The 115,252-nt window shown below is 41.4% G+C and overlaps 5 protein-coding genes across 65 annotated transcripts; 1 reads left to right on the forward strand and 4 right to left on the reverse strand.

Annotated features, from left to right (window-relative positions):
• Window positions 1-1,902: 1,902 nt before the first annotated feature.
• On the reverse strand, window positions 1,903-5,017 carry g6pc1a.1 (glucose-6-phosphatase catalytic subunit 1a, tandem duplicate 1). Of its 2 annotated transcripts, none has more exons than XM_077549986.1 (5): window positions 4,052-5,017; window positions 3,874-3,983; window positions 3,620-3,713; window positions 3,417-3,559; window positions 1,903-3,348 (listed from the first exon to the last, which is right to left on the reverse strand). In XM_077549986.1, the coding sequence occupies exons 1-5, from the start codon at window positions 4,270-4,272 to the stop codon at window positions 2,855-2,857; spliced, it is 1,062 nt and encodes a 353-aa protein (XP_077406112.1). In that variant the 5' UTR covers window positions 4,273-5,017; the 3' UTR covers window positions 1,903-2,854. The 2 variants fall into 2 exon arrangements, with proteins under 2 accessions (XP_077406112.1, XP_077406111.1); XM_077549985.1 differs by having other exon boundaries at window positions 3,417-3,532; window positions 3,608-3,713; window positions 4,052-5,000.
• A 109-nt stretch (window positions 5,018-5,126) lies between these two features.
• Window positions 5,127-7,315, forward strand: g6pc1a.2 (glucose-6-phosphatase catalytic subunit 1a, tandem duplicate 2). 2 transcript variants are annotated; one of them, XM_077549984.1, is made up of 5 exons: window positions 5,127-5,406; window positions 5,471-5,580; window positions 5,657-5,774; window positions 5,947-6,095; window positions 6,533-7,315. In XM_077549984.1, the coding sequence occupies exons 1-5, from the start codon at window positions 5,174-5,176 to the stop codon at window positions 7,036-7,038; spliced, it is 1,116 nt and encodes a 371-aa protein (XP_077406110.1). In that variant the 5' UTR covers window positions 5,127-5,173; the 3' UTR covers window positions 7,039-7,315. The 2 variants fall into 2 exon arrangements, with proteins under 2 accessions (XP_077406110.1, XP_077406109.1); XM_077549983.1 differs by having other exon boundaries at window positions 5,138-5,406; window positions 5,980-6,095.
• Window positions 7,055-16,047, reverse strand: LOC144037980 (HMG domain-containing protein 3-like). Of its 5 annotated transcripts, none has more exons than XM_077549965.1 (10): window positions 15,520-16,047; window positions 14,731-14,799; window positions 14,467-14,617; window positions 12,252-14,381; window positions 12,042-12,181; window positions 10,373-10,577; window positions 10,168-10,272; window positions 9,900-10,069; window positions 9,250-9,298; window positions 7,055-9,182 (listed from the first exon to the last, which is right to left on the reverse strand). In XM_077549965.1, the coding sequence occupies exons 2-10, from the start codon at window positions 14,731-14,733 to the stop codon at window positions 8,536-8,538; spliced, it is 3,600 nt and encodes a 1,199-aa protein (XP_077406091.1). In that variant the 5' UTR covers window positions 14,734-14,799; window positions 15,520-16,047; the 3' UTR covers window positions 7,055-8,535. The 5 variants fall into 5 exon arrangements, with proteins under 5 accessions (XP_077406091.1, XP_077406090.1, XP_077406093.1 ...); XM_077549964.1 differs by having other exon boundaries at window positions 15,384-16,047; XM_077549967.1 differs by having other exon boundaries at window positions 12,252-12,479; window positions 15,376-16,047.
• A 140-nt stretch (window positions 16,048-16,187) lies between these two features.
• Window positions 16,188-105,151, reverse strand: LOC144037977 (ankyrin-3-like). 50 transcript variants are annotated; one of them, XM_077549942.1, is made up of 53 exons: window positions 104,934-105,135; window positions 98,187-98,281; window positions 73,428-73,529; window positions 73,154-73,252; window positions 72,976-73,074; window positions 71,937-72,035; window positions 70,989-71,174; window positions 70,737-70,760; window positions 69,506-69,604; window positions 68,025-68,123; window positions 67,691-67,789; window positions 67,417-67,614; window positions 66,085-66,183; window positions 64,654-64,752; window positions 63,786-63,884; window positions 63,192-63,389; window positions 62,523-62,621; window positions 62,344-62,442; window positions 61,748-61,945; window positions 61,555-61,653; window positions 61,200-61,298; window positions 60,989-61,087; window positions 60,048-60,143; window positions 59,662-59,734; window positions 59,421-59,480; window positions 58,398-58,433; window positions 55,874-55,997; window positions 53,123-53,225; window positions 52,907-52,948; window positions 52,578-52,684; window positions 51,281-51,313; window positions 50,405-50,629; window positions 48,934-49,032; window positions 46,985-47,139; window positions 46,695-46,906; window positions 46,397-46,604; window positions 46,185-46,281; window positions 45,888-46,116; window positions 44,532-44,657; window positions 43,875-43,997; window positions 43,348-43,374; window positions 42,873-42,954; window positions 35,936-41,812; window positions 31,998-32,072; window positions 28,594-28,725; window positions 28,367-28,510; window positions 21,206-21,725; window positions 19,813-19,909; window positions 19,592-19,735; window positions 19,228-19,311; window positions 18,999-19,151; window positions 18,384-18,453; window positions 16,188-17,481 (listed from the first exon to the last, which is right to left on the reverse strand). In XM_077549942.1, the coding sequence occupies exons 2-52, from the start codon at window positions 98,250-98,252 to the stop codon at window positions 18,409-18,411; spliced, it is 11,886 nt and encodes a 3,961-aa protein (XP_077406068.1). In that variant the 5' UTR covers window positions 98,253-98,281; window positions 104,934-105,135; the 3' UTR covers window positions 16,188-17,481; window positions 18,384-18,408. The 50 variants fall into 50 exon arrangements, with proteins under 50 accessions (XP_077406068.1, XP_077406047.1, XP_077406070.1 ...); XM_077549921.1 differs by lacking the exon at window positions 98,187-98,281 and having other exon boundaries at window positions 104,934-105,151; XM_077549944.1 differs by lacking the exons at window positions 98,187-98,281; window positions 104,934-105,135 and adding an exon at window positions 90,056-90,594 and having other exon boundaries at window positions 21,206-21,284; window positions 28,430-28,510.
• Window positions 105,152-106,052: 901 nt separating this feature from the next.
• Window positions 106,053-114,895, reverse strand: acsl5 (acyl-CoA synthetase long chain family member 5). Of its 6 annotated transcripts, none has more exons than XM_077549974.1 (22): window positions 114,784-114,895; window positions 114,126-114,179; window positions 113,415-113,588; window positions 113,241-113,352; window positions 111,928-111,992; window positions 111,762-111,863; window positions 111,586-111,685; window positions 110,362-110,540; window positions 110,246-110,278; window positions 109,625-109,676; window positions 109,464-109,537; window positions 109,299-109,376; window positions 108,278-108,412; window positions 108,068-108,202; window positions 107,901-107,996; window positions 107,767-107,839; window positions 107,608-107,696; window positions 107,414-107,530; window positions 106,585-106,728; window positions 106,416-106,517; window positions 106,273-106,344; window positions 106,053-106,204 (listed from the first exon to the last, which is right to left on the reverse strand). In XM_077549974.1, the coding sequence occupies exons 3-22, from the start codon at window positions 113,568-113,570 to the stop codon at window positions 106,073-106,075; spliced, it is 2,046 nt and encodes a 681-aa protein (XP_077406100.1). In that variant the 5' UTR covers window positions 113,571-113,588; window positions 114,126-114,179; window positions 114,784-114,895; the 3' UTR covers window positions 106,053-106,072. The 6 variants fall into 6 exon arrangements, with proteins under 6 accessions (XP_077406100.1, XP_077406101.1, XP_077406102.1 ...); XM_077549975.1 differs by having other exon boundaries at window positions 113,415-113,585; window positions 114,784-114,894; XM_077549976.1 differs by having other exon boundaries at window positions 114,126-114,176; window positions 114,784-114,879.
• Between the last annotated feature and the right edge of the window lie 357 nt (window positions 114,896-115,252).

Below are 115,252 nucleotides of genomic sequence, written 5' to 3' on the forward strand. Positions count from 1 at the left end.
GTAAATAAATCATTGTAATACATCTCACATGTCACAATTTGATCAATTTAATATTTTTTCACAAATTGGTAAGAGTCCCCATGCACTGTAGGTGGTATATATACAAATTGACCAATCTATTATTGAAAATGGCTTGCTCTCTGTGACAATGCAATGTTAATGATTGAACAAACATGGTGTGTTGTGGGGTCGCTTAAAAAGTCTTGATTTTCGAGGTACAAGGATTCCCATTGAAATAAATAACATACCTAATAAAATCTCCTAATTCTAGTAGATTTGAAAAAGAACATATGCAAATCATCTTCAGATATCCCGTTGTAAAGTTACATTTTACAATATACAGTACTCCAAAAAAATAATCCCCAAAATACATTTTGTAAAAGTACTTCTCTTATAAGATGTGGCCACGCCCACAAAATCTTACTAGAGATATTACACAACTTCATTTTTTAATATTACTACTTTTTCCCCACCCAAATGACTTTTCTAGAAAACAAGCTTTTTTTTTATGTTCTTGTCACAGTGCACCCCTTTTTTGTAGATAAAATATGTCTATTTTCAAAAAGTATCTAAACCTGAAAAAAAATATGCATTTTTTTTTTCTTAAAAAAACTAAATAACTTTCTAGAACTTCCACTTTAACGACAATAATTTAATTTTAATTGTAGTGTAACATCCCCCTCATAAAAAAATATTTAAAACACACAAAAAAAATACTTTTCTATGAAATGCCTTTTTCTTTAAAGTTTCAAGAAAATATGACCTTTTGCCACCTAAAAAAAAGTTCTCATCAGGTTGCACCATTTTTCAATCAAATATTTTTTTTCCCCAAAACATTTCAGATGACTTTTTTCTCCGCAAAATATGACATGAAATAAATACAATTTAGAGTGCCGCCTCCTTTGAACTACTATACACAGACTTCCCATTGAGATCATTCGACTTCGGACTTTCTACATCTTAGAACTCCTACCCACGCTGTTGTGAGGATGTGAATTGATAACATCAGAACATTCATGTTCTGATGGAACTTTTCTGTGGATTTTTAGTTACTATTGCACAACAATAGTTTAGAGGAAAAGCACATTTAACGTTGTTTTCCCCCCAAGATAAGATAACGCGTGAAAACACGGCGTGCGCATTGCTGGCAAAAACAACGTGTTGTTGCGCAACTTTGCTGATTTGCTCGCTGGTCACTTTCGTCACCGCGCGCCTTCCTCTAACCCCCAGTCTTGATATGACATGTTGACGAGACTGTTACGACCGGGTTCGAAGATAAGACGGATGCACTTAAAAGGAGGCTTGAGATTCGCCGGCGCGAAAGTGTCATGAGGTTATTATGTCATACGCATGTTCTCTTCGAACCTCGTTCTGCTCAATGTTGTACTCTCATAAACTTAGTCCATTACATGTATATTTAGTCATAAAATGCATGCTTCCGTTTTTTTGTTTGTTTTTTTATATAATATTGTAGCTTGCAGTGTGTATGTACACAACTGATAAACATGAATGAATGAATACATACCAAACAAAAAAAGTTCACTTACCCTCGCACCCATCTTACAGGGCTGGAGAATGAATAGCTAATGGCACAATTTCACAGAGATCTTACACTACAGGACCTCCAGGCATCAATCTGGTTTTTGTTCCTCCCATGCCTGCAGACACCACAAGTTACTCATCTGTGCATATGCAAGTCACAAATATAACAAGCTACAAATGTTTTCCTATAGTGAGAAAACAAACACGCAAACCAATTTATTTCCTCTTTGCCGGCCGGAGTCGGCTAAATCATAAAATATTTAGATCACCTGGAATCTTTGCTATGTGCTATGCTAGCTGAATAAAGAAATCAAATAAAATGTCGATTCGGTATAAATTATACCACAAAATACACACAAGTGATCAGAAAGTTTTTTTACTGGGATAAAAATGAAAACAAACATTTCAGAATCAACTGTTGAAATGTAAATTACGGCTGCCATCGGGTCACACTTTCAAGGTCGAGTAACATGTTTTCGACTAACACTTCACAAAATCAAACATTATAGAGGGCTAAAATCATCAATCAAGCAAAAATTCCAAAAGTAGACTCAAACGCTGAGACGCAAAATAGGCATGGAGTTATCAGTAAAAAAAAATATAAATTTGTAAAAGCTGGACTCTTATGCTATACATTTAGTCATGGGCATGTCATCCAACACACATTGTGTTCCTTGATCTCGTGGCGTGTATGTTGGAGGCAGTGTCACTATGTGGGCCGGCCGAGTGCGCGACGCATGCTCGGGTTAATGGTTACCGCGCGCGATTAATCAGTATCGGTGCAAGGCGTCCCTTGGAAAAAAAAACATCGGGCTATTACGGGAAGCTTTCATTGGTAAGTTAATGACTTTTTTTTTTCTTCTTTATCCAAACACTGACGAGAAATCTAAAAAAAGCTAACAGCCGGGGAACAAAAATAGAACAAGGACAGTGAATATGTTTGAGTTGTTTTTACATACATTTAAAGAATCAAAACACAAATACAAGCTAGGAAGCAACAAAAAAATAGCTGGAAATGTCATTATGTGCTGCTGCTGTGCTGCTGCTGCTGCTGACATGAATAAAAATGAGTGCTGTATGAAGCTAATCCAGGTAGCAAAGATCTTAACATGTAGCCAATTAGCTAACACCTAGCTTGCCTTTCATTTGAAATCAAAACTCGCTTCATGTATCTGACATTTGTATACAAGACATACAAGTACAGTAACCTTGAGCAAAACACAATACACCATTTTGTTTCCATTCTAGCATGATAGCATTACGCAAAAGGTCCATATACGTAACAATTTGGCACAAAAATGAATCCAAATTATCACAAGTCCTTCCCGCCTGTGTTTCTCGTCGTCATCCAGCAGAGCGCCCGTGGGGCCAACGCGGTCGGGATTAAAAGTGCAACTGCGCTCTTACCGAAGGACAAGCAGTAGAAGGCAACCGGGTTTTCAGAGGAAAATGTCCACGAGTCCAACAGCCCAAGCAGCCCAAGAGAGATGACAACAAACCCCGCCTTGAACGCGCCGGAGGTGCCACGCGTAGGCAGCAAATGCAGGCCCAGGCCGAGCCCAAAAAGGCTGCCCATGTTCCGTAGGAGGCTGGCAAAAGGCGTGCTGTCCATGTGCACCCATTCGGCCCTGGCGCACCACCTCTGGGCCTTCTCCAGAGTCCACAGAAGGTCCACGCCCGCAGCCTTAAGTAGCAGGTAGAAGCCCACGGCGAAGGAGGTCAAGAGGAGGGTGGTGAGGGCGTACGTCCTGAAGCTGGCGCTGTAGATCCATTTCACCTTTGACATGACTTGGGCCACCATCATGCCTGGCAAATTACAAGGTCAGTCAACTTTCAGGCAACTCTACCCAATGATCCTAATATGTCGGACTAACCTGTGACGAGCCCGGCGAGGACCTGGTGCGGGAAGTGGGCCGCCATGTAGACCCTGGACATACACACTCCCAGCGCCACCAGGCCCATGAGCCCCCACAGAACCAACTGCAGGAGTCTGTCAGAAAGGACTGGGGTGGGAGTACTGACAACCAACACCCGACAAGTTAACGCCCGTGTTACCGTCACTCACTTGTACAGTGACGGCGGACATCGTTTCTCTGCTGCAATGCCGAGTATGGCCGTCACCATCACATACCAGACCCCTGCGGCACCCATCGCGTGACCTGAGGGGCTTCCTGCAACCCAGCGGTTGCAAGTCGGAAGAAACGGAAACCTGAACTTGTATTGACTTGAGTTCGCACAAACGTGTCAAAGGCAACAGTAGGACAGAACTTGGGAAATGAATGGAATCATTCCAATCAATCCCCTGAGAAGGAGCAATCCGTTAAAGTGTACCTGGTCCAGTTTCACATGTAATGGGAAACTGCTGCAGCAAAGGGGCCTCTCTTGCCCCATAGAAGTGGGTCTCGTGGACCCACCAATATGGTCTCTCTCCGAAAAGCACCCTGCCATAGAAAGACCGACAAACTTAAACCCCAAACAGTTGTTGCTATATTTCTGATCCAACCATTACCATTTGAGGACTAGGTTGATCCAATCCCCGATGACCGCCACCCAGATGAGCCGGAGGCCCGTGTCCCGCCGCAGATGGAACCAGATGGGGAAGAAAAAGAAATAGGTGGTGTGAAGGTCGGCCACTGTGGAAGCAAAACTGAACAGGCCCTCGTAGCCGCCGTATTTAGTCTGCAGGTGCAGCGCCAGCTCGATCCCCCAGCTGTGGACCAGATCCATCATTCCAGATTTTTGCCCGAGAAGGATGTGCTATGGGATCTCTTTTTTTTTTTAGCGGTCAGTCAGTCAGAACGCCGTACAGCTCTGTCCCCTCTATTAGGTCTGTGTGTGATCTCCATCGGACTTTACTCAAGGCTAGCAGGCTTGTTTGCCTTTTGGACAGTCCAGTCCAGGTTCTTAACCCTGTGCACTCCCCGCAGACATCCTCTACTGAAATCCATAATTAGAGAACTCAGTGGCTGTCCCTCACACTGATTTCCTGGAAAACATTTTCTCTGCTCAGTGACTGACTTCTTGGATGGCCCCGATGCTGCCCTTCCGAACAGGAAGTAATATAACCTTATGAGCGAGTACTTCCCTTCTGGCAGATCTTTCTATCACTTTCGATTGTTTCCGATCAACCAATCGGCAATATCTATTTTATCAGACGTTATCTGCTCGAATACCATCATTCAATCATTGATGGTGGCCTTATGCAATCTACAATCTATGTAAGCGGCAAACTTGGAGACCAGTGAGATGTTTTCTCCAAATCATCAAAATACAATTACATAACATGTTCTTATGAGGTGAAGAACATGAGGCAGAACAACATGATTAAAACGATGCCCAATGACAAATGTCTCACAAAGTGAGCCATTGCGGTATTTTTGGTCATCCGGTGCCAACTCCGGTAAATTTGCCAGAAGCGAGTGACTTTGACGCCGTGTTTTTTTCCCCTCCCGGGATGTTTGTGTGCCAGGGCTGCCAAACTCTCCCGACTCGCAGTGTTTTATTACACATGTGCAAGGTCCAAAGATCAACAAGAGCATGCGTCTAGGTGGTGATCCCCCGGACTATAAAAACAAGCAGCTGTGTCACCACCGGCGACACTCTCGAGTGACTCACGCGCTCGCCGCTAACGATGCTTCACGCCGCCATGGACGCCATGCAGGGCTTTGGGGTGAGCAGCACCCGCTACCTTCAGACCAACTACCCGGACGCCCAAGGCTTGTTCCTTTGGGTGTCGTGGGCGGCAGACCTCCGGAACACTTTCTTCATCTTCTTCCCGCTCTGGTTCCACCTGCGACCATCGGTGGGCATCAAGCTCATCTGGGTCGCGGTCATCGGGGATTGGTTGAACCTGGTGTTCAAATGGTGAGGTGGGATCATATCAAATGACGAGAATTTACATGACTAAGTACTTCTTTCTATTTTTCAGGATTCTGTTTGGGGAGAGACCCTACTGGTGGGTCCACGAGACACCTTATTACACTAACGGCATTCGCCCTGATATCGAGCAGTACCCCATGACCTGCGAGACGGGACCGGGTACGAAGGTGGCATTTAAGAAACCAGGGGTCTAAGAGGATCACAATATAAACTAACTTTTTTCTTTGCTACCCAGGAAGCCCCTCCGGGCACGCTATGGGAGCGGCGGGCGTCTACTACACATTGGTGACATCCATCCTCGCCCTCACAGCTACTAAGAAGAAACACGGTGGCAGGAAGTCTTCCAAGAACAGGTAACTCCAAAAACCCTACATTTTGTTGACAGTTTTCTAGCCAGCACTTTGAACAATACGTCCTCCTAACACGTGGTTGATCATTGACTCGTGGGAATCGAGTAGTTTTCACATCCAGGCAGCTGAAAGTTGTCAAGATAAGCCCCACAGTGATGGCATTATTTGTTCCCAGGGATCACATGATCATGATGTTCTCTTTCGGCAGCTACCTGAAGGCTGTCCTTTGGACCGTGTTCTGGGGAGTCCAAGTGTGCGTCTGTCTGTCGAGGGTCTTCATCGGTGCACACTTCCCCCACCAGGTCGTGGCTGGAGTCATCACAGGTATGGTTGACTCGTAAACCGACTAAGGTCATGAGTACTGTAATGGTCTCGAGAGGGTTGTCAAATTCCTAGTCTTGGTCATAAAATGGTTGTTGTCGGGTTTATTTGACATCCAACGTGGATTTCGAATTATAAGGCATTGGTGTGGACAAAAGATCCAAGTTTGCAAGTGTGATTAATCAGCATGGATCAGGCAGTAGAGTGGTCGCCTTCCAAATGGAAGGTTGTGGTTCATTCTGAGCCTTTGTGACCACGTCAAAGTGTCCTTGCCTAGTTGCTCCTGATGCTGCGACATCAGTAGGAAAATGAAGACAATGCTTCTGAGTAACTTGAAGGTAGAAAAGTGAAAGCACTTTCTAAATTGAATGTCCCTAAGTAGGAGAGGGTCTATACAGATCTGGCAGAAACCTTAAACTGGACTCTTATTGACATCCCAGGTATGATCGTGGCCGAGGCCTTCAACAGAACACAGTGGATCTACAGCGCCAGCATGAAGAAGTACTTCTACACGACGCTTTTCCTCACCTCCTTCGCCGCCGGCTTCTACCTCCTCCTCAAAGCCGTGGGCGTCGACCTCCTATGGACGCTGGAGAAAGCCCAGAGATGGTGCGCCAGGCCCGAGTGGGTCCACCTGGACAGCACCCCCTTTGCCAGCCTCCTGCGCAACATGGGCACGCTGTTCGGCCTGGGCCTGGGCCTGCACTCGCCGCTGTACACGGAGACCAAGCGCAGCGGCAGCAGCGCGGCGTCCCGGGCCGGCTGCGTCGTGGGCTCCCTGCTGCTGCTGCACCTCTTTGACTCCTTCAAGCCGCCCACGCACACCGCCGCACTCTTCTACCTGCTCTCCTTCTGCAAGAGCGCCACCGTGCCCGTGGCGACGGTCAGCATCATTCCCTACCTGGTGAAGAGCGCACTGGGCTTGCACAGCAAAAAGGCTGCGTGAGCCAAGGAGAGAGAGAGAGAGAAAAAAAAAAAAGACTTCCTGAAAACAGAAAGCAGGGTTGACCTGTTCCTGTGTAGAGACTTGGTGCTAATTGCATTTATTTAAAAGGAAACGATCGTCAGGCGAAGCCGACAAGAACAACAGAAACTGAACTTCCCATGATGCTTTGAGGCACTTATAAGAGCTCAGTAGCTAAATATGCTATATGTTATGTTGCTGTATTTTTGAATATTGCAGAGTATTTTTGATTATTCTTAATAAAACCTTGAAAACAACACCTGAAGGGAGTTCTTGTACTTTCCAATGTTGCCACCAAGTGATACAAAATTTAACCTCACAACCTCCAGAACACAAGTAGAATGCGGGAGGAAACTGCCTCAAACCCGCAAATTCCACAGACGAAAGATGAAGCTGAGATTCGAACCCCATAACCAAGGTTCTGAGAGGGACTCCACAGTGCTGCCCGCCCTCGTTTTGTCCACAACAAATTATGTCTCCTTAGTAGTCACAAATCACCCTTGAGTAAATAAATAAATATGGAGTCGCTCTCCCTCTAATCTGATGTTTCACCGACTGACCAGACGTCAAACTGGGCCAGAATGACGACTCAGCAATAGCATTTGTAAGACAACAATCTGTCAATTCTTTAGAAACTAAAGTGCAAACAACAAAGAGACAAACTCAAGGTACAACTTGATGATAAATAGTCAGATTAACGTCAGAAAACAAGAACAATTTGCTCATTCTGGTGTTCTCTCAGAGCTATCAATCAAAACGGTACACAAAACGGACAACCTCAAAAAGCCTTCAAAAACATCCCTGGCCTTTAACCCCGACATCCTGCAATGACATCAGCGCGGACGTCACCACACGCTTGGCGCGGGCCCGGGTGCAAAAGGCCACCGTTGCGAGTCAGACGCTCAATATTTGCTAGTTTATAGCTTTTGCCGAAAGACCGACAAACACACAAGCGATCAGTTGAGGCGCCCGGCACGTTTGCGCACGTCAGTCAAACACGGGTTAATATTTAATATGATGGATTGAAGAAATTATAGATTGGGGGGAAAAAACAAGTTTGCATACTATCATGTAGGGAAAGTAGATGAACTGAAATTATTGATGAAGTTTATTGCCTTGGCTTATGAGTAATCGACTAATCAGATTTATTTAAATTTTGCATTAGAGTTTATTATAAAAGCATTTTTTTCCCTGATTACTGTTTATTAACCAGTGATTGGTGTTTATTTCGTATTCGGAAAGTAATAAAAAAAAAGGGGGGGGGGTGGTGTTGAAGTACTGTTATCAGTTCCGTCATTGTTTTACAAAGTGAAAACAGATGTTTGCAATTCATTTAATTAAACACAGCAGATATTCGGACTTCTTTAATGAAGGACTACAGAAATCAGTGAACAATTACTGTTGATATGCTGAAATCAGGATTTGGACTATTTAAAATTTTAAAAAATGGCTCCGATCGATTCACTTTGACAGCTCTAGTTATTGCCCGTTCAATTCCATTTCCGTGATGTCACACTGCATTGCAACATCTGGAGCAACGCTTACGCTGTACGGGTTTGGATTTTTTGGGTTCCTTGCCATGTTGTAATGATGGATAATGTTCCGTTGTAGAAAAATATGAGCCGACGGGGTTGTCGGATCCAAAAAGTAATTATTCGTCCTCGTGCCTGAAAACAGCCGCTCCGCATACCGGCTCGGAATAACCCCAGCGAGTTCCGGCACAAGTTCCATCTTTCTCAGAACCTCGCCCTGATCTTTGCTTCTTCCCTGGCGGAAAGCATGCAAAGCAAAATGCTGCGAGGACCCGGTGACAGGGTGACCATCTACGTCAGCTGGCAATTTGGGAAACCTCAGCCAAGGCACGTTGACGCGAACTTGGCCCCGAGAGGCCATCTTAACGTTCTCTGGGGTGGAATCCAGTAACCTTCCTTGAAAGGGGTTAAAAATTCCCGGCTGCCTGCGGTCGGCATGCAGTGCCAGCCCCTCGGCGTCATCGCACACCGACACGTTGGGGAAGTGTTTCCACGACAGCAAGAGATCCGCAAAGTCACGTGGGGTCTCTGCTGGAAGGTTGAACTTGACTGAATACACGACCCCGCATGGGCAAGTGATTACCGCGCAACCACCTGTGAAACACAATAAAATAGTAATAATTGACAACGGGAATATTTTAAGTATCGCTAATCTACGAACCGTTGTCTTCCACGCCGCACTCTTTGCACAGTGCCCGGATCTCCTCGGCCTGTTTCGGAAAATGCAAATCAAGTAAAGTCCGATATCGTTAATACAGCACGGAAGAAAAGTATTTTCAGGGATGTGATTTGACCAAAGTGAAATTATCTGAAAATTTAGCCGGGGGTCTGGGGGCCGCTGGCACCCAGCTAGGTCCAAACAACAGCATAAATTTTCAATGTATATTGAACTATCCCATATAAAATGGCAGTTTTAGTCAACTCAAAAACATTGGACTGCCTTTGCTTTTAAAAACTATCACTGAGAATATCATCATATCTAACTAATGTGATTACTAAGTTAACACATAAATAATGTTGAAGAGTTCAAATTTCATGAACAAATAATTGTATCATGACCAAATGAAAAGTAACTCATATTAGAGCATACCACAAATGTCTTTGTTATAGCAGAAGATGTTATCTGTCGGAGTCATGCGCATACACAATGAACTACTACTACTAAAAAATAAATAAAAATAAATTTAAAAAAAATAATCGAATTTTTTTTTTTGGGGGGGGGGGGGGGGGGGAGATAAAAAAAGCGGAATTCCGCGAATTAGCGGAAAAATCACATCCCTGTATTTTGCATATTCCGCCAACTAAATTCACCTTCAAGTTGAGAAGGTCATCCGTGAGCCGCTCCTCGTTCATTTTTTCATCATTTCGCGTTTTTTCAAATTCCGAGTTCAAGACAAAATTTGATCTGCGGGTGTTCGGGCCGATCCAGGGTGCCGAGCGATGGCAGCTCGGGGGCACGACAAAAGGGTTCTTCCGACCGTCTTTGCGAACAAATTCGGTATTATTATCATCATCACCGCTACATGAAACAACCTACTTTTTTTTTTACTATTCAGTCTCCAACTGTTCTTAAGCTTACATGGAATGAATCCCCGACTGATTATTTCTGTGGTCACCGCATTCCAGAAGTGGTTTACGTCCACATGACCGTCATAATTATCAGGTGGGCTCGGGACGTCACTCACTGCAAAATCCAAACAATGGTTGGGTATTCTTAATATGTTACACAATTTCGAGACAAACGAGATTTGAAGCAAAATGATTTGACATGTGATTAAACTCACCTGGCATAGTGCAAAGGGCTTTTTTGTGAAAGTCCATGACAACAACCGCTGGGCTGTGTCCACATGACGCACAACTGTACGTGTATTGGTGGTCGGTTAAGGCCTCGAAGTGAAGGTACGCCTGCAGGACTCTTTCCTTGTTTGGAAAGGACACATTCTCGGTTGTCTCGATGATTTCGATCACTTGGCTGATAGTTGTATGGGTCTGGAAATGGATGAGAAACAGGAGCGTTACGATGCGATTCAATTTCAAAATAAAAGTCATATGTTGCGGTTGTTTGTTTTGTGTTTCGATAACCTTTTTGTTGTTTTGTTCCGGTTTTTGTGTTTGTGTTTTTTTGATTTGTTTGCATTACATTTAATTTTTTATATAGTTTTTAGTTTGTGTTTATTTTATTTTATTTGTGTTTGCTATTACTTTTTTGTTTTTCGTTTAATATTTTGCGTTTGTGGTTTTTTTTGCAATTACTTTTTGTTGTTTTGTTCCGGTTTTTGTTTGTGTTTGTTTTTTATTTGTTTGCATTACATTTTAATTTTTATATCGTTTTTAGTTTGTGTTTTTTTTGTGTGTGTTTGCTATTATTTGTTTTTCGTTTAATATTTTGTGTTTGTGTTTTTTTGCGATTACTTTTTGTTGTTTTGTTCCGGTTTTTGTGTTGTTTTTTTAATTTGTTTGCGATGACCTTTTTGTTTTCTGATTTGTGTTTGTGATTACCTTTTTACTTGTGTTATTTTGTTTTTTTATTTTTATTTGGTTTGTGTTTTTTGATTTGCAGTCGTGTCAGTTTTTTGTTTTTTGCGTTTTGCACTTCAGTGTCACTGTGGTAGACAGTCCGGGGAAGCATATTATTACTCAAGTGCATTTTCAAAATATGGGACCTTTAAATTACTGGTGGATCCCATCTCTATGGTGTATAGCGCCACCTACAGCGGCGGAGTCTCTTCTCAATATTCGCAAAAGAATTTGAAACAATTGGATGGAAACCTGATTGATTGACTCAGCGAAATGAGACATTTCATGTTATATTAAATGTGTTTTTTTTTTAAAGCTATATTTATTTATTTGTGCATTTAAATTGCAGACAATTAAACATGGGTTTTTCGCTATTTGTGGGCCGGGCCAGTCCATAGAAACAAACACCAGATGTCTCATGACGTAATCAGCAACGTGACCAGTGGTCGGCCATTTTAGGACAGGGGAAGCTTGGTGGTTTGCTCACTTAAATACTCACTGGATTCTTGCTGGATTTAAAAATGGATTAAGGTAGCTATGATTCAGGCTGAATTTTCAAATCTAATTATTTTGGGGGAATAATGCAGAATAGTTGTTTGTGTCCTCTCTTGTATCATATTTAACAACATAAATATTTTTAAACATATTTTAAAGTCCATGCTCTATTGACTGTAATGCTATGAGTGATTGAGCAGCTCTTTTCCAAGATGGCCGTCCTGTGTTCACACTGAGATATCTCCTGTTTATATATATATATATATATGGACCAGTCCCGAACCCCTGCGAATGGCGGCAGTTGACTGTAGAGTAAATATTGTTTTTTTTTTTCTATATCTCTTGGACATTTATATCTCTTTCATTTAATCGCACCCTGTGTTATAATGACCATAAATCTATTCTAAAATCTGAAATAACTCCACAGATATGACTCCGTACCTGTAGTGCGTTCCTGACCATCACGCAGAAGTGTAGCGACAGGATGATGTGGTCATCAAAGTTGTGGACACCCTCGTCCCACTCCTGGTATCTGTAAACCATGCCGCAGTTCGGGCACGATTTCCTGTATGTTGTTATTCCTAAAAACACAATCCAAGCAAAGATCATTTGAGATTTGAGACTAAACTAAAGAAACGTGACGGTACCGACCTTCAACGACACCCGTGCTCGTCAGGATCTTCCCTTCCGACGTTACGACTTGCTCGCAAAGTGTGTGTTCGCAATCGACGCACTCGGTTTCTCTGGGGACGAGACGCTTAGGAAAGCTGCCCAGCGTTCTTCCGTCTCTCGACTGCTCCATGAGAGCGTGCGGTAAATCTGCCGGGAGTTTCTTGTTGACGAGGAGGTACTCGAGCATCCTCGCGATCCGCGTGTCATCTGGCGGGTAACCGTAGACATTTTGGACTGCGGCGATCTCGGGAAGATGGAGTGCCTTGCTGAATAGCTCTCTCTTTGTGACAAACAGATGCCATTTCGCAACAGCTTTGTGAATACAAGACTGTCTGGTTTTACAGCAGGGACAGAGCCAGATGTTTTTCTCGGCGTCGTACGACGCGATCACTCGTCCCAATCGACTGTAACGAGTTCTCTTTTTTTCATAAACAGAGATATGAAATCTGGATGGCGTTCCGCCCACAGTCAGGTGCACAGAAAGAGCCGCACCCTCCGCTTCAGCATTTTGTTGCCAAGCCAAAAGGCTGGCTTTGCATTTCGCACCCAGCCATTTATTCGCCACCATTATTTCCAAAGCCTCGCCCGGTAGTGTCACAGTTTGACCGTCACCGCGCGGGCAATACGATAACGATTGAATGTGGTGGCACTCGAAAGGCAACATCCCGCTACTTAGACAAAAATCAGCGTTCAGACGACACTGGTCCACCTCACACATGATCTTCCGTGTTGCTCCCCCAACATTCTTGACGACGTGTATGGGTGTCGCAGGACCGGAGAAAGATTTCTCCACTGCGAACACACCGCGCGTAGCGTCGACGCACTGACAAGCCAAAAATTTGTCCTTTGACACCGTCTCAAAGAGGTGGCCGTGTTTTCTTCTGCAGTGGGTTTTGAAGTTTTTTTTGTATAAAATCACCTCGCAATGAGGACACATGAATTTTTTTTGTTCACTAGATGCATTAGGGGCCTCGGAGCACTCTGTAGGAGCCTGTATGGGTTCTGGGGGCTCTGGGTGCTGCATGGGGGCGTCTGGGGGCTGAGCAGGGGCCAATGGGTGCTTCATGGGGGCCTCTGGGTGATGAGAGGGAGTCAATGGGTGCTGCGTGGGGGCTGATGGACACTGAGCGGGGGCCACAGATTGCTGAGCAGGGGCCACAGACTGCTGAGCAGGGGCCACAAACTGCTGAGCGGGGGCCACAGACCCCTGAGCAGGGGCGACACAACGCTGGACAGGGGCCATAGACTGCTGAACAGGGGCCACAAACTGCTGAGCAGGGGCCACAGTTTGTTGAACAGGGGCCACAGATTGCTGAACAGGGGCCACAGACCCAGACCGCTGAGCAGGGGCCACAGACTGCTGAGCAAGGGCCACAGACTGCTTAGAGGGGGCCACAGACAGCTGAGCAGGGGTCACAGACTGCTGAGCAGGGGCCACAGATTGCTGAACAGGGGCCACACACCCAGACCACTGAGCAGGGGCCACAGACTGCTTAGTGGGGGCCACAGACTGCTGAACAGGGGCCACAAACTGCTGAGCAGGGGCCACAGATTGCTGAACAGGGGCCACAGACCCAGACCGCTGAGCGGGGGCCACAGACTGCTTAGCGGGGGCCACAGAATGCTGAGCAAGGGCCACAAACTGCTGAGCCGGGGCCACAGACTGCTGAGCCGGGGCCACAGACTGCTGAACAGGGGCCACAGACTGCTGAGCCGGGGCCACAGACCGCTGAACAGGGGCCACAGACTGCTGAGCGGGGGCCACAGACTGCTGAGCAGGGGCCACAGACTGCTGAGCCGGGGCCACAGACTGCTGAACAGGGGCCACAGACTGCTGAGCCGGGGCCACAGACCACTGAACAGGGGCCACAGACTGCTGAGCGGGGGCCACAGACTGCTGAGCAGGGGCCACAGACTGCTGAGCAGGGGCCACAGACCGCTGAATGGGGGCCACAGACCGCTGTATGGAGGCTGCTTCATGCGTCTCTTCCTGGTGTGTTTCTAAGTGTCGTACCAATTGTAATCGATTGATAATTGTTGCTGCACAATAGCAACAATGAAAATGCGATGCCGTCCGACAACTTAATCCACACTTGATCATTGTGAACACTGTCAGAGAGCAATAAAAAAATAAGATTGATACTAGTTAAAAAAAAAATTAAAAAAAATGAATTAGTGTAATATGTAAGCTTACCTTTGTGTTTTACTGAAGAATGGCCTTCTATATGGTTGTTAACCATATATTTTGCACCCTTGTATTTGCAAAAGGGACAGTGGAAAAGTTCACTGTTGGTGCATTTATTAATGGTAGGTGTATCACCGTCCAAGAGTATACTAATATGTCTCTATATATCAGAGGTGAAAAGAATAGACACATACAGTAAAAAGGCTAATTAAAACATAACTTTAAATCTGAAATTGATATATACAGTTTTTTAAATTATTTTATTTTTTTTACCATATTTCCGTCAATAGGGGTGGCCTCAGCAAGAGGATGTAAATCCGCCTGGGGCTTGTAGTGGGACACCTGTCATGCATAGACAAAGGTAACAAATGGTCAATGGACACAGAGAATGAATGCAGCAATGTTTTTTTATTAATTTATTTTCATTATCAACAACACAGTTTTCCAATATCAAAATTGAATGCATTACGTAAATGTTGGTATTCAAATCCTGTTATTATGCCTTTTTAAAATACTCTAATTCAAGTGAATGATTTACGGATTATCTTCTTTATTTCTGTCAGACATACTCTAAGGTAGAAACACCACAAATACACCACATTAGGGATTGTGTTGTGATGATTTTTGTCACATTGCAGTGACCCAAATTGACACAAATGAGAGAAGTTCTTATGTGGTGTAATGTGGTACAATGTGGTAGAATCTGGAGAAGAAAAGCTCAATTTTAAATGCAAAGAATCATTGTTCATAAAATTTGTGATGAGTAGGAATTAAAACTGAAAACTACAAAGTAACTTAATATAGTAAAGGAACTTATTACAGTCAAATGCAAGTAACTTGTAATATGTAATGTATTGCCTGTAAAAGGCTACGGCCCCCCACGCTTGAAAGTGGCAAAAAAGAAGAAGAAAGTATCACCTATTAACCTAAAAGTTATTTACGCCTCAAAACAGGAACGTTTAGGTCCACCCCCCACGTTCAGCCACTCCTTGATCTGCAGCTAGGGAAACACACGTGTATCTGTCGATGTTCGTCTGTATAAACAATAAAAAGACAATTTACCGGCGTGACAGAGTCTGCAGAGTCTAAATTGGAACACCTTTAAAATTCAAATAAGTAGCTAGCGGGAAGGAAAACAATCGTATTGTTTTCTTTACGCGCCGCTACCTTGAAGCGGCTGTTACCACTTTTCTTCTTCGGCGGAAACTGTGCTTCGTACGAAACACTCGCACGCCCCCCGCGGTGGATAAGGGGTACTACATAAGAGGTGACGCTCATGCGCAGACTCTATAACGCGAGCTTTTACAAGCTGTTGTTCACTCTTCTGTCCACTAGATGTCGACATTACGCTTCAAAACCTCACCGCACTTTTATTCATATTGGCTCAAGTATCAACGTTGTTTTTGTTTGTTTTGAAGAGTATCATCGTTCTTTTTTTTTTTTTTTATATTTTACTTAATCCTAGTATTTATTAACAGAAAATTACGTTACTCCAGTTTGAATCTACATTGTCATCTCTTGGTAAGATAGAATCTATATAGATATCATAGCAAGGCAGGAAACATCCAACAAAAACAGTAAGTATAACAATAGTATTTGACAACATTAATGAGGAAGGACACAACAACTCGTAAATAAGACAGGAGCGGGTTAAACTGCTGTTTATGTCATGTTTTGGTGTCCCTACAGATGTGTCCACTGAACTAAAATGAGCAGAAAAACAACAGAGGTTTCCATTTGAACACAATTTATTTTTGTTCTGCTTAAATAACGTCTCAGATCATCCAGTGTAGGCTATGTTGGTGGTGTCATACATGTTGATTTATCAATCATCAGGGAAGGTTAGACGCTTTTTCAAATGCAATAAAAAGGAAAAATAAAAGCTTCACGCAGGAACATAAAATATGATTTTTTTTTTGTAAACAGTGTTAAAGTACCAGTATAAAGACATAAATTTGGAATATGCAGGTAAAAATGTGATTATCTGTTTCGTGTTAATTAAATAAAAAATAATTCATATAGGGCAGCACAGTGAGCTAGTGGTAAGCACGTCTGCCTCACAGTTCTGAGGTTCGCGGTTCCATTCTGTGCAGTTTGCATGTCCTTCCTCCCACATTCCCAAAAATAACATGCATGTTAGCTCCATTGAAGGTTTGAAATTGTCCACCGGTGTGAATGTGAGTGTGAGTACTTGTCTAAATGTGCCCTGCGATTGGCCGGCGGTCCAGGGTGAACTCCGCTTCTCGCCCAAGAGTCAACTCAGCTCAAGTTACCCAAATGTGAACAAGCGCTATAGAAAATGGATGGGTGGATAATCCAAATAATCAAAACAGTCCCATTCGAAAAGCCTGATGCATTTTCACTCGAAGCACAATAATGTAGCTTTGCATTATTATTATCATCATTATTCTTATTATTGCAAAGACAAAGTATGTGCTAGTTGTCGCCGCCTCTCCAAGTGTGTTCCAGTGCTTTGGATTATGCAAGGAGAGAGAATTGAAGCTGAAAAAAAAAAAAAGTGGCGTCACATGCAGTCCACGCGCAAACACACACAGCAGAGAAATGTCCTTCCCACACACGCTTGTTGTTTTTCGTCGGGTCCGAGCCTCCAATCGGTGCATAAACGAGTTGTGAAGCGACTGATTGTTTCGTCCGGCGCTATTGATATATGTACACTCGTTTAAAAAAAGAATTCATCACCACATGGTCAGGTTCCAGGAGGAAACGTGACCAAATAAGGCGTCCCCCTAATCTGTGGGTCTCCTCGTGTGATGTCCGGTCACATCGAAGACAAGAGAATCTGTGAGCGTCACGTTTGTTGTCTCCCGACCGTCCGGAGACAGTTTCTTCTGGTGTGTCGACATGCTCGCTCATGCCAAATTTAAGTATCGTCTTGCTCGGGCTTAAAAAACAAAAGCAAAAAGGTGTCGTTGTTGTACGTGACCATACGCCGCCCATTTGTCCCTTTTCCCTCCAAGCTGGAGTGTGGTGGGTGAGTATGTGGTGACGTCACAGGCAGCGGACCTGCAAATGTTGGAAAAGGTAAACAAAAAAATACAAGTGACAAGCCCTGCAAAGGATGCTGGGATTTGTTTTTAAATCCAATATGGCGGACTAATTTTGACAAACATTCGCGGTTCGGACAACGGATTGATGGATTCTTAGACAGTTGCACAAAATAAAAAATTTAAAAGATATTTCTGTTAAAATGATTAATTAGGATATTTTATATTAATGATTAATTAATTTAATTAGAATTAACATATATTAAATCAAATAAATACACATTTTTAATGTACATGTGAAATGGGTTATTTCAATAATAAAATATTTTTCTATTTTTCCAGTTATCTTAAAAAAAAATTAAATGTAGAAAGTAAGTGTAAAATAGTTTTTCTATTTAAATAATTCCCATTAAATTTGTTTTGGACAAATGTATTCATCAAACAATTATTTGATAAAATACATTTAAAAAATGCACAAACAAAAACTGTTCTTTTTTTTTTTTTAAACTAACATTTAGATTTTTGTTAATTTTAATAAAAATTAAGATAATTGTTATAGATTTTTAAAGCTAATTTAATTGTCATTAATTAACCAACAAACTTATCAAGTAATGAAAAATTGCTAAGCGTATATGTAAAATGGTTTGTCTTAATACAAAAAAATACGCATTTTTAATAGAATCTTTTATAACTAATTTAACTACAGTTATTAACCAATTACTCAATAAAATATATAAAATATTTAAATATTAAATTATATTATTGTATTATATATATTTAATATTTTATTTATTTATGTCAAATTTAAATATTTCTTTAGTGACTATTTTTAGAGATCTTTGGTTGTATATTTATTTTTAATCTAATTTAATTATGAAGAGCTGCTATTGTATATTTGTCATTTATTTATGGCCATCCTACCAGGGTGCGATGGGAGATGCTGCCGTTACGAGTGACTTTTCCTTCCCTGTTTGTTGTTCCCGCTTCCCGACTGGGCAGACACAAAGAAAACACAAAGAAGAAAAGTTAGCCTTATTGTCATGGTTCGGCTTGACGTAAACAATACAAAAAGATAGAAGCTAACGCCGCAAACGGAGCAATGTGACATTTCTAATATTTTTTAGTACTACATTTTTCACATTGTGTTATTTGTTGGTTTAGTTCACAGAGGAAACACAATACAGCACTGCAGAGACTCCGAGACGATGACTACTGTTAGAATAACAGACCCCTGACTGTAAAAATTAATTGAATCGCCAGGCTCTAATTGTATGTTAGTTGAGTTCACACTACTAGCATCAAAAGCACAACAAACTTCTACAAATTTCAACTTGGCCCTACATTATACACACACGCCCACAACAACCACACAATAAAAACAATCGTGAACGATGTCACAACTGTCTTATTGCAATCTGTCGCCACCTGCTGGCCAAGACAAACAATGCATTACCAGCTACAGTTCATGTATGAACTTTGACATACACAAGAAGCGCACACACAAGCTACATCACGCTGTCAGACGACTACGGCAACCTTGTGGCCCTGCCGGGAGCGTTTGCCCCGCCTCCTGCCCTTCCCCCCTCTTGCGCCGCCGCTCGGCGCGACGGCGACAACAGCGCCCCCTTCCTCGCCGACCTCATCCTTTTGCTCAGAGCCAACCACGCGCCGCACCACCTTTCTGATCACCTGCGTGAATAGACACGGACGGGATGGTGACGACGGGGGACGTCCGTGCGTACAAAGACGAGGCGGTTAAGGTTACTTTTCGGGTGACCAGATTGCCGTCGCTGTCAGTGAACTGCTCCTCCGTCACGGACTCTCCGGGAACGTTGCGGGCCTCCTCTCCCTGGAGGAGCCGGGCGGGAAGGACGAACGGGTCAGAAAGAGGGTCATGTGTACATGTATGAGTGTGGTAGAAATGGTCTGAAAACACGGCAAACACAAATGTGACCACAAATGTTGGAAGAAAAAGCATCTGAGGGCCCAAGCGTATTCTCCATCTCATTACACACGAGCAACAAACTGCTAGCGTCCCGTTGCTAAGCTAATCAAGCTGCTTAGAGCCCCCCGCCAGTTGTTGTCAGCGCACTGCAACTGCACACACTTGCACAGCAGAAGTCACACACCTTCAGTATGACCCGCCTGCGAAACACCCTGGTGGTCACAGTGGTTTCCTCCTCGGAGCTGGACTCTTCCTCCGCCAACTCTTCCTCCGCCTCCTCCTCATCATCATCATCAAAGACACGCTCACACTGGACATTTTGTGCCCACTACGAGCAACATTTTCCAGGTGTTCACTGGCGCTCCATAAAACATGCGGAGATCCTCGGCGGGTGTGTTTTCTCACCTGGACCCTGCGAGCTGAACGGTCGCCTCCTTGCTCGTCTTCCTCGTTCTTGCTGCTCTGAGCTGGCTGTTCCAACGAGTCGGCCAGACTATCGGGACTGAGCGAGACAGACATAAGGTACAGTGCTGTGATATAAAGAGAGACCGTATCAAAACTGACAGGATGACACAGGTAAATGTTGTGGAATGATATTGAAAGATATGGAATGATGTTGAATGGTGTTAGTGAAAAAAGTGCAATAGGTTGATGAAAAATGTGGAATAATATGTAGGCTGGGCAATAAATGAAATTAATTTGTCATTTTGAAAATCAAATAGTTGGAAATTTGCTAAATTGGAAAATAAAATTTTGTCTTTTGGACTATTAAAAGCTGTTGTTCTTATGTTGTGACATGCTTACAATAACCAACTACTTAATTGTAGCAATTAAGCACAAGCTATGAATGTTAAGTTCATGTGAAAATGGATTTAGAATCAGTATACATGATTGTTGCCTGAACATTTTACACAGGAATTATTTTTGGAATAAATCACACCTTTAAATGAACGTTTGTCGGGTTTATTAGATTAAAATCAATTAAAATTGGAATCGTCCTGAATGAATGGAAAGAATAAATTTTATTATTTTATTTTATTTTTTTAAAATCGAGATTTGACTTTTTGGCCATATTGCCCAGAGTCATTGAAAGATATGGACTCATATTGAATGATATTGAATGACATTGAAAGACATATATGGAATGAAGTGGAATGATATTAAATACAGTAATATGGACTAATATGGAATGGTATTGGTGAAAAATGTGCAGTGTGTTGATGAAATACGTGTACGTACAAAGTACGTATAGAATGACATTGAAATATATGGATAAATGTGGAATGATATTAAATGATATAAAATGAGAAAAGAAATGGAATGATGTGGAATCACATTGAAAGATATGGAATGATATTGAAAGACATGGAATGATGCAAATATGATTCTGAATATTATGAACTGATGTGGAATGATATTAGTGAATAATGTGATATGTACTGATGAAAATTGTGGAATGATACGTAAAGACGTTGAAAGATATGTAATCATGTGGAATGATACTGATTGACAGAATGATATTGAATTGAAATATTTGCAATGATGTGGGATGATAATAATGCATCAGATTTATATAGCGCCTAAAAGATAAAGAATGATTCAGAATGATATTGCAAGACATGCAATGATATTAAAAGATATGGAATATTAATCAATTGTATAACATGGTTTTGAAATATATGGAATGATATTAAAATATATGGAATGATTCAGAATGATATTGAAAGATACGGAATGATGATAGACATTTCAACCCATTCGAATAAGGTAGCATTAGCTTAGCATATAGCGTCCGTACCTGCCCTCCTCGGCATTGGGGCCAAGCTCCGCCGTGGCCTCATCTACGGCGGTCGCCATCGCATCACCTCCTCTCCAGCCTGGAAGTGAACACAAGTCTTTTTCCGCCTGCCGCACTTGCTCCAGGATGGCATGCACCTTCTCCTCCGTCATCTCCTCGTCCTCCAGGCCTTCCTCCTCCAGCTTGATGTCCTCCAGGAGACTCTGCAGCCTATCCTGGGTCATCTCATCCTCTTCCTCCTCCTCCTCCTCTTGGCGGCGCCCTCCCTGCCTCTCGTAGGGAGCGTAAGCACCCTCGAACATCGCTCGCCGCTGGACCGCCCTCCTGTCGTTGTCGGGCGACTCGCTTGTGTCCTCCACGCGCACCAAAGGTGGCTCTCGGACCAGGGGGAGATCGCTAGGCCTGCTAGGGGTGTCTACTATGCCGCCATTGCGCAAAAAGTCGTCGGAGCGCAGCGGGATGGGGGGAGCGCAGTGGAGGTCAGGGGAGGTTCGCAGCTCCGCGTCTATTTGGTGGTATCCTGCGTGGACGGCAGGAGGACAGCAGGGTTAGCGTGGAGGGAGGGGAGGACACGGCGAGGGTCGGAAGACGGGAAGAAAAGAGGGATGAAAAGTGATGGAGGTGATGAAATGACGGGACAAAAGAGGCGGCGCTTGTTGAAAAGCCACACAAAGCACGTTGCAAGCCCCCTTACAACACTGGCTGGCAGGGGTGGGCAGACTTTGGTGCTCAGGGATCACGTTCAAATTTTAAGAGTTTAAGTTTTTTTATTTTAAAAGATAAATGAGCCATGTCAGTCGCAGATGAGGAATAAAAAAAGCTACTGTTCAAAAGTTTGAGGTCATTGAGAAAAAAAAAAAAAAATTTTTTTATAAATAAAAATATTTTACCCCAAGAAGTTAGCATTAACTTTATCACACAAACAGTCCAGACATTGCAAATGTGGTAAAAAAACAAAAAACAAACAAACAAAAGTTGGTATTGTAAGTAAAAATCTCATATTAAAATTTGATTATTATTTATTTATGTACTTTTATTGGAATTTATCTATCCTTCCATCGTTTTCCGAACCGCTTATAATCAAACGGTTAATTAGCAAAATAAAAAGTATGTCAATAAATCAATTAATCAATTATTAAATGAAATAAATTCATTTTAATGAATAGGTGGGATTAAAAAAATGCACTATACATTATTAACTAACTGAATGATTATTAGCCTTTATTATGAAAGAAAACAACTCATAAAAAGAAATATATATATATATATATAAAATTGTGTATGAAAAAAATATTCATTTTACATAAATAAATCACATAACATTTACAATATATTGTGTCAACAATATATTATTGAATAAAAAAACATTAAATGTGTAAAATATTATTATTAATAAAATAAAATAAATATAATAATTCATTATTTTAAATTTTGATTCAATTCCATGATAACTAACCAATTATTTTAAAAACAATCAAAAACTTTGTTAACTTTTTAGACCCGATTAAAGAATGGAGTGGGCCCTATGTGGCCCCCCGGACCATACTTTGCCCACCCCTGGGCTGAGAATTGTAAGTGGATAGCAGGAAGCTGTAACCAACGCATGAAGTTTACCATCCAACACTCTTTGTGTTGAAAGTGCCATTCCAGACCCCAATTATCTAAATACGAGAACCCGCAAGAGCTGTGTGACAGAAAATTCCCACTTGGACGTGTCATGTAAGGTACAGGCGAATAAACACCTTGCATGAAAGAAAGTGAGCGTCAGGATGAAAGTTCATAATCCTGTCCCGCTGCTGATGTACTCACAGTGTAACTGAATTCTTTGCTTGTGCACATGATGAGAACTGTTACAGGACAGCTTTGACGAATGCGGTAATTTAAAACACTCGTCACCTAGCATGATAAAGGCTACAATCTGAAACTGAAACCGCCCTACAAGACCCAAATAGGAAACATTTGAGCCTTTCTTTGGTTAACTCCAATAAGTCAAGGTGCTTAACGAGGAAAAAGACTCGCATCCTTGAGTAGGCCACATTTGTGTGTGTGGCTTTTAAAGCAGCTTGCCACAAGATGGACACAGAAATGAAAAGTGACAGTACAATGATTTTGCACCTAATTGACAATACATTCAGTCGCTTTAAAGCCACCTCAATAAGTCACATTTTGGCGTGAAAATGGTTGGTTATTTTTTGTTTTGCTTTCGATAAAAGAGGTTGCGGATTGGGTTAGCAAATCCGGTCAAGATATACGCGTGCACTGTGTTTTGTGACATTTTTGTTTGGTGTTTTACCACTACATTTTTCAACTGTAATAAAAGTGGCGTGTGGGAAACAATGCTTTTGGTTAAAGTATTATTATTTTTTGTCTTTTAGACAAAAGGAATTGTCAAATATGCGCAAGATGACTCCATTAGCATCCAGGCAGGTTAGCAGACTGGTTAAGCTAGCAGATGTGGGACGCCTTATAGCCTCCCATTGGTCAGCTGAAAGTGTTTGTTGTTTTTAAAGATAAAAGGAGATTATCTGATATTAGCATCCAGATGGGTTAGCGGATCCGGTTATTGAGCAAAAACGGTCTAGATGTACACCTCGGGGACGGAAAGGTCGCGCTTGAAGTGAGTCGGGACGCCGGGGGGGAGGGGGGATGGAGGGGAGGAGGAAGAAGTGGGGAGAGGAGGAGAGAGGGAGGAGAAAGGGGAAGGAGGTGAAGGGTAGGAGGGGGATGAGGAGAAAGGTGGAGGAGGCGAGGGGAAGGAGAAGGCGGGAGGAGGACGAGAGGAGGAGCAGCTGAGGGGGCTGGACGGCGAGGAGGGCATCGGGGGGGAGTACGGGAGTTCGCTCAAGTGGGGCAGGACCGGAGCGATGGGGAGGAGGTAGACGGGCGGGGAGGCGGGGGGCGAGGGGAAACGGAAGACGGAGGGAGGCGAAGGAGGGGAGGAGAAGAAGAAAGAGGCAGCGGGAGGGATATTTTGCAAAGAAGGAGAAATCGCGGGGACGTCAGCACGAGGCGTTTGGGGACGCGGGGCGAGAGTGGGAGATCTCAGAGGTTTTGGGGCTGATTTAAAGCAGCACACAAACACGACAAAAAAAAAAAACGGACAAAAACAGAAATGTTAAAATGTTGATGAAAAGACAGGAAACAAACAGGAAGTGACGCATGAATCCCATGTGATCGCTGAATCAGGCGCTCACATTCCGAGAAGTTTGAGGAGGAGCAAAGGAGATTTGAGATTTTCGAGTCGCTCTTCAATGCAACCGCACTCACATTTATGTCTCCTAATAAATGACATCATGTCCCACATCTGATAAGTGCCACATCACCTTAAATAGGTAATTTGTTTACTGCAGAGTACCAGACATTTATTTACCAAAGAAGGCCTTAATTTGCATGGTTTCAAATCAAATCAATTTTACTGTCAATAGTAACAATGTATGATATCGAGTTATTTTTTTGGGGTATTATTTTTTTTACAAAGGTTAATCACAATTCAATACATTTTGTACATATGTTCTAAATACAATATAACATTTTGAAATATGATTCAATAGATATATATATATATATATACAGTATATGTATATATGAGATTTGAGCAACAACAAAACAACATACCTTATAAATAATAGTATAATATCAAATACAGGAGCTATGGTCATTATTTTGTATTCATATTTTACCCCAGATTCAATAAATATTGGTTAGATATTTATTTGATTAATAAAACACAATTTTATGCAAAATGTAAAAAAAAAAAAATATATATATATATATATATATACACATTTTTTACATTTTTATATGTTATTGTTATTTTGTACATTATTATATATATATACACAATTATATATATTTTTATACTAATAAAAATATATATAATTGTGTGTATATATATATATATATATATATATATATATATATATAATATATATATATATATTATATATATATATATATATATAAAAAATATATATATATATATATAAATATAAATATAAATATATATATAAATATATATATATATAAATATAAATATATAAATATATATATATATAAATATATATATATATATATATATATATATATATATATATATATATAAATATATATATATATATATATATATATACACAATTATATATATTTTTATACTAATAAAAATGCTCTTATATTAGATTTAAATTTGTGCTGTCTGCAGTTATGGCCATTTCCCCCCCGAACCCCCAATTATACTATGCAAATCTGAACCTACTGTAATAGTAGAATCAGTTTTAATTTTGTAATTATATATATATTTTTAAATAAAAAAATATGGGAAAAATGCTTTCATAAAGATCTTGAATGTTAGCTCGCAGTTTAATAGTACCGATAATCATTTTGGTAAATTATTTTTGGGTGCTACTTGCAACCCAACTGAGAATAAGCAGTTCGAAAAATGGATGGACAATTTCTAGTATACTTACAATAAGCATGATGTACCGTTCCCATGAAATAAATAGCACCAGTCTGAATGAACAAATAAAAACTGACCTTGAACTGTGATGTGTCATCTATTAGACTGGAGGCTACTCTGAGATAATTCTGCACTGAGTGCATTGGACACACAATTGTGAGTGCAGTGCAGCTGTATGGGAATTTATCTTACGGCTAACGGGGGGATGGAGGAGGAGGGGGTGGGGGTGGGGGTAAAGGCACCGACTCGGCTTCTCTGCAGGAGTTAGTCTGGGGTGGAGGAGGAGGACGCGAGCCGGCCTTGGTTGAGGATGAAGCTGGGAGGAAGCGAGGAGATGACGTCTTCACACACTCTAAGGGGGTGAGGAAAAAACGGCGACGCCTTTTCCACGCGCGTCGGAAAAGGCGTCGGAGTTAGTCTGAGGAGTTAGTCCGTGCTTTTAACTCATCGCTGCCGCAACAACTCTGACCGCCGAGCTCCATGCGGGACCCGTTTCAGACCACGGTAGCCATCTTAAAAGTCACGTGATCTGTTCCCGATCCTAGGCCAAATAGTTGCTGAGTCATGAAATGTCTGAAACGTGTCATCCGCAGGGTGTGACGGCGGCAGAGAAGTGACGGCCGACATTATGTTATGGTTAGAGGGAAGAGAGAAAGGTAGAGGGAAAGTGCCAGCAAACTAATGATGTCTTTTGTAAATAATAATACAGTAAACCCTGATATTCACAGGGAATGACCCCTGGGGAAAAGGTCATATCGTCGCTGCTATGTGAAAAACATTTAGGTCAATTTTTTTGATTAAAAAAAAAATTTTTTTTTCATTTTTGGGATATCTGCATTTTTCCATCTCAAAAACATAAAAAAAAAAAAAAGGCAAACATTTACATAAGTGTTTTTCACATAGCAGCAATGATATATTTTCTAGAATACTGTAAAGTAATATTTTGTGGAGATTTTTTTTTACATTTTTTTAAATCGTACAAGAATAACGTTAAAAAAAAAAGTGTATTTCCTAGAAAAGAAGTCATATATTTTACAGAAAAATAATTGTGCAACAGAAAAGCAAATTCAGCAAATTTGTTGTACTACAAAAAAAAATGTGTGAAGTGAGCATGCGAAGGGTTTATCACAAATTGGCAAGGGTTTACTGTATTAAAAACATAAATTAAAACAGGTGTGATTTATACAACTCCAAAGCATGCTCATCAATATTAGAAACAAAGCAAACACATAAAAAACATGCATCAGGTTTTAGTAATAATTTATTGTTATTTATTTGATTCATATAGCGCTATTTAAGAGATCCAAGGGAAAAAAAAACTTAAAAATTCTAAAATTTTTATTAATATCAGGGAAATATAAAATTAATGTTAACAATTATTTTACATTTAAACTATTTTTACATACATTTTTTAAAATTACATTTACCCTTAAAATATTTTTTTTAGTTTTTTGAACATTAAAATTATACTGGGCCATTTAATTAAATAAAAATGAATGATATATAGTGCAATTAAAATATATGTACCAATTTTAAATTAAATTCAGTGTATGAGCATGCCAAAGGAAACAAAATGTAAGACTTTTTAAGACTTTAAGCCACAACCTTAAGCCCTCTCAGTGACTAAATATGAAAGAAATGTTATGTTCACTTGGGCCAAAAGTAGGCGTACACTTTTTAAATTCCCCCGTGTCATTTTTAGGCATGCATATTAAAGGCCTTGCTGTTTATTTGACTGGAGCAGCATCTTAGGCGTGAACCTGGCGGCGTGATTGGCTGCGCTAGCGAGGTTCGGGCGTGTCCGGCTGAGACAGAGAGAGAGCAGGTGAGGAGCGGTGAAGGAGGGAAAGGCGAGAGACTAAGGGCCTGATTTACTAGAGGTTTGCACATGCAAAAACGGGCGCAAACGTGATTGCGCACGCAAACAGATGAACTACTAAACCGGGCACAACCAGGATTGCGACGGGGCTAAATTACTGCATAGTTTGTTAGTTCAGAAATTTATCAAACCTGAGAAGAATTGTGCTGGCTGATTTCGCGTTTTTTTTATTTTTTAAATGCAGCATAGCACAGGGAAAGGCTGAGAACTAAACATGTTTGGGATGGCAAAATAAAATAAAATAAATAAATCATCTTTTCACAGCAATGCAATTTTGGAGCCAATCACAAGAAGGTGTCATGCCGTATCAGAGATCAAACTCCTTTCAATGCTAAATTTCCAAGTGTCTGGGTCATTTTACATTTTAGCACATTGCGGCAATTGATACTGGACCCTCCTACAGCAGTTTCCAGGTGTTCTATACCAAGTTTTAAAACACAATTTTACGCAGGATGGGAATGCCTGTAGAATCCATTTGCCACGCACTCAGGTCAAGTTAGATTAAACAAAAGATGATGTTTATGAGGTTGCTAGTTTGCCCAAAAATGATCGCACTGATCTATTTATTTTCTATAACTCAATAATGTTTATTTGTGTCTTCCACTAACACTTCCAATTCCATCACTTGACACATTCGCGCTAACAAATTTTCAATAATGAATCCCATTTGAGTGACCTAAAGCGCAAAAACCCTTTTATGACGGTCTTCCCCCAACTTTTTTGTTAAAGTGACACGCAATTTAGCGCCCGTTATTTGGAATCTTAGTAAATCAGGCCATAAGAGAGTATAAAGTGTGTAGGATCTACAGTAGGGTGGACTACGATTTACCATCGGACTGATCCGGGAATACTGCGTTATCATCGGCAAAGCAGCGAGTGCCTGAAATGTTACCGTAGTCAAATATGGGCCCTTCCAGCAAAGTCACAATATCCAAGCGATTGATCTTAGTCAGCACCGCCGTTAAAGTGTCCGCTGGAGAGAGGAGACAGAGGATCATAAGAAGCTTGTTTTTCTTGGTGACGTTAACGGTTTTGTCGACAGCGCCCTTGTCTTACTTGTGGCGTTTTTACCGTCCCTGTGCACCCATTTCTTTAGCAGCATGAAGCTCTGCGCCGTCAGAGAGTTTGGGTTCTCCACTCGGATCGAGTTGATCTCTTCCACGGAAAACTCCAGCTCCCGGGCCAGCTCTGCAACACACGCAGCAATATCAGTTAACATCATCATCCGCGCTAAAATATTTAGTCGAATATTCTTTTCAAAGTCTGTTAGTTCAAGAGTTGATTGCAATTCACCACAGTGCCAGTAGAGGGCGATGTAGGTTCATCAACAGACTTACAAGTTGACTCGAGCAGGCTACAATTTGCCTCAATGTGGCGGCCATGTTGGTAGGGGCGACATTCCCATTAAAAGCAATGTATGAACATGTTATTTATGTTTCATTAATTATTTCTAACAATGTACTGTACTATTTGACATTTTTATGCTATAGAAAAGTAAAAAATATGAATTTTGTGCTATACACAAATAAAAGGACTTTGATGTAATTGACAATCAGCTCTAACAAACGACTCCTCTCATGGTTCCACTATACTATGTTAATAAATTATTTTGGTTCTCTCTTATGGAGAAATTTGACATTAGTCCCCACAGAAGGAACAGAACCAGGACCCCTTATGATTTTCTATTATATTTAAGGTGATTTGTCAGGATGATATTTTGTTAGTGAAAACAGTACATGCTAAAAAAAAAAAAAATCTCCTCACAAATGAACTAAAATGAATCAATTAAGAGCCAAGCCCTAAATCAAACTGTTAAATTGATATTTGTGATGGTGATGAGCATTATTGAATTCCTCAAGGCAGACATTGGCTCTCATAGCAAGTGAAAATGTTTGCCCACCTTTGCAACAGCATACAATATTCATAAACCTCAAGTGTGTCTGACAGCTGTGCAATTTGATGATCTGTGCTCGTTCCACTGCAGAGCAGCTCGGTGGGGGCTTAAATGACGAGCAGCAGTAAATTCAAGGTGGAGAGAACATTGTGTTCACTTGTTGACTGCAGCACTGCCTCTGGCGGGCGCACATTAAAAATGGATCAGAAGTGCTTGCTGGCTTACTGGCCAGACGGGCGCGTTACAATCCCCTGGTCACAGCGCACACGCACACACATGCGCGCACAGGGGGCGTGGGCTGATGCTGCAGTGCAGGTGGTCCGGTTTGTGCTGGGGCTGCAGAGCCACGCCCTGAATGCCTCGTGTGCAACATGGATGTGGTGTGATTGCATTTATGCACGTTCAAATTAAACAGGCTAAAAGTAGATTGGGGAAAGTATGTCTCGCTTTGTTCTTTAACTCAGACCACCAAGCTTTGCTAGAGTCCTGTAATATTTGTTGCATTAGATAATAAGAAAGACACATACATATTAACTCTTTGACTGCCATGGACGTTAAAAGACGTCAAGTAAAAACCTACGGAGGGCCGCCAATGACGTTAAAAGACGTCATCCAATTATTATTATTATTTTTTTTTTTTTGAAACGGGTGGAGGAAAGCCTTGGCCAGCTGCTGTGAAAGTTTCAAGCAGATCTAGTTAGCCTAATGACTATTTTTGGCCCCTAGATGGCAGCAATGACTCTCTTTTGACAAGATTGGGTAGGCGTCAGTAGAAGACGTGAGGCGGAGCTACAGGGGACAAAGGCTGGGGAAGGGAAGAAAACATGGCGACCGGTTGCAAGCAGCTCACGGTCAAGCAGTTTTTTTCAAAGACGAAAAGCATCGACCAACGTCAAAGAGCACATTGATGACGACGATGATCATCATCGATGATGATGATGGTGACTCCGAGGTTGGAAGCATTGACGCGGCAGTAGAAGACGTAATGCGGAGCTAGATGGCTGAAGAAGCGAACAATGGCGACCGCAAGCAGCTCACACTTGGGAATTTTTTTCAAAGACGAAAGGCATCGACCAACGCTATAAAGAGCACATTGATGACGACGATGATCATCATCGATGATGATGATGGTGACTCCGAGGTTGACGCCGAAGTTGGAAGCGCTGACGCGGCGGCTATGACGACGTCATAAAGGTTCACGGGCTAGCAATGCTAACACCGGAAAACGCGTAGCACAACCGAGCACGCTCAGGCGGACGTTCAATCGGACGACGAAGAGTGCCCCGAGTCCAATGCATATTCATCGGAGGAGTGGGTACAGTCTGCTACTTGCTATTCCCCGGAAAAAAAGGCCGTCAAGAAAGTGTAACGTCTGCACGCGAAACGGACAATCGAAGTGAAACGTATCTGTTGTGCAAATCCTGCTCCCTCTCCTTGCACGCAGGGCAGCGTTACAAAAAGAAAAACTGTATTTGAAACATCCACATAATTGTAAATAGTACCACAGTTGCACACATTTGTAAATAGTTTGCAAAATTGTTTTGTCAAATTGTTACACTGTTGAATGGAAATAAACGTATTTTGCAACCAAAAAACACTTTTTCATTGTTGGTGATAGCGTTTTACAGAAGTAAAGCACTATTTAGGTGTTTGTGGCATCATTCATGGACAAAAAGAAGTGTACAATTCACTAGAGTGCATGAAATAACATCGTTTCACAAAAAGCTCTTTTTCTCCGCTTTTTGTTTCGAAACAGCATTTCGGTGAAAGTAACCATTTTCTATTGTTGATTACTGAAGAACGGAATAAGGTAGAAACAAACTTTTTTTTCTGATGAAAGATGAGAGTTCAATCTTTCATTTGGTAGTATGTGTGTTTCCATAGTCCAAACACAACATTTTCTATGGACCTTGAAAGTTCAGTCAAAATGCTTAAATCGGCTGGCACTGGCGACATCCCGTTTCTGAAAACGTCTGGCAGTCAAAGAGTTAAAAAAAAAAAAAAAAAGTTAGTTGATGTATATATTAGTAAAATAAACAATTTTATATATGCATGTATTTTTTTTAAATAAGTAAAATGCAATTAAATTACATAAATAAATAACATATTTAATATGCATCGTTAACATTTTTTATTTGCTCTCTCACTAATTAATTTTACTTGTTTTGCAGATTACAGTTACATAAATGATAATTCTAAAATGAGAATTGATTATTCTATCATTAAATGTGTACATTTTAATTAAAAATAAATACATTAGTATAAAATTAATATGATTATAATTTATTATTTTAACAAATGTTTTGTTCATCATCTGCTAATGTCCTGACTTATCTGCCCAATTAAACAACCTAACACGGGCCTGGCGCACAAAATTTTGCCCGCCCTTTGTGTAAGTCTGGTAATGATTCTCACGTGAAATGTTGACTACTGTGACCACGCCACTGCAGAACTTTTTTTTTTTTTTTTTGTTTAACTACACAAAGCTTCCACCGGATGGCAGTAGACACCCCCACCACCACCGTACCGGTATTCAGAGAACTAGGGTCATGTGTGGTGGACTCACCAGTCCAGCTGAGTCCCAGGTGGTCTGCGACTATGGCCATGCGGAGGTCCGTCCTCTCGCAGGGACTCTGAGGGCCTGAAACCGGACGGTGCAACATAAAAAAATGATTAGAAATTGCAGATGGATGAACAACTATAATAAAGAGATTTGATACTGAGAAAGACGACACACAAGAGCGCTCGATGAATGAAAATGGACTCTGTCTATTTTACATATGTGATAGATAAGGTGATGTAAGTCAGTAGTTGTAGTGTTGGTAGTGAAAACAGAAAAAGACTAACTTGTGCTCACTGTCTCCACTTTTCTGGCCAAGCTATCCTCAATCACTCTCAGTTTAAGAGTGGACACCCTATGCTGTTTATTATGACGCTTACCGCGTAAGCAATGCATTCAACTTATATGTGAAGCCAGAAAAGCAAGTAAGTTAAGATCGGTAGTAATGTTAGTCGTTAAGTTTCACGTCACAAACCACCTGGCAACATTCCCCAGGCTGAAGAAAACAACTCAGGGCCGCCGCTTGACATCAGAAAGCATCAGTCTGTACTAGCTGGGCCGATGAATTGTTTTTGGAGTGCACCCAAAAGAGTAAAAACAACACCAAAGATCAGGCAAACAGACCGGAATCAACACGTCACACTGGGGCGGGCAAAATGTCTGACAAATTGAGAGGTCACTGGTGGACAAGCTAATCTATAACCCGGTGCTTTAGCTGTGCGGCTTGCAAAAGCGATGTCATACACTCCTCAAAGATGTTTGACCAATCCTTAGAGAGGCTTCTTAAGTTCTAGCGACTCAAGAGCTGGCATCAAAAGATAGCACCAGGGTCATTACTTGAGCCAAGCAAGGGCAACCACAAATGATCCAGACTTCTGGTACTGATCCAAATTAGGATAGCTTGGTCTTGATTATTTACAATGTTACTTTTTTCCCCGCGAGTTTCCAGATTTTGTCCAAAACACAGAGCCAGCACATTTCAATCGCAGTAGACGATTTTACCTGTCTTAAGCATACTAAGAAAGACACGCTTTGTAATACGGTATACGCCAGGCCAGAGGTGTCAAATCCAGGTCCAGAATGTAAAAACCCTGCACTAGCCACAGGTGCTTCTACTCAAGTGGCTCCGGGAGCTTGTTCACATGCTTTTTTAACTGGCGATTGAGTAGAAACACCTGTGGCTAAAGCCAAACCATGGCAGAGTTTTTACTTTTTGGTGTGAAGTTCTAATGGGAACTTTCACCGGTTCTGTTATCTTTAACACTGGCTATGCTAATAACAACAACTAGCAGACTATATACAGGGATGTGATTTGACCAAAGTGAAATTATCTGAAAATTTAGCCAGGGGTCTGGGGGCCGCTGGCACCCAGCTAGGTCCAGGGCAGTGCCCTGGTGGGGGGACAAGGGGGGCTTAGCCCCCCGGAGCTCATGGGTTTTCCGTGTTTTTAAGTACTTTCAATGCACTCACATGACAAAGAAATAGACAAAACAACAGCATAAATTTTCAATGTATATTGAACTATCCCATATAAAATGGCAGTTTTAGTCAACTCAAAATCAGTCACATTCAAAAACATTGGACTGCCTTTGCTTTTAAAAACTATCACTGAGAATATCATCATATCTAACTAATGTGATTACTAAGTTAACACATAAATAATGTTGAATAGTTCAAATTTCATGAACAAATAATTGTATCTTGACCAAATGAAAAGTAACTCATATTAGAGCATACCACAAATGTCTTTGTTATAGCAGAAGATGTTATCTGTCGGAGTCATGTGCATACACAATGAACTACAAAAAAAAAAAAAAAATCGAATTTTTTTTTTTGGGGGGAGATAAAAAAAAAGCGGAATTCCGCGAATTAGCGGAAAAATCACATCCCTGTATATATTCTCAGTTATAGTATTTACTAGATGCCAGAAAGAACAAGTACACAGCTGTAAAACCTTTTCTGCTGGAATGCGGAAGAAGGTCTAATCTGTTCAAAATGGTTTCTACTCTTCTACTGTCTTGGTAGGTTGGCTCAGCCTAGCCCGTGTGCAAATTTGTGATCTGATGGTCTCAACTGGTTTCAACCAGAAAAGTGTGCCAGAGTGCAAATAGACGGCTTTGCTCAAGTCACCTGCCCAATTATTAAGAGGCCTAATCTAAACACTGGACCAAGAATTGACACCTCTGTGCCAGATGCGTTTTGGCAGAGCGTTTTACAAACCGGAAACGTCATGATTCGACTGCTATTGCATGCGCTTTTGACTTGCGAAAATGGTTGACAAGAAGCCGATTATTATTATTATAGCCCTGTGGCCTGCCACGCTTAGGTCATTCTGTTCTTTAGCATTTTAGGCTAGTTGTGATTGCTCAAGATTGCTGGTACTGTGCGGGGGGGGGGGGGGGGGGTTGAGAATGCTAGAACCGAAGAGGCCTTTCATGTGACAGGCATAAGGTGCCAAGACTTGACAACTAAAAAAAAGGCTCATCACTCTATGTAAAGCTTTCACTAATTCCAGACCGCACTTTCCACTAAATATCAAAAAGATCACAAAATTACCACAAGTGGGGGCTTCATCACACAACACAAGGATGACACAAACAAGTCACAGCTACACTTGACACCACAGAGCACCCACGACAACTACATGCATAAGAGAAGATACACAAGGTGTTTACAAAGAGTTTACAAACTAGTCGTGTTTGCGGTGACGGGACTTGTGATTGGTCGATCAACCTCACTCCCTTCCTCCTTCTGCTCCTCCCCTCCGAGTGTCGGCCTACTCTTCCTTCCGCTCGGGCTGCTCAACGTCAGCTCTCTCGGCACTAGCAGACGGTGTGGATGTGGTGCCGGTGGTGCCGGTGGCTGATGGAGCTAGCGGTGCGGTGCGTGCAGGGCAGGAACGTCTAGAAGCTCATCTAGATGGTTCTGAAAAGGACCTGGCAGCTCCCTCGCTCCTCAAAAGGTGTTGTCACCTCTAACTTTGGTTCAGCTTCCTTGGGAATGGTTTGGTCCAGAGTGTAAGGTGCATGCTTATTGTCACTTGCTCTACTTTTTGGGTGGCTTTTGGCTAAACTGACTCCACAGACGGTGGAAGCTTTAAAAAAAAAAAAAAAAAAAAAAAGGAAATCTTTTTCCTGGATGATTTTTATCAGATTTTATCGATTGACTGTTTTGTTGATTTTTTTGCTCCATTTTATTTATTGTTATGTGTATCTAACTGTGTAAACATGATTCTTAATCACTTGTGCTTTCAAAACTGAGTCTCCATTTGGCTTGGATGACTGGAATTCTAAATTTAATAGATGAACTCTCCAAGGAGTAAAAATCCTGAACTTGCATATTTTGTATTTGACCTCTCTGGGTTCTGTGCTTCTTATTGCTACATGCTTTAAAAAAACAACAAAAAAAACGTTCCTATTTTCTCGTTGGCTGAGCGAGGGTTCTATCGGTACCAACGACCTAATACTGCCATCTTTAAAAGTGAGGGTCATTGGTGTCGCTACCGGTGTTCAATGTTTCTTCATCTTGAGATGGTGCAGAGGGGCAATTTGAGTTATAAGAGAAAGTGCAAACAAAATCCTCAAAAGTGTCCAAAAGTTTGTCCAAAGGACCAACGGAATTCATGAAATAATCTGTGAGATAATTTGAGCAATTTGCATAGTTTTCAATATCTAAACTTGAACCTGAAGATATATCAAAATCATCTATAGTGCTTGGACAGTCAGAAAGACTATCAGTAGTTTTATCAGGTGACACGTTTAGTCCCGTTTTAAATGTAGTGAATTTGGTGTTGGCGGTTGTGTCTCTGCCAGCAGTGTTTGATATTTCTAGCTGGACAGTAGTCGCCTGCACAGGGACCTGAGGGATACACACGGGGTCTTGATAACTGTTGTCTACCTCCGTGTCCCTGACCCTGTACCTGCCCGCTGAGTAGGAATGCTCACCAATTTGAAAAAACTGGAGCCTCTCCTCCACCATGTCCCTCTTGCTCATGTCAATCGCACCACTGCGCGTCATCTCAAACATCTTCCCTTCGTGGAACAGGAAGGGGTTGGGCTCGCTCGTCGGTGTGCTATCGTCTGTCGGCGTGCGGGCGGGGGTGCTGTCGGGCGTGGTGGCCTGAGATTGCTCGTCGACTGCCAGTCCAAAAGGCTTTGGCTCGCCGTTGCTGGCCTGCGTTCCTCCCATGTCGACGATATCTTCTTCAGCACCTTTACTGGGCCAGGGGTCAAAGTCCAAGCCTTTAGTCGCAACAGTCTTAAAAGGAGAGTTAAACTCTTCTTCTAACTTATAGCTAAAGTATGTATCTGAAAAGCCTTCTTTAGCTGGGAGTTTCTGTCCATTCGTTTCAACACCGTCTTTTTGAGCGTCATTAGAGTTCCTACCATCCAATGGTATGTCTTTCTGGTCCTTCAGACATTCCTCTGGAATTTTTTCTTCTTCAATAACTTCTAGTTTAGTTTGAGGAAAAGAGCGGTCTAAGGGCCTGAAAGTGTCAGTCGCCCAGACATCTCGCCTGCTGTCCAGAGGGCCTAACGACTTTAAGTCAGCTTGTTCATACAGACCATCATCCTCATCTTGGAGGTCATACCCATCTAGGGAGTCTATCTCGGTTGCATCAGTGTCATGAGAAAATTCAGCTGTTGTGGCTAATGAACAGTCTGTTATGGACTGGTCGTTTCCGTTTTGTTCACATTCATAGTCCTCTCCCTTACCGTTGGACCCATTGGTTCCAACAAGAGGTTCGTTGTCATTTCCATTTTTGTCATGTTTTTTCACCTTGACCTGATTTTCTTTCTCCCTTTTCGTTTGGTTATCCTCTTCCCGAGGAGCTTTGAAAGTGAATTTTTTAGAGGGAATCGGTTGAAAGATTGACTCTTCATCATTGTCGTCCTCACCATTGGACTGACTATTATCCACCTCAGGTAGCACTGGCGAAGGGGGCTGGATACGTATTATTGGTTCAATCAGCAGCTTCTGGTGTTCTTCCTTTAAATTCACCTCCATCATTTCCGTCTCCGTTTCCGACGAAGCGCAGGAACCTTTCTTGTCTGGATCAGATGTTTCTGAGAGGTCCAAAGGAGGTGGTGGAGGAAATTCAATGTATGCGACGCCTTTGTCTTTGGAGGCTTCCTGCCCCGTTTTTTCGTCATACCCATTGACTGTGCTTTTTTGCAGAATGGAACTATTCTCTAATCTCTGATAATTATCAGTCATTATCATTTCCTGCATGTTAGCATTAACGAGGTCTGCTTTAGCAGCATGGATGCTAGTTTTGATTTCAGTTAAGGTCTCTTTAAAAGAAATGATGGCTCCTCCTCGGTCATCTTCTAATTCCTCAGATACTTCCATGATTGGGCTGGGCTTATCTGGCACCAACCCCATGAAGCCATCAGGGGTTTTTGCGGTAAGGTCATAGCTGACCTCCTCGGAGCTGGGGGTCTCTGGTGTAAGGGGGCTTTTCCCTGAGCTATCTATGAAGGAGATCTGTTCTAGGGTGTCATCATCTGGGCTGAGGGGTCCAAGTCCAGAAACAGACTTCTGTTTGACAGCATGTAGTGCCCCTTTAGCCTCCCTTTCAGCCTGGCGGCCAACCTGTAGGCTAACGTAAACAGGTAAAGTTTTAATGCCTTTGAAATGTTCGTTGGTTGCTGCGGCAGCGGGAGGTGTTGTGACTTTTTCCAGAATGTCTCTGGAACTAAGTAAGTTATTAGAATTTGAATCTTTAGGGGCGTTATCAAGGAGCTCAAACGAAACATTTTCATTTGTTTTGGTGGCTGTTGCTTCAAAGCTTTTACTTTTACATAACGTTGGAATCTGTGAGGGTTTTGTTACTGAACGTTTCTTAGGCAGGTCATTTTCATTATAACTGGATGTGGTTCTTACAGGAATCTGAGATTCTGACTTTTTCCTTAAGTTTTTATTAATTAAGTCATCGCTATCGATTCTTGAAACCTCAGTTAAGACATTTTTTGTGACATGATGTTTGTCAGCATTGCTATCTTTCTCTGAAAATGTTCTTTGCAGTGACAAATTTGGGATGTTTCTATTTGAAAATAGTTTTGGGGACTTGGGTGACGTCAAAGCCACTTTGGTGTCATCTCTGTCATCATTATTATTTTGGGGCCTCTCCTCCTGTGAGGTTTCAGTAACTTTTGTTTTTCTATCAGCAAAAAACTGGTAAATTGGGAGTTTGCTCTCCTGTAATTTCTTTACAGAAGGTTTCGGCTGAACTGGAGGGGGTGTTTTGCTTGGCCTAGACTGGGATTGTTTCTGAACCTCGGATTCAAACTTCATTCTCACAGAAGTGACTTTGGATGCTGATTTTATGTGGGAAGGAGAGGAGGGCTCAGACTCACAGGTCTTAGGTTGTTGGATTTTCTGAGGACTGCCTGGCAAGCTAGAGCTTTTCTTTTCAGCAGGTAAAACGCTACCAAATGTTTGACTAACGGAAGGCTCCCTGAGTTTGGTTTTATTAAATGCCTCGTCCCCTGTCTTAGTTTTCTGAGGGCTGCTGCATGCTGAGCTTGGCCAGGACCTCGGTTCTTTGAGTTCTCGTCGGACGGGCTTTCTCTCGGGTGACTGAAGCTCATCGTTGAGCTTTTCTGTTTTATCACGGAAGAACTGGGAAACCTCACAGAGTTTTTCTTCCGCTTCTTTTACACTTTGATCCACCCTGTCCTCATAAAGGAGCTTATCCCTGCTCCTGTCATGTTTATCCTCAGTAAATCTCATCCAGACTGCATGTTTGGGGCTACCTTGTTCAGTTGAATAATGGAGCACTGTAACTTTATCAAACTGTGGTGATTCATCCCTCTGCAAAAATGTTCCCGCTTTCGGGGACCCATCTTTTGAGGACTTAGATACAAACTCCCTTTTGGGGCTATCTTGCTGCTCAGATGTTAGGTTCCTGTCAGTCTTCATTGCAGAATCTTCTGTGGCGGAATGACGTGTCGACGATGTGTCTAGTTTCTCGGAGAGGAGCATTTTTTCAGCAAACCTGTAGGACTCGCCTCTGATTTCAGAGAACTCATCATCACAGTATTCTATGGAATGCTGGCTCAGCAGTTTTAGGGCTTTATAGGAATCATCAGCTATCAGTTGAGCAGAGCTTGGCCGACTGTCCTCCTCCTGTGAAACAGGTGTGTTAACGCGAGATGTTTCCAAGAAAGTGGGGAGGTATTCTTCAGCAATCAGTTCCTCTTCTTCCTGCTGGCTCTCATCATAATCAAGCATTTCCTTAATGGGCCGCTCCCCTTTATAAACATAAAGCTCAGGGTGTTTCTTAGTTTCCCTGATATAAACCTCAGTCGGCTCTGCTGTGCTGTGGCCTTTCTCAATATGAACCTCAATTATCCGTTCTACTTTGGGTTTGGATTTAACGTCCCTGTCGAGAAATCTTGGCGACAGCTCGTCGCCTTTCACTGAGTCCTGGTTAGCTTTGTGTTCAAATAGGTCTGCCAGTTCTTTGGATGGGTCCCGGCCAGACTGGAAGGCTTTCATGAGGTCTCGCACTGACATGGTTTCCTCAATACCCTCTGCTGTATCAGTGAGCTGAGGCTTATGATAGACCATTCTGGTTGTAGTGGTAATATGAGTTTCCTCTTTAAGACACATGCTCATTGAATCCTCCTCTGGAATCGTCATTTGGGTGGAGGCGACTGAGCTTCCTGAAGCTGCACCTGACTCAGCAGAAGGAAGAGCAGAAGCAGTCTCTTCCACTAGGAGAGGCGCATCTGAGAGGCTCTGAACATAGGCCTCCTCTAACATGGTCTCGGAAACACTAGGAGGGATGGGAGTGTCAGTAAATAAAGGCTTGGGTTCTGTGCTTTCTGCACTCTGGGGAGCAGAAGGTGTCTTTTCACTCCTAGTCTCAAAGCCGCTGTCAGACAGCGGACTCTTATCCTGCTCATGAGACAGCTCCTCTGGGGACTCGAGAATGGTGTCACCCCCCTGATAAGACTCCGCAAGTTTGCTTAGGTCCTTCTCGGATGGAGACCTGAGCATGCCCGACACCGGCGGTGGCATTTTCAGTTTGTGCTCCTGTATTGTCATAGATGGCTTCAGAATACGTTTTTGTTTCTCTTCCCCTTCACCTTTTGCCTCCTCATACCTGCTTTTCAATTCTGCCATTTTGGAGAGGGAGCTAGCCCCAATATCATTAGTTAAATAGTCTACCACTTTAGCCAAATCAAGGTCATTGTTCGATTGGAGCTTAAGCAGATGTGAGCGCTCATCGAAGGTGTTTTGGTCAGAGAGTGCATTTCTTTGGGCCTCCTCAATTTCATCTGTGGAAAATTCCTCCCACCCCTCCGCTACAACATTCTCCTTACTTTCATTCACAATGTCCTTCTGTAATATCTCGCTCACCTTCACTAAATCTTCCTTCACTTTCTCAACAAGTGTGTATGGCTCATCATCCTCTAACTTGGCCTCACGAGGAGTGCTTGTGTGTGATGTCTGGACCCTTTTAGCGGCCGTCTGTGTGTCTGTCTGTAAGATGGCTGTCATTCTCATCAGGTCTTCTTTCATGTCTGCTACATCTTTTAGCATCTCCTGGTTGGAGGCAGTGGCGTGATGAATGATGGGTGGCGTGATGTAGGGGGGCGATTTCAACTGGGAGTTAATTTTGGAGGCCGTAACGCAGGACAACATGGATGAAGAGGGCAAGGTGCGAGGGGAATCAGGAAGTGCCATTTTGAGAGAGCCTGGCCCTGGTTTAACAGCGGTCTCGGACACGACGCTGACCAATGAGTATACAGGTACAGTCATCGTATTTGAGGTAACTGCAGGTACTGAGGAGGCAGCAGCAGATCTCAGAGAACTGTAAGCAGAATTTGCTGAAGCAGATCTAAGGGGGGATGACGGTGATTTAAGCGTGCCATAGCCTGGTGCAGAATAGGAGTCAATGGCTTCATTTATAGCGGCGCTGATGCCAGATGTTGCTGCCTGGGTGGTGGCTTGGATTCTCTCTTGAAGACTTCTCTCTGACGGGTGCCGGGAAGAAGGTGAGGAAGGCGTAGACGAGGATGACACATATTTGACAGGTGAAACGTTCCCGTTCACCATGGACAGTTCAGACGATGCAATGGTTGTCTTCCCTGTCGAGGACGGCGACGACAAGGAGGTTTTCCCTCCTCGTGCTGACAAAGTTGAATCCGAAGAGGTTTTTAAAGAGGACAGGGTGGAGAGGCTTTTAGTAGAGGGAGGATTTGGCGCTGCTGTGTCTATCTTAAAAGGCATACTAGAACTGTAGATGCTGTACGGTTTCTTTGGTGAGATTGGAGCAGCTGTGGACTTATCTGGTGTGTAACCATTGGGAATGGAGTGAATTGGAGAGGTCCTTGACGCGTAGGGTGAAGAGAGACTTTTGATTGAAGCAGCATCTGTGGCAGGTTTATATGGACTTCCGGAGGACACCAAGTTGGCAGAGGCCTGTACAGGATACTGACCCTGCTGGACAACTGTTTTAATGGGTGATGGTATAGCCCTGTAAGACCTGACAGGGGACGAAGGGAGTATGTCGGGGGAAGCCAGGTTGGGTGCTTGCAATGGAGCTCCCATGCTGGCTCTAATTGGAGAAGAACATGCAGGTGATGGGGAGAAGGGCCAGGCAGATTTCAGTGGAGAAGCAGCTGCTGAGCTGGCCGGTGAATCGGCAGCGAGGACGGAGCCGCCCACTCCGCCGAGCCTTGCTTGGCCAGGGACGGTAAGAGGAGCAGTCGACCATGGGGGGTAAGGTCTGGTTGGAAAGACAGGTTTGTGAGGGTGACCAGCAGGCAGTGCTCTTGTGGCTGGTGCGCTTCGCTCAACTGCTGTTTCTTCAGCGGAATGTGGAGAAACAATGATGGAGAAGTAATGGGAAAATAAATCAAAAGGATGTGGAGTAGTCAACAAAAATGGGAAAAGAAAAGAAGATGCGGAAGAAGAAGAGATCGGGGGGAGAGTTGGTCAGTGAAGCAGTTCTGTTATTAAAAGAACAACAAATAGCAGTTTCATGAAATGCTCACATATTTAAGTATTTATCGACGATGGATTTAATTAAAAGTGTCTTCAGATATTGATCTCAAACACTGACAACAACCACAACAAAATGGATGATTGAAATTGAAGCCCAAGAAAGCAGCAAAGTAAAAAACAAAGACAATGACACTGAATTGGCAACAGAAACATGGCGGGACAAATGTACCAGGATTACTACAAAAGCAGCTCCGCTTTTTGGACATGAGACATTCTAACACCAGCAAATGGATTCTGCGTCTAATTCCAAACCACTTTAAAAGTGCCTTTTATCTGTTTGGTCCCAACGTTATCCTTAATGACAGGTCAGACAAGCCCTTTGCAATTTATTTGACAAAATGTGTCCTCCAACACTGACGTTTGGTCCATTTTGTCATGCACAGTCAATAAAAAGATGGTGACAAGCGGAGACTAAAGAAAGAAAACCAGCCAAACTCAAGACCTCTTAACATGCATGGCTGTCCCACACAAAAAATTCCCCACAACACCATAAAGAGCTGAAAAAGTCAGATGGGACAAATGAAAATCAAGCAAATCTTTCTTTGGCCACCCCTGCCGAAAAACCAGAAACATTGGGGCAGTTGGCCAGGCAAAGAAAGATTATGATGTTGCTGAATTTTAAAACAACCAAAGCCAAGAATTTATAACAACGTGGGCAAGCACTGCACAGCAGTTCCAAAACCATTCATGCAAAAAAAAAAAAAAAAGATGTACCATGTCGTAAACAAGCATGTGGACAGTGCATGTTGTGTCAGGAAGAGAAATGTTCATCAACGCCTCGGACACATGAATCATGATAATCATCACGAGCGAAGACTTTTTTTTTTTGTTGTTGTTGTTAGTGAAAATGACAAAACTCACTCAGTGCAGGCTCGGCCAGATAGCTGTAGCGCTTACGTAAGGCTAGCGATGCAAAGGTATGACGTCGCTCGGGCTTTTCAGTCTGCAACAATAGCAAACAACACAAGTTGGCTATCAGGTGAACGCAGCTCGAAAATCCTACGCTGCAGCCAATTGGAGCAGGATCTGGACTTTAAAAGCACAATCTTATTTAACAGCTAATTTGACATCAGCTTTGCTCGGATTGAACAATGTCGTTTTTGAGATAAAACAATTTTAAAATGGTGAACCAATTTTCGAGGCTAAAAGACAAGTATGTAATTTTAATAGTATTACATCGGATTAAAAGCAAGTATCTATATGATATCATGCAAAAGTCAGCACTTTGAACAAGGGAAAGTATTACATTTCCCTTGGGGCAGCGGCGAGAGTAAGCCTATACTAAGCAGATCTAGCAGAGGTTGGCGCATGGTGGGGGGGAGGGGGTGTAGTTTACCTCATCCTCGGCATCTGACTCCATTTCCTGGTTCCCAAGATGCATTGCAGGGGAGCGGAGTAACATAATGGAAAGCAGGAAGGGGTGGGGGGGGGAAAGAAACATCAGGGTGTGAAAAGAAGAGAGTGATTTACAGAAGCTCCAGAAGCCACTGTGGCAAATGCAGCAAAAAAAGAAAAAAAAAAAAGTCAACAAACCAACAGTAAATCAAAAAGCGCCATGAGAAAATGCAAGAACATCAAGTCAAGCCACAAAAAAAGCCAGCCTGATAGCAAATTAAAAAACAATTTGGAAAAAAAAAAGCCCTTAAGCCAAAAAGCATCCAAATGAAAAAGAAACAGCCAATGACAAGCAACCACGGCGTACAATAAAGAACCAATAGACACCGAAATTAAGCCTTAAACAGATAAAAGACACACTTTCGGACAACGTCTTCCTCCGACTTTTAGCCTAGCGCTGCTACTTCCCTGACGGTGAGGATGGTTGGTCATGGAAGTGACGACAAAAAATGGTCACTTGCGCCTTACCTTTTTGGCGGCGGGCAGCGTGATGTTCAAGTTGCACACGGCCGTTTGCGGCAGGCCTTTTGTGCTCTTGCACTCCTTGAGGAAGGTCAGGCGGCCGCACGGCTCCTGGCTGGGGTCTCGTACCTGCGGGTGATCGGGGACAAATGGCTTCTTTATGTGCCTCTTGCATGTTAGTATGGCTATCTTGCGCAAGATACCGAGTACAAAGACTGAATAAGATTGTGTGACTTGACTGACTTGCTAAACCAAGTCATGTCTGGATCCGACTTTCAGTTGGGACTTTTAGTGAGGATTAGTACAAAGAATGGATGGATCGACTTGACTTAAGACTTCCCACTTACGTAGGTGTCTTACTCCCACCGCTGGTCATTGCTAATGATGTAAATTGACTTTCCTGTCCTAAAAATAACTTATGGAATGGTCTGTTGTCTTCTTTTTCCCTCGCCCTGCTATTGCGTGTCCTAATTAGCACTATTGCGATGAACTGGTTCACATGCAGGAAGAGGAGTTTAACCAAGCGGCAAACCACGCAAGAGGATTGATTGTACAGATCGCGGTTCAAGGTTAGCGGGTCAATCGATGATAGAGGCAATTAGGTTAGTTCCTGTTTCTTTTTAAAAACACAAAAAAAAACACGTAGTGGTGTGTTTGCGGTACCTTGACACAAAAGGGCAAGCGGTTTTCCTTGAAGGCGTAGAAGTTGAGAAGCAACTGCTGGCCGCTTTTGGTCAGAGGAGCCAAGTTTCCGTAGCAATCCACGTAAATGGGCCGACCCTCCAGGACCTGAGCACACGCAAACCAGCCACAACAACATTTACAGTACAACAATTTAAATACTGTGTATGCCAAACACCTTCATTGCCATTGGCGGCTATAGACGTCCATTTTGAGTTAATAACGGCCTGGACCCTGAATACCAAGTCTATGACCTTCTAAAGCCACATTTCCTCCTAAACTCTAGGAACTGACATGCCTTAGCATTTGTAATTACTGAAACCAAAAGGTTCAATCAGGTATGAGCACCCAAATCAGTGATGTCAATATCCAGTCCTCGAGGTCCTGAGTCCTGCATGTTTTCGAGGTTTCCCACATTCAACACAGCTGATTCATATTTAAGCTCATCAGCAAGCTCTGATAATGATCCTGATCATTGAATCGGGTGTATTGGAGTAGAGAAACCTCAAAAACATTCAGGACTGACACCCTGTGACCTAAATGATTAGTTTTTGGTACATTAGTCTCTGGAACATAAAGTGTTTCAGTCCCAAACCTGAGGTCTCCAGAATTATGACTCAGGCTGATGACGCAAAAGTAATTGCACCAGTTTTGGGAACATTTCCCGCGGTGCATTCCTAGTTCCAGGGTGGTAGAAAAGCCCCTGTTTAGCATCCCAAAGAAGACCCTCCCCCACAGTCAATTTGACCCAACTTCCTGGGTTGATTTGTTCTCCCCAAAAAGTTTATTTTGTATAAAAAGAGAAAAAGTTGGGTCAGATCTACTTAGGTCAATTTGATCCAAATTTGAGTAAAAAATTGGGTGATTTTGGAGAAAACAACTCCCAAAAATTGGGTCCGGTCAATTTGACCCAACTTTAGGGGGGGTCATTTTCCAATAAAGTTGTGTCAGGTCCGGTCAACTTTAACCAACTTTCTGGGTTTTTGCACCCAAAAAATATATATACATAAATGAAAGGATCATTTTGTATGTAACAACCCTTAGAGTTGGGTCAGATCTTCTACTTGGGTTAATTTTACAAAAAAAAAATTGGGGTAGAAAACAACCCAGAAAATTGGGTCATTTTTGTATTAAAAAAAAAAAGCTGAAAATTGGGTCAAATTGACCCATAAAGTGGGTCGGTCCATTTTTTTAAATCCATAATTGGGTTACCTAACTGTTTTTAGAGTGTTTAGCCCTGATTAATTACCCCAGGACTAAATTTAGACAAAAATTCCATCGGTCCAAACGTACAAGGATCCTCTAAAACGGTTGAAATGTTTGATCACGAATAAGCACCTCAATGTCTTTGCTCCTGGCCACCTCCTCAAAGTTCTCCTGCTGCTCCAGGGTCTTGTCCACCTTGTCGTCAGTCATACAGAAGCACCTCAGCCTGGACTCCACCGGGTCATTCATCTTGGCGAACACCACGAACTTAGCCATATAGGGCACGCAGATCAGCTCCCTGTACAGCTGCGAGGCCAAGCCCACCGTCTCTGGGATTTGGTGGCAGTCAGCCAGCCAGAACCTGTTCAGAAGCATCCAATAAGCATGGCAAGATGCAACGCTTGGTGGAGAAGAATCCTGGCTCCTCACCGTGCTGAAACGTTGGTTGTAAAGGAAACGCAGTCGTTGACGAAAGTGAGGGGAGTTGTGCCGGTGATGTCTTCCCACTGTGCTGGCGACGTTCCACCTACGAGACAAAAATCAGGGTTCATATAAGTATTTTTCTCTCTCCAAATGATGGTTATGCAGTCTTCCAAAAACCCCACAGGAAAGTCTTGGTGACTGATTTGTGCCAAGTTCACCTGTGATGCTGCAGAGAAGTCGGAGGCAAGGGGTGCAGTCTCCTTTGTAGCCGTTGGAAAGCCCCTCGCCCGAGAGCGGCGGGACTGGGATGGTCATAGTGATAGGCTTGTGGAACTTCCTCCGCCTGGGCTCCACCGTCACGATGGGGCTGAAAGTCGCACGGTTGCCGAGGATATTTTTCACCGTCTCGTCGGGTACCGGCTGGGCCTGAGAGGGCAGAAGCAACAAGTCAGGGTATTTTTCTGCATGTCAAATTTGGAGGTGGCTGCCTCTGACACGCCTGCTCTTGCTACTCACCTGCAGCCCAACCTTGATCTTTTTGGTAAGCGCTCCCTCCGGGAAAGAGGCCTGAACCAACAGGACGCTCCGGCTGCTCAGAGTCCCGCCCTCGGGTCCCATCTGATGCGTTTCCTGCCTGATGCGAGACACCACGGCAAAGTACTGAGGGAAGTCTTTGGTGATGATGCGGCAGATCCTCTTCCTCTGCAACTCCTCGGCACTGTCCAGTTCTATGATGACATCATCAACAAAATGACATGACGTGACCTTTATTTAGAAATTTGAAATAAAAAAAATCAGGTCTTTACCTTCATCCATGCCGTTGAGGAGCTGACGGAGCTCCTCGGTCTTGCAGTCGTACAGATGCTCCTTCCAGGTTTCTCCGTTCTCGCTTCGCAGGAGGATCAATTCTCGTTCTTGTCCTCGCATGGAGCCAAAGTGGGGGATCTCCACGATCACAGGCCTAGGGAACAAATCACATATTGACTCAAGCGGCATTCAAAAAAAAAAAGCTTTTATCTCTTTAACCAGGTAGCATCAACTTTTTTGCTTTACCAATCTAGACATAAAACACAGACTAGAAAACCACAGAGTGCGGGTGTGAATGGACAGTTGTTCTGCCAAGCCGCGTTTCCACCAAGCACTACAGTTCTGTTGACACAACAAAGCACAGTGGTACCCTAATAGAAGAGGGCCAAAAAAAAAAGCATTTTTGGGGTATGTTTTTGCGAGCCTACTAAAAATCTGGTCAAAAAACTCTTCTCCCACTTGGCTGACAAGTTTCAGTTAAAATTCGGAGGGGTTCGATGCGTCAAAGTTGCCGTGACGTTTCAAATGGCGTCACTTGCCCAGAAAACTTGACTTATATTGCGCCAATGGAACATTTTTCATGAGAATCTTTCCTGAATTTATTTGTCAAGGGGGATTTTAGAGGCGTTTGAAGTGCTTCTTTCATGGTTTTTTTTATTCCACAAAGTTGGTGGCCACTTGCCACGTTGCTATTTGAATACGCCCCCCCCCCCCCCTCACATCTTTTCAAAATGAAAACTCCAAAAATGGAAGCCACTTGGCAGAAACGGGGCTTCACAATCATTCAATGACACATTCAGGACGTCTGAAACTGTACTGAGAAAAGGAGTGTAGAGGAAGAAACTTTTTTGGAAGCAAAGCATGGTTGCACAACACAAGACGAGCATGAAACCACGAGACGACAACTTCACGGCGAGAAACAGAAGAGCAGAGTGGCCACTGCAGGGTTCTTTGATCTTCTCTTTGGTTAAAAAAAATAAAAAAATAAAAAAATAAAAAATCGCCCCAAAAATGAAATTTACTTTACATGTGTCATAGTTGTGTCGAGTGAGGTCTCAATCACATCGCAATCAGATGTGTTTTTTTTTTTTCCTTTCGTCAAATCCAAAGTATTTATACAGGAAGTGGACATTATCTACATTCATCAGAAGCTCAATGTCCGTTGATGGAAAAACCATCCAAAGAATCAAGCCAATCCCTGAAACAAAAGTCACATGCCCAAAAAAAGTGCAGTCCAGCCCAAAATAAACCAATAGAGACCAGTGATGTCATAGGCCTTGCCAAAATAAAACAACAATGACCTGGCAATGAAAGTAGTCAGAGTAACTGCATGGATTCCAAGCTACAAGATGTAGTTTTAGGAAGAATTTACCTGTAATAGAATTTTATAAGGTGCATATATGGACAAAAGTATTGGGACGCATTTAACCCGTGGGCAGTATTTTATTTTGAAATGGCTTGGTCAGAACCAACAAAAAGCCAAAAAATGGTCACAATAACGCCTAGGGGTCCCTGAGTTGGTATCTGACCCAATACTTTTGTCCATACAGGGTACATACTCACAAAAAGTTAGGGAGAGTTGGCTTTCGGGGATTTTTTTTTAGGATGAATCTAAAATATGCTATGACGTCTACAGGTGAACTTAATTTGACCCTCTCTAAACTTGTTTCAGGTCAAATTAGGTATGAATGTATAGCACATTTTTGTGAGTATTTTTTTTTTACTTCCGTCCTCATCACTGAATTCTTCCCAAAACTACACGCTGACCTGATAGCATCATGTCATGTTTGAACTGAAATTCAAGGCAGATGTGTGAAACAATCATCACCAATCAGCATGAGGCATCGGCCTGCCGTGTTTGGGACTGGGGTGGCGGGTGTGGGGAAGAGCGGAGAATTATCGGGTTACGGATGCTACGTTTTTTTTTTTTTTTCTTCCATGTTCCTACCCAACAAATCTAGTTCCTCGGGGTCCCAGCTGGAGCACTGCGCTAACCAGGCTCTCGCCTTCATTAAGAGCTGGTGGCATTCTGGGGAGATGTAGCTTACTGAGTCATACACAAACACACACAAGACACACACACACACACACGCAACACAATTCGTGTGAGGTCAATGAACGGACACGTTAATGAAATGTCACTTTGATTGGCGGGAGGGAGATTTTGCACTTTGGTGGCACAAAATTCCAGCAGATGTCCAAAGTGACAAAATGGCGGGAAGGCGGCGCTATGTCGGTTTGTGACTGTCAATCATCTATCCCATCTTATTTACATGTTGGATTGGTCGTTGGATTTTCATCACGAGAAGGTCGGATTTGAGTTCCAAGACAGGGATAGGGTTAAAGCCAGGTTTAAGGTTTCACGTTTGGTTTAGGATATCAAAGGAAGGGTTCAAGAGAGAGGTAGGTTTTCAAGCAAGGGTTAGGGTTTCAGATAAGTGTTTCATCGCTGGTTTCGGGTTTCAAAGGTTTCAATATGAGGTTAGGATTTCAAGTATGGGTTGTTTGGGGTTTCAAAAATAGACTTAGTCCAGGTTTGTATTTTTGAAATTAAGGTTTCAAGCAAGGGTTGGGTTTGACATTAGGGTTTAAAGCAAGTTCTAGTTGTCAAATAAGGGTTTAAAGTTAGGGTTTTAAGCCAGCGTTCAGGCTTTCAAAGTAGGGTTTCAAGAAGTTTGGTTTAAGATTCTGAGTTTAGATTTTAAATTATAGTTTCAAGCCAGGTTTATGGTTTCAAATTAGGGTTTCAAGCAAGGGTTGGGGTTTCAAAATTGGGGTTTTAAGTCAGGGTTATGGTTTCAAATTGGGGTTTCAAGCAAGGGTTAGGGTTTCAAAATTAGAGTTTCAAGTCAGGGTTTGAAGTTTGGGTTATATTTTTAATTAGGGTTTCAAGAGATTTTTTTCCCCACTAAATAAAAAGGTCAAAGCTTTTCTTAAATTAAGTCAAAAACATTTTCTTAATAATAACTTCTATACGCCTCCATTAGTCTAAACATGATATTCTGATTAATATTACAGAATGTCCGCTCCCAGAGATAAAAACGACCCACAAACACAATATTATTCAGAATACCGTGTTTAGCCTAGTGGGGGTGCATTTACAATATTATTGTTAAGATTTTTAATTTTTTTTTTTTTTTACTTGACTTCCTGTTTAACTTTTAGCATGAACAAACCACAAAATACCCAAAATGCACTTCAGCTTGAAATGAACTTGTTTGGTTTCTTTTTCTGAGGGCAAGTGCAGGGGGAAAAGGAGGTGCGTGTCTTAAAAGTGACAGACAGTTGAATGGACACGCAGATGGCTGGAAATGCCGGCGGGCAGGAAGCGGAGAGAAGATGTCATCAAAGCAAAATGCACAAAAGCCGCTTAGCAAAGCGCCCGAAAACCAAACAAGAAAAAAATCGTGAGGTCTCACCCCAGGAAGTGCGCTCCGGCCGGGCCCACCTCCACCAGCCGGCTGGCCAGACCTTCACCCTCCACCATGGGAGGCGGCGAAGCCAGCTTGTGCCGCTTGACCAGGCGGCACGTGATGCGCGTGGGCGCTGTGCACTTCCTGGGTGGGATGATGATGCGCATGCCGTTGTGGCGGCTGCCCCGCATGGATCCGCCGCGGGCGTCCACCATGAAGCTCACCAGGAACCTGAAGAAAAGAAGGGGTGAGAGGAGGACGATGAAGAGGAAATAGAACAGGAAGTGAGGAGCGTTTTGGATTGTTTGTGTACAGTGATCCACCAACATGACAGGCTAATGTTTGTTTGGGCTATAGGGGGCGCTGTGGTGATGCATGCAAGTGTACTCAAGTGTATTTGGCGCAAAATCCATCCATTTTTGTAGCTCTTGTCTGCCAATACTTACCAATTTCTTCCAAATACAAATTATTTTCAAAATTATTTTTTTCTCCTCTACTCAGTGTTTTTTTTTTGTCACACACACACACACACAATAGCCAAGTTGTGTCCGAAGGTGTTATTAGTGGCAAAAACACACCAAGTATGTACAGTAAGGTGTTATTAAAGTGTTACTAATGTGTTATTAACGTGGTCACAAAGAGCACAGCAACCCACTGGGATCTGCCCTTCAAACACATGATCACAAAAACTCAACACAAGTCTGGAAGGACGCATTCGATGTAAGAGGAGAACAAACTGCTGTGAGTGGACAAAGGGAGGAGGGGGGGGTGAGTGAGAGTGCGTGAGCGGAAACGACACAATCCGGGTCGCGTGGCGGCGGCCGACAACAACGGGAACAAATCAATCCATCAATCAATCAATCACAGCCAGTCAGTCGTCACCTGCTGTCGTACTGCGGGAGCGGGGAGGAAAAACTGCGGGATGGACGACAACAGAGCTCTGTCACACAACTAAATTTACTATTGGTGTTGCACTTTATGATAAAGAAGACAGACTGGTGAGGTTGCACTTTCTTAAACAGAAAAAAAAACTATTGGTGGGCACTGCCCAAAAAGACAAACTACTGATGATGCACTTTTCTTAAAAAAAAAAGGACAAATTATTGATGGTTTATAAAAAGAAGACAAGCAACTGATGTTGCACTTTCCTAAAAGGAAAAAAAAACTATTGATGTTGAAGTTCTCTAAAAAGAACACAAACTGCTCTAGTTGCTGTTTTCTAAAAATAGGACAAACTGTTGATGCACTTTTATAAAAAAAAAAGAAAAAGAAAGAAGATACATTTGTTGAAGTTTCCTAAAAAGAAGACAAACTATTGATGTTGAAGTTCTCTAAAAAGAACACAAACTCATGAAGTTGCTGTTTTCTAGCAATAATACAAACTGCTGATGTTGCACTTTTAATAAAGATACATTTGTTGTTGTTTCCTAAAAAGAAGACAAACTATTGATGTTGAAGTTCTCTAAAAAGAACACAAACTGCTCTAGTTGCTGTTTTCTAAAAATAAGACAAACTGTTGATGCACATTTATAAAAAAAATATAAATAAATAAGATACATTTGTTGAAGTTTCCTAAAAAGAAGACAAACTATTGATGTTGAAGTTCTCTAAAAAGAACACAAACTAATGAAGTTGCTGTTTTTCTAGCAATAATACAAACTGCTGATGTTGCTCTTTTAATAAAAAGATACATTTGTTGTTGTTTCCTAAAAAGAAGCCAAGCTGCTAAAGTTGCACTATTTCCAAAAATAAGAAACTAATGACGTTGCACTCTCCTAAAAAGAAGACAAACTACTCAAGTAGCACTGTCCCAAATTTCAAAGTTCATTTTACACTTTTCGAAAAAAACAACAACAATCTACTCACGTTGTGCTTTCCTAAAAAGAAGACAAACCATTAACGTCACACTTTTTGTCTTAAGAAAATATTTAATTTGTTATACTTTGTTACATTTTATTCAAAATTTGCCATTTTTGTTTCATTTTAAATATCACTTAACCTGTGCACACTGAACTATTATTTTTAGCGTACCCTTACACCCCTAATAAGCAAACATGAATGGATAAACTTAACACACACAAAAAAAAAAAAAACTCATAAAAATAAAAATTGTATGGTTTCATTTTTTAGCATCCATTCCATGTCATTGGATGTGAGGAAAGTGTATCGCTTGACTTACCCGGAGTGGATTGGCGAGGAGACAAGGTTGACGTTGTCCATGCCGTCCGGCGTCCAGCTGTACCTCCTCAGCGAGTCGTTGTCGCAGTCTTTAGCCACCGCCAAGTGCTGCCCAGACCACACGGTAAAGTTACATCCAAGAAAGTATCAAAATGATACCAAAGTAGCAAAAATCATGCGTTTAACATAAAAATGAATAAAATGGCATCGCTAAGTCTTGTAATGCATCTCGCTTCTCGGGTGACAATCTATGATGGAAACAAAAACAAAACGAAAGCAACAAAGGCGACTAGACAAGAATAAAGTGAGTCGCCATTCAGGGACATCTACCTTGTTGTGTTCTACAGTGAAAGACTTTTCCTTACAGAGCATCTGCGGCAGCGTGGGAGCAGACAGCCAGTTAGTCCTTGTTTTGTTAGCAAAAATGCTCACTGGCGTATATCGTTCATCTCATTTCTTCTTTCGCGTAAATTGCGATGATATCGGGATCAGTTGCTTTTGGCCCGACCCTCCAATGAATGTCACCAAAGTGGCAAAAGTACGTACCATGTCCCTGCCGGGCGCCAACATCTCTTCGATCATCATGCTGTCCCTGGTGAAGGAGCTGCGGTTGAGCGTGTTGGACCTGTCGGAACTGAAGGAACGCAGGCTTGGGCGCGGGGTTGGAGCGGTGCGCAGGTTCACGGGTTACCAAGACAACAGCCGTAATGACGAGGGAAGGGAGGGGAGGGGTGGGAGGGGCAGGTGAGTAGGAAGGGAGGGGACCATGGTATATATATGGGGAGGGGGATGTGAACAGAAAAAAAGAGGAGGGGGAGGGTGGGGGGGAAATCACATTAAATGCATGCAGCTTCCAGGAACCAGAACCACCATAAAACACATTTGTCTGATTTTTAACTACTTTCCAACACCTAAATTCACCGAGAGAACCTTCTAACAAAAGCCACACACTATTTGAATAAAAAAACATTGAGACATTTTCGGTTGGTTGTGGATCTCTCCAAAGACCCCCCCCCAAAAAACCAGTTTAGAGCAGCACTTGAATGAAGTGATGCAGTGTATGAAAGAGAAGCAGATGAGGGACGTCACATCATACGTGTGAATATATCGTAGCGATGACACTTTTCTCTCCACAAGCCAAACGATGACTCGGCAAAACCGCAGCTGCTGCGGCCGCCGTTGTCGCCGTGGCAACGTGAACGGGAGTCAACCAATTCCATCCAACTGTGACGTACACTTTCACACCCAAATTTTTTTGGGGCACTAAAAATGTATGTGACTGCCAAACAATTCATTAGGTAAAAAAATTAAATAAAAAAAACTATAAATTAATTAAAAAGACATAATTGTGTGATCCTTTCCTATATATTGTACATAGATTAGTTAAAGAAAAATAGGGATGTATAGCTTTCGGATTAAAGGATGAATCTAAAATGTACCATAACAGTTACAAGTGAACTTAATTTGACCTTCTCTAAACTTCATTTGACCCCCGCCCACCCAAACTGATACCCACTCCAGGCCGACAAACATGCATCAAAGCAAAATTTGAATACGGAGAAAGAAATGGCCAAAATCCCACAGCGCGCTAAATCTCAGGCAAACTTGGCTGCCGGGAACGTATTATAAACATAGCCAAAAGGTTCGAGTGCATTTTAGGTTCATCCTGAAATCCCCCCCCCCCCCCCAAAGCTCAATACCCCTTACTGTTAATGAAATTCTAATTCAATAAACAATAAATATATTGTATAAAGCAAGTCAATTGCAGAATGTCTAGTAAGTTCCTGACTTGGCGCGAAATAGGTTCGGGTCCCCGGAAGCTCGACAAAAAAAAAAATCACAACACCACCACCACCAACAAAACACATGAAGATGGCATACACAACAACACGGATACAAATCATCAAGTTAGCCAATCAAAGGTGCACCAGGAAGTTAGACTACATCTATCTTGACGGGGTTAGAACGAAGGAGGTTTTGCAGAGGAGTTTATGGAGGTTTTTTGGGGGGGGGGGGGGGGGGCCTCAGCAGCATGCCGTCAGCCTTACCTGACTTTGGGACTATAACACACATCGAGCGCACATGAAGGAGAGAACACAAAATCATGAGCCACAAAGCAGGATGGATCAGGATGAGGTCACACATGCACACGCTCGTGCTGCATTCAGGAAGTGGGACATTTCCAATTGCTGGTGGGCAAAAGCATGACCTGAGGGCCTTTTTTTTTTTTTTTTTTGCAAATGAATCAATGCAATCACACATCTTCCAACTGTTTGGCAACGCTTAGCCCAATTTGTGTTACATGTGCTAAGGGCCATGTAATGGAACATGCTTTTAATTTCCTGAGGCCAGGCAAAAAAGTGTGTCATTCTTCAGACATTCGGTGACGCACCATTCCAGCGACCCCTCCCACCCGTCCATTCAATGTTGCATAAGTGTTAATATTTTTTTGAACAGAAGTACATTTGAGCTTTGAAATCTGCTCAGTGGATCCGCGGTTGAATCGAGCGACTTGTCATTTACTTTTGGATGGTATCAAGCTGACTCCAGAGAAATACATTTGAATCAATCAATAAAATCGATTAAGATGGACATGATAGAATTTCTGTATGATCCCTACAAGTTATAATTGATTTTTTTTTTTTAACTGTCTTCTGAATCTATGAGACAAAATGTCATATTTTAGTCTATGTTTTACATTTTAAGTACTATTAAAAACGCAAACTTTGACCTATATAATTAATTAAATAAAAAAAAAGGTTGTTGTGATGGAAACTGGGACAGTGGCATTTTTTCTACAGCAAACAAACAAGCCCAAATGTAACCGTAAATATGTGTAGTACCAAGTTTTGTGCCGTCGATGTGAAGAGATGCAACGTAATTGACAGCACGAAGAAGAAGCAGAGAAGGTCCCCAGCTACTTAAAGCTACAGTAATTTGCTCTGTTTGTAGCTTTTGCTCCTCTGTGTGTTGAAGTAGAAATTGTTTTTCAGTTTAAATCTATGCTACTTTACATTAGCCTGTTTGTGGCATTTTACATTGAAGATTAGCATTAGGCTAGCAGACATTTGTAACAGAAAATGATATGGTTTGGTGATTACAGTATAAGCCTGTGAGTATAACCGTGACATCTAAGCTACTTCCCATTAGCATGTGTATGGCATTTCACATTATATGCTAGCATTAAGCTAAGCTAGTGGATTTCCATGAGACAAAAGTTAAAGCCTTGGCAGAGGTCTGCGCTCTTAGACCCTCACGTGTGTACCTAATGAAGTGTCTCAGCCGGCGGTCTCTCACCTCTGCGAACGCGCGCCCACGCTGAAGCCCATGTAACCCTCCTGTGGCAGCGAGTCGTCGCCGAGCTCTCGTAGGTCCTGGGGCGCCAGGTATTTGTCCGTGTTCCCTGTCATGGCGTCGTCACCTGCCGTCCCAAAAAACAAAACATAGGAGATGAGGACATTGTTTTCGCGGGGATGTTACCGGGAATGACTCATAAAAGAAGCACGAGCTCAAGACCTAAAGAAGTCCACATCGTCACGGCAACCAAACAGCAAACATCAGTCAAGGCATATTAGATAAAAGAAAACAAAAAACAGAGCGACCGTTAGACGTGTACTTGTTGCTGTGCAAGCTCGTACTGATGAGCTCAGAAAGTGGAGAAGGCAGCAAGTGCACACAAGCCGGCAAAAGAGAATGAAAGAGGGGGGGGGGGGGGGGGGGGACGGCATTCCAGCACCCCCCTTCTCCCTTCCCCGCCATTCCCTGTCACCCTACCCCCTCCCTAAACTTTCACAGACCCCATCTGGTGACATTCCAAGCCTTTTCTTTTTGGGACCTACCGTGACTCACCTCTGCCTCGGAAGCACTTCATTCAGCGCTAACCCCCCCCCCCCCCCCCAACTTTTTTTTATTTTATTTTTTTAAACGGTCTCTCTCTGTGTCTCTCGATCACGCAAAACAGATCCGCTTTCTCCCGCCTACCCGCCCCTGCTCCTCGATAATCCACTCTGTGTGTATGTGTGTGTGTGCGTGTGTAGGACACAAATAGCCAGCTGGGTGTGACTCACACTAAAGTTGTCTAACTTGATTAAGCGAGCGTCTGCCTGTAACTAACTAAATAAATTAAGTTGTATTTATATACACACGGGCACTTGCCAAACACATTTTTAGGTATCTACTCAAAATAAGAACAATATTAATATTAGGGGTGTTGGGGGTTTAAAATGTTTGATCGCAATTAATCGCATAACTTCAATATTTAAATCACGATTAATCGCAAATTTTATAGCTGTTCTAAGTGTACAATATTTTTTAAAACATAAGTGGAAAAAATGTTCAACTAATAGAAATATGGCTGCATCTTTTAGTCATTGATACAGTAATTTCACAATAATTCATAAAATTGAGTTAAAAGATGTACTGTACTGTAAAAACCAAGTGTGATATTGATTTGTGTTGTCTGCCACTAGATGGCACAATTGCATTTGAAAGACATTGGTGACAACTTTTTTCATTTCATTGTCATTTTTCATATTAAGAGCTATCTAGTCTTTAAACATGAAATAACTAAATTCTGCACATTTTTTAAATCTTAAAATACATCTTGACCTCAGTCTTCACAAATGTGTGCATTATTATTACATTTATTACTGCTAAATTTTAAGACGTGGACGAGTCTGCTGTGTTGTGACTGAAATTCCCCCAGAACAGCCTTTCCAAGTAAGGGGCGGTCATTAATTGTGTGTTAAAAAAATTGGTGGCATTACAGGAACTTTAAATTAACGCACAAATTTTGACACCCTTAATTAAAAGGGTTAAAAAAAAAAACTAAAATAAAAGAGGAAAAGAAAGAAATCTTTTTTTTCAAGTAATGTACAATGTTTTTGTGTACATAATAATTTACTATGTCACAGTATCCAGTAGCTGATTCTGAAAACAAAACCAAAAACCAAAATGTAAAGAAAATGCATGTCTCTAGTCTGTTCAAATTTGTGGAATAATTCTGAAAATTAGGGATGGGCGAGTACCGATACCATCGGGCCAATAACAGTAACAATAACCTTTTTTCAAGATGACGATATTCTCGACGGCGACCGATATCAATATCAGATACCCTTTTGTCGAAATTGGAAGATAAAAAAGTAGAATAGAAAAAAAAATTGCCATTAAATTCACACAATTTCAAGGATAATGCTATACTGGGAATTTGGGACAGAGCTGTCTTTAAAATGATCTGTCATTGTTTTTTTGGGGCAATTTTATGTATCAAAAGTACTCATAATAGTAATATCGGTACTTGGTATTGGTTTGAAAAAAGTGGTATCAAAGTCCCTAATGAAATGATTTGAAAATGTGCAGGTCAATTCATTCTTTTAAATGAACTAAGCACAGTTCTAAGTAAAATATGCGTTTATAATAAATGTTAAGACACTTCAAGTGATGTCATTGCACGTAAAAAAAAAAAAAAAAAAAAGATGTGACATGTTATATTTTAAATTAAATATTATGGTTTCTTTGTCTGTGACTGTGTAAATCTATAAAAAAAATTGATGGCAGGCCGACACCAACAGTTTACATAAGGAGGGCGCTGGACGTCCTGAATTAGAAGTGCAACACTTTGTGAGCGTGTGTGTGTGCGTGTGTGTTATTTACTACCACTATGTAAGCTTGCGTGAGTGTGTGCGTGCAAACAGTCAAGTTACACACCAGCCAAATTTAGACATGAAAAAGCGCTCACACACACACACACACACACTACATTGTGGTTATTTGAGGTTAGTGCTTGCAATAAAAACCCGGCGTTTTTAGTTTTATGACTTACACGAATAGCTGATGCAGATATTTCCACAATCCATCTCTGTTTGGACAAAAGCACAAACACACCGTCTTAAGCTCGGTTTTGTCATTTGGCGGAACGTCGCCTAATTAAACGGAGATAAGAGCCAGCCAACGGACGGTTTCACTCTGATAAAAAAATAAATAAAAATTGCTGCAGGGAAGTTTCTGTTCGATCCCTAGTTGATCTTTTTTATTCGCAACGTCACACTTTTGGGGACGCAGACGAAACAGCCATGTTTGCTTTGGCCCGATTGTGTAAAGTGACACTGACAATAGATCAAGTGAGTGTGTGAGCAAACGCGGGCACCCACTCCGTGCAAACACCCCGGGCAGACCGTATCCATGGCAACAGAGAGAAAAGGCTGACTCGCTACATTTTGCTACCCCCCCCCCCCCGGAGAGCAGGGGTGCGACTGAACGGCAAAGATAATAGAAACACTGTCAAATATGAGAGTAAACCCTCTTAAAAGGAGACATTTGATGCAAATTTTTCAAACGGTTCCCAGGCATCTTAATAAAAGCTTGCTGACATTTTTTCCGACATTATACACACAAGAGAAAGAAATATAGCACATTTAATATCCACTTGTCACACTCTAGTTTGGAATCGCTGGTTACCGTGACAACCAGGGTCGGCGCTAGGGTGTTGCGACCAAGCAAGGGCTACTTAATAATCTAGCGACTTTTCTGACCCTTCAAAGATGATTTGAACAAAAAAACTGAGCAGCAAATTTCATTCACGACCCAACATCAACAACTGGGGGATTATTTGATTTTAATCGATTATTTTAAGATTACAAGTTAGAGAATTAATTTTAGTTTTGGACCCTCCATAATTCAAAGCACATACCGTATATAAATAATTCAAATGCCACTTCTCCAAAATAAATTCCATTTAAATGAGCCAATAAAAAGTAGGTAGAATTGGAAATGTAAGAAAAAATGGACGATGAGGATAACAGATCATATAAAAAGCAATAAAAAGGATGAAGAAGATGACAAGTACCTTCATCACCATCGGACATATAGTCCTCTGTGATCAATTCGGGAGCATTGGCCTTACAGGCTGTGTGATGGGGATGAAGGCAAGCGTTAAAGAAGAAATATGGAAATGGAAGTCAAGGAAACAATTCATGGACAAAATATGGCGTAAAATCTAAAGAAAGAGCTCAAGTTGAATGACACAAAAAGAAAAACTGACTGGGATTAAGCTTTAAATAAAAAATAAAAAAACACAGATGTCTTACCGTCATCGTCCGACATGTCCAGCACCTCGTTCATGGTCTCCGGAACGTTCATCTTATGCTTCTCTGTGACCGTCTGCACAAACGACAACATATTCCCGGCGTCAAGCTGGGCATATGCAAGATGAACGTATGCACTCCCTGACCGTGTGCTTCCTGCTCTTATCTAAACAAAATAGTCAATTATCAACTCCTACACATGGACCAGCAAAAACATGCAAAGACAGAGAGAAAATTAGCTCCTGCATAGTTGTGCCTTTTTGGGGGGGGGGGTTTACATTTGAAAAAGCATATGGTATTTCACCCCCCCAAAAAAGTTTTTGTTTAGTTGTATGAATGGTAGTAAATAAATAATTTTTGGACCAATTAAGCAAAATGGGACAATGTACCTGCGTGGTCAGTGTCTCCTCTGTGACCACCTTGAGCGTGTCCACCACGGAGATGTAGCCCAACCTCCTGGCGATAGACAGAGCACTGTTTCCATTCTGCATAGGAAGAAAAAAAAAATGTATAAAGCCAAAAGGAATGTTTATTCAACCTATTAAACCTCCTATGCTTGTTTGTTTGGTACACTGAGAATATTCATGGAATGTTGTACGTTTAATTACGTCATCAAAAAAATTTATTAAAATTAAATGAATTAAAAATATGAAATTATTATTTTTTAATATTTAAAAAAAGAATATGAAATAAAGAAGTAATAAAAAATCAAAAAACTGCCCACAAAAAAAATCCCAAAATGTATATTCAATAAATTAATGAATACAAAAATTACATAAATATATAAATAATAATAATAATAATAATAATAATTCCCTTCTGTGGTTGAAATTCATTTGGCTAAAATAAGTTGAAAAAAATACAAAAAGAATGACAAGATGAAGACTTTTACAAAAACTACATTAAAAATAATTGGAAAAATAAATGTTTAATAAAATACTGCACATAATAAAAACAAGAAAAGAACCAGGCCCACCTAGAAGTTGTTGCACATTTTAAAAATATTTTTTTCCCGGGGTTTTAATTGTTCAAAAGCTCCACATATATTAAATATGTATTTTTAGAACTTTTCTGTTGACTCTCTAAAATTGATTGTATTCAGAACATAGCTGAGCTTTTCATCGAGTAACAAAAAAAAGAAGAAGATTTTTTTCCCTCAAGCTGCTGTGTTCTGCCTTTAACATAGCTGCAAAGAGAAAAACAAAAAATAAATATTGACCCAACTAGACTGTTTTTTCCCTACAAAATTCCTGAAATTTTCCATAACGCATGGATTGAATGAGAAAAATCAGAGACATTTAGGCGCCGTATACAGTGCGTGTGTATTTACCGTGGTGAGCTCGTTGGGCGACGCCCCATTATGTAACAGCAGATTGATAATGTGCGTATGTCCCTGCTGGGCAGCCTGATGAAGAGCAGTGTAGCCGTTCTGTGGGACACCGAAAAAAGAAATTCATCCCATACTGGAGTGGAAGGAAATAATCAATAATAAATAAATAAATAAAATTCCATCCAGGCAGCTAGACAGTCAAATAAATTACCTTGGTTTTAGTGTTGACCTTGGCTTGGTTTTTCAGCAGGAAGTGGACCATCTTCACGTTGCCATAGTGACAGGCCACATGGAGGGGAGTGTAACCCAACTGAGGACACACACAAAATGAAAGTCACGCTTATGACAATATTGTTAAATACGAAGGAAACGTAGCAAATTCAAAAATAGAAGCTAAGAAATTGAAAGTTGTTGGAGAAAAAAAATGATTAAGGATTAAAAAAAAATGAAAATGTAAAAAACTAAAAATGCAGACAAAAGAATGATCAAAACAACAACATAAAATGCCTTAAAATTACAAAAAAGTTTTTTTTTTTTTTTATGCCAAATTTGTTTTCAATAAATACCTTGGTCTCAGGGTCTAAGGTTGCTCCATGGTTAACCAAAACCTCAGCCACATTGACTTTATCCTCCTGGGCAGCCAGATGGAGCGGAGTCAAGCCGTACTAAACACCAATGAAACAAAGGACGACAGGCTTGAATGAATTGAAACTTAAAAACGATGACAGCTTTTTTTTTTGTATATTCTTCAAGTTGCACCTTGTTGCCCGTGTTGACTGAAGCATCTCGCGCCAGCAGCAGCGTCACGACGTCCACGTTGCCCTCCTGCGAGGCCAGATGCAGCGGGGTGATGCCCTGCCGCGTCACGCTGTTGGTGGACGCGCCGTACTCCAGCAGCGTGGTGGCGATCTCCAACTGGTTCTTCTTCGAAGCGATGTGCAGCGGTGTGTAGCCATTCTGGAAAGCAAATGTACAATTTCAACATACTAATTGTGCGTCATTAATTTAATTTCAGCTTTCATAGTTCAAGATGCATACTCAGAGAGAGGAGCTCGTTGATCCATTACATAAAAAGACAAATGTAAAATTGTTCCTAACTTATATAAAACAAACTCATTCTTCCACTCCAGTCCTATGGATGGCAGTAATGAGCCTGAGAGTCAATTATAGGTTTATATTTTTCCCCTCCAGACCTGTAGATGGCAGTAATGAACAATACAAAATGGACACCAAAGGATATTTGGGATCTGATTTTCAGATCTGGACCGAAACGTAATTTAGATTTTCAACCCATCACATTCATATAGTATTCTCCAACTTTGCACTTGGTGTACGTAATTAAAAGAGGCTCTCACCTTGGCGGCGCCATGCGGTGATGCTCCCTGTTTGAGCAACAGCAGCGCCACCTTCTGGTTATCGTAGTGCGCAGCCACATGCAGTGGAGTTAGTCCACTCTGGACACACGAACATACAGGGTTAGGTGGCGGTTAGAGCTCAATCACGACCCCTGGAGGAGGTGAAAGGGGGCGTTCACCTTGCCAGCGGCGTCCGGCGCGGCGTTCTTCTGCAGCAGCAGGTTGGCCACCTCCAGCTTGCCGTACTTTGCCGCCACGTGCAGCGGAGTGAAGCCCTTCTGCAAAGAGAGAGAGCAAGCAGCACTTGGTTACCTTATTTAACTAAATGAGGGTGTCCCCCAATTTTTTTTTTTGATAGATACTGTATTTGTATATAAACATATTAATAATATTTAAATTTATATTAAATATATGATGTATTTATAATAAATATAAATATTTAAATTTGAAAAAGTAATACACAAATATATATATATCTATATGAAATATACATATATAAATAAATGTATATCATAAAACAAAATTCAAATAAAAAATATAAATCTGTTAATACACAAAATAAAATAATTTCATATAACATAGTATATGGAAAATAATAAATATAAAAAACTACTAAATAAATACAAATATATGATTACATATATGTAATTAATAAAAGTTGTTAAAATCGAATATATATAAGAATTAAATGTTTTAAATAAAAAAAATAGTTGTTGATTAATTAATTAATTAATCATTGGAGGACCACTCTACTGACCATTATTATCGTATTTTTGATTCAGCTCTTATATTTGCATCTCATTTAATTGTATCAGTGGCAGTAAGTTTTGCATGCATGCGACGTTCACCTTGGTAGTGATGCCCAGGCTGGCTCCTTGGTCCATCAACGCCGCCGCCACTTCTCGATGACCCTCCCGGGCGGCCAGGTGAAGGGGCGTGTACCCGGAGTTGGTGGTGGTGTCAGGCGATGCCCCGTTGGCGAGCAGCTGTTGAACGATGTCCTGCTTGCCCAGACGACTCGAGATGTGCAGCGGCGTCTGCTCGTCCTGCCCATACCAAAAAAATAAAAATTAAAAAAATTACAAAAATAAAAACAACAACTGTGCGTGTATTCATAGCATGTCACTTTTCTACAAATTTTGTTGTTACAGGCTCATACCAAAATAGTTTAAATTCATTTTTTCCTATGTTTTGGAAGGTCTGAGTCGAGCCTCATAAACAGAAACTCCCAACTTTTAGGTGCTAACCATTTTCTTCACTGTCTTGTTACATAAAAATAGACACAGGCACAGGCTTATTTACCCACAAACTGTATTTACATGACACATGAATGCCATGTGACCTCACGCACGCACACACACACACACACACACACACACACACACACACACACACACACGCACACACGCACACACACACACACACACACACACACGCACTACCTTGGCCTTGGCATCGACTCGTGCGCCATTCTGGACCAAATATCGCACCACGTTGGATTGTCCCGCCCTTGCGGCCATGTGAAGCGCAGTTTCCCCTCTCTGGAAAAAAACACACACAAATGTGAACGCACATACACAAAATTAAATAGACACAACACACAAAAACCTACATACATACACAGATATGAACAGACAAACACACACAAAAAAAACACACATGCAGGCTGACTAAATTTCCCAAGCAGACACAAAGGTATAGAAATGAAGCGCTCCCAGTTTTTATACACGCCGTGATGACATCCCATAACGCCCGTTGCCCCAGTAACCCGGCCACAGACACGGCGTGGGCGAGCAAATACTTGAGGTTGATGAGCTAACTGTGCAACACTTTTTCCCCCCCTCTTCTTCTTCTTGTTCACTTTTCCCACCCCATGCCTCGCTCCTTTTTTCGCCCCCATCCTGGCACGAGAAACCCAACAGGAAGTTTACGGTGTTAACGTGCCCGGATGAGGGAAACACATGGAGTTAATCTACTAAAGAGGTACACTGGACCGTTTCTCAAGGTTAAAGTTATCCTGACTCAAATAATAAATATAACTAAAACTGACCAAAAAGTGCATCTATTCGCATTTGGAACGTGTCTGAGCAATCGGGGTGTTAAACTTCTCAAGATGATGCAAAGAAAGGTCCAGATCGCTATTAGTGGTGGAAGTTAACAGCTAATTAGCTGGTAGCCGCTAACTCAACAGTCAAAATATGAAGAAAAAAAAATTTATGAAAAATGAAAAAAGTCAAACATGTAATAAAATGGCAAAAACGAAAACGAATCTTTCTCCTCAAGAATGTTGCCGTTCTTCTTCCTACTCACCACATTGCTTGTGTTGGGCGAGGCGCCGTGGTTAATGAGCTGGTGGACGATGTTTTCGTGTCCCATGAACGCCGCGACGTGGATGGGAGTCAGGCCGGACTGCGAGTTGGCGGGGGGAAACAAAATTTGACAATATATAACTGTTTATTGCAAAAGTATTGGGACACATTGGACTGATACAGGAAGAGGAAAAGTGAAGAAAATGTGGAGCTGCTTCCACTGTTTGTGTTGAGTGGCTTTCCAAATTTGCAAAAAATACAGTTACAATGCATAGATTCACCCATTTCATTATTTTTTTATTAAGTCATGTTGGAGCCAGGTGAGTTGAGGAGCTTTATTTAGTCAAAAATAGAACTTTTCCACCATCTTGCGGTATCTATGGGTAATTTTAAGGGAGCATCAATTACTTGAGGATTTGCGCATTTCACAGCAGGGCACGGTCTATATCCCATCCCCGTTGACTATCATGGGGAACACCGTATCGCAGATTAAGGTCAAATGCGGCTGTTCTTTGCCTGCCAAGTTCTTCTTATCGGGTCGTTATTTGTAAGCATTTCACTTGTTTCAAGTTTCCTCAAATTTTTTTTTTTAAGAAAAGCTATTTTACAAAACGGAAGGTGATTTTGAGGCCAGCTTTGTTTATTTGTTTTCCGATATCTTGTCATGTCAAATTTTCCTCATATAATGACAGTTAATTTTGCTTAAATTAAGTAATTAATTAACTCATTAACTGCCATTGATGGCTATAGACGTCAAAAATTCATTTGATATTCGTTTCACATTTTTTTCCCACTTTTGTTAACAAGAGTATGAAAACCTAGAAAAAAATATATTTTAGAACAGATATAAAATTTGTGATTAATTGTGAGTTAACTATTGAAGTCATGCGATTAATTACAATTAAAAAAAAAAATTCTGACACCCCTAATTTTTATATATATATATATATATATATATATATATATTTTTTTTTTTAATCAGGAGATTATAATTTTTAATTGTAATTAATCACATGACTTCACTAGTTAACTCAAGAGTAATCACAAATTTTATATCTGTTCTAAATATATCTAATACATTTTTTTCTAGGTTTTTATACTCTTGTTAACAAAAGTGGAAAAAAATGTTAAACGAATAGAAATAGTTCAAATGAATTTTTGACGTTTATAGCCATCAATGGCAGTGAATGAGTTAATTAATTTGTCCTGAGTCTCTATTCTGCACTGCATATATGTTGTAGTTCACCCCAAAGATGTTCTTCCAAACCAGCACGCATTTGTGGCCTCTCACTTTGTTCAGCGGGAAGAAACTATTCCCACAAAGTCGCAAGCCTACAATTGTTCAAAATGTCTCTATTCCAAGCCCCGATTGGCTCATTCAGCATTCCGTCCCAATACTTTTGTCCATAAGCTGTCTGGATGTGCGACATACCTCGGTGACGGCCTGTATGGAGGCGCCGTGCTTGAGCAGAAGCTCCATCACCTTGACTCGGTTCTTCTTGCAGGCGATGTGCAGCGGCGTGAAACCATTCTAAAAGCAGACGGAGGACAAAGGCGACTTCAAACAACCATCCGCCGACAGAAACGCTGCTGCGCCAGCACACATCTGGAACGCCGGATGGAAAAATCCACACTGTACTTTTTCTTCCCCCGACGAGGAGCACGTGTGGAAAGAATTCAATCTGAATGCGAAAAGTTTGCGCTCTGGTCTCTCCTTCCTACTTCAAGTAGCTCAATCCGATGACTTCATGCCACTTTTTTTTTTTCTTTACTCTGGACCCTGCCAGGCTCTTTAACCACACCCTGACAGCTCCCGTTACACAACCGGCGCGCCTGTCTCACTCTGGGACAGCCACTGAGGGTTCTACATCCATTAGAAATTTTAGATACATTTAGTGAAGTCCAAGAGAGCCCAGGATTAATCGATTTGATCAATGAAATCGGGATTATAAAAGAAATATAGAGGAGCAGATATTTCATCTGATCACTATATGGTGACTGCAAATCCAAAATTGAGACAAAAAAAAACCTACTGAAAAAACAACATCAAAATTGTACCAGATTGAAATGTTGAAGAAACAAGAAGTTGTGGAAAGCAACTTTGAAGTACTTGGAGATAATTAAAAAAAAAGAGAGAGAATTGAGAGTTTGCTGAAACAGTGAAAGAATGTCTAAAAAATAATAATAATAAAAAGAAACAGTGAAAGAATATGCTGAATAAACTATTGGTAGAAAAAGAGGACATTACACAGAATGGTGGATACTGTATCTGAAGCAACTTGAAGACTGATAGATCAAAGAAATATTGGGAAAATAAAAATGGATAAATCAATAAGTGCACAGGAAAAAGAAGAAACAATTACAAATTATCAGACAGGGAGGTAAAGAAAAGCTGCAAAAACAATAAACAAATGTGGTTTGAGGAAAGAAAGAAGCTGCTACAAGGAACGATATGAAGACACTCTACAAAATTGTCAAATAAATTTCTGGCTCAATTAGATCATGTCAGACTAGTGTTCCAATCAAAGACAAAGATGGAAAAATACTAACAACTGAAAAGGAACAAAACTTTAAACCAATGTGACCCAACTGAACTATTCACTAACACTATCTTTCTAGAAACAGAAGATCCAACAATTAACACAAAGGCAATCACCGAAGAAGAGGTGAAGTCCGCCATCTCAAAGCTGAAAACTTAACATAGCTCCAGGCCTGGATGGATTCCCGGCTGAACTGCTATAAAAGAAAAATCCTGCCTCCTCACCAGGGCTTTGGCATTGGGGTTGGCCTTTTTGTCCACGATGACCTTGGCCACCTTGTAGTGACCGCAGTGGGCGGCGACATGCAGCGCCGTCAGGTAGTCGTTGGTCACGTCGTCCACCGGCGCGTCGTGGTGCAGCAGCAGCTGCACGCAGTTGAGGTGGTCGCCTTGCGTGGCCATGTGCAGCGGCGACAGACCGTTCTGGGCCAACCAAAGATGTTAGCGTGAAGGCTAACGGGAAGAGTGTTGATAAGTGGAGGCCGCTCGCAGGCGTTACCTTGGTCTTGGAGAGGATGGGGGCGCCTCTGCTGAGCAACATCTCCACCACTTGCTCGTGGCCGCTTCGGGCTCCGCAGTGCAGCGGCGTCAGACCGTCCTGAGGCATCGAACGCACCAGTCAAGCACACTACATTTTTCCCAGCACCCCCTGTAATCCACTACCACAAGCAAGCCTAAATGTTTTTTTTTTTTTTTTTAAACAACACAAAGCCAAACTGTGTTATTTTGTGAGGGTCTTTACTTTCTGGACCTGGGTTTGACATCTACAAGTGAGAAATGACCATCGTGTAGCATGTGTGTTAGCATACTAAAGTGTATGTGTGCATACAGACCTTGGTCCGTGCCTCTATTTTGGCTCCCCGCTCCACCAGGAGGCGCACCATGTTGCCGTTCCCGCGCTTGGAGGCCACGTGCAGTGGCGTGATGTCATTCTGGGCACAAAAGAAAATATGACATAAAATCTATTCATCTATTTTTCTTCAGAAGGTGAGCTCCCAGCTGAACGAGGGGATACACCCGGGATTGATAATGTTAAAATTGCTAAAGATCTCCTTCAGGAGGAACATAAACAATCAGGGCCAAAATAACTTGACCTTTGGCCTCAGTTTGTGACATTAGCTTTGGAGTGTAATTAATTTATTTTATAATTTTTTTTTGTTTTATTTAGGGGTGCCAGGTGAAGTTTTCATCCTCTTGTTAACATAAAAGTGAAAAAAAAAAAACTAATAGAAATATGGCTGCATCTTTTAGTCACTGATGGAGTAATTTCATAATCCATCCATCCAGCCATCCATTTTCTTAACCTTAAATAATTTGTGTTGAGGTCATTTTTCTGCCACTAGATGGCATAATTGCATCCGTAAGACGTTGGTGACAGCTCAGTGCATTTTTCTCTATCAAATCTTGAACATGATGTAACTTGTAAAATTCTGCACATTTTTTTTAAAATTGTAATAATCCAACTTGACCCCAGTCTCTACAAATATATGCATTACTATTAAATGTATTACTGCTAAATTTTGACGTGGACGTGTCTGCTGCGTTGCGACAGGAATTCCCCCGGTACATGCTTACCAAGTAAATTGCGTGTTAATTTTTTTTTTTTTTTAATTAACTCAAAATTAACGCACACATTTCACCACCACTAGTTTTATTATTATATTTCTCCAATGGGTTTATTTTTATATTACTTTACAAAAAACTTTTTTTTTTTTTCAATTTTAACTCTGACTGCCAGACGTTTTCAGAAAAGGGATGCCGTGGGTGCCAGCTGATTTAAGCATTTTGACTGATCTTTTGACTGATCTTTCAAGGTCCACAGAAAATTATGTGTTTGGACTATGGAAACACACATACTATCAAATGAAAGATTGGACTCTCATCTTTCATCAGAAAAAAAAGTTGTTCTACCTTATTCCGTTTTTGAGTAATCAACAATAGAAAATGGTTAGTTTCACCTCTGTTTTGAAACAAACGTCTTTTAACGTCTTTGGCACTCCTCCATAGGATTTTACTAAACGTTATTTAACGTTTTTGGCAGTCAAAGAGTTAAGGACAAATAGACAATATAGATTCTAAGGCCTTGGTGGAGGTCTGTACTCTAAGGTGTGACATTGAACAACAAAAACTCTTATTTTACATGTATTTCCATTTTGTTCACCCAAATCTTATGGTTCTCCCTCGACTCCCTATACATTTGTCTATACATGCCAAGTGACATGCAGTACGTGCAACACGTGTGTCCTTTCAGCAGAGTGACACAGACAGCTGGCGCATACTTGTGGCGCAAACATATCCGTACACGCGCACTAACCCGGGCCTTGAAGTCGACTGCGGCGCCTCTGTTGAGCAGCAGCGTGGCCACGTTGATGTTGCCGTAGTGAGCGGCGATGTGGAGGGGCGTGAAGCCGCTCTGTGGCGCACAAACACACACAAAAGAGAAAAAAAACGGAGCCCATTGAGACGATGCGGCAAGAAGGTTTTTTTCCTGTGAGAGCGAGGAACGATGGGAGGCAAAGCTGCAGCAAGCTCGGGAACTAGTGTTTTTTTTTTTCTCCAACAAAATAAAGCGCATCAGCTGCTGTCAAATGAATAGCATGCATATACAAGAACAGATTTTTTTTTAGTTGTTGATAACGGCAGAAGACACAACTACGATTAAATTATAGATATAGACATGCAGGTAAGCATGCATCTTCAACAAACACTACCATCTATATTAAAGACTAACATCAGCTTGAAATGTCACAAGACCGAAATAGGATTCTTTCCAATGCACTTGTCACAACAATAAAAACGTACCCAAATACGCACATTTTTAGCGGCTTCTGTAGCTCAAAGTGTCTCCCTGCTGACGTGCACTACTTTAACTAGCTAGGTGCTAGCTTACGGAAACAGTGTTGCCAACTTAGCAATTTTGTCACAGTACTGCAGTTAGTGACTTTTCTGACCACTCTAGCAGCAATTTTTCCAATAAAGAAACTAGTGAGTTTAATTCCTGCTAAGAAATGGACAACATGAGCCAAAAAATTAATCGTGTCGGCCGGGTACACGCCCACAATGTTGCAAAATATCGTTTTTTAAATACACTTCCTCGTGTTTCTGCAAAATTACCAACACACAGTCTAACACGCCTCCGCGGAGATTTACACGCCTGATTTGCGCCGGACATTTGCACATGTGAGCACGCATACACGCGCACACACACACCTTGACCCTCAAAAAGAGGTCTAAACTTACGGGGCCCAGCAAAATGGACCTACAAGGACGGGTGGGCCCCACAACTCTGTGAAATCCCGAAAAATTGGCCAAGCATGTAACAGCAACAAGACCGCACACACGCACGCACACACACATACGTAGTGTACATGTGCACACACAGTTAGATGTACACACAAAGAGTAAATGAGGTGCACAGAAAGTGAGGCGGCAAAAGCTTTCATGCTAGCATTTAGCGTTCATGCTAGCAGCCTGAAGGCTTTGCGATGAAACCATGGGGAGGAAGGGGAGGAGAGAGGAAGAGTAGAGCAAGAGAATGCGTGTACCTCTGTTGTTCTATTCACCATCATCTAGAAACAGAAGGTCAAAGGGGAACGGGGCGAGAAAGAATGTGGGGTGGTTAGAGTACCACGACAACAGTGACACCATGGCGGCACCAAGCGGCATGATGGGTACGCACTCCATGAAATGACTAAAAAAAGGGGAGCGGACGCACGATTGGACGCCGCGCCGCCGCCTCCTTCTGGTCAGACGCTAACAAAAACGTTGCGGTGAGATGGCGTCTTCGATCGGCCTACCTTCGACTCCACATCGGCGTTGTGGTCGCTCTGCAGGAGGAGCGCGGCGGCTTTGGTGTCGTCCTTCCTGGCGGCGATGTGCAGCGCGGGGAGGCGCACCTTGCCCTTGGTGTCGTTCTCCAGGAGCAGCGACACCACCTGGTCGTGGCCCTGCTGCAGCGCCACCGCCAGCGGCGTGAAGCCGTCCTGCGCAAACAGGCAGAGGAATAGGATTGGCTAACAAGATGGTGAAGGTACAGTATATGATTAGCTAGCAAGCCGGATGCCCTCACTTCACATCTGAACAACATTAAGCTAATGCTAATGTAGCATGGAGCTAACAGAGGCTAAATGGAAGGAGGAAGTGATGTTTGTAGTCCAATCATGTATAGCAAAATTCATTCTTATGTATTTATCATATATTTTATTATTTATTCTATCCACATATTTACATTTCTATTGTTAGATTACCTGTTTTTGTAATCTTTTGCGTGTTCAAATAAATCAGAGTTGAGATCTCGTGAAGAGGGTCCTTGCAAGGTTTTTTTTTAATCGGAAGTTTCTGATGGCACAAAGGAATTTCACCAAGCCATGTTTCTGTCCAAATGTGTGTCGTCTCTCTCAGACACGGGACTTTTATTAGAAAACGCCTCCCCCTCCCTCCAAGTACAAAATCAGATTACATTCTCCTAGTATACTAGATTGTCCTTGAACTTTCAAAAACCGGATTTCTGACGAACAGAAACTAGACTTCTTAGATAAACAAAAGAAACGTATTAACTTTCTCATTTCTGGGAAAAGAGGACGGAAGATAACAAAGAGGAGAAAAGCATTACTCATCAAGCTATATTCAGTTAACATAGTTATATGTACATCTTCACAACTGTAACTAAATTCAAAACAGTTCAAATATAAAATGAAATATTAAAATGTCAACACTATCTATCTAATTATTCATTTGAAGGTCACCTCTGTGGCAATGCTTTGGCTGGAGCCGTTTTCCAGCAGGTAGTGCACCACGTCCAGGTGATTCTCCTGCGCCGCCATGTAAAGTGGTGTGAAGCCATTCTGGAAATAAAAACAAAACAAAAAGGTCATTATACTTTCATTTGTTATAGGAACTCAATATGTGTCGTTTTGAACCACTCAATCATAAAATAGCGCTGTGGCATATCATCCTTGTCGCAAACACTCCCCATACGCATACTTGTCTGTCACCTCTGTACATAGCTCACACCTGATAACAAAAGTGCGTGCATGTGCGTGGACGTGCATGTGTATGCACGCTCCTCCGAGACAAATCTCCATATCTGCAGATATCCACGAAAAAGTCAGTACTTTAAGCTTTATAAAAGCCACAGCTCCTCCACCGCAACAATGACGCTGTCAACCGAGGATTGAGCGGCCACACTTTTAAATTGCCAATGAATAAAAAATAAATCAAATAAATCAATGAGTATTAATTTTAATTCCCTAGTTTTAGGGGTGTTCACTACTATACAACACTACATGTACATGTTTTTTTTAAGGAATTATTTAATTTGTTACTTTAACTATAATAGTAATGCATCAGAATTAATTGTAATTGTAACTGACTATTTTAAATATAACATGAATTAAGGATCATGTAATATAATAAGACTCTTTATTTTTTAGTGCATTTTTACTTTTAATTTTTTTTTTTTTTTATTAAGAGTGCTTTTTACAAATAAAAACCAAAACATAAAAATCAAGAGTCCTGTTGTATTTGTTGCATTAAATTATTAAACCTTTTTTTTTTTTTTTTAATATTTTCACCCAAAACTGGTTATTATTAAATATTAATTTATCTTCATTCCTTTTTTTGTTTTTCTTTATCCAATTAAAATAATGGGTTAATGAAATAAAATATATTGGTAATTATGTACGGCATATTTAATGTATTTGATTAATTGCTTCATTCATTATAATAAAATCAATTCTAAGTAACAAAATAAAAACATATGAACAAGCTGCTTTACTGCTTTACCTGTGACTGTGCGTTGATGTTAGCGTTGTGCGTGACCAACTCCTTCACCACTTCCATCTGGCCAGCCAGAGACGCGATGTGCAGCGCCGTGTTGCCTTTCTGTGCCCCCAAAAAAAACAATGTTTTGAAATATGCGTGCACGTTTCCCACAGATGCTCTGTGTGTTTATGTGACGGACCTTGGTGGCGGCGTCCACGTTGGCGCCTTGCTGAAGGAGCTCGGCCACCACCTCCACATGGCCCTCCTTGGAGGCCAAGTGCAGCGCGTTGAGGCCATTCTGTTGACACACACAAACTATTTAGAATTTTGCTGATTTGGGACATCCTAACTTGGCTAACCTAATAACATAATAAAAAAATTTTGGAACTAGTTGCTAAGGACGTAGGTCGGAATGGGCAACAGGACCACACTCAAAATTTAAAAAGGGACATAGTGAGTTTTAAAAAATGTACCTGATTACAAATGTTGATGTCCACGCCATTTTTCAAGTAGTCCAACGCCTTCTCCAAGTTGCCGGCGCGAGCTGCTCGTAAATAACAAGCATTCACGTCCGTCTACAAAAAAATGAAATAAAAAATAAGTATTACACACCAAAATGGCAAAAAAAAAAAACAACAACAACAAAGTTTGTGTTTCCTGTTTATAAATTAGTTGCGAAGGAATAATTCATAGTGTTTTGCTTTTTCAACTAGGGTTGAAAAAAATAATAATAATAAAAAAAAAAGATTTTCGTTAAAAATAAAAAAAAAGGAAAAAAAGAGCAATTTCAAGCCATATTGCCCTGCCCCACATTTTACTTCTAACAGTGTTAACTTCTATTTGCACAATTAAAAACGCAAACACTCAAAAAGGTGACTCTGGACGACAACACGAACATGACCCGCTTGACTTCTTCATGCCATCCAGGAGGCTTCCGATGAAACTTGAGATGTGCCAAGAATGCAACCTTGGCTCTTTTGACACACATTCCAGTGGGACATGTGCCAGCAAACAAGCATCACAAACAGATTTACACGCCACAAATGTTCAAACCTTATCTTGAAAAAAGACACACAGGAAGTCTGCCATGTTGCTTTGAAGCAGCCATTTTAAGTTCACAAACAAGCAATTTTGTTTCATTGCTACTACATTTGAACTGGGAGGAAACTCAAATAAGTCAACTTCACAGCTGACCAAACATTTCAATTAGTAACATGAAATTTGGTCCGTATGTCTATCATGAAAAAGTCACAAGAAACTATGCCTTAAAACAACCACCATTTTGATTTAAAGCGGCCATTTTAGTATCCATTTGGTTTCCATTTCCATTGGGCCATTCAAATTGTTTGAAAATGGATCCACCCAAAACATGAAATTTGGTAAGCATGTTAATCATGAGTAGACCCACAAAAAAAAAGTCTCAGGAAGCCATGCCTAAAACAACACAGAAAATCTGTCTGGGTTTGAAGTTGCTATTTTGAGTAGTGATAGACTGATAGACTGTTTTTTTCAAAGCTGATACAATACCTATTATTCGTAGTCAAGGAGACTGATAACCGATATTTTAAGCCGATATTCATTTGCAGTAAAAGAGAAAATATTAGCGTCAAAATAAAAAATCTTTTAATTTTAAACATACAAAGGATTGCTGGCTTTGTTTAATAATTATATCAACAATTGCAGGGAGCTTCCAGGGTCATCAGCATTAAGATAAATTAAAAATTAAGCAAGTAAATAGTAAATTCCAAAATTTCAACATAATTTCTTTTTTTTTATTTTTATAAAAAGTGTAGGGTGTTACCAGCGTCATAATAATTTTATGAAGTGAAAATTTAAACAAATCCATTAATGAAAAGTTCCCTGTATCTCATTGAGCGACAAATTGCATGCGAGTGTAGCTAATTTGGGGTTTCCGTCACCGTCCGTAAAAGGTTTTAAAAGATCTTCGCAAACAGTGAAAATGTGTCTCTTTGTGACAAGTTGTGAACGTCTTACAAATGCTGATGAAAAAACTAAATTCGCTACGTTCGCAAACATTCACCGCTCAGTGAGATGCTAGCTTTATCGGCCTTCAGGTTCGTAAAAAGCAGGATGCCGATATTTGTCAAAAAGCCAAATATCAGCACCGATAATTGACCTGGCCGATTAGCGGTCTATCCCCAATTTTAAGGTAATTTCCATCAAGACAAACTTGTGCTATAGATTTTTTCCATTTCTACCAATGACCACACTTGAATGGCAGATTCCAGACAGATGAGCGACACAAAATTACAAACCATTCACCTTTTCATCATTGCCTGTGTGTTAAGCATAGCAGCAAAGTTTGCAGTTTTTCTTCATAACCTTCATTAATCCACGCGACTCTTCCGGTTCCAAGGTCAGATGTTTACCACCATGTGCTTCAGCATGCATCCAAAACCAAACACATCATCCTCATCACCAGGATGAAGGATGTACGCAGGTTCAAGGCTGCAGTGAGGCAGCACCGGCGCATCACCGCAGAGCACCGCGACCCCCACAAAACGACCCCAAATAAACCTCCCGGGCCTTAAAACGCCTGGTCTCCTCTCGGGGGGAGTCCAGGTGCTCCCACCCCAAGATGAAGGCTTACCGCGGGACAGTCGGCCGCCTCCTCCACGGCCATGTTGAGCCTCAGCCTGCGGCAGAGAGTGTGAAACCTGAGCGCTGGTTGCTAGCTAGCGCTACACTGACTGACTGACTGAGGAGGGAGAGAGAGAGAGAGTGGTCGAGCGAGATAGGGGCATTATGTTAACGCTAAAAATACCTGGCATGCAGTGAGAAAGTCCAGAGCATGGTGGGGTTTGGGGGGGGGGGGGTTGTCCTAGGGGGGTTAGACAGAAGAGTTCCGATGCTAATCTCAACTAGTGATATAAAACAGCGCACGTGTGTGTCTGTGTTTTTGTAATGCTTGGATTTACATCCATTAATTTTCAATGACGCTGATCCTCATTAGGGTCAGCTACCCCAGCTGACATTCTGGGTACACCCTGGACCACAACTATTTTTTTTTTTTCAAAAATGAGACTAGTGACTTTTCAGTAATCGCAAACAAACTGACAAATGAGTGAAATTATTTTCACTCTGTTTTCCATATGGCAAAAACTGACGCTAGTGGATTTGCAATCAGAGATCCATTTATACATAACATAATACAAAAGTTTGATTGCAGTTATTTGCTTCCAAGCCCAAATATTTTGCCAAGTTTGCCTTTCCTCACCTGCACAACTACCTGAGAAAAAAACGTACTACTTTTTTTTTTTTTTTTTTTCACCCGAAATAATGGTTTCATATCAGAGCTGAAAACCTTGAACAAACAAAGTGTGATTCTTCCAAATTTTGGGACATGTCCACGTTAAAGCAGCAGCACATAAAAAAACGGCGTCCATCATGACTCACCATATCTGGAGCAGACATCTGCTGCCTCCACACGCTTTGGTGAGCACTGCCACAACCAAAATCACCGCCAACAAAGCGCGCGATACTGTCGGGTAGGCAAAAAGCTGGACGGGGCCACGTAAAGGCCCCATCATGTTTGGTAGAGAAGAAGAAAAAATGTGGCGCTTGGCTCACCTTACTCTCGCAGTTCAAAATAGCGCAGACAGACACAACCACACAAAGGCACCAGACGAGGCTTTGAGGGCAAAGAGATTAGTGGGATTTATAAGGTTCCTTCAGGTATTAAAGTAGCAAAACACTTTCTAGGAGACAAACGCGTTAGCTTAGCATTCAACCATTACTCCAGTGAAGGTGTTAAGCTAGCATGTTCATTCAGGAGTTAGCTTAGCATTACAGCGTTTCGGTGAACCTGTGGACAAATTCGGGAAAGAAAAAGTTTGAACTCATTCACTGCCATAAATTCTTTTTATTTTAAAAATTCGGGTTGTCAGGCGATTAAAATGTTTAACTGTAATTAATCGCATGACTACACTAATTAACTCACAATTAAACATTTTATATATGTTCTAAATGTACAATATAAAAAAAAATAGGTTCTCATACTCTTAACAAAAGTGGAAAAAAATGTTAAACAAATAGAAATAGTTTAAATTAATTTTTGACGTTTATAGTGGTCAATGGCAGTGAATGGATTTAAAAAAAGAAAGAAAAGATTATTTAAAAATTCAGGGAGTCAGGCGATTAAATTTTTTTAATTGTAATTAATTGGTTTTTATACTCTTGTTAACAAAAGTGGAAAAAATGTTAAACTAATAGAAATAGAATTTTTGACGTTTAAAGCCGTCAATGGCAGTGAATGAGTTAAGGAGCTAGCAGTTGCTTAGCCTTTAGCTAACACTTCAGTGTAGGTGCTAGGACTGCTTAATTATTGAAAGGAGCATGCTATTGGTTAGTGAGTGAGCTTTAGCATTCCGCCGCCACTACAAGGTGATAGCCTGTCCTTTCAGGAATTAAAAATTTTGCTCTACCCGACTAAGGACAACAAACTTATATCTGATAGGAACATCCTGTGGTCTGAGGTGTGTTAAAAGTTGTCCTGATAATAGGGTCCGAAATGGGGTGGGGACAACAATAATAATTTAATACCAGACGACATGTTCAATATTAATAACCAAAATGAGATGAGCCCTGTCTAAGGAACAACAAAGCGACTGTAAATAAAAACAAACATGTCCAACCTAATGTTGTTTTTTCTATTGTTGGGTCTGATATTACAGATCCCCTTAGTTACTGACCGTGCACCAAGGAAAAAGGAGGCAGAAGCTGTTGCTTTGTTTTATTGCAACCGCGGCTGGGAGAGGAGAGGAGGCGCGAGACCTTAACTCACGCTCGGCTCCTTCCGACTCTCTCCTGTCCTCCCCCGGCCACCTCGTCGCTTTTATTACAGTTAAGTTTCAGTTTCGTTTCATACGTCATGGAAAAATACAAAACATTAGAGAAAGTTGAGCGGCGCCTCTAAACGACAGTTGATAATATAAAAACACAAAAATATATACAGGATATTCTTTAAAATACACATAATGTTAAGACTACTGTTTTAAGCAACTTCACATTCCCTCCTGTTGTGGATTTAAAAGGATATCGGTAAATACTAAAACAATTAAGTTTTCTCAGTATTACTTCATTAATAGATTCACAACATTTGAACCATTCTCAGGAAATGGCGAAAACCCTTAACTTAAAGGGAAAAATTCCATAACTCCCCCACCGCACGGTGACGAGAACCTCTTGGTCTGAGAATGGAACTGGATTTGAAGTTAGGAAAACACAATAAGATGAGGGTCACACTTTTGTGTCGGTCTCCACAGTGTCAACATAATCCTCTACGCGTAGTAAGTTATATTGATACATCTGGGCCACGAACATACGGGCGACTAATCTCTTAGACATTGGGACAATACAGCAGGAACAAATAACACATAATAAGATAAACATTATAATGATCAAAGTCCAAACAATGTCTGAAAAAGGGTCATCTTCTCCTTTGTTCTTCTTCTTTTTGACAAGAATCAGGGGGTAATCCCTTATCTGAGTTCGGTGACCTTTTTGCAGTGACTCTGGTGGATCCACGTCTCTCTCTCAGCGATTTTGAGAGCGGTGGGTGTGGTCAGGAGAACAACGAATGGGCCGTCCCAGCGTGGGCTCGACCATGTTTTCCTTTTTATCACCTTCACCAACACCAGGTCACCCGGGGTCACCGTTTCCTGTGCAGGAGGAAGAGAAGTAGAGGGCAGATCATTTGCTCTTGACACAGTCCGTTCTTTAAACAAGTCACATAACCATTTAGTCAGTGGATCTGCCTCTCCTCTTTTGTCTGACCATGGCTGATTTTCCCATAAGGGGAGCACAAAGGGTCTGCCTGTTACTGCCTCAAAGGGCGTGATCCCTTGTGGGTTTGGCGTTATTCTCATGTAAGTTTTTACTAGAGATAAACACTCAGGCCATGGTTTTTTGGTTTCTTCCATGGTCTTTTTGAGTCTTAGTTTAATAGTACCGTTGGTCCGTTCGACTAAGCCTGCGCTCTGTGGGTGATATGCACAATGATTTTTTAGGGTGATCCCTAAGTGAACGGCCATATTGTCAACGATGGTATTTACAAAATGGCTACCGTTATCACTCCACAAGACTCGTGGAATGCCATGTTCTGGTATTATGTGTTTACAAATAGCTTTAGCTACTGTGAGGGCGTTTGGATGTTTTGAAGGAACAAGTTCAACCCATTTAGTTAGTGAGTCTACTAACACTAAACAGTACTTGTGCTGACCACTTTTGTGTAGTTCAATAAAGTCCATGTGTAAAACTTCAAATGGGTAGGAGCCCACTGGGCATTTCCCTCTCTGTGGTCTTAAGTTTCCCTGAGCATTGTGACGACAACACACCATACATGACCTACAAAAAGTTTTAAAATAGGTTTGTAAGCCCTGTGGTATTGTCATTGTCTGTTCTACCATAGATACCATCCCTCCTGTTGAGACATGGGACTTGCCATGACTCAATGTGGCTACTGCGTGGAACAGACTGCGGGGGATGACTGGTCGGTCTTCTTTGTGGTAGAGGCCTTCTGGGGTGAGTTCAATGTTCATCATTTTCCATAGTGTTTTTTCTTTGTCTGGAGCGTTGTTTTGCATGTCAATTAGTACTTGTTTTGGAATGTTGTTGTGTTTTTGTGTTTCTTTGTGGTTGGCGAGCATGACGATCTTTGTTTTGTCTTGGCCTGCTTGCTTGGCTGCCAAATCTGCTTTTGCATTTCCTACAGAAACGGCGTCTTTTGCTGAGGTGTGAGCTTTTCATTTGCATACTGCTATTTTGGAGGGTAGCAGTACAGCGGCCAAAAGGTCAGTGAGTAATTTGGCGTGTTGAACAGGTTTTCCTGTTGATGTTTTCATTCCTCGTCGAGCCCACATGGCGGCAAAGATGTGCAATGTCGAGTGGGCATATTGGCTGTCGGTCCAAATTGTTACTGCTTTGTCTTTGAATAATTTACATGCTTCTGTTAGCGCGATGAGTTCTGCTGCTTGTGCTGACAGATTTCCTATTAATCGTCCGCTCTTCAGTGTCTTTTGTTGTGTGACCACTGCATAGCCTGTGTTGGTGTTGCCTAGTTCATCTTTGCTTGAGGAACCATCTACAAACACTGCTTCTCCTTCTTGTAAGGGTGTGTCTAACAAATCTCTTCTTGGTTTGCAGATTTCCTCGGTGGCTTCTGTGCAACTGTGTGGTGTCCCATCTGTCTCCACTGGGAGGAGACTTGCAGGATTAAGAGTGCTGCATCTCTTGATGGTAAGATGGGGTTGGGACAACAGTACAGCTGTTAGGCCAAGATGTCTTGCTGGTGAGAGAAATGACATCTTTGTTTGAGTCAAAAGAACATCTACTGAGTGTGTTACTAGTAGAGTGGTGGGATGGAACAACACCAATTCGGCGGATGCTTGGACAGCCATTGCTGCGGCACACACTGCTTGGACACACTGGGGCAGGGCTCTGGCGACAGCATCAAGTTTCTTTGAGTAGTAGGCCACTGGTCGCATTTGTGTACCATGTTGTTGGAGTAGGACGGATGTCATGAATCCGTCTTTGCAGTCCACTGTTTGGGTAAACAGTTTCTTGTAGTCGGGTAGGCCCAAAGGGCCTGTGCTTGTGATGGTCTGTTTTATCTGATTGAACTTGTCATTAGCTATTTTCGTCCATGTGATGGGATCGGCCAGGGCGATGTCTTCTTGGTAAATTAAATCCACCAGTGGTTGCGTTATTTCGGCGAAGTCCAGAACCCATAGACGGCAAAAGTTCACTAGGCCTAGGAAGGCCATCATCTGTCTTTTGGTCTTTGGTTTGGGGGCATCAAGGATAGCTTGTTTCCGATCAGAGGTTAGTTTTCTTCCTTCTGCCGATATGATGTGACCTAAGAAAACTACTTCGGTCTGAGTCCACTGTAGTTTGGTCAGTGAGGCTTTGTTTCCTGTCTTTGCCAGGTGTTGACACAGTTTCACTGCTTCTTCTTGATTTTCTTCTTTGGTTGGACTGGCGATGAGAATGTCATCTACGTAAATCAAGATTTGAGTGGTTTCACTGTGTTCATGGAGGCTCAGACAGTTGTTGATTTCTTGAGAGAAAATGGTGGGGCTCTCTGCATAGCCTTGGGGTAGTCTCGTATAGGTGTACTTCTTTTGATTAAAGGTGAAACCAAACCAATGACGGGCAGACTCGTGCAATGGGATGGAAAAGAAGGCGTTGCTTAGATCAATTACTGTGAACCATTTCTGTTCTGGCTTCAGCGCATTGAGTAGAGTGTGGGGGTCGGGGACGCAGGGGGCTCTCTGTTTTACTGCCTGATTTACGGCTCTTAAGTCGTGGACCATTCGCCAGGTCGTGGTGTCTGCTTTCTTTACTGGAAAGATTGGAGTGTTGCAAGTTACCTTGGGGGCTTCTATGAGCACTCCAGCTTTTACCATGTTCATGATTACTGGTGTGATTCCTTCTTTGGCATCAGGTTTGAGTGGGTATTGATTGATTCGTGGGCGATAGTTTGTTCTTGGTTCAATTGTTACTTCTGTGGCTGTGGTCATTAGGCCCACATCGGTTTTTGACGCTGACCACAGCTGAGGTGGTATTTGATCCATGTCGTCTTTTAGTGCCAGGATCGTGGTTTCCTCCGGATGTCATGTACTTAGGTGGGTGCTGGGGACAAATGTTGTCACCCAGTTTAGTTTTTTCCTCCAGACCACGTTTCCTGATGACATGATGCGTTTAAATCTTCCATCTTGACATGGGGTCCACGGAAGTCGTTGTTCGGACCATGTTACATCTCTTATTTTTGATCCTATGTCCTTCCATCTCCAGCCTGTTGGTTTTGCCAGTGAAATGTGGAAGGGAATGCCAACGCCTTCATATGTGGTTAATGCATATATGTAATCTGGAAAGATTACTGTGGCTGCCATCCATCCTGCCTGTTCGTCCCAAATTAGGTCCTTTATTTGGGCCCGCATGGTTGTCAATCGGGACCATTGATCAAAGAAGTCTCTGTCCTCTTTGTTCGGGGCGAAGCGGATGGTGGAGTGAAGTGGGTACGTGGTTTGGGGCACCCAATTTGAATTTGGTAGGATTTGTTCTGGCATCTGTTGCAGATTGTTTGTTACTGATGTTGGACCTTTTTGGATCGGATCCAGACTGTAGAATGGGCGTGGTTTGTCTTTTCCTTCTAGTACTAACATCTGCATTGGTGTTTCTTGTCCTCTTTTTGTCACGACCATGCTGGAGCCTTCGACCATTAATACAAGGCTCATGGCTTTTATCAAATCTCGTCCGATGAGGTTTTCAGGACAACGAGGCACGTAAACGAAAGTTTGATCTCGGTATTCTGTTCCGTCTTCATCAATAATGGTCAGTGGTTCGGTAAAGTAATGGATGGCTGGTCTACCTCCCACTCCTATGACCATTATTGTGCTTTTTGACAATTTGACACCTGTTGGTAGATCAGTGATCACGGAGGATTGTGCTCCTGAATCCACAATGAATTTCAATGTTGTAGTAAATGGCCCTAAGCCTAGTTTTCTTACTGCTGGGTCAATAGAGGACATCTGGCTAAACAGGACTGTCAGGTCAAGCACCTCGACGATCGTTCTGGTGTCATCAGGGTTTTCATCACTTGACCTTTCCTGCTCGCGTCATTCGGTTGGATCCCAGTGGTCAGATTTTGGGGTCTCAATTTTTTGTTTGGAGCGGCAATCTCGGGCAAAGTGGCCGTACTTGCCACAATTGTAGCACACATCCTGTCTGGTGGCTGGTCGGCCTCTTCCTCTTCCGCGTCCACGTCCTCTACCCCGATTGGGTTGGTTTTGGTAGTAAATTGGTCCAGAAGGTGGAGGAGAGGCATGTTGAAAAAATGTGTGCATGGCATTGAAGACTGATGATTGCGCTTTTTGTCTTTTTAGGTCTTCAGCGTGTGAGGCCCAAGCTACGAGATCATTCACCGGGGCAGTTCTCCAGGTGTGGTAATGTTTCTTGATAAAATTGACTGTACCGTCCACTAGTCCATCCAGGAATGTTGCCCGCAGTAATGTTTGGTATGTGCTTTGTGCCTCAGTGCTTTCTTCGATGCCACCATGTAGTTTCAGTACGTCTTGGAGGCGGTCCACATATTTTTGTGCGCTTTCTTCAGGTTCTTGGCGGCATTGGCGGACTTTAGTTAAATCAGGTGGTTTCTTGAACACTGCGATGGCTCTTTCTAAAAGAGTATTTAGGGCGTTGTCTAGTTCTTGGCCTGGTTGGTAGACTTGGCCTCGTTGGTTGGCTGGAGCAAAGGCTCCTTGGAATCTTCCAACTCGATGTCCTGCGGTCAGACGTAGGACGCTTAGTAATTCATTGCCATTGAGGTGATAGGATCCATGTAGTTCTCTAATTGCAGCTGCCCATTTTTCAACGTTGTCTTCAATGGGAGGAACTGATGCGCATGCGGCTACTTTTTCTTCTTCGGTCCATGGGCGATAGAGCAGCAAGGTCTGTGGATGAGCAGGTTGACCAGGATTTGGCATTCCATAAGCTGGGTTGGCTACAGCTACCATGGGATATGCTGCCACCTGCTGAATGTCTGGGTATAATTTTGTTGTTGCAGCCAGGACGTCTGCTGTTGGTTTGTTTGATCTTGTACGGCTTCCAATAGGAGGGGAGGCTCCGTCCCCAAAACTCGTGGAGGTGGAATTTGGGGAGGAGGTAGACGGGGTAGGCGGTTCCCGCTGTTGGTTGACGTTTACTTCCTCTTCTGGATCATTTTGCTGTCGCACTTCAGCCGGTGCATTTCCGTTGTCTCTTCGTCTGGCGCCGGTTTCTTCCGTTGGTCTTATCTTCATCTGATACATTTTTCTTTCTGTCTTTTCCTTTTTTCTTTTCTCACTTTCCAAAATGCTTTCTGCCCTCATTTTACACTGTTTTATCTACACTTCAACAGCACGTAGTTGTGCTTCCAATTTTTCTACATTCTTTCCCTTTTTAATCTTCTTTGCTCTTTTCTCCACTAAACTTTTCTTAACTTCCTCTTTGTTCCTGACATCTCTCAAAGACGGGTTAAAATCATACTTGGTCACCCAGGATTCCAGATACTTGCACGCATTAGCGTCAAAGCTTGCAATAAATTTAACATCCTGGTGTTGTTCTATTTCTTTTCTCAATGACTGGCCCATTGTATGTATTCCCGAGCGGGCAGCAGTTACTCCCTTTTTTCCTTATCTCATAAACACGCACAAAGTACACACCCACACAAAAACACACGCACACAACCACACACACACAAAAACTCACACACAAACACACACACTTAGTCTTTTCTGTGGTGCACCACTTTCTAATTTAAAACCATGATTTGTGTTTTAGGCGATTAATTTTAATCGCAGTCAGTTCTGTTCTGACCTAATAAATCTTAGTTATATTGAACACAGATATTTTGGTAACCAATGAGTGGGGAGGTGTAAATTATTACGTATTTACGGCAACGTTTAATTTCCTCTACCCGGGCACCCGAAAACGACACTTTTTTTTAACAAGTTAAAAACTAGTTAATAAAAGTATTTTGGATCTCATCTAATAAAACCGTGATCCCTTTGATGCCCGGATCATATATACCATGGGTTTTTTTTCTCTTCTTCACGGGCCAACGCCCAAGCGCTTCTCTTTTACTCCCCACTTTTCTATTTTTCTCTTACTTCTTCAGTATATTTAGTGTTCCTTTTTTCAAACTTCTGTGTAAATCGTGATAATTAAACAGCATAATACCTGTTAGTCCTCGGTGCCGGTCTGGTTCGCAGGACCCGGTGTCCGGGCGAACGGCCGAGGCCGGAGCGACGAGACCCGTCACGCAAGGGGAGACGCTGTCGACAGATTCTCGGTGTCCTCGGTTCGGCGGCGGTCGTCCGTCCAGATGCAGGTCCCGGGTTTCGGCACCAATTAAATGTTGGGTCTGATATTACAGATCCCCTTAGTTACTGACCGTGCACCAAGGAAAAAGGAGGCAGAAGCTGTTGCTTTGTTTTATTGCAACCGCGGCTGGGAGAGGAGAGGAGGCGCGAGACCTTAACTCACGCTCGGCTCCTTCCGACTCTCTCCTGTCCTCCCCCGGCCACCTCGTCGCTTTTATTACAGTTAAGTTTCAGTTTCGTTTCATACGTCATGGAAAAATACAAAACATTAGAGAAAGTTGAGCGGCGCCTCTAAACGACAGTTGATAATATAAAAACACAAAAATATATACAGGATATTCTTTAAAATACACATAATGTTAAGACTACTGTTTTAAGCAACTTCACATCTATAAAAAAAAAAAAAGAAGTATTTTCCAAAGCAAGTCTGTTCGCCACTTAAAACATTCCTGACTCCAGTAACTAATGGAAACAACTCAGGTGACATTGGTGCGACATATCCAGTAGTTTTTCTTTGTTTTGGTCCAATTGTGTGATCATGCACGCGATATCTCTTCGGACCATACCTTTAATCTTCATACAACAGATAAAACAATCTTTTAAGATGTGAAAAATCCTTGTGTATGTACCGTGTCTGTTCTTTCAGGAATGGAAGGGGGCTCGGAGTGCTACTGAGTTAGCTTAAGCATTCAACCATCACGCTATGGAGGAGCAAAACTGGCAAAATATTTTTTTTTTAAAATGAATGAATAAATAAATGAAGAAAAGTGAAAATAAAACGGATGTACAACTATAATTCAAAAATTTAATACAAAAAATAAATATAAATGGAAATATATATATATATATATATATATATCCATAAACAAAAGTAAAAATAAATACAAAAATAAAAAACTAAATTCAAAAAATAAATATAAAAAATGTGGAAATAAATGCAAAAATAAATTTATAAATAGAATTAAAACACTCTACTCTCACATTTATTTATTTCATGTTGGCAGACACTGTCAGGACGAAATGTTATTCAAATGAGGGGGCGGTCCTAAATGGGTCTTGGGTTGGACTAACTTTGCCAGTGAAGAGGTTAGCATTAGGTACATCAGATGTATTAGAGGGGCAAAACACTTTCTAGGAAGCTAGCAAGTTAGCTCAGCTTCTTATCCCTTTAAATCGACAAGCTGCGATAACAAGCGGCCCGTTTAATGAATATGTTTCAGACAACATCAAACACACGCGCACGCTCAAGCCTAACGATCCATGATGATTTTATGACATGCATCTGTGAAAGAGCAAGAGGGGCAGGTTGCCATGGCAACAGAGGATCCTAAAAATTTGCTGAGGAAATGTTGCGGAACTTTCTGGTGTTTTTTTCATTTTTGGTAATTACGACTGCGTTGTGTCATTAATGATGCACAACAAGCACGCGTGAGATGTTTGACTGCAGCACTGTGGAGCCTCCCGATGAGTACTTTTTCAAAGCAAACATCAAACCCTAGTGGCCAAAAAACAACATCAACTTCAACCTGGATGTTAAACAAACACACCGTGTTCCGAGTTCACTGATTTGAAACAACTCTCGTCGAGCAAAACACCATCCATGGAACGCTGCTTTAATGTTATGAAATCATCATGGATGGGAATCAGATCAAAAAGAGGTGTGCATGTGTGTGTTTTGTCCTGCCTCTGACTGCTTGCGAAATGCTGCAATCTGATTGGCCGGCTGGCTACTGCAGTCCCGGCTCTTCAGATTCGGATGGAGGAGGATAAAAAACGCTCTCGCGCGCATGGAGTCTAAAAAAACGTACACCTCCTCTCATTCCCACGGCCGTATCGAATAGCAGACAAACGCGAGCGTGTCTGAGGGTCTTTGTATCCGTGGCGCTTTGCTGCATTCCCAGCAGGCGGCGGCCATGTTTACCAGTCCAGACACCAGCATCAGCCCCTCCCTGAGTTGGACACCTCCAATAAGTGAACACTCAGAGTCAACAGGAGAAAAATACTTTGAACTATAATAACAAAGAGGTTAGCATCCGCTGCTGTGGCGCTGGCGTGGGTTAATCTCCTCTGAGGCAGAGCACTCGGTCATGAATAAATGAACGCAAAAAGCGCACCGACTTGACAGGGATGCGTGTGGCGCACCGACTCAGCTACATGTAAGCGCAGTAAATACCACAACAATGCTAAATAGGGCAAGAAAAGCTAAGGACGGTCAATTCATCAATTCATTGAAGTTAACTTGTCAGCACGATTTTGTTTAGCAGCTTCTGTCGTTCCAAGCACGGCCCCCCCCGCTGATGTGCACTGTTTGCACAAACAACATGGCTGTCTAATCCCCACTAAATTTTTATTTTTATTTTTTTTAATCTGGAGAGCTCAGTATTGTTCATTCAGTAATTTTACCAATTTGACATGCCATCATCATTGCACTCCTTTATTATTATTATTATTTTTTTTTTGTATGTGTGTGTGTATTCATTAGTTCACCTAAAACCTATTAAAAAAATCCCATACCGTTCACCTAAACCGAACACTTCCACTAAGGAAACACACAAGTTATTATTATTCGTCGTTTGTCGATGAACGAAAAGGAAGCCAGGCCTATAAAGCACTGTTGGTAACTTTCTTCAGTCTTCTTCGAAAATATCCCTTCAGTCACAGGTTTGAACCTGACGTGAGACCAATTGGTGAACTTCTGCATCCAGCAGTGAGCGCCGCCATGTTGTTATCCCGTGCAAAAGATTTACATACAACTGCTGTGAGAGTGCCGCCTACAAGCTTCCTCTGTTGACTTCCGTCGTCTTTCCTCTCTCCTCCGCCCTCTAATGGAAGTCTTCTATAATTCATGCCCACTCGCTCCTGAATGCTCACATGTGGTGGAGGATAAAAAGATTTGTATTCTTTTCTCCGAGGGCAGTTATGGACCCTTTTTTTCTCCAAGTTATTGAAAAAAAAACAAAAAAAAAAACAATTAAAATGAGAAATAATTAAAGTTATGTTAAATTTTAAAAAATATGTATTTTTAAATATTTTTTCACAAAATAATAATGATAATAAAACTGCAGTCATGTCCATCGATAGATATTCAACATCCATGAAAACAGCCAAAATGTTATACAGAATACGCTCGAAGCTGTTCCTAATATTGTGACCTTCTCCTGTAGCTCACAGAGATATGGTAAATTGTAAACTTTTATTGACACGGCGTTCCACAAAGGCTCACATTCACGCACTAATTCATACACCACTCTGCCATGGAAGGAGCTGCCGGGTCCGCTGGGAGCAAATTGGGATTCGGTATTTTACTCAAGGACACTTTGACAAAGTCAAGGTTGAAGATCAAACCCGCAACCTTCGGGTTGGGAGACAACCACTCTATCACTGAGCCATGCCGCCCAATGATGATGTCATAAAGAGAGAATTGTAAAGTGAGGCCATGTAAAAAAAAATATATTTAAAAAATAATTGAGGCATGAAGAGGAGACACTGAGGATCATTTTTCCATCACAGTGCCAAGAAGAATCGTCCCGGGACAGACGACTATGGATTTATCCTGGCATATAGGAGATACTTTTTCACTACCTCACTCGTGATGTCACTACTACACACTACGCACAAGTGACACAGCAACATGTTACTCCTGATATAGACTAGAGATGTTTTTCCAAAGTTGCTCCCATACAGTAGGCGTCACATTGAATCTTGTGTTGCTCACTCTGAATAAAAAAAATAACTAGTTTGATTTATCCCGGAAACCTTGCTGGTTTTCCATTTTCGTCCTCAAAGTCAAAATGGTCACTCTGCTGTTGAAATTTCAGCCAACCAACAGACAGCCTGTCAGGGCACCTGTAAAAATGTCCCCACAAAGACAAAAGGGAAAAGGATGTTTAGGGTAGTAAGGCTGGGAATCTTTGACTGTCTCACGATTCGATTCCGATTTTTGGGTCCGCGATTCGATTCAAAATCGATTATCGATTCAGAAAGATTTTAGATTAAAAAAATGTATTTGATTGGCAATGATTTCTGCTTAAATTTATAGATAAGCAAATAATTGTCATGATCTACTCCAGTCTGACTCGCTAATGCTAATTAGCGCGCTACTCGTGGCACTTTTATCCCTCAAAAGAACGACTATTCATACAAAACGCTTCAGGAATGTATACAGAGAAGCATCTTAACATCCTACACTGCAAAAAAAAAAAACTTTTATTGGAATAACTTGACCATGACTTTTTGCTTTTATGTGGCTACAACTTAACAGTGTATCAGAACGAGCGGAACCACACTGCCCCTAAGTGGCCAAATCGTGTACAACATGAACAGTGCGCCCAACAAAGGCACACACAAAAAAGGTCAAGACAGTATAAAATAATTGAAATAAAATCGATTTTGGAACATTTAAAATCGATTCTGAATCATACTAAATGAAAACTCGATTCTGAGAATCGATTTCTTGGCACACCCCTACAAGGTAGCCACACAAAGATAGGAAGAATACACACGTACACAATCCATCCATCATGCTAGCATTTTTAACAGTCAAAATGTCCCCACAAAGAAGACATGTCCCGTAAAAAAAAAAAAAAAAGTGTGTATGTCAAAGTTGGTGCCACATAAATATAGAAAGACAAAAAAATACACACAATCATGAGAGCATTTCCAGCAAAAATGTCCCAAGAAAGACGGAAAGTCTCCTTAAAAATCGGGATTTTGCCACATGATAAAAATGCGAGCACACACACACACACACACACACTAAAACAACAAATCAATTGATATGCTAACGCTCAAGCAAACGATGATTGATTATTGCCAATCCAGCTGTATTGATCACCTTGTGCATGTTCGTAACTTTGACATCCTGGCCGCGCACGAGCGCGCGCATACAGAAAACACACAAACGACACGCACGCCGAACCGCAGGGCGTGACTGCTTACAGCTAGTGCGCACAGACACCTTTGACGTCCAAAGTCCATCACTGACTGATGACAGCAACCAATCAGAAAGAGGCAAACATAACCATATCTGCTGATTGCATTTATATGATTTGTTGAATTAATGAGGACAACACACAAACCAAAATATTAATAGCACCCAACTACCTAAAATACCATCTTGTCCTCTTTCCGTCATCCACCTTTTAAAGCCTCCTCCACCCCTCGGGATTCCCAAAGGACCAACCCACAACACGCGCGCTTTCCAGCCCTCCATCTTCTACCTTTTTCTTGACATCCCCTCGCGCCCGCTTCCTGGCCCGCTTGCGCTCCTTCTCCCGCTCTTCCTCGGCCGCCACAAGGTTCTCGTCCGCCTTCTTCTTCAGCTGCGAGGCGGCGTGCGCCATGCCGTCTGCCGCTTAATCCACACGCGCTCCTGATTATCTCCCTTTTGATGTCGGAGGTGGGTGTCACGCCTCCTCCTGGTTGTCAATTAGCTTTTTGTGCTTGGGGTCCGGATGCTCCCCTGGAGATCCTGCTCAAATTTGTCTTTCATTCCCCCGTTAGAAAAATATAGAAAATCATCTCCAGGTGGGATTGTCCTCTTGTAAAAACATCCCTTGGCGGAGGTCCTCGCATCCACGAAGAAGCTCAAGCTGCGCCCCGCGCTGGAGAGGAGGGGGGTGCAGACTGGTTCCCAGAGCCCCCCCGAAAGCACCTGAGCTCGACGCGAGCCATCCGTTGCGCCGCGTCTCGACGGGACGTATGGGATGGGTGGAACGGTGGCGGAAACGAGGTTGAGGAGGAGAGCGGGAGGTGGGAGGAAAGGAGGGGGAGAAGCTGGGGGGGGGGGTGCTTCTAAGGGAGGGGCGGATTAAGAAGAACCTTTGCTTACTAACATCTTCGTGATGTACAATGGAGGATTTATTTCCGGCAAAAGAGCAGGTTGGGAGTGGCAAGATTGTCATTATGATAGCTGTTACGAAATGTCAAGGTCAAATCGGAGCACTCCAGCATTAAGAAGCATTTCAATTACCAGCTTGTCCTGCACTACACAGTATGACAGAGATATGGCTCTAAAATAATATATCCCCCCCCCCCCCCAAAAAAAAATCTAATCACCATGAGATTATTCAAAACCATCTCTCGCTCTTGAAAATCTGCAACTGCTCACTTCACCTTCCCCTCAACTGTGGGGTCAATTTTGAGTACAGCGTAGGTTATATTTTCTTTCACGTAAGCAGCACTTCATACATTTGACACTGGCGCAAGTAGCGGACACTAGGGCTGCTGGATTATGAAGAAAATATTCATCACAATCATTTTTGGTAATAATTGAAATCACGATCAGGATGATCATTTATTTTTTTGGTACCAAACAAAGAAAATGTTTAAAAGTAAAAAAAAATATTAAGACAAAATTATTTGGAAAACTACAAGTTCCTTTTGGATGAAACAAAATGTATTAAATGTGTTACTTTCAAATAAAAAAATGGTGCAAATGTATAAATTTAAACAACTCAAAAATTTGTATTAATAATATTTTTTTTTACAAGTATGCTAATTTTGTAATTATGGAGTGTAATAATTGAAATTGTAATTGAATTTGTATTATTTGCGCAGTCCTAACAGATACTTCGCCAAACCCAAATCCTCATTGCAAAATTTCAGCTTGTCAACAACTTCACCAAACAGTGAAGGGGCCACTTATTAGAAGCTATAGTGTTTCACACAGAGTAATGTAGTTGTTCCGGAATAATTTGGCAATATAGCCAATAAATGTACTGCGCAGTGTAGTGGGTTGTTGCTGTTGTGAAAACAGCAACGTAAATAGACTGTCAAATATTAAGTGCAGGAAGCAAAATAATATACAACTACCGTGAATAAAAGGATCAATTATTCACATCCTCGTGCATTATTCAAGAAAAATTGATATATGCTAGGATTAAATTAAGATTAAGTTACTTTGAGGCCATGTTACAGTTCAAAGCAATTAGTTGCCTTCAGGAGAAAGCTTTACGACATTTAATGCTCCAAGCATTAAAACATCAATAAAACATAATTTAGCTTTTAAATCTTTTAAATATGTTCTAAGAAATTCTTGTTCTGAGAGTGCGTGTGTGTGTGTGTGTGCACGTGTGGTATGAGCTCATGTCTGGACATTGCAGCCCCCCTTCATAATATAAACACCGTGACAGCACACAGGGATCACGTCAAACGTGAGAAGGCTTCCTATTGGTTCGCTGGCATTGCCAGAGGACGTCGACTGGCTGCTTGGAACGGAAAGTCCCGCCCACCGACAGACAATAACAAAAGAAGAACAGCAGGCTTGAACAGCAACAACGCACGTGTTGTAAATGCTTCTATTCCGTCGCGACAGGAGGAAATAAAAATAAACGTAATATTATCGTGTTGATGTAGATAGAAGCTTTCTCATGTTGTTTCACAAATGGGAATAGTTGGCCTTGCGGTGGACAAAAAGCATGGGTGGGTTGTAATGTTCTTTCTGGCCACTTGATGGCGGCATTGCACTCAGGACCAAAATCAACACCAGCTTTGTTTCCTTTGCTGTGTTGCGTGGACCCTATAAAGCCCTCGTTTTATTACCTCCACCAATATTTAAGGAGGAAAATAATTAGAATAATAAAATACAAATACAATATAAAAAATAAAAGCCTACAAAATTCTGTATAGGGGCCAAGACAGAACCAATCTTTTTTTAAATGTATTTATTTAATTTAACTTTTAGACAAAATGCCTGTTTTAAAGTGAATGCTTAGTTTGGTGTTGATCCAAATTGAAGATTGAAGTTGGCAGAGATCTGTGCTGTTTCATAGTAGCTGACAAATTACATCAACAAAAATATCTATTTGGCTAGCATTTAGTAGCATCAAACTTTACCTCACTAAGCATGATTTATTGTAAATAACTTAAAATCATATAAGTTAAAAGAACAAGTTCAACATTTTTATCAGGGGTGTAAAAAAAGAAAAAGAAAAAGCAATGAAATGGCTGATAACCGATATGCAGTAACTCTGGTTCATTGTAAATACAATTGAAAATGAGAATGAATTATTATTCTATTCTAAACATAAACATCTTAAATTGTCTGGCTCATCTGTTCATTTTTAACATCAAAGCCCCCCACCCCCCTGTCATAAGAGCCACTCCACATCCAACCTGACGCACTTAACTGCAAATGGACATTTCAAATCAGATAAAGGAACAACGCAATTTGTCCCATCTGTTGTTTGGACCCGCTAAAAGCAACCGCAATGGTATCCACAAGTTTCTGTCTGTCTGTCTGTCATTGTGTGCGTCTGTCTGGAGGTGGGCTTCTCCTGCCGGGCACCCTGCCAGCCGTCTCCCTGGCAACCGTTTACACAGCCACAAAAATAGCACTCGCTCAGAGCGAGCAGAGTATCCCTTCGCCGTATCGAGCCAACCGCATCACGCGCACCTTCACACCTCGCGTCCTTCCGCGCAGACACATAGATCCCTTTTTATGGTGAATTCCAAGCACTAACAAAGGCTCCGTTTTAAAAGTTCACCCCGCAAAATCCATCCTTTTTCAGGTTACTTTACATTCCTTAAGCTCAGCAAGTATGCACAAGTGTCATTGATGATGGGGATGATGTGTAATTACACCAACTGCACACTTTTATCTCTTTGACTTGTGATAACAAATCCTTGCCCTCCGAGCGCTAATCTCCATGGAATTATAACCCCTGCGTGACATGATGAAGGTTAATTACACTTGAACTTTTCTTTTATAGATGCGGATAGCTCATCGTAATCCAGTCAGAATGAGTGGCCCGGTCTGACTCAGCCCGGGCAAGCACAAAAACAACACCTTGCCACGTCGTCATGGCAACGCAACAAGGAAGCACGGAAGGAAGGCCTGTGGCGGCTGGCAAGATGATGGGAGGGAAATACGAAGGCTACCGGGCCTCCCTCTTGCGACACAAACATGACATTATTAACAATATTGGTCGAATAAAATTTCTTTATAAATGTTAAATCAGTAAAGGATCAAATTATGGAAAATCGACTTTTTTCTTTTTTGTAAACAAATAGCTACTCCTTAGACCTCCACTTTTCTGGGAAATGGTAAAGAGAGACAGGAAGTGAAGGCCGTAAGAGGAGCAGAAGAGCGTCAGGCAAATATGAGGAGAAACGGAGATGGATGCCTATTCCCTGAAAGCGCTGACATCACCCTTGGCACGCTCCCGTCGCCATGGCTACCGAGGCCCATTAGCCTATTCGTGTAACTGTCAAGACACCTTCTCTCTCTCATTCTCTCTCCCTCTCTCACAGTACCTCCACACTTAGCCACGCGCAACAGGAAGTCAACCTTCATTCAGTATTTGGATTGGAGGCTCACTAAGCTCAAGATTTCACAACAGAGAAACAAATCTCAACTATTACATTTTGTTTGAGTAACAGTCAATGCAGTTTACAATAGTGACGTTATAATGAACCATTAGAAATGATTAGCGTTAGCATCAGCGAATAACACTGGCACGCGAAGGATGAAAAATGACATCACCGATATGAATGGTGGTGAATGCATCATGGCAGACAGCAATCTTCAGATAATATGCAAATATGCCTGCTAGTGGCTACGAGCGCCAAACTGCGTCATATGCTAGCAGGCCACTTCCTGGGTCGCTTGACTCGCTTATGTGCGATAACAGGACCGTAACATTTTTCTATCGAGGACATGGGGGTAACTGGTTCCATTGTGACTCAACTACCAAAATGGAGGCTGAGAATCTTTGTTTCTCCATTTGTTAGCAGCAGGCTAATTCGGGATAATGTAAGGCAAGCGTAACCAGATTTTCACAATTTTAAAAAGACAATTCAGCTTTGCTGAAAATCAAACATACAATAAATTCTCACCAGGAACCATTTTTAACAAACTAATCACTAGTCAATTTGGTAACCAGTGATTGTGTGATTACTTTAGCTAATGCTAAACACAAGGCTCAAAACTAACGTGTCCCAGTTAAAGTGGTTACCGTATTTAAGGTGCAACAAACAGACAAACAGGACTATATCAGAGGTATGGATAGCACGGGGTTGTATCCAGAAAATAAAATCCTCTATTCTTGAAATAAGATAAAGTTTTGTGGAAATTCCTAGTTTTAGCGTAATCATGCTAAATATGCATCAAGCTAACCCACTTACAAAACATGCCTGAATAGGTCCAGTTGTGACTTGAAAATAGAGACTAACTTCCTCAATTACCATTCACATTTTTTACAATGACTTTAAAAAATAATAATAATAATTCTGTGTATGTTGTACAGGTTATCGCATGGTTCAAAGCTTGTTTGGTATGTTTGAATGTCACTGTCATTTCCTATTTCTATAACTGAAGGGGGAGACAAACTATTGATGTCATGAATCACATTTTTGTGATTATAAGATTTATTTAAGGCCATATCAGTCCAGCCATTAGATATTTATAGACTATATTCTTGTGGTCAAATGTGGTCATGGAATGACTTGACCCCAATAGAAGGACACATGCAATCATCCCAACATGATAACCATCTCAGCCAGCTCGGGTGTGAAATATTTCTTCAAATGGCAACATAGAGGATTATACGATCACTCAAGCCATTCCGAAGAGTTGCTGAGTGAGGCAAACAGCGGACAACAGTTTGGATTGGAAGAAGAAGAAAAGGTGCGCGCCGATCGAAAACCGACCGGGCTTCATCCTGTTCCCGGCAAGTGTGGAAGGATCCCAGCCAAGCGTCCTGCTCAGCACAAACAATATGTTGGCACGCTGGTGGGAACGCTCACCCGCCGGATTATCAGCCGCTTGCTTCTGCGGCGAGCTGCTTAGTTGGCGACGTTACACGGAAAAAAGAAAGACATTTTAGGAATGCGAAATAATCAGCACAATACATTTATCGGTAGATGAAGACCACATCAGGCGATATGACCTTTTTTTTTTGTTTTTAATAAGTCTCACTTCCCCTAATTGTATTTTGGGTCCGTTAATGGTCAGCTATTGATTCGTCTACCTTCCACTCAGCCAAGATCTCGTCCACTAATCAATCAATCAGATGTTGGACCAGACTTGAATCTTGATTTTTATTTATTTTTCTTCATATGCGAACACATTTGGGGATGCTCCTTTTCGCTTCCAAAAAGGTCTGCTTGGATGAGTTTGGTGTGGAAGAACAAGCACATGAGAAATCGAAACACATGTAGGGATGATTTAAATAACGCATGGTGAGAGGATGCATGACATGGGAGGTTTGTGGGATGGAAAGGGCTAAACGTGGGCAGCCATCTTACATAAGCCAGTGAAGTTCATGTTTGTGTGTGTGAATCAAGCATTTGGAGAGTGCGCATACACAAGATGACCGTCGAGCTTGCCCGTCAACAAAGCACACAGCTTACAGAAATCATAGAAAAAAATATTCAATCCATTAGTTGGTTGTTGTCGTAAATACTTGTTAAGCTTTCCAAAAGCTTTTATTTTGCATTATGACTAAATTTGAAACAATAAACGGTCATGTGAATGGAGTGAGGTTCCCCAGGTGAGTTAAAGTTAGCGGGTCAATAAGCCTGATTCAATGTGTCATATTTTCCCACCAAAAGTCAGTTATTCATTTTAAGATGAATCTTGTAAATGTGAATAGATTTAGCTTGGAGCCTCAGGTGGTGTTTACATTTTGTTTCTTCTTCGTGTTCTGACACTGCACTACCGTTCTTTCCTTTAACATTATTGCCTCAATTTGCAACACTGCATATACTGTAGCTACAACACAAAATTGTGAATGGAGTGAGGTTCCCCATAGTTGTAAAGTTAGCCGTTTTTTATGTGCTGGACTGGCACAAACCTACGTACTTGTCTACAAGAATCAATTATTTTAACATTTCACCCATATTATGCTTTTAAATCTGGTTTAGCTCAGAGCTTCGGGTGGCATAACGTTGTGTTTAGCCTTCAACTACTGATGCTATGCTTCTTTTCTTTTGCATTTCAATAAGCGTTGTTTCAGTTCGTAATAAAGAATAAAGTGAATGGAGCGAGGTTCCCCATGTTGGTAATGTTAGCATGTGTATGTGGTTGTTGGACACAAAATGAGATATTTGTCTGCAAGAATCAGTGATCATTATAAATATTTTCATCCTAACTATGCTTTTAAATCTTGTATAGCTTTGAGCTTCAGGAGGCGCTACATTGTTGCTTTGACGTCATGTTCAGCCACTGCATTTATTTTGTGTTTAGAATTATTGCATTAATTGGCAAAATTAAATATTACAACACAGTAAGGAGAATGGAGTGAGGTTCCCCACAATGTTAGTAGGTTTTTATTTGCTGGTCTGACAATTGGACGTTTTTGCCCACAAAAATGAATTATTTTAAAAATCTTTTTTATTTTTATTATTTATTTCTAAATTATTTTTAAAATCTGGTTCAACTCTGAGCTTCAGGTAGTGTTTCATCTACATGTTTTGCCACTGCAGCTAGCTGCAATTTTGTTTTTGTTTTTTACATTTCATTCATGCATCCATATTATACTCTTAAGACTGGTTTAGCTCAGAGCTTCAGGGGGCACTACAGTTTTGTTTTGCTTTCGGATTCTGACACTGGGTTTCTTTTCTTATGCATTGCAATCAGCATTTCAGCTTAAAACTGCATTTGTTTGGAGCAAAGTGAATGGAGTGAGGTTCCCCAAGCTGGTAAAATTAGCAACAACAAAAATTGTTTGCATTTGTGTTATCATCTGACATAAGTTTATGTATTTAACAAGAATAAGTTACCATTTCGAATTGTGACATGTGAAAGGACTTAGCTCTGAGCCGCAGGTTGTGTGAGTGTATGCGTGTGCGACAGAGAGAGCTGACTAAACGAAAAGCTACATTCAACAGAACCATCCTTGGCCAGTTGCCCTTTCCCCTATTTCAATATTTTAACAGAACATTGATTGGACCCGGCGGCCTCGTCTGGTCACAGCATCACTAAACACTTAAGAAAATGTTAAAGCAAACAGTTTTGAATAGCTTTACGCCATCTCGTTGGAGTCATCAGGCCAAGTGGACACTCCATGATGGGAGAGCTTTTTTTCTGGCATCAACAGGCTGCAGCAGCCGCGCGAGCTAAACACACCCCGTCAGCTAACGCACAACTATAAATCCCATTTTCATTAGGGAGGAGCAAACACACACATACACACTCTTGTATACACACGTATGTATGTATATAGGAGGATGTCAATAGAGGTGAGTCACACCTGCACTCTTACTTTTGTGCTTCTAAAAAGGTTTTAAGTTCTTTAAAAAAAAAAAAAAAAAGGTATCTCGGAGGGACACAAAAGATGCTTAAAAAAAAAAAGCCGATATACAAAGACACACAAAAGAATCACATTTCAACACTAAATCTCTTTCTACCTTTTTTCCTTTCTTCTTGCGATGAGCCGACTTGCCCGGCGCCTTTTCCCGAACCTCCTCGCTCATGACGGCCGCCGTGAGGGTCCCGAGGGGCCCTTTGTTTACATCCAGAAATAAAAGCACCCCAAAAACAAAAAAGAGGGGTTCTAATCCAGCATGGATGAGTGCAAAGATGTGTGTGCGCGTGTGTGTGTGTGGCACACACACACACACAGTGGCGCGCACACACCAGCCAACAAGGCAGGACTGACTGGGCGGAACCAGGAGGGACGCTTTCTCGCTCTTTCTGTCGGAGCGTATCTCTCACGTATATACACACACACCATACACACACACACGCACACACACACACACTCCACAAGTGGGGGTGGAGTAGCAACAAGCTGAAGCAGCTCATTGCTATATTTTTAATGTTTTTGTTTTTGTTTTTTACAAGAAAAGTGTGTGAGCAAAGATGGCACTCTTATCAAGGATCAGTTGAATTTGGTTGATTAGGCGGAGTTGATGGATGAGGCATAATGAAGTGCACATGTTGGCCACGACCAGCAGAGGCACTATTGACTTACCGCCAACTGGTTTGCAGCCTAAACAAGTACAAGACAGCACGTTCTCCCCATTGCTCAGCATTATTGCGCTCCATGCTGGCATGAAAATGGGAGCACAGAATAGTCCCTTTAATTGATATATTAAATGTATTACTTTGTTTAATTTTTTGTGCTAAATGCACCATTTTTTGCAACAATTTGAACTTAATTTCTTGGCTGTTGTTAAATTGTGAAAGTCATTTTCTTTTTCATCATAAGTGTTTATTTGTTCCAATATATATATATATTCTTTTCTGACATTTCTTTGTAATAGAATGTGTATTTTCATATATATATATATATATATATATATATATATATATATATATATATATATATATATATATATATATATATATATATATATATATATATATATATATATATATATATATAAAAAATATGTTTCATCAATGTTTTGAGTCAAATACCTTTGCATTTCTTCATCATATTTTTCCTTTCTTGTCCAATATGTTTACATTTTTATGCTAATATTTTAATATATTGTCCAATATTTAAGCCTCCTGTAAAACAGTGCAAGTGATATTTGTGTATTTTTCATCTAATGTGTAAAGAAAAAATATTTAGATGTTTTGTCTTTTTTTCCCAATTTTTTATATTTTTATATATATATATATATATATATATATATATATATATATATATATATATATATATATATATATATATATATATATATATATATAATTTTATTTTCATTTGTTTCATCTAACATGTTCGTATGTTTCAATTTTTTTCGGACGTGTTTTTCCATCAAATATTTTGCATCTGTTTTATCTAGTCGTTTTATATTCTTAGTCTTATATTTTTCAAATATTTTTGTAAATATTTTTAGCATTATCGCTTGGCACTGGTAGGACTGTGTAAGAGTACCTTATGTTCCCCATTAGCAATATTGTGATAATTCTGACGATAACAGTGATGATCTTGCTCACGCCCAACTTGAACAGAAGCCAGTCTGACATCTAGTGGCCATATCGTGACACAACAACAACTCCCTTGAAAATACACCTCTTAATTTCATTTATTGGCTATTCATGCAGGACTGCCTGGTTTATATTGCTTGACTATCATCATCTTCTGTGACATTGAATTCAACACAATCCAAACACAAAGACAACGAGCGCTGTGCATGTTACCACAGGTAACACAATACTTTTATGAAAGCAGTCGACCATAAAAGGCTTTGTGGCTTTACACACACACACACGCTCGCATGCATACGAGTCTTTAAGTGCTGCGCGACGCAGCGGTGAGAACTGGTCTGTAGTTGGGGCGACAAACAGGTTTTTAAGTGCTAGCGTGTGGCTAATGCATCCTAGCACTGGCCTACGCATCAGTCTTGGTTGAAGGGTAAAAGAAAAGCAATAGAGTAGGGATGTTCAATATGACTTTTTCAGACAAGAAATTGGATGGATATGTCCATCACGACTGGATGTACGAAAAAGTCTCAAGGACCCACGCCTGATATTGAACAGGAAGTCGGCCATGTTGGTTGGAAGCACCCAAATGAGCCCCAGTTGGAAACACTACACTGGACAGGTGCTGCTAATCATGCTATAATAAACACCTTGAAACGGCTTGAAACTTCAAGTGGAATACAGTAATGGTAATTAATGGTAGTTTGATGAAAAATAAAAATACGTTCCTAAAATGTCATTTCCTAGGATGTTGTCTTGTGGCATTAAAAAATGCCTATCAATCATTTGAATCAGTACTGGACTAACAGCAAATTAATAATGATGACTTTCTTCCCCATTTCCACAAAGCTTGTACTTGTATCGGACGGTGTAATCAACACCATCCCACCATTAATCAGCAGCAGCAAAAGGGCAAATGGTGATGTGGTCACACTACACAATAAAAGGGTCCTTTATAGAAAGTTAGCCAGAAACACAGTCCGCTTTTAAGGGCTTCCATTCCGACTGCACAGAACAAGAGTGATTCTTTACGACATACAAATCTCTGCCAGTAACTCAGTGTGTGTGCGTGTACCCTGAAGCCACTGTCCAGCTCAAAGCATCAACTGTCAAACGTTCAGCGTGCAGCCCACCGAGAGAAACAGGAAGCGAGCATCATCTTAGCACCCTTCCTCACATATTACATGCGAGGCGTCCATTTTGTGATCATATACGGCAAAAGACGGCGTTTCAGGCTCGCAAGTCCATGAACTGCGGAACTAGCCGGCATCCGGCAGTGACACGGACACTAACACGTGCAAATGAGCCATTAGAGTGGACTCGGGAAGGGCATAACAATCAATTAGGCGAGTAATTGTTCGCTATGAATTCCGACGGTTGCGCTGAAATTGACGTTTGAGTGAGTGCAGTACTTGGCTGTGAACAGCAGAGGTGCTGTTGATTGACTCAACTAGTTTGCTAACTAAAGAAGAAGAACATGCCGGTTTGGCTAATGTAAGCTAGTGAGCCATTAGTGGACACTTGGGAAGGGCATAACAATAAAGTAATTGATTAACTGAGCATTAAAAATTCGGACATTTTATAGAATCAGCTATGCTAATCTGTGCATAGCATTTAACGTTATAAATGTTAGTAAAAAGGATTATTATTCAGTATTTAAGACTGAATAATTAATCAGGGCTCAGATTCCCCCCCCCCCCACACACACACACAAATGAGATTTTACAATTTAGTAAAAAAAAAAAAAAAATGACAATGACCTGATTGCAGCGTTATCGACCACCCTTTTCCACAGAATTATTATTTTTTCAATCTTTACGGTTTGCAGGGGGGAAAAGTGTTTCGTCTTGGCAAATGGACTTTAAAAAAAACACACAAAAAAACAAGAAAAAATTAAACAATTTAACTTCAGCAGGGCGACACTTTAAACTAAAGTGACAAAAAAATTATCCTGACAAATAAACTTGAATGAATCAACAAAATCCATTAATTGCTTAACCCTAAGTGATCGTCAATTTTCCCTACAGTCAACGTCAGTTTAAACGCCTCCACTCGAACAATTACGGGTCATGAGGCGCTTGTGATGTTGGCCAAACATAAAAAAAACAACAAATTAAAGTCATCAGTGGCTGACGAGCGGCACAAACGAGATGTAGTCCTTTGAGGCGTCCATTAGTGGGAATTAATGGACTTCTCGGAGGAGAGCGGCTGCCCATCCGACGGTCGCCTTTGATGGAAACCTCGGCAGACGTCTTCCTATTACATGCCCGATAATGATGATGTGCGAACAAGAGGAGCCTTGACACAAAAACATGCTAAATGCTATGTTTAGGTCACAAGGGACAATCTTTTGTCCTTTCTGTTTTATTTCAAATTCCTACAGGTTGGGAAAACAACAACAAACTAAAATACTTTTGAGTGCTTTGATGAGAATCTAAATGTGTTTTGATGAGTCGTAATGGCTTTTAAATGGAGTTTATGCTGTCACTTCTGGGAAGGCCAATAAAATTTTATCCCTTTTAAAAGGTGGACTTTTTCAAAAGAAACTCAAGAAATGTGGACCCCCCCACCACAAGTATAAAAATGAAGCATAATGCTTGGTAATTGCACTTAGCACTGTTAGCGGCTATTAGCGCAGTCATTAGCTATGCTAATACTTCCGCGCTAACAAAAAACAATTGACCGAGAGCTTGATATCGCATTTTGTGTTTGGCTGCCAACGCTACTGCATGGACATGGAAACAACAACAACAGCTTAGTCGCCATGGAAACCACATTCAAGAAACCAGGAAGAAGCAAACGGCTCCTTGTTGAGGATTCCTCGCCCCTCAACGGACTCCTTTTCCAAAATGCCACAGAGGGAGGAAAGGTTATCGTGGAATAAAAGAAGCTCATTTTCACAGCAGATGGAAGAATCCCGCACACACGCACACACACACAAGTGAGACAGACCAGACACACAAACATGAGTCACAAAGACTTTCCATGTTTTACAATCCATCTTTGTCTCCGCACAAATGGCGTCATACTTGAACATGGTTTCAAGCTCGCACTTTGACAAGCTATCATTACGGAAAATTATTGTTTTTGCGCCGTATTATGGATACACTATCGTCAGATGTCGCGATTTTTATTAAATCTGCAGGACTTCAAAAGAAATTCCGCTGCTCCTTAAATTAAACGGGGTAAACAGGAAGTGTTTGAAAAACTTCTGGAAAGTTTCACAAACTGTCAACAAAGAACTGTAGTTGTAATGTGCATGCCAGGCCACTAGTTGGCAATGTCGCTTTGTAAAGAAACACTGCGGAATAACTAACCAATCTAACCACAACACAACTCTTCTAAGTTCATTAATGTCAGTGTGAAATTTAGTTTAAAATGTTTTTCTACGTTGTCTTTATTTGATACACTCATTTTTATAAGTTTCTCAGTCAACTTGTTAGGCATCCACACTACCGAGGACAATTAACCCCGTTGTCTGGTGACGTTAGCTCGCCAGAGCTGAGCTGGTGTTTACTGGTTCCATGACAATAGCCGGCACGGAGAGGCACTCGCCGCCGCCGCCGCCGCCGCCACCAACGACGCGACGTGCTGAATCAGCGCAACGAGACTTTTCCCCCTCACAATGGAGGGCGGGCGACTGTGAATAGTTCCCGCCACGTAAATCCAAACACAACGGCCGGAGCTTTTGAGCGCGCGCTCGCGAGCATTCGCGCCGCCTGTCAACAAGCTCAGCGTTTAGAAGGCCAAGAAATGAGAGCACGGGAGTTGCTAATTGCGTGTTGGGTATTGGTTTTGAGACACAGGGTGGAGCGGTCAGGTATTTGCAGCCATTAGCGCTGTGGTCAACCATTAATCCACACAGACTGACAAACATGCTGCTTTGACTTGTACGACAGCACTCCGGCAGACAAAAACAGACACAGTAACATTTAATGGGAACTTGTCTTTTTGTACACATGTCACTTTTACAGCAAGGCAGTAGATCAAAAGCGAAAAGTCAACTCCCCTAAACTGTTCCCACTAAGTTAGAAGGCTCTTGCTCAATATCAGGAAACAACTTCCTGAACTAGACTATTCTACATGAAGCACGAGTCAGCATTTCCAGAAGAAACAAACTTATGAACCCATTAACCTTGTTTCTGTGTGTGCAGAACGACACCTAAAACAATGAACATTAACTCCATTAAACAAGATATGGACACACACACACACACACTGTTATGCAACAACTGCGACCATTAACCAGGACTATCGTAAACCCTTACTATTCGCGAGTATTAACGACCAAGACCGGATGCAAACAGCAAAGATTTCTCAAATAATGGTTGCTCGCCTGAGAAATGTCATAAACAGCTCGAACTAACTAGTGTAACTGATGTTGGGCCGCATCTGCTACTAACTGATCAACTGGACCAGACTATGCTAGCTACTACTGGCGCATTAGGAGTAGCAGCTAGCATTAGCCAAGAGTAGAGCATTTATGCACTAATTTACAGCTTTAAAGAAAAGCAGTGAAAATGTATAAATAAGCACAACTAGATGTGTTTTATAGTTGTTGTTTTTTTAATGATAAGTGAATGAGCAAGGGTGCTAAACGCAATAGACCAAACAGCAGGAAAAGCAAGTCATTGCAAATAAGGGCAATGTTATAATCTTCATTTGCACATTTATTTTGGTTCGGGTTGTCCATCTACATGAGCTCTGCAATTGGCTGGTAACCAAACCCTCCTTTCGACCTTAAGTGACTTTGAGGTCACCCGTGGTGACCCTAATGAGGAAAATACCTACAGAAAATGGACGGCTGGATAATGGAGGAATTATTTTAATTGATTGTTATTATTTTAATTGTAGCCTACTATTCATTGTTTCCCACCATTCATTTGCATCTTATGTTGTGTCTTTATTGTGTGTGGCTTCTGCAGCAAGGGACCAATAAAGTATCAATTCGTGTAAAACACAATTGGTGGACATGTAGCACACATTTAAAAGCGTGCTAATAACATAGAGCAATTACGCTAAATGGCTGCTAATCTAATTCATGTCATGTGCGTGCTGCAAGATCTCAGAAGACTCCATTTAAATTGTTTGTAGACAGTCAAACTACGACATTTATTTTCCTTTAAAACTGTTTTTTTAAAGATAACATCAGATGGATATTTGATGAGTTAAGAAGGGGGAGGAGGAGGAGGAGGAGGAGGGAAGACCCGTCGTCTCCTTACCTGTAGACGGCGGACACCTGTGGCGGGAGAAGCCATTTTGGCTCTCAGGTGACTTCACTCTTCGGACGATTCCACCACAAAATCCACTTAAATCCAAAAATGACCCACAGATGGGAACCAGGGAAAAGGAGGCACTTCCGGAGAGGCGCGGCTGGCCGGCGGAGAGAATTTGAGAGTGAGTGGGTCGGCCGCCGGACGTACCAGCGAGTAGCGACTACTCTTCCTCCTCCAGTTAAGTGTGGGAAAAGTAGTAGAGCACCCCCCACCCACCCGGGTCACATGGAGCAGTCCACACGCGACCTGTGACGTCACACTGCCCATCAACAACATTACCAACCTTTCCCCACTGCTTGAATTTATTTCACTCTATTGATCTCACTCCGTACCTGAAAATATAAAGAATGTAAAATCTATAATTTTGTAAAAGGTAGACATATTTTGTTTGTTGGTGCGCTCCAATATTTAATTTTACTTATGTACCCATTTATTGCATTCTTATTTCATCCCTTAAATGTAGTCATTGTACTTTGTATTGATAGAAAATTTTTTTTTTTAATTACTATACTAATTACTATAAAAAAATAATAATTTGTGGCTTAAATCCCAAAGTTATCTTCAGCCTTGAACAGAAGGAATAAATAATGCATTGGATTATTTTGTTTTACTCTTTGTCATGTTTATTTAAAAACACACATACTAAATCCATATAATGTAATACGACCCGGGTTTCAAGTTTACGTGTTCTGCAGCTTCCTGAAGACTCAAATGTGTCCATAGGTGTGATTTGAATGGTTGCTTGACTAGTTTTAAAAATAATAATGGATGGGTATATTTAACGTAACACTGGCTAGTACTACACCACGAAAGACATTTTTTACAATTAAATGTCAAGAATAAGAGTAACATTGTAACCATTATTTAAACTTGTTACACTCCCACTGTAATCTTTTGTGAAACCCTACATGATGACACCGTCCTCCCCATTTTGTTAGGCAGACGAGCATCTTGTGCTACATTGTTCGACCACATGAGGGCAGTGTTGTCTTAATGCGTGAAGTGCGAGTCCTTTACGGGTATGCGAATGGTTGCTTTGGCAGTGAAAGGAAGAGATTTGACAAGTTGCAGTAAGCAGAGTTCATTTATTGTGCGTAAAGTTGGTCAATTTGCATGTGGAAGAAAGACTTGAGCTCGGCTCTCTTGGCCTTCAGCGTGGGGGTCAAGAGGCCATTCTCAATAGTGAACTGCTCAGGGTGGAGATACACGTCCTTCACCTGCATAGAGATGACAGTTAGCATTGTAGCAGTTAGATTTTTTTTTTTTAATATGCTGTCGCAGTTACCTGCTCAAAGGACTTCAGTCCTGCTTCTTTTCCTAGACTGATCATGTCCGAGAGAACAGCTTTCTTGATTTCCTGCAACAACAAACAAATCTCAATGAAAGCCTTCCCCTCACATCTCTCAGAATCACAGCATGAAGCATTACCTTGTTTTTGCAGAGCTCTTCAATGGAGCCTTGGAATCCAAGATTCTTGGCCAAACCTGGTAAGACCTCTGGATCGGGGACCACAACTGCAACCAGGAAGGCCTGGCAGGTAGAAACGATTTCAAATTTTAAAGTCCGTTTGTTGTCTGCACGTTCATGCCCATCTCACCTGTAGACTGTCTCCGTGCACAAAGATTTGGGCCACGGGGCCACTGCGCACGTAGACGTTTTCAATCTTCTCTGGTGCGATGTATTCGCCCTGAGCCAGCTTGAAGATGTTCTTCTTGCGGTCGATGATCTTCAGGACGCCACTCTGGTAACGGGGACAAAAATAAGTTACAAATTAATTGTTAGCAAAGTTGACTAACGTATATGTATTTTTTTCTCAAAAATAATAATATAAAATTTTATATATATATATAAATAAGAAATGGAAATATTCAGGATGCCACTCTGGTCACAGGGACAAAAATAAGTTACAAATTAATTGTTAGTAAAGTTGACATTAATGTTTATTAAAAATAAATAATAAAATAGGGATTCCGCTCTGGTAACAGGGCCAAAAATAAGTTCAAAATTAATTGTTAGCAAAGTTGACTAATGTATATGTATTTTTTTCTCAAAAATAATAAATATATAAAAATTAAATATTCAGGATGCCACTCTGGTCACAGGGACAAAAATAAGTTCAAAATTAATAGTTAGCAAAGTTGACTAATGTATATGTATTTTTTTCTCAAAAATAATAAATATATAAAAATAAAAAATATTCAGGATGCCACTCTGGTCACAGGGACAAAAATAAGTTACAAATTAATTGTTAGCAAAGTTAACCGAAATTAAATAGTTTTTTTTTTTTTTTTTAATAATTTAATAAAAAATCTGGACGCAATTCTGATCACGGGGACAAAACCAATTAATTGTTAGCAAAGTTTAAAAAAATATATATTTTTTTTTATTTAAAAAAAACAAATTAAAATAAATATTTGATTCCTCACTGGCAGCCATTTTCCAATGTCTCCAGTGTGGAGCCAACCATCCTTATCCAAAGCCTCAGCGGTCTTCTCTGGATCTTTCAAGTAACCCTTGAACACATTTGTACCCTTGATGCACACCTGCAAGAGACCAAATTAAACGATCCATTAACTCCCTCCTCCAATAGTTCCTTTTACAAATAATCCACAAAACCCACCTCGCCTTCACCATTGGACGAAAAATAATTCATCTCCTCCACATCCACCAGCTTCACCACGTTACAAGGCAGCGGCACGCCGACGTGTCCTGCGGTAAACGTCACAAACATTACGGCTTCCCCCCCTCACGCGTTCGCGGCGGTCGGCATCCGTCGTACCCGAAGTGCCGTCTCCCGGCATGGTGAACGTGCAGCCGGCCGTGCACTCCGTCTGCCCGTACGCCTCAAAGATCTACCAGGAGGAAATACTGACAGATCTGCGCTTTGCCAAACGTTCGCATCAACTTCATTACCTGGCAACCGAGCGAGGCCCTGAGGAAGTCCAGCACCGACGGAGAGATGGGCGCCGCCCCCGTCACCATGACTCGCACTCGTCCGCCCAGAGACTCCTAAATTGAATTGCCGGCTCAATCGCTTCATGTTCATGGCTTCGTTCCGTGGCGTAAAGTTGAGGTCGTACCTGCACTTTGTGGAAGATGAGCTTGTCCCAAATGCTGTTGTTCCGGACGACGCCCACCCGCACCTCGGCCATTTTCCTCTGCGCTGCAAAGTTGAGCAGCCGTTTTTTGAAAGGTGTTGTGGCACCGCTTTGCACCTGGATGAGAACAGACCATGTGACAAAATAAAAAACTCAGACGGTGAATGAAGCATAGGCACAAAAATGACTAACTTTGTCGTAGACCCGATTGAGAAGTCGCGGCACGACGGGGAAGATTGTGGGCTGCAGCGTCTTCATGTCATCCGGCAGTAATCGGATGTCTCCCTGGAAGAATCCAACTCGAGCACCAGCACCATATATCACAATCTGCAGGATAACAAAAAAATAAAAAATAAATCAGCTGACTGGTGGGTAAATTGAGTCATTAATATCGTTTTTGTTTTTTTGTTTTATCTGACGGCCGATAAAAAGGTAAACAATTTTAATCTCAGGGAGCTCTTTCTTTACGTTTTCAGTTAACTTTATAAAAGATGCTGCTGATCTTGTAAACTTTTTGTTAGACGTTAAGACAAAAGAAATGTGAAAGTTCGGAATTTCAGCTATTTTTAAATTTTGGGGGGGGGGGGGGGGAATTATAGAGAGCTATGGTATTTACTTTATTAAACCCACCAATACCCCCCCACCCCCATTTATTGAAAATGAATATTAGCTACAAATATCAATTATCAGCCTAACCCAACTAGGGGTGTTAGAAAAAATAAAAAATAAATTAAAAAATCGATTCAGCAATATATTGCGATATTACAGCGCGCAATTCTCAAACCGATTTTTAAACATACATTTTTTTTATGGGAATATTCAACAAAGCATCCTAATTAGGGTTAGGATTTACACATTAAGCATGGAAGAATGTTATGTTAAGCCTTAATATTTTATTTCAGTGTTGTTCAAACATAACAGACTGCATAAGCCTGAATTTTCAGATTAATAAATACATTTTCATACAAATCTTACAGTGTACATGTTTACTGATTAATATTTTCTAAAATTGAGTTAAAAAAAAAACTGACAATTTATAGAATTATATCGGGATCGAATCAAAAGGTACTAGGCAATTCACACCCCCATTGAAAAATACAACAACACATCGGCCTTTCTCTAGTTGCCAACTTTAAGGAATTGTGCGGAGGTTTACAGTTTGAACCAAAAATCTCAAGAGCTAAAAGTTGCTTGACCTTTCGGGCGACATTACCTGCACGACTCTCTCAAACATGTGCGCCAACGGCAGGAAGGAAATGGTAACGTCCTCTGGATTTGGAACAATGGACGCCTTGTGGGGACAGACAATGAGTTCACTTTCCAATTAAATGTTCCTTCATTGCACGCATTTAGCAAAATAAATAAATAAATAAAACACCTCAAAGGTTTTGAGGACGCCAGCAGCATCAGCGACGACGTTCTCGTGAGTCAGCATCGCGCCTTTGGGATTTCCTTTGAAAGTTCAAACAGAACATTAAAGCACTTTAAAAAAATAAAAATAAAAAGTCAAAAACGTGGTCGTGGGTTCCGTTGGTTCACCTGTCGTTCCGCTGGTGAAGCAGACAATGCTGAGGTCTTCTGGCCTTGGAGGCTGTGGTGGGCAAGTAGACCGAGTCTTAGCATTGCGCCATCATTAACTGCCATTGACGGCTATAGACGTCAAAATTCATTTGAACTATTTCTTTCATATTTTTTCTCACTTTATGAAAACCTAGGAAAAAAAATGCATTGTACTTTTAGAACAGATATAAAATTTGAGATTCATCTTGAGTTAACTAGTGAAGTCATGTGATTAATAACAATAAAAAAAATAATAATAATAATAATAAAAAAATCGCCCAATGCCCCTAATACAAAGAAAAGAAAAGATTAAAAATGAGGGGCGTCAGACGATTACATTTTGTAATTGTAAATAATTGCATGACTTCAATAGTTAACTCACGATTAATCACAAATTTTATATCCGTTCTAAATGTACAATAAAACATTTCTTGGTCACACTCCCTCAAAAAATGTGAAACTAATAGAAATAGTTCAAATGAATTTTTGACGTCTAGCGCCGTCAATGGCAGCGAATGAGTTAAATTAGCATCTGATGCACTTGGCAAAGTTGCGTTTTTAGTGTTAGCGGTGAGCACTAAATATGTGAATGTGGCTTACCAGGGGCTTCTGGAGGTCACGTTTCCCTGCAGCCTGTGGAAGACAAAAGCAAAAATATAATCCGGCCTCATTAAAAAGCACGTCCCATTACTTTTGACCATGTGATGCTTTGCTACCTCCACATCCTGCATGGACACCACATCCACGCCACATTTGGCCCCTCGCTCCGCCAAGTCCGACTCGAACGGGTCCATCACGACGACGGTTTTGAGGGCAGGGGTCAAGCCTTTCTCACGGTTCTGCAGCAAAACCTCAACCTTTTTCTGGTTGTCGCACAACACTGTGGAGATGTCGGCTAAAACACAGGAAATGGTGTAAAATTAAAGCAGCTATATTTATTGTAAAACTGATGCTTGGCGCTGGTCTGTCTATGATAGTGGTTCGAGCTGTGACTCAGCAGTTTTTGCTGCGCGGAATGATTAAATTTGTTCCATTGCTGCATTTGAGGATTGTGGGAAGTTAGAAATATCCCACTTTGGACATGAACACATTCAAGGGGTCTGGTCGGTGCTGGATTTCACTTTCCTTTGGTCCTTCCTCGGGTCTCCTGACAGCCTCACGACTCTGGCTGGAAGTGTTCGGTTTAGGTGAACGGTATGGGATTTTTTAATAGGTTTTAGGTGAACTAATGAAAATACACTCATAGAAAATAAAAATAATTTTAAAATGTTTTTGTTTTTTTTTAAAAGAGAGAGCAATGATGATGACGTCAAATCGGTAAAATTACCGAATAAACAATACTGAGCTCTCCAGAAGAAAAAAATAATTGAAAACATTCAAGGAAAACGTAAACAATGTTGGCTGAATCCGATAAATGGTTTGTTCTGGTTAACAGTCGAAATCATGTTGGGTGACAGTTTTTTTTCCAAATAATTAAATTAACTCTTTGACTGCCATGGACGTTAAAAGACGTCAAGTAAAAACCTACGGAGGGCCGCCAATGATGTCATCCAATTATTTTTTTTATTTTTTTTGAAACGGGTGGAGGAAAGCCTTGGCCAGCTGTGGTGAAAGTTTCAAGCAAATCTAGTTAGCCTAATGACTATTTTTGGCCCCTAGATGGCAGCAATGACTCTTGACAAGATTGGGTAGGCGTCAGTAGAAGACGTGAGGCGGGGAAGGGAATTTCATAATGATAAATAAACACGCCCACCAAATTTCATGCCAATCAATGAATCTGGTGTTTGGGGATTTTTTTTTTTTTGGGTGACCATTTTTCTCATTTTCTCCAGGATTCACAAATGACGTTCCGAGACGGCCTTCGTAGCACCTTACAAAGACGAGTTTTGATCTCCTGAGGAAACAAGGAGCCACCTGTAATCTGCCTCTTGGCTAATTACCTTGGTCGATAATGAACACCAGAGCCTCGGGACCCAAAGTGTCGTACAGCGGGACCGCCACCATGGAGTAGGTGTAACAGGCCAGCTCGCCGATAATCCACTGCAAACATCAAAATTAATCCCTCATGGGAAGGAACTTCCACTTGGTGAGGTTTTTTTTTTTTTTTTTAGCTCACCTCTGGTCTGTTCTGAGCAAAGATGCCGATGAAAGTGTCGGGAGTGGGCTTCAAGCCCCTCTGAAGGAGTCCTGAACCCAAGTGCTCCGCTCTGTCAGACACCTGCAAAGACAGGAGAGGGTTTTAAAACCAAACTGGGATTGAGACCTCGTCCAGGTGTTTTTACCTGCTTGTACCGGAGCCACTGGTACGGCTTCCCTGCTTTCCTGAAACCCAAACATGGCCCGTTACCTGCAAACACATTGAGGTCAACTATTTATTTATTTGTGGGATGTCAGGCAATTAAAATGTGGAAATCATAATTATCGCATGACTTAAAGTGGCAGGAAAGAAATATGGCTATTTCTGACGTCACGTCCGCTCTTCGCTGATTGGCTCATTCCACTGTCTGTTAGCTCAGGTTTGCCCCACCTCACAAATGCGACCGATTAGGTGGTTGACCAGACTCACTCTCCGGCAAAGATGCGAGTGAGTCTGGATTTCCAGGCTAGCTATTTTTTAGTCATTGATACAGTAATTTCATAATTCATAAAATGGAGTTCCAATTAAAAACTGTACTGTAAAAAAGTGATTTTGATATGCATTTTTCTGCCACTAGATGGCATAATTACATTTGTAAGACATTGGTGTGGCATTTTTCTTTTCATATTAAGAACTATCTAATCTTTAACATGAACATAACAAATATTAGGGGTGCTAGAAAAAAATAGATTCGGCAATATTACAGCGCGCAATTCTCAAATCGATTTTTAAACAAATTTTTTTTATGGGAATATTCAACAAAACGTCTTACTTGGGGTTAGGATTCACACATTAAGCATGGAAGAATGTTTTATTAATGGAAAATTAAGCCTTAATATTTTATTTCAGTGTTGTTCAAGCCGTTTTGTTAAATGCAGTGGCTCAGTTATAAGCCTCAATTTTTAGATAAATACATTTTCATACAGATCTTACAGTGTACATGTTTACCAATTAGTATTTTCTAAATTTGAGCAAAATTAAAATAAAAATAAAAAACAATAAAAAGAAAGAAAAAAAAAAATCGCAATAATCAATTTAGGGATTCGCATCGGGATTAATCTGTATCGAAATCGCCAGGTACCAGCAAGTCACACCCCTAACAAATATGCATTATTATTAAATGACTATGGGTCAAAAATGGACCAATCCTTTACTTTGACTCAAGAAATAGATCTTTCGGCATAAATCAGCTCGTGAATATTGCTCGGTTTCTTTACTTGGGTCAAAAAAATTAGGTCGTTTTGTATAAAACAACCCAGAAAGTTGGGTCATATTGACCCATGAAGTGGATCAGTCCATAATTGGGTTATTTTTGACCCAACTTTCTTTAGAGTGAGTTGCGACTGGAATTTCCCCCATTACAGGCGGTCTTTAAGCTCGCATTCCAAAAATTTGTGGCGTTAAAGGAACTTTTAAATTAAGCACACTAATTTTGACACCTAATTTATTTTAACTCACCTGAAACTTTCAAACCCCTCTGAAACACCTCATAGATGGTCTTGGCGTCATTGTAATAATAAGCCATCAGGTTATTGTTGTCCTTGAGCAAAGCCACCTTCCTGGCGCCATCCTAAGAAGACGAGAATGAGTAACGCCCTAAAAATAACATTTGAAGGCATCATTGTGTCACACCTTAATGCCCAGGGTTTGACATTTGAGGTCGGCAGGGGAACGCAGGGGGGTGGGCCTGGTGCTGAGGTAGAAGAGCGTGGCGGCCGCCAGGGCCAGCAGCGAGATGACAGCCGGCGTGGGCAGCGGCGAGAAGAGAAGCTGGAAGAGGAACTCCATGGCGCACGCAATCCTCTGCTGAGAGATTGACGACCCAAAAAAAAAAAAAAAATTTAAAAAAATGGATCAAGTCAGGTTGGAGTGACTTCGACTCTGTTAACTGGGGTCAAAGTCAACAACCTTGCACAATGAGATAAACTGTAAATCACAAGATTGGCAAATTTAATAATGTCAACAGCGTAATACAGCTTAAACAATTTTGTTTTAATTTAACGGGAAGACTAAATTAATTTCTTGCTACATAAAAAAAAAATAATAATAATATCCTCAGCTATTTATTACCAAGCCCATCGACCTGCTTTTATAATCGAAACATGATCGTTGAGCACAATTATTATTATTTTTTTTTTAACACCATCGGTACCAAGGTAAATACTGAACTGCACAACTGGTCTCAGTATAGACCCCTGCGGAACACCACAACTAACTTTGACACTTGCTCACAAATGACAATTGTCAACTGACAAACAGGATGTGAGGAGTCAAAAATAATTACCAATTGTTTTCACAAAGTGACAAGCCCCGTGTTTTTTTTTTTACATCAAATGTTCTTACCCGTCGGTTGGTGCTGTCGGCGTGGACACAAAGCAGAACCTCTTCTCAGCTCTTCTTCAGTCCACAAGAAGAAAAATAAGTAAGTAAAGAACTTGTAGTAGTCATAAAAGTCACACACAGACAGACCTTTAAACTTTGGCCGTGTGATAAAGCAGCACGAGTCTTTATCGACTGAATTGGGTACAACAGCCAATAATAAAAAAAAATAATAATAAAAACACCCGCTATTTATTGTCTTTCACTTGTATTTTGACATTTGTCACCCAATCTAGGATGACAAGAAACCGGTCTTCCAATTTGATGCGTTTACACGATGTCATCAATCTCTTGGCTGCTCAAAAGCATTCGCTGAAACCGAGTTGCATTCCAGCGGTGCCTTGCTCAAAAGGCACCACAACACTAGCTAGCAAGAAGACAAGCATTTCCAACCACTATTTGACATTTTACAGCAGCATTAAAAAACGATAAACACACTACAGGTGGATCACCATAAAAATGGATTACATCTCATATCATTTTTCAAAAAAAAAAAAAGTTGCCAAAATTAAACAAAAATTGACACTACTGAGCCTAATCATCAAAAGTATGTTTAAAAGAAAAAATGCCCCACAAAAGTCAGCACATGTCAAACAGTGCGTTCGTGTGTTGAGAATGTTACCTGGCGGTGTAAGCAGAAATGTTTGAAGGGTTGGCTGAGGATCCCTGGTGGAAATGCGGCCTGCCCACTGCCATTAATGTCACACAACATGCACACACCTGTGTTCATTAGCACCTCTTGAGTGCATGCAGCTGTGCGTGTGTCAGCAGCAGCATCGGGTTTCTTTTTTTTTTGCTTTGTTTTTCAATCATTTCCAATACATTCATTTAATTGTTCGCAAACAGGGAAAAAAGATCATTTTTCACACTGATAATGTGTGTGTCCAAGGCCAACAAAAGGGATTGTGATGAACTTTGACGCCTGCATTTATCAACAAGTGTGATAATTAACCTTTGGAGTTTGGTGATAAAATCTCATCAAGAGCATCAAATATTTCCTTATCTTTCTTTTTTTTTATCATTAAATCTCACTCTGTCTCTCTCGCATCCGATAGGCTTATTTATATATTTTGAATATATATATATATATA

This window comes from Vanacampus margaritifer, chromosome 18 (genome assembly GCF_051991255.1).
Source record: "Vanacampus margaritifer isolate UIUO_Vmar chromosome 18, RoL_Vmar_1.0, whole genome shotgun sequence".
In the NCBI taxonomy this organism is placed as follows: Eukaryota; Metazoa; Chordata; class Actinopteri; order Syngnathiformes; family Syngnathidae; genus Vanacampus; species Vanacampus margaritifer.

What these genes read in the sequence shown, in the direction of transcription:
- acsl5 (XM_077549974.1), bottom strand. Translation starts at nt 113,570, where the DNA reads ATGGAGTTCCTCTTCCAGCTTCTCTTCTCGCCGCTGCCCACGCCGGCT. An exon ending in TTGCTCAGAACAGACCAGAG is followed by an intron (nt 111,686 to 111,761) that starts GTGAGCTAAAAA and finishes TGATGTTTGCAG; the next exon opens with TGGATTATCGGCGAGCTGGC. An exon ending in GGTGTTCATTATCGACCAAG is followed by an intron (nt 110,541 to 111,585) that starts GTAATTAGCCAA and finishes CCTGTGTTTTAG; the next exon opens with CCGACATCTCCACAGTGTTG.
- g6pc1a.2 (XM_077549984.1), top strand. Translation starts at nt 5,174, where the DNA reads ATGCTTCACGCCGCCATGGACGCCATGCAGGGCTTTGGGGTGAGCAGC. An exon ending in TTGAACCTGGTGTTCAAATG is followed by an intron (nt 5,407 to 5,470) that starts GTGAGGTGGGAT and finishes TCTATTTTTCAG; the next exon opens with GATTCTGTTTGGGGAGAGAC. An exon ending in GACCTGCGAGACGGGACCGG is followed by an intron (nt 5,581 to 5,656) that starts GTACGAAGGTGG and finishes TTTGCTACCCAG; the next exon opens with GAAGCCCCTCCGGGCACGCT.
- LOC144037980 (XM_077549965.1), bottom strand. An exon ending in TGGTCAGGAACGCACTACAG is followed by an intron (nt 10,578 to 12,041) that starts GTACGGAGTCAT and finishes ATCCATTTCCAG; the next exon opens with ACCCATACAACTATCAGCCA. An exon ending in CAGTCGGGGATTCATTCCAT is followed by an intron (nt 10,070 to 10,167) that starts GTAAGCTTAAGA and finishes TTGTTCGCAAAG; the next exon opens with ACGGTCGGAAGAACCCTTTT.
- g6pc1a.1 (XM_077549986.1), bottom strand. Translation starts at nt 4,272, where the DNA reads ATGATGGATCTGGTCCACAGCTGGGGGATCGAGCTGGCGCTGCACCTG. An exon ending in ATCAACCTAGTCCTCAAATG is followed by an intron (nt 3,984 to 4,051) that starts GTAATGGTTGGA and finishes TTTCTATGGCAG; the next exon opens with GGTGCTTTTCGGAGAGAGAC. An exon ending in GCAGAGAAACGATGTCCGCC is followed by an intron (nt 3,560 to 3,619) that starts GTCACTGTACAA and finishes GTTGGTTGTCAG; the next exon opens with TACTCCCACCCCAGTCCTTT.
- LOC144037977 (XM_077549908.1), bottom strand. Translation starts at nt 90,178, where the DNA reads ATGGCGCACGCCGCCTCGCAGCTGAAGAAGAAGGCGGACGAGAACCTT. An exon ending in ACGTGGACGCCGCCACCAAG is followed by an intron (nt 73,075 to 73,153) that starts GTCCGTCACATA and finishes TTGGGGGCACAG; the next exon opens with AAAGGCAACACGGCGCTGCA. An exon ending in TGGCGCCCGGCAGGGACATG is followed by an intron (nt 52,949 to 53,122) that starts GTACGTACTTTT and finishes ACGCTGCCGCAG; the next exon opens with ATGCTCTGTAAGGAAAAGTC.